The sequence below is a fragment of the Bufo bufo genome, chromosome 2 (assembly GCF_905171765.1).
Source record: "Bufo bufo chromosome 2, aBufBuf1.1, whole genome shotgun sequence".
In the NCBI taxonomy this organism is placed as follows: domain Eukaryota; kingdom Metazoa; phylum Chordata; class Amphibia; order Anura; family Bufonidae; genus Bufo; species Bufo bufo.
This window is the reverse complement of record NC_053390.1, coordinates 207732640-207862228: the sequence shown is the minus strand read 5'-3', so window position 1 is coordinate 207862228 and position 129589 is coordinate 207732640. Positions and strand designations below refer to the sequence as shown.

The 129589-nt window shown below is 46.9% G+C and overlaps 1 protein-coding gene across 1 annotated transcript; it reads right to left on the bottom strand.

Moving 5' to 3' along the window:
* Positions 1 to 20466: 20466 nt before the first annotated feature.
* NAA25 (N-alpha-acetyltransferase 25, NatB auxiliary subunit) lies at positions 20467 to 99149 on the bottom strand. Its single transcript, XM_040416052.1, has 24 exons — positions 99054 to 99149; positions 81815 to 81900; positions 81596 to 81734; positions 73926 to 74044; positions 73639 to 73713; positions 63835 to 63942; positions 61082 to 61160; positions 60500 to 60611; positions 59653 to 59742; positions 59181 to 59350; positions 52971 to 53083; positions 50458 to 50665; positions 49993 to 50079; positions 49689 to 49869; positions 48795 to 48894; positions 46105 to 46256; positions 44801 to 44926; positions 43908 to 44151; positions 43697 to 43820; positions 27130 to 27195; positions 26957 to 27054; positions 25632 to 25736; positions 24755 to 24901; positions 20467 to 21839 (listed from the first exon to the last, which is right to left on the bottom strand). The coding sequence occupies exons 1-24, from the start codon at positions 99109 to 99111 to the stop codon at positions 21717 to 21719; spliced, it is 2910 nt and encodes a 969-aa protein (XP_040271986.1). The 5' UTR covers positions 99112 to 99149; the 3' UTR covers positions 20467 to 21716.
* Positions 99150 to 129589: the final 30440 nt, after the last annotated feature.

Genomic DNA, 129589 nt, shown 5'->3' with positions numbered 1-129589 from the left:
TGACAGAATGGCAGAAAATGTTTTTTTTTTTCTGGCTGGCAGGCCGAACTGGATGGCAGGCTGATGTTATATAGCAGGGGTCAGCAACCTCTGGCACTCCAGCTAAAACTACAACTCCCAGAATCCTGCTTTCGCTTCTATGGGAGGTACAAGAACTGCCGAGTAAGCGTGCATGCTGGGAGTTGTAGTTTCACAGCAGCTGGAGTGCCCAAGGTGGCCGATCCCTGTTATATAGAGTCCGGTGCAATACTTTGCACCCAGCAGAAATCCCCATATAATTCCAGCAATTATCTCATCGTCTGCGCTGCCCGGTGAGGAGTGACCGATTTTGGTCACTGGCAGTGAAGAGGTCACGGACGGAGTTTAATTCCATTAATTCGAGGTCGGGTGATCCCACAGGGACGGTAACGATCAATAAAGGGAGAATGAAAATGTACTTTGGGTGATTACTTTCATGTATGCCCCAGATATTTAGAGACTGAAGGTGGAAGAGGAGACGCCGCGAGAGTCATCTACCGACGAGAAACAATGGCGACAAATATGTAAAGATTCACGATTAATAATGTAGTAATGTCGCCAGATGTCTGGAGCTCTCCCAGTAGCACCAATGGGCTGTTCCAAGGCTGGATTTACACATATTTTGCAAGAGCAGTGGAGGATGAATACAGGTATAGTGGGCGGACAGATGTAACGTAGATGTGGCGGTTTAGAATCAATGCAGGTGGAAGATAGAATCAGATGTAGCAGGGCTGAATAAGTTGCTGTTCAGCCACAGTACTAATGGTGAAGGAAATAGACAGATTTAGCAGAGATGTGTATGTGGCGGTTTAGAATCAATGCATGTGAAAGATAGAATCAGATGTAGCAGAGCTGAATAAGCTGCTGTTCAGCCACAGTACTAATGGTGAAGGAAATAGACGGATTTAGCAGAGATGTATATGTGGCGGTTTAGAATCAATGCAGGTGGAAGATAGAATCAGATGTAGCAGGGCTGAATAAGTTGCTGTTCAGCCACAGTACTAATGGTGAAGGAAATAGACAGATTTAGCAGAGATGTGTATGTGGCGGTTTAGAATCAATGCATGTGAAAGATAGAATCAGATGTAGCAGAGCTGAATAAGCTGCTGTTCAGCCACAGTACTAATGGTGAAGGAAATAGACGGATTTAGCAGAGATGTATATGTGGCGGTTTAGAATCAATGCGGGTAAAAGATAGAATCAGATGTAGCAGAGCTGAATAAGCTGCTGTTCAGCTACAGTACTAATGGTGAAGGAAATAGACAGATGTAACAGAGATGTATATGTGGTGGGTCAGCATCAATGCTGATGGAAGAGAGAAACAGATGTAGCAGGGCTGTATATGAGACTGTTCAGCCACAGTGCTGGTTGAAGAGATAAACAGACAGCTGTAGCAGAGCTGTATATGAAGCTTTTCAGATACAGTGCTAGTGGGGGAGTAGAATAAAGATGTAGCAGAGCTGTATAGGAAGCCATTCAGCCAAAGTGATGTTAGGGGACTGGAGTAGCCAGGGATGGACTGGGACAATAAAGTGGCCCTGGACTTCAGCCAGACCGGCCCACTTTATTTTTCCCAAACACACTCAAAAAAGGGGTTATGTCTCTTCAGCAAGTGGCATTTATCTTGTAGAGAAAGTTAATACAAGGCACTTACTAATGTATTGTGATTGTCCATATTGCTTCCTTTGCTGGCGGGAGTCATTTTTCCATCACATTATGCACTGCTCGTTTCCATGGTTTTGACCACCCTGTAATCCAGCAGCGGTGGTCATGCTTGCACACTATAGGAGTAGCCGGGATTGTGGGAGTGCACATAGTTTGGTGCTTTTTTCGACCACCAATGCTGGATTACAGGGAGGTCGTAACCATGATGACGAGCCATGTATAATGTGCTGGGAGACATTTTGTCTCTATGGCACTATCTGCTCTAATAGTGATACAGTGCCCACATAGAGCACGATAGTGCCCTCCTATTCACAGAAAAATAGCGCATTTGTACCCATATAGTACCTACCTAGGTGCATAGAAAGTGCCATACTTTGGCTCTATGTCGGCACTGTATGACTGTGGCCAAAGTACTGTAGGTTTTCACTTTAGGTAGGTACTGTATGGCACCATAAGCAAGAAATACACCATTTATCTGTGCATAACATGGCGCTATCTGAGCACTGTATGACCGTGGGAAGACCTGGGCATACTATGCTCAGATAAGTTGTGTATTTAGTGTCTACAGTGCCCACAAAGTGCCATATCATACCTACCTAGAGCTAAAACGTGGGCAGAAAGTGCCATACTTTGCCTATAATTATACTCTGTCTACACAAGTATGGCGCTTTCCGAGTATGGGTTCTATATGGCACTATGTGGGCACGACAGGCACTAAATGCGCCATTTATCTGTGGATAGTATGGCACTATCTGCCCACAATCATACAGTGCCCACATAGAACCAAATATCGCCGTACCCACACTATTATATGGCAGTGCCCAGAGCGCCATATGTTGACTATGTGGGCAGATAGTGCCCTACTATGCCCAGATAAATAGTGCCCTTAGTGACTGCAGTGCCACACTGTACCCACCTAGAGCCAATCTGTGCACAGAAAGTGCCATACTTTGTCCACAGTGACAAAGTGCCCTTTCTGTGCACAGTCTGGCTCCAGGTAGGTATTCTACTACACGTGGGGGCACAGCGCTCATCTCTTTAGTAAAGAGTCTTTACTACCTTACATTCAGCTCCCGCCTCCAGCCTCCAGTAACAAGTGCGGGCGGCAGCGCTCACTCACTGACGTCACGCGCCTGCGCCGCCTAGTGGGAGGAGCAGGCGTGTGACGTCAGTGAGTGAGCGCCGCCCCCACACTGCCTGCGTTACTGGAGCTTTACCCCCCTGATGGCGGCCCTGGCCGGCCCATAATTCGATCGGCCCACCGGGATTCTCCCGGTACTCCCGATGGCCAGTCCATCGCTGGGAGTAGCCACATGTAGCTGAGCTGTATATGCATCTATACAGATACATAGTGTAAGGTTTATACACAACTGGAGTACAGCTGTAATGGAAACAAATCTGCATCAGTGCTGGTGGGTGGGGGTTGGTCGTGTTTTATGGGAGACAAAAGCACAGATTAGAAGTCTACTGGCTGACAAGCTTTTGAGCTAAGGTATAATATGGAATTGTATTTTTTGATAAACAAAATGGGTTTGTAAGAGATCAGACAGAGATTTTGTGTGTAAAACTGCAGAACAGCCACGTGTTCCTGTACACTGAGCTCACTTATCACAGCTCTCTGATTCCCCAGCAGGGGGAGGGGACTCACACACACTGCAGGCTGCCAGACTGATGACTCATAGTCTTCACATGAACTAGCAAGGACGGAGTTCTCAGTGTGATGTCATAAGGAGGTGTGGCCGGCCTGCACTCTAGCTGCCTAAGCCCACCCAGCCTTAGCTGCAGAAAACCAGGAAGTGAACAGCAGAGTGACTGCAGGTGAGGACCAATTTGCAAGATGAGAATACCCCTTTAAGGAGTTAAGTACTGCTGTTAAAGGGGTTGTCCGGGATTGGAGACATGGATGTACATGTACAATGGTCCCCTAAATATTACATTAATGCCTGTCCTTCCCTTACCAGACATTTCTGATGGCCCTTTTTCACTTCACAAATTTTCAGCCGGAAGTGAAGTTTCTATCACCGTCAGTGACGTAGCGGGTCCCTTTCTGCATAGCGAAGCCTCTTCTTCCGCTTCGCAAGGAGCCCGGTGACGTCACAGTCAGCCTCTAATTATTCAAAGCGCATGGAGGGGCAGTAGCTAGGCGCAACAGACCGCACTAAGCCACGCCCCTCTGGTCCGGTGACGTCACCAGGCAGGGCGCATTCTTAGCAAGGAAGGAGGCATTTAGGGGCGTGACTAAGGCGGAGGTATAGTTGCGGCAGGAGGCGGCATATGAATTAGGGGGGGTGGCTGCACGGAGGAGCAGGCACACACTTAAAACAACGCGATACTGCGCTGGGACCCAGAAAGCATCAAGGCAGGAAGTTACTGCACACAAACAGAGAGGTAAACAATCAGTGGGGGACTGTAGGAGCCCTGCTGAAGTGTAAAAATACCTAAAAACATCTGGGGGGACCTTCAAACCGCTATTAATAGTGATTTAACTGATTTTTAAAAAAAAATCTTGATCCCGGACAACCCCTTTAACTTACTTATAACCAGAAGTCCTTTTCTTTTTCTATTGTCCCCAGTTTTATTCCATTCAATGTGTATGCAGCCATACGATTACTGTGCCCTTGGTGCATTACCCTACATTTATCAACATAAAATTCATCTGTCACGTTCTTCCCTGTACCCCACTGCTGACTCTAGCCCGTTTTGAGTATGTACCTTTTACAAAGACTGTTTGTTTTCTGTCCTGTAATCAGTTCTTTATCTATGTGCATATATTGTCCCCTAGTCCCTGCATTTGTAGCTTCAGCAGAAGGCTCTTGTGTGCTCCTGTACAGTGGCGTAGGGATCGCCATAGCAACCATAGCAGTGGCTATGGGGCCCTACGCCACTGGGGGCCCGTCCGGGACCACATTCAGTTTTTTTATTTTTATTAACACACACAGACAGGGGCGTAACTACCGGGGAAGCAGCTGCTTCGGGGCCCGACAGTTTATTTTCAAGTTAGTTAAATATCGATTCTTGTCTTAATGTTCAGGGCCCCTTCACAGCAGCAGTCTTATTGCTCAGGTTCCCTCGCTAATGTGATCTAATCTTACTGTATTCTAAAGTCTCCTGATGTGTCTGGGATTCGAACCCACAACCTCCAATGTATCAGTGGCAAAGCATTTACCCTCACCGCCATAAAGGAGGCATTGCAACTGATTGAAAAAATATGAGACTTCTACTGTTATAGCTGGCTAAGTGTACATCTATACACATGACAGCTGCCCCAACACACCCAGCACTGCTATATCTCTATATGACAGCTGTCCCAGCACACTCAGCTCTGCTATATCTCTATATATGAGCAGCTGTAAAAAATATGAGACTTCTACTGTTATAGCTGGCTAAGTGTACATCTATACACATGACAGCTGCCCCAATACACCCAGCACTGCTATATCTCTATATGACAGCTGTCCCAGCACACTCAGCTCTGCTATATCTCTATATATGAGCAGCTGTCATGTGTATAGATGTACACTTAGCCAGCTATAACAGTAGAAGTCTCATATTTTTTTCAGTCAGCAGCAAGGCATCTCTTATGGTCTTGTGGTTAGATGCTTTGCCTCTGATACAGAAGGTTGTGGGTTCGAATCCCAGCAGAAACTTTTCTGAAATACAAGCACTGACTCCATATATGGACATACAGGGCGGGACACAGGAAGAGAGGCTGCATCGCATCGCTGACATATGGAGGTAAGTAGAAGTGTTTATTATTTTTTTTTAATACCCGACTGTTACTGCCATGGGGGGAGCGGGGGGCACTTGATACTAGCACACATGGGGGGAGGGGGGTTGACACCTGATACTGGCACCTGGGGGGGGGGGGTTGGCACCTGATACTGGCACATGGGGGGGGGGGGAGAGAGGCACCTGATACTGTGGATGGCACTGTTTAGGGGAGGGGGATCTGTGGATGGCACTGTTTAAGGGAGGGGGATCTGTGGATGGCACTGTTTAGGGGAGGGGATCTGTGGATGGCACTGTTTAGGGGAGGGGATCTGTGGATGGCACTTTTTAGGGGAGGGGGATCTGTGGATGGCACTGTTTAGGGGAGAGGGATCTGTGGATGGCACTATTTAGGGGAGGGGGATCTGTGGATGGCACTATTTAGGGGAGGGGGATCTGTGGATGGCACTGTTTAGGGGAGAGGGATCTGTTGATGGCACTATTTAGGGGAGGGGGATCTGTTGATGGCACTGATTAGGGGAGGGGGATCTGTGGATGGCACTGTTTAGGGGATAGGGATCTGTGTATGGCACTATTTAGGGGGGGGGGGGAATCTGTGGATGGCACTATTTAGGGGAGGGGGATCTGTGGATGGCACTATTTAGGGGAGGGGGATCTGTGGATGGCACTATTTAGGGGAGGGGGATCTGTGGATGGCACTATTTAGGGGAGGGGGATCTGTGGATGGCACTATTTAGGGGAGGGGGATCTGTGGATGGCACAGGGGGGGCCCATACATTTTTTTTGCTATGGGGCCCATGCATTTCTAGCTACGCCCCTGCTCCTGTATCAAATGCTTTAGAAAAATCCAGATATATCACAATTGCAGCATAAGCAACACCCAGAATGGTACTTACCTCCTCAAGAAACCCAGAATGTTAGTCCTTCATGACCTGTTTTGCATCAATCCATGCTGGTTATCAGGTATTAATTTATTTACTGCTATATAATTTTGCAGCTCAACTTTTAAAATAACATAATTTTACATACCTAAAAAAACATACATACATACATACAAGAAGATAAAAAAAATGATATAACTGATGCCCCCATCTTGTGAATGGCTGATTCACTTTAAAGGAAATGTTTAATCAGAAAATGACCTGTTCTTTAAATAACTTTTTTATGTTTAACATATTTTCGAATAATTTTTTATATTATTTTTAATTTTCCATGTCACTTTTTATATTTAAACTAAAGCAAAAATTCCAGCAATTTTCGCACTGGCCACTAAGCCTAATATTAGGCACCACTTCTTGGTCTGTACAGATCACGTTACTGCAGTTATCTGCTTATCTGTCATTCTTATCCTGCTATCACCTCTGTGTATAGATAAGGCAGGATCCACCATTCACAATAGGTGATCGTCAAATCGTATCTATTCTTTCCTTGTAAAATGACTCTGCACAGGTCACAGTACATACACAGACTATCCCATAGAAGTCAATGAGGCCCCCTTCTGACCATTGTGTCCATGGACCATGTGGCTGCCATAAAGCAATTTTTTAAATGCTTTCAAAATGCTGTTAAGAACACCTCAGGTGTTAGAAAAAAAGATGCAAAACTATCTGGTTTTAGCTGGCAGATACTATTTTTGGTGACACATTTCCTGTAAATTGACCTGAAAAAATCAAAACAAACTAAAACATTACAAAACTGAGCGTTACTGAGGCAATATTTTTTTATGCCAATCTCCTGAGGTCAGATATGCAGTTTCCATTACAAAGACAGAAGACTTTATTTTTCCTTCAGGGATTAAGTCAGTGTTGACTGAACTGAAGTTATTTCCCTCCAGCTAAAATAGTTTACAAGACATTGTGATATAAAATACTGGGTAAGGAGAAACGTAACGTTTGACCCATACACGATGAACACACCATCATCTCCTGTGTAACGTGTGCGCAGCCTAAATATCAGTGACATTAACTCAGTGTAATTTTTTATTAGCCGGTGGTGACAGCGACATTACTTGTGCATCCTAAATATCAGTGCCATTCATTCAATGTAATTTCTTATTAGGCGGTGGTGACAGCGACATTATTTACGCTATACCTCCTGTATAACGTTTGCGCATCCTAAAATTATCTGTGACAATCAGTGTACTTTTTTCATAGACGCTGCGGACAGCGACATTATCTCTGCTACATCTCCTGTTTAACGTGTGTGCATCCTAAAAATATCTGTGACATTCTGTGTACCATTTAATATGTGCAAGGTGAGCAGTAAGGGACGGGGAAGTGGCCGTGCTGCTGATGGTGCATGCAGAGGGCGAGGCCCTGGGTGCCGTGAAACTGAGCCTGCTGCCAGACTACAAGAAACACACTCATCCACGATACCTAGCTTCATGTCCCAGTTTGCAGAGCGGTGCAGGACACCACTCTCGAAGTCAGACCAGTGCGACCAGGTGGTCGGTTGGATTGCAGCAGATAATGCTTCCAGTCGGTTAAGCACCACCCTGTCTTCCACAAAGTCCAGTCTCAGTAGCCAAGAGTCTGGTCAACAGAATCCTCACCCTGATACTCCTTCCTCCCACCATGGAGAGTCTTGGCAAACAAGTAAACCCACACTTGGATATCCCGAGGAGCTCTTTTCAGTGCCATTCCTTGATTTGGCCCTCTCGCCAAGGTCGCTTGAAGAGGGACATGAGGACAGCTTGTGCCCTGATTCCCAAACTCTTGAGCATCCACAGTCACAAGAAGATGACGGTGGGGAATGGCAATTAGTGTTTCACGAGGTGGATGATGATGATGAGACACAGTTGCCAATAAGTCAACCGCAATTAGTGTCTCAAGAGGTTGATGATGAGGATGAGACACAGTTGTCAATAACTGAGGTTGTTGTTAGGTCAACAAGTCAGGAGGAAAACCAGAGTGAGGAAGTGAAAGAGGAGGTGGTGAACGATTAAGTCACTGACCCAACCTGGGAAGGTGGCAAGCTGAGCGAGGACAGCAGTACAGAGGGGGAGGGATCCGCAGCACCGCAACAGTCTGGAAGAGACAGTGGGGTGGCAAAAGGGATAAGGCGGGCCACACCAAACAGGTCCACAACTTTTCCCTGGAGCACCCCCTTGTGGCAATCTCCCTTGCCAAGGGGTAGGTGTTCCGCAGTCTGACGCTTTTTTGAGGAAAGTGCGGACGATAAAAGAATTGTCATTTGCAACCTATGCCGTACTAAAATGAGCAGGGGCGTGAACACTAGCAACCTATTATTGTCAGTCTGTAAAAGTGGCGTACTACTTGGACAACATCGTTCCCAGCAGCGACCTGGGAGTCCAAGGTGCATTCAGACATCCTCCCCATGCTGTTCCTGAACCATTTCAGTGGCAATTCCATCAATTTCTTAATTTTTCATGTGAACCAGACACCCTCCCCTCTTCAGAGCAGGGGGTGCCTGGTTTAATGCTTGGGTTCTGCCATTGACTTCCCGAGGTGTTCTACTCGAGCACTTTGGTGCTCGACCAACACTAGTCTTAATGTTTTTTCAGAAAATACTTTATGTACTGTATATTTTTGAACTTCCGGTAACTTGTTTTCTACCTTTACAGAAGGCTATATAATTAATTTCTAGATATTGTACGTTTAAACTTTCCCCCTCAATAATTAAATGGAATATTGTGTATATAATTATTATATATATTTTACTGTTTGAAAAAAATTTACTTTATAAAATAAATTATCATTAAGCTGTATTCGAGTTCTAAGAAGTTATCCACTATCTGCAGGATAGTACACATAAAGTACACATAAACATACACAGATATATACTGTACATAAACAGATGAAAGACCCATCTCCTACATAAGAAATCAGTATTGTAAATGCACATTCATCCTTCTACATCTGCTCATAAAATATAGATAAAAACATATAACAAAAATATAAATAAAATAAAACACACCCAGATAGAAATGTCAAATTGCTGCAAAACTTGGCATGCAGTATCAGGCAGATGTGTAATTTATTACAAGTGTGGTCTGATTAGACACTGGATCTTGCCACAAGAGGATGTAAAAGTACTTCCCCACTGCCCTATAAAATGGCTCTAAGAGGCTAGTTTTGGTTAGTGTACATCTTGGTGAGAGATCATTGACTGCTAGACATTCTTCTACAGTACACTCAAAGACATTTTACCCAGTTGACAGACTTTAAGAGGGGTCGCATCATTGAACGGAGAGAAGCAGAATGGTCATTTCAACCAATTGCCTGCCATCTAGGTCATTGTGACCTAGCTGTTAGGAGCAGTGGTTACTTGAGAGCACACATGGCTAACAGGCTACGGATGGCGCAGACAGACCATCCGTAGAGAGGATAACTTGGCAGCTCCCACAGTTTTGTTGTTCACCATCCAGACACCTTCATTACACACCTCAGTCTCTGCCTGACTGGTGTCACGGTGCCCGCTACATGTCCTGCCATTGACAGACAGCCAGCCACCGCCACCTTTGTTTGCAGTGGCCTCGGGAAACCTGGACTGTTAAGTACTGGAACCGTATCATCTCTAGCAATTAATCCAGGTCCTGTTTGTGATCCCAGGATGGTCGGGTTCAAGTATGGAGGCGTTGTGGTGAGTGCTTAAATCCGGCCTCTGCTGTGGAGCAACACACTACTCTAACTGCTGGTGTGATGCTCTGCGGAGCCAATGCATATGACAATCGTAGTGCTATAAGGCACACTAACAGCTCAGCTATATATGCAGGATATCCTGCGGGCTCATGTGTTGCTTCTCATTGTGGGGCTTCCAACTGGCATTTTTTGGCTGCAAGGGTTTCCCAGGAATGTCTCAGTCGGATTGCAACACTTCCTTGGCCTAACTGGTTACCAGATTTATTGCCAATCAAGCATTTATAGGACCAGCTGGGACACCAGCTTCAGCAAGCTACAAGTATGCAGGACCTACAGGTCCAGCTGTAACATCTGTGGCAAGAGTGCCTGTATGACTTGATGCCCAGCTGTATCTCATCCGGTATCCAGGCTACAATGGCCCAACATGGTACAAGAGCCTCTTTTCAACTGTATAGTTTTCACCAAAAAAACATTTGCTCCAATATTGTAATAACGTACGCATATCATCATTACATTAACCATAGGCGTGCGCACGGGGTGTGCCGGGTGTTCCTGGGCACAGCCTAATCAAGCCTCAAAGTTGAGGTTCTGTCACCTCCGTGCTGCTGCACTGCCGTCTACCATGTCGTTTGTCCTGATCCGATCCTTCACTATGCGAGCAGAAGCGCCGCATAGAGAAGTATGGACTTGCTCCTCCTCCAGACCTCCCCTGTAACGTTCGCGTACACGCGTTCCGTAACATCACGCAGAGACGGAGTCACAGCAACGTTACGGTGAGGCCTGGCCGTGTCACAGCGCAGTGCCAGAGCAGAGCCCAGCGTTTTCTCACAGAACAGGTTCCGGGCGGTAGCCAGGTAGAGTAAGTAAGTTTGTAACTGTAAGGCCTCTTTCACACGGGCGTTGTGGGAAAATGTGCTGGTGCGTTGCGGGAACACCCGCGATTTTTCAGCGCGAGTGCAAAACATTGTAATGCGTTTTGCATTCGCGTGAGAAAAATCGCGCATGTTTGGTACCCAAACCTGAACTTCTTCACAGAAGTTTGGGCTTGGGTTAGGTGTTGTGTAGATTGTATTATTTTCCCTTATAACATGGTTATAAGGGAAAATAATAGCATTCTGAATCTTTATTTCATTCTATTAATTCTTTTCTAATTTTTCCAGCAAAGTTTATTTATTTGTTTGTTCATTTGTTCATTTTTAGTGGGCAATGTTAATGCATCCACACTATGTAAGGTTCTCCAATCATATATTATATCCTATAAATTATATACTTTTTTGGAGGAGAATAACTACACAATTTTATATCCTATATTCTATATACTTTGTATTATATTTTGTAGCACTGTGAAGTATATGTTTTTATATGTCACAGGTGAATATGTTTGCACAGGTGTCTTGCGTTGACCGGACTGATTTTCTGTTCACCCTGCCCTCTGTGATCCCTCCTTGTGGGTGGACACATTGGGGGTGAGCCTTATTTCAGCCCGGTACACGCCAGACACCTCAGATCATGACTAAGAACAACATCGTTCGAAACGCGTAGATCTTGGGGATAAAGTGGGATCCAGTGTCACTGTTTGCTGTATGCACCTTTATCTTGGTGACGAATAAAGACCGGGATTTTTTTCACTATGTCCTTCTGGTGCTGGAGCTTTTTTCTATCTTGTGCATTTACCTCCGAGGACTGGCTTGAGTCCGCCCCGTGCACCGTCACACAGGATCAGAAGGTGAGCTGGCTGTAACTTTTCTACTATATAAGTAAGTTTGTAACTGTAAGGCCTCTTTCACACGGGCGTTGCGGGAAAATGTGCGGGTGCGTTTCGGGAACACCCGCGATTTTTCCGCGCGAGTGCAAAACATTGTAATGCGTTTTGCACTCGCGTGAGAAAAATCACGCATGTTTGGTACCCAAACCTGAACTTCTTCACAGAAGTTCGGGCTTTGGTTAGGTGTTGTGTAGATTGTATTATTTTCCCTTATAACATGGTTATAAGGGAAAATAATAGCATTCTGAATACAGAATGCTTAGTAGGTGATCAATTGAGGGTTAAAAAAAATAAAATAAATTAACTCACCTTCTCCTCTTGTTCGCGTAGTTCCCGGTCTCTTCTTTAATGATGAGCTGTGGGCTAAAGGACCTTTGGTGACGTCAGATCACATGCTCCAATCACATGGTCCATCACCGTGGTGATGGACCATGTGATTGGAGCATGTGATCTGACGTCACCACAGGTCCTAGCCGATAGTTCATCTTTTAAGAAGTAAAGAAGAGACCGGGAACTACACGAACAAGAGGAGAAGGTGAGTTAATTTTTTTATTTATTTTTAACCCTCATGTGAACAGCCCCATAGAAATGAATGGGTCGGTATTCAGTGCGGGTGCAATGCATTCAACTCACGCATCGCATCCGCGCGGAATACTTGCCCGTGTGAAAGGGGCCTAAGAGTAAGCAAGTGTGACAAGCTATTCATGTGAAAGAGCCTTTTCAAAACTGACACATGTAAAAACCAAACTGAGGAGTACAATGTCCCAAGAACACCTGGATGCACTCATGATATTATATATTGAGCAAGAATTTAAGTCAATAACACCTTCTGTGCGACGTCTTCTTCTCTAGAGCATAAAGATGAGGAAAAATTTTGAGTTGAACGCATTGCACCCGCACTGAATCCTGACCCATTAATTTCTATGGGGCTGTGCACACGAGCGGTGATTTTCACGCATCACTTGTGCGTTGCGTGAAAATCACAGCATACTCCTCTTTGTGCGTTTTTCACGTAACGCAGGCCCCATAGAAATGAATGGGGTTGCGTGAAAATCGCAAGCATCCGCAAGCAAGTGCGGATGCGGTGCGATTTTCACGCACGGTTGCTAGGTGACTATCGGGATGGGGACCCGATCATTATTATTTCCCCTTATAACATGGTTATAAGGGAAAATAATAGCATTCTGAATACAGAATGCATAGTAAAAGAGGGCTGGAGGGGTTAAAAAATAATTAAACTCACCTTAATCCATTTGCTCGGGCAGCCCGGCTTCTCTTCTGTCTTCTTTTTGGCTGTGTGCAGGAAAAGGACCTGTGGTGACGTCACTCCAGTCATCACATGGTCCGTCACATGATCTGTATGTATGTATGCAGAGTGTATTTGTGTGTATATACACTGCTCAAAAAAATAAAGGGAACACTTAAACAACACAATGTAACTCCAAGTCAATCACACTTCTGTAAAATCAAACTGTCCACTTAGGAAGCAACACTGAGTGACAATCAATTTCACATGCTGTTGTGCAAATGGGATAGACAACAGGTGGAAATTATAGGCAATTAGCAAGACACCCCCAATAAAGGAGTGGTTCTGCAGGTGGTGACCACAGACCACTTCTCAGTTCCTATGCTTCCTGGCTGATGTTTTGGTCACTTTTGAATGCTGGCGGTGCTTTGACTCTAGTGGTAGCATGAGACGGAGTCTACAACCCACACAAGTGGCTCAGGTAGTGCAGCTTATCCAGGATGGCACATCAATGCGAGCTGTGGCAAGAAGGTTTGCTGTGTCTGTCAGCATAGTGTCCAGAGCATGGAGGCGCTACCAGGAGACAGGCCAGTACATCAGGAGACGTGGAGGAGGCCGTAGGAGGGCAACAACCCAGCAGCAGGACCGCTACCTCCGCCTTTGTGCAAGGAGGAACAGGAGGAGCACTGCCAGAGCCCTGCAAAATGACCTCCAGCAGGCCACAAATGTGCATGTGTCTGCTCAAACAGTCAGAAACAGACTCCATGAGGGTGATATGAGGGCCCGACGTCCACAGGTAGGGGTTGTGCTTACAGCCCAACACCGTGCAGGACGTTTGGCATTTGCCAGAGAACACCAAGATTGGCAAATTCGCCACTGGCGCCCTGTGCTCTTCACAGATGAAAGCAGGTTCACACTGAGCACATGTGACAGACGTGACAGAGTCTGGAGACGCCATGGAGAACGTTCTGCTGCCTGCAACATCCTCCAGCATGACCGGTTTGGCATTGGGTCAGTAATGGTGTGGGGAGGCATTTCTTTGGAGGGCCGCACAGCACTTCATGTGCTCGCCAGAGGTAGCCTGACTGCCATTAGGTACCGAGATGAGATCCTCAGACCCCTTGTGAGACCATATACTGGTGCGGTTGGCCCTGGGTTCCTCCTAATGCAAGACAATGCTAGACCTCATGTGGCTGGAGTGTGTCAGCAGTTCCTGCAAGACGGCATTGATGCTATGGACTGGCCCGCCCGTTCCCCAGACCTGAATCCAATTGAGCACATCTGGGACATCATGTCTCGCTCTATCCACCAATGTCACGTTGCACCACAGACTGTCCAGGAGTTGGCAGATGCTTTAGTCCAGGTCTGGGAGGAGATCCCTCAGGAGACCATCCGCCACCTCGTCAGGAGCATGCACAGGCGTTATAGGGAGGTCATACAGGCATGTGGAGGCCACACACACTACTGAGCCTCATTTTGACTTATTTTAAGGACATTACATCAAAGTTGGATCAGCCTGTAGTGTGTTTTTCCACTTTAATTTTTTTAGTGTGACTCCAAATCCAGACCTCCATGGGTTGAAAAATTTGATTTCCATTTTTTTATTTTTGTGTGATTTTGTTGTCAGCACATTCAACTATGTAAAGAACAAAGTATTTCAGAAGAATATTTAATTAGCCCAGATCTAGGATGTTATTTTTGTGTTCCCTTTATTTTTTTTGAGCAGTGTATATATATGTGTGTGTATGTGTATTATAGATATATACACATACTGTAAATACACACGTGCGCCTAATGCAATAGGCTGCGCACGCTTATGACATTCACTCAGACAGTTTCATTCCATTCCAGCAACTATTTCTTGCTGCATTATTTATTTTGTCAGTGAGTGTATTTAACTGTAGCACTGATTTACTGTTCCATGTGTTGAGTGGGAGACTCTAGGCCAGCACAAGTCCATGCCCTCAGTACTAATTGGACATACCATGGCTGCCTCCCTAGCTATGCTCCTGAGCTGCTCCATTCATTTTTAGGTAAGAGGCCCCCATTTTCCTGTGTATAGGGAATAACTTCTTACAATCAAAATACCCTCTTTATCCTTAAAAATGTGGAAACCATGGTTGGATCTCTTGAGCAGGTTTCCTTTAAGTAAACTTTTTTGCCGATACCAAAGTCTTGAATTTATAACCTAGTTATACTGGTTTCTAGTGAACAGAGTTGCTATGCTATTTATACAATTACCCATTAGCTGTCTCGAGCACGTTACAATACATGTTGCGCTCCGGGAGTCCCCTACCCCCCAATTCTTGACCGTTCAAGTAAGTATCCTGCACATGAGCAGTAAGTGTAGGAAATGTCATGTGGTTAGCGGCTTGTTGACTGCTCACATGTCACTTTCTGGCAGTAGAAAAGATCAGCACAGGATTTTGTAATGGGGTTTGTTTTACCTATGCATCTGCACAAGTTTATCAAAGGCAGTACGCTTCCAGTGTTTAAAGTGTTATACTACAAGGGCAACTTTAGTCTAATAAAGGGTGGCAGAAGATACAGTTTCCCACATTTAATGTGATATGTGTCTAGAATTTGTTTTAAAATGCATCAAAATGTGGCTCATTTTGGTTTTAAACCCATTTATCGACTGTGGCATGCCTTAAAGGGGTTATCCCATCTTAGACAATGGGGGCATATTGGTAGAGAGGCGGGGGCATATTGGGAGAGAGGCGGGGGCATATTGGGAGAGAGGCGGGGAGCTGCGCCTGGTGGTGGACGGACCCCGGGAAACCCGGGGTCCTCCAGCCACAACTCTCCCCGGCTCCGTTCTCCTTGTAGGTGCGGGTCCCAGAGGTAGGACCCACACCTATCAGACAATGGGGGCCTATCCTAGCGATAGGCCCCTATTGTCTAAGATTAAATAACCCCTTTAAGATGTGACAAAGCAAGCAAATAAAAAGTTGGTGTAAGGTTACACAAAAGTGCACCAGCCATGCACCCAATGTATTATCCAGTCTACTTTTTAGGTTTAGTAAATCTGCCCGGTTATTAGTATTTAAGGGGTGTGTGCCTTCATATACCTGTCAAGTTCACTTAGTAGAGGAATGTACATTGGTAGATTATTTATTAAAGGGTTTCTGTCACCAGAATTAACCCTATTAAACTGGCTGACATTAGCAATGTGCTATTGTCAGCAGACCCTAACTATACTATTTTTATGCTTATGGGTGCCCCGTTTACATCACAATTTTAACTTTGATGATATGCTAATTAGCCACTAGGAGCCGGGGGGCGTTGCTCCTGCTCCTAGAGGCTCCGTTCTCTTACCTCAAGTCACGCCCTGCCGTACTCGATTGACAGCTTTAGTCTCTTCCTGCCAGCCGTGTGTGCTGGGAGTGCGCAGGCGCGAGATTTATCCAGCACACAGCGCCGTCAAAGAAGACGACCGCTGGCCCTGTCAATCAAGGAAGGCAGGGAATGACTTGAAGTGGGCGAATGGAGCCTCTAGGAGCAGGAGCAACGCTCCTAGAGGCTAATTAGCATAATATTAAAGTTAAAATTGTGAAGTAACCAGGGCACCCATAAGCATAAAAATAGTAGTTAGGGTCTGCTGACATTAGCGATGTGCTAATGTCAGCCAGTTTAATAGGGTTAATTCTGGTGACAGAAACCCTTTAGGCTGGGTTCACACCTGAGCGTTTACAGCGCGTTCCTACGCGCTGTAAAACGCTCAACAGGCAAGAACCAATGATCCCCTATGGGCATGGTTCTCATCTGAGCGTTTTACAGCACGTACGAACGCACTGTAAAACGCCCTACGCCGAAAGAAGTATAGGAGCTTCTTTGGGGCGCATGGTCACGCGTTCCCGTACATAGACTTCCAGGAACGCGCAACAATGGGAGAGTTTGCTTGTTGTCGGCCGCGAATAGGAACGCCCGATAAAATCGCGCATACAGAGCACTCCATACATTACGCTCAGGTGTGAACCCGGTGTAAAGCTCTTCTCTCACCTTTTGTAAGTGCTTTTAACAATGTTTTCTTAAAATAAGAAAACCAGTTGTTTCCTGTGTTGTAAAGACTCATCTAGAACAAAACTGAACATAATTCCTGTGTAATTTCTACGAGAATCACCTTCATACTAGGATTTTTTGGGTAGTATCATGTACTGATCCCAAGTTATGCTACTTTCACACTAGCATTTTAGTTTTCCGGTATTGAGTTCCGTCATAGGGGCTCAATACCTGAAAAACGCTTCAGTTTTGTCCCCATTCACTGTCAATGGGGACAAAACTGAACTGAACAGAATGCTCCAAAATGCATTCCCTTCCGTTTAGTTGCGTTCCCATACTGGTACAGTAAACCGCAACATGTTGTAGTTTGCTTTCCGTCCTGGGATGCAGCGCAAGACTGATTCGGCGTGACCCCCAATGCAAGTCAAAGGGGACAGATCCGTCCTCCATTGACTTTCAATGGAGTTCGTGAATGATCTGTCTTGGCAAGGTTAAAGATAATACAACCGGATGCGTTCATAACAGATGCAGATGGTTGTATTATCGGAAGCATTTTTGCTGAACTCTACCAGATCCAGTAAAAACGCTAGTGTGAAAGTAGCCTTAAAGACAACTATGTTGAAGTCTCCGTATATTAGTGACTAGGGTGACTGTGCAGTATTTCAAATAGCAACATTACAAGCATGTTTTTCATTTTACCACTATTCAACCGTAACCTAAAATAAGTAAATACTGAATATTTAGCATGTTATGTTGGTTATTTTAATTAAAAATGCACTTAAATTAATAGAACAAGCAGATTATACATCTTCAAATCGGTCTTGAGACATATAACCTAATCCCTCAGCTCACTGAGGGATCAGGCTACATGCTGCCTATTAATGTCTGAAAGTGCTAGTAAGTTTTCTTTCTCTGCTCAGTACTGCTGTATATGGCCCTCCATTATGCTGTTAATTATGAGTGTGCGCTACAGAGAAATAGGGGAGCAGGGTCTCCTCTATGCCTGCAGTGTATGGGAGACATAAGAGCAGCTAGTCTACACACACACACACACTAGCTCAGGGGAAGGAAAGAAGAGAAGAAAAAAAAAAAAAAAAACACTGACAAAAGATAGAACCTGTAGGAGCACTGGTTGAACATTTTTTTGGATTCTTTTTTATTCCCAATATATTTGCATACGGATGTGTGATATATTGTACCTGTGCCCAGAAATATGCGTAGACACCTGTTAAAGCATATCAAAGCCAGTGTTTTGCAATATAGTGCAGGACTATTTCCAAAGTGATACCCGAATACTACAACATGGATAGAAATGCCTATAAAAAAAAAAACAACTACCAGACCGCATAAAATCAATATTATATTTTATTAACAAAATTCAGAGGAGGCACAGTATGGGTAATTGATTCTGCCTTTGTAACCTGTAGCATTGTTTGCACTTTATATTTTTCTTTTTATATTTTTTATTAAATGCTGGAGCAATATGAATTAGTACCATTGTGCCCCCCTCTGGTTCATGTCGCCTTTTCCCTGCACTTGTTTTATTGTGATTTTTCTATGAATTTTGTTAATAAAATATAATATTGATTTTATGCGGTCTGGTAGTTTTTTTTTATAGGCATTTGTATTAATCTTTATACCTTAGGCATGTATGTATTTGGCAATACACGGTAGTTATATCACGGAGTTGAGCCTTTTGATCTTGGTATACAACATGGATAGGTCCGTTGTTGAAAAGTGGCACAGGTTAGCCGCCAGGAATTTTTAGAGTGATGGCTTTTTCTTACATTCATACTTGCAGGAGCACAGGAGTAGTGTACGTATAATGACCTGGCCAAATGAACAGAAGTGCCATTGCCAGGATACTATTTATGGGGAGAAAGATGGTCTGAGGCAAAGTTTTTAGAAATAAATAATACACAGACTTACTAATACATAATTGATGTGAACAAATAGAATTCCCATAAATGCGTGGATTTACATAACAAAAATGTAAAGGTGTTGCCTATAGCACCCAGTTAGGGTTATTTCGGGTATCGAATTTTCGCTACCTAAATCGATACTTTTGCCTGGTATTGACCTCGATACCGGACTTCACTATTGCACAGACTAGTATCAGAGAACAAGGAGCTTGCTCAGTGTTCTCCTCAGCAGCACAGGGGGAGAAGGAAGCAGTCTCTCCCTCCCCACTGTCACCAATGAGGAGAAAGTAAATGTTTAATACAAATCTCCCTCCTGTATTAAATGTTAAAAATATTATCATTGGTAGCGCAGTGCCCCCTCCCCCCCAGTATTAAAATCATTGGTGGCACAGTGCGCCCCCCCAGTATTAAAATCATTGGTGGCAGTGGCCACAGAGTCCGGTCCTCTCCCCTCCTCCTCCTCATTGGTGGTGCAGTGGCAGTTCCGATCAAAGCCCCAGCAGTGTAATCCTGGGGCTCTGATCGGTTACCATGGCAGCCAAGATGCTACTGAAGCCCTGGCTGCCATAGTCAGCTCCCCGCTGCTGTGTGCACTATGCACAGGGCATCAGGGAGTGTGTGACGTCCTATTCACCCCAATAGAGCTCTATCAGGGTGAATAGGACAAGGGATTAAAAGATCCCAGATAGTTATTAAAAAAATAATATTTTGATTTTTTTTTTATTTAAGTATAAATCACCCCCTTTCCCAATTTTATGTATAAAATATATAAACAATAAACATATCGCCACATCTGAAAAGTCCAAAGTATTAAAATATAAAAAAATAGAAATAAAAACTGCGCGATTCGCAATTTTTTTTTTGTCACCTTGTCCCCCCCAAAAAAATAGGATCGAACTGTTCTATTATGGGCCGGACGTTCCATAAAATGCGGAATGCACGCAGCTTTTTTTGGTATTTTCTTTTTTTCGCGTCGTATCGAATGGTATCTAGTATTGCAATACTTTTTCATTGTATCGAAACCGAATCAAAATTTTGGTATCTAAACCCTACACCGTAATATTTTTTTCTAGAAAACAAAAACAGCCATTGCCCAATTTTGAGAAATTCAAATCCTGACACTATGAAGGGCATTTAAAATAAAACAACCCCCCTCCCCCCAAGAAAAGAACTTGCATCAGTAAATGAGGAGAGAGAAGCGTTTGCATATTGCGCTCTCTTCTCGCTGCAGAGACGGGCTCAATTGAAGTCCGAGTTGAGTGCACGCACTATGCCAGTGCTTCTCTCTTCTCGTTCTAGTGATCCCTGGGGGTCTCAACTCTCAGAACTCCACCGATCAAACTTTTCATGTCTGTCACATATCAAAAGTTTGCTGAAAACGCAGTGAGCCTTGAAAAAGAAAATATGCATTTTTCAAAAAACTTTTAACTTATAATTCCACTTTAATGTATTTTGAAGATCGGGCTTTTCCAACAAATTGCCAAACCCGTAAAAGCACAAAGCGAGTCATAGACACTGCTTATTACATAGGGATTTATTTTAAAAATACTCTCATCAACCACCTAGCGTCACTAACAAAATGTGTTTGTAATATGACAATGTCCCGATTGTCAGGCTCTCGGACCCTTACATACAGCTTGTGAAAACAGTCAGGTAAAAGATTTGTAACTCACCCGGCAACCCAAATAAAAAAAAAAGTATTCCTGTCATGCTGGTTAATTCATCTGCATGTAGGGCTGACTTTAGCATTTTATTACATACATGTTCGCCTGTATGCATATGTGTATGTACATAATTATATACTATACAAATATACATACGCACATATAGAATTTATATAAATACACACCAGCGCTCGGATGGTGACAGGGTTGCATAAATAAGCATACAAAATGTAATATCTTTAGCAAAATGAAGCTAGCCACTTCAGATCCTGAAGAATGGTGAAAATGTCTTCTGCCGTAGAAAGCAAAGGTACACAGGTTTATTTTGAAGCACCTGGATGCTTGTTTAGTTGACAGCTCGATCAAACTGGAACCAACTTCAAGCTGGTAATAGTTTAAGCATAACCACCTAGGTGTAGTATTGTAATGGGGCAGGAGTGGCATCCAATCTTTAAAATGGCTACTAAGATGTCCTAGAGTACCAAGTATGTGGCATGGAGGGTAGTCACCGTATGTCTCAGTCCCATAGTTGGCATTCTCAGCTCAGCTGCTAAGTATATCATCTTTTCAATGGTCTGGTCATTGACTTAGAAACTAAAAATCTAAATGTTTAAGCTCTTGAGACACCATGTCATAATTTAAAACATCTACTAGGAAGGGAAGAAGGGGCCATTGCAAAACATACAGTTCATGTTTAGGGTAAGAAAGACGTGGCGTAAAAGATAAATAGAAGGAAGAAAGACTCCATAAAGCATCCAAAAAGAAAAACAATATATATATATATATATAAATAAAATTTATCTACTGAAAGGGATAACAATTTGATATTGAGCCAATTACTATTGCTGCATGGACAGTTTCCAAAGTTGCATGAAGAGCAAAGGGTGTGAAAAAGTTCATGAACATGTAGAAAAAGTGGTCAAGTGCAGGGCGTGGCTCCTGCTGTATGTACAATAATTTAAATCAGTTGTACAAATTTAATTCAAGACTTAAAAAAAAAAATCTGATTGTTGAAGTCCTTCATGCATGTTCTTGGGAAGTTCTGGATTACGATGACTGCCAGAAGCTCAATGCATCTAAAGCCATACAGTTCTTATTCACATTCTAGAGTTTCAGTTTCTTAATTGTTTCGAGTCTCTTCCGCAGGAGATCGCCAATCTCTTGCAATGAGTGCACGTAGCTGTTCTGAACTTTGTCCGATGCCAGCTTTGTAAACTTCTTTTCTTCCTAAAAAAACAAAATATAAAAATAATAAAATATTACATTTTCAAACAAAGAAAACCCACAAGCAGCTTAGAAACCCTGCAAGTGCAGGCATGTATACCACCATGGCACAGAGGTCTCTCAGACTTTACAGACGTGTCATACCTTAGCAGTACACAAATAATTAGTTGATAACGTCAACGTGTTTGGTACAGAAATTTTAGAGGCTGTCCATCAAAGAAACATTTTTGGCAAAGGTGACACCACACCAGCTCCAATGTTTACCAACCTGCCACTTGTCATCCTGGTCCCATCTCGAAACACAGGAACTGCCAGCTCATCCAGTTACTGGCTGCAATCAAACATTTTTCCTCCCACTGGACTACCCCTTTAAATTACTATACAGCAATAAGCTACATGTTACAGTAAGTGCCGGCCAGTTCCACACCATCCTACTTTCACGGCAGAGGTGTACATTTGGGCAGTTAATGCTCCTAATCTAGTAGATTACAGACATCTGAAGGGTATGTATGCTGGACAACCCCGGCGAGTGCTGCGGATTATTGAAATTATATATATTTTATTATATATATATATATATATATATATATATATATATATATATATATATATATATATATATATATATATATATATATATATATATACACACACACACACACACACACACACATACATACATACACACACACACACACACACACCATTTAATTTAAATGCTTCAGCCAACGTGAAACAAAAAGCAGAATGTATGCTTGCCATAAACTATTAACCTTTGAGGTAAAAGCAGGACATTCCTAGAGGACTATACACGTAGTCATATGACTAAATATCCATTAATTACTCAGATTATAGCAGAGATAGCAAGGAGAAAACAAGCAACTTTCACAGATTTTGCACTTATTAAGGGATCATTTTTCAGAAAATGGCTAATCCTTCAAATTGCACTAAACCTTAAAGATAACTCCTAACCAATCTGACTTCTAGGATTATACGTTAACCATGACAGGCCCAAGAGAACTAATGATATCTTCAAATGTGATGGGGGCTTTCTATCGGGGGTTCTGTAATCTTTTGACGGCAATAGTAAGGCTGGTTTCACACGGGCGAGTGTCACACTCCGGACTCGCAGCGCAGCACCGGTCCTGATTTTCCAGCACTGCCGGGGTCGCATAGTATTAGATTGATTTATGATGCTATATAATAACACGGTTCTGCCAAAAAAAAAAAAAAAGAAGAAGGATGACGTCCGTGTGCATTCCATATTTTGCGGAACGGAACAGCTGGCCCCTAATAGAACAGTACTATCCTTGTCCGTGATGTGGACAATAATAGGATATGTTCCATTTTTTTGCGGAACCGACATGCACACGGAGTAACTTTTTTCCCCGCATACGGTTCTCAAAAAAAAAAGGGACGAAAGAAAATACGTTCGTGTGCATGAGCCCTAACCCTAACAGTTCTGAAATGTATTGAATAACAGTGACGGCATTATGTCAGTGTTATCCAATACATTCCAGAACTGTAAGGGTTACATAGCATCATAAATCAATATAACTGTATGCGACCCAGCACGGAAGCTGCGTTGCGAGTCTGGAGCGTGACACTCGCTCGGGTGAAACCAGCCTAACACATCATTTGCAGTCCAGGGTTCATGCACATGACCATATTTTGCATCTGTGTTCACTCCGCATTTCTATGGGCCTGCAAAAAATAAAGTAAAAACGGACAGCACATGTATGCCATCTGTGTGTTCGTTCCGCATATTATAGATCAGGGATGCTCAACCTGCGGCCTCCAGCGGTTGTAAAACTACAACTCCCACCATGCACGGCTGTAGGACGATAGCTGTAGGCTGTCCGAGCATGCTGGGAGTTGTAGTTTTACAACAGCTGGAGGGCCACAGGTTGAGCATCCTTGTTTTAGATCATATCCCACTCTTGTCTGTATTTCAGACAAGTAAATTCTAGTGATGGGAGTTAGAAATATGAACACAGTTGTGTGCATGAGGTCTTAATGAGAGAAACCTCTACACATCTGACACCTTGCTTATAGCTTCTTTTATAAATGGAAGCCACAATGCTAGTGTGAACAGAGCCTAAAACCACTGACAGTTACTGTATGTTGCATTGATAGCCTTTATATATTAATATTATCATACCGCAAAAAGAATAGTATGAAATTCCCCAGTAGGACTTATTCTACTAGTAACATCAGTCTATGCTGCATGGTTTATTTTATGCAGCAAGTCAGCAAAGGCCGTTGCTAAAATGGGCAAACCCTATAGTTAGAAGGGGTTTTCAAATTCTGTAGTGCATAAGGACTAAACAGCATGCAGCTTTAAAACATGTGTATCCCAAGTAAATCCAGATGTCTATAATATGGCTGCAAGACCCAGCCACCCCTGGGGTTCTATAAAACCGAATATTCAGTAAAACGTAAGTGACACATTACAATTTTTAGCACATATTAAAGGGGGTTGTCTGGTTTCAGGAGGAAATCGGACAACCATAGGATCTGCCTGCAATAAAGAACAGGTAATTGATTCTACACTGCCTCTCCAGTTCTCCTGGCTGCAGTGGTGACGTAACATTGACAGCACATGACAGCTGCAACCAATCAATGGCCTCAGCAGTGCACTTGAAAAGGTCAGTGATTGGCTAGAGCAGTCATGTGTTGGCTGCAACAGTGACGTAACGTCGACAAGCCCACCTAGAAAAACTGGACAGAAGGCATGGGAACTGTGGAGGAATCCCCTTTAACCACCTGAAGACCACTGACCATTTTGAGATATCAGAGCGGTGAAGTTTTAGTGTGCTGGAGGGAGCAGCTCAGCCCCATGAACACTGCTTTGTTTGGTTCCAACTCTTAGCCCCCACACAATTTTATACATTTTATAAAAAAAATAGATAACCCACCTCTGTAAAATTGACATTATTCAGGGAGAGATCTTCGATTTTCAGTGCTACCATTGAGGTCTCTAACTCCCTTATATGGTCTGTCACATTTGTTAGCAAAGTTTGCAGCCCAGTAACGTAGTCCTGAAAGCCAGTGAATACTGGAGGCTGTAAAGGCAAGAAATGATAATGAGGTTGCAGAAGATAAAGCGATTCCATCAATACTTAATAAAGAGCATTTATATGATCTCAATACAGATCTGCTTCAGAGGAAGCTATTACAGCTGCCGAAAAGCTTCCCGACTGGGAATTCAGGGCACCACTCCACACTGTATGTGTGCACTGTATGTCAATTACATACATTAATCTTGGTTTATTGGCTTGTGGGTATCACGTTGTTCAGCAAGGAGGTACCATACATATGGTACCTGGTTTAGAATGGTGGTGGCATCCCATTAAACACATTTCTAGGTGCATCTTACAGATACACTTTATTAAAGGGGTTGTCTGGGCTTTTTCTATTGATGACCTAGACCTATGTTCCACAGACATACATAAGCGGACAGGAAGAGAGAAAGGAGACGGCATGTGCTCATTGCGTGCGCCGTCTCCTCATACAGCTGAACAGCGTGAGTACCGGGTGTTATATTGATGACCTATCCTGAGGATTGGCCATCAACAGAAAAAGTCCAAACAACACCTTTAAAGGGTTTTTCAAACAATGAGCAATACAGGACAGTGGCTCCAAAATGATAAGTTCCAAAAAAACTAATGTTTTTACATTGCTAGGGTAAAGAGTGTAAATTGAATACTATTTTGCCTGAAACTGAAAATATCTATTCATGAATGTCTGCACAGTAGTCACCAGCAAGGTCTTCAGGAAGAACTGCACACTTACGGTGGCACAGTCCTTTTTCTTCTTTTTCTTTTTTTGAAGATTTGATTTGAATGGCCTGAGGACACCAGCAAAATATCCGGATACCCAGAGAACGATTGAAATAGCCTAATCATAGAGAAAGAAAAACAAGACCTTTAGGTTCAATGGCCTCTGTAGATCAAGAAGGCCAAAGATGAAGCCAGTCAAAAACCAGTCATCTGTCTTCAATTAGCCTAATGCTGAAGCTGTTGCTTTAATAGACTAACTGATAAATTGGGAAAACAGTACATTATTTTATACCTGTTGGTTATTACTTTTCTTAGTCTGTCTGGAAGAGAAAAGGTCTGCCTTTTATGTCCTCCATTATAAGAACACATGAGCTATTGGGAGAAATGTAATGTTCTACCTAAAGTATAGAGAATTGTATCCAGACTCTGGATGTCTATATGCTAACAGGTAGTGCTCGACAACCCTTAAGGCCCTTAAGGTTATCTGAACCTGCCAAGATCGGTTCACCCAAGTCTAATGTGTGTTGGGAACTCCCGAATCTCTCCTGACAGATTATGTCGGGTGAGAGTTGCATTGGGTCAAGTAAATATTTTCACCCAAACCTTTTGTTCTTCTGGGAACTACCGTAAGCCTCCATCAGAAGTGTCTGGCAGTGGCTTATAATCCACTGAACACATATACACGTTCAGCCGAGCTGTACACGTATGTGCATGAGGAAGCTGGGAAGAAGGCTGTAGAGATTGTAGACTGGTGACATCTATGGCAAGTGCTGAAAGTAACTTAAAAAATAATAAGGATACCATATTGGCAGAGCAGAGGTTTACTTCCTGTTAGTTCTCCTACAAATGAGTACTCCTCCTAAAAATGCCTGTAAAGGTGCATTTACAAGCACCAACTTTACGGACAATTATTGGGAAGGGACTGTTGTGTCCCGATAACTACCGACTCAGTGGAGGTAAGAGCTCCATTTACATGCGGCAATCACCTTTACTGTATGGGGACAAGTGATGGCCACTGCGATCTCTCATCCTCATACAGAGTCATTGTTTCTGGGCAGCAGCTCCTGTTTACTCAGCACAATCTGCTGCCCAGAAATGATTTAATGTGCTGCATAAACAATTTTGATGAAGGAGCATTTGTTTGTTCATCGGGTGATCGGCAGCATCGTTACACGGGCAGATTATCGAAAACAGGCGTTAGGTTCCGATAATAATCTGCTGAGATCCAATCCTTACATTGTGTGTGTTCTGTCCTCTTCTTCATAACCTGGATCACCCCCACAGCAGAAGTTAAATAATGTCATAATATTGCATAAATCAGGAAGTTTATAGACGAACCTCAACAAAGAAGACCAAGTTCTCGACAATATGTGGGGAGACCTTACAGTGACCATCTTGAATGCTTAGTAGTTCTCCTTTACATTGGTGGAAAAGATCTAAAAAAAGAAAGTACAATGAAATATTCAGACAATGCAATTCCCAGCAACAATACTGAATGTACTTGTAAATACCTTGCAAATGGCCTAGAGAAGATTTCAATCTGTTCCCAATTTTTCCTTGGACTTCACAACTATCATCTGTAAATGAAAAAATAGTCTTCAGTGGAACACTGGAAAAAGCCCACATTAATGTGTAACTATCTGCTTCCCTTCACAACCACAGTCATACACGGAACAGAAGCTTCACTTTCTCATCTTCCACTCCCATGCTGGGGCTACACGGAGACTCAGCTGCGCCATGTCACAGGGCAAAAGATCACGGTGTAGTGCTGCCTGCATCACAGTTAAAGGGGTGGGTGCAGTTTCCTGAGGACAGGTCATCAATAGGAGATCAGTTGGGGTCTGACTCCAAGCACCGCTGCCAATTTGTTTGAAGAGTTCGTGGGGCTTGTGCGAGTGCAGAGTCCTCCTCAGTGTCTACCCGCATACCGCCCAGATTGTAGCAGCAGTACAATTACAGCTTCCTCTCCAATTCAAGTGAATGGGATGACTAGCTGTCATTACACTGCACCGCCACTACAATTTAGAAGGCTGCACAAGGCGGTGGTGGCCTCTTCAAACAGATGATCGGTAGGCGTGCTGGGAGTTGGGTTAAGACTAGGTCATCAGTATCTTAACACTGCACCAACCCCTTTGTGAATGGCGTCATGTTGCAACCAGCAAGCTGCCACGCCAGTAGGTTTGGATTTCTTGCAACTGATGTAGTTGCAGCAATTTGCTGGTCTCATTCACCTTCATTAGTCACAATGCAGGTAGAGCTATACTACAACAGCTGGCCACATGATGTGTGTCGTGGCCAAAGCAGTCGTGTAGCCCTAGCCTTTTTTAAAGAAAATTCCCGGCGGGGTGGCCATACTGGAGAGACACCCTTCTTTCCCGTACTGTCTGTACAGTCTGCAGCTGAAATAAGAATCAATTGAAAGATAGAGGTAATGGATTCCAGTGTGTACTCACACCATCAGATTTCTTGATGCAGTTTTTGCATCCAAAACCAGGAATGGATCACAGGTATAAAGGAAATACTGAAACTTCTCTTTAGAAACGACTCTTGGCTTAAAAAATTCTCTCAAAAAACAAGCGAGCTACAGAAAACATGAAGCATCTACCTAATGTGACTGCTCTAGTGATCATTGTGGAAATTGGAATATTTAAAGAATTTATGTGGATTTAAAGAGGTTTTCTGAGATGTTTACACTATCATTTGGATAGGTCATTAGTATCTGATTGGTGGGGCTCAGACACCCAGAGACCGCCACCACGAGGTGTTTGAGAAGGCACAGATGCTCGCAGTAGCGCTGCGGCCTTCTCCGTGCTCACCATCACGTACATTGTATAGCGGCTGTTCTGGTTATCGCAGCTCAGTCCCATTTACTTCAACCGGGCTGAGCTGCCCCTAGGCCATATGACTGATGATTTTGACATCACATGGTCTCGGCTAAGCTGCAAGGCGGCTGCGGCGCTACTGCGAGTGCTGGTGCCTTCTCAAACAGCTGATGCACGGGGGTCTGGGGGTGTAGGACCCCCACTGATTAGATACTGATGACCTGATCAGGGGATAGGTCATCAGTATAAAAGTCTCGAAAATCCCCTTAAATGTTGTTTTACGATTATACAGTGGATATAAAAAGTCTACACACCGCTGTTTAAAATGTTAGGTTTCTGTGCTGTAAAAAAAAAAATGAGACAAAGATAAATAATTTCAGAACTTTTTCCACCTTTAAATGTGACCTATAAACTGTACCACTCAATTGAAAAACAAACTGAAATCTTTTAGGTGGAGGGAAGAAAACAAAAAAAACTAAAATAATGTGGTTGCATAAGTGTGCACATCCTCTTATAACTGGGGATGTAGCTGTGTTCAGAATTAAGCAATCACATTCAAAATCATCTTAAATAGGAGTCAGCATACACCTGCCATCGTTTAAAGTGCCTCTGATTAACCCTAAATAAAGTTCAGCTGCTCTAGTTGGTCTTTCCTGAAATTTTCTTAGTCGCATCAACAGCAAAAGCCATGGTCCACAGAGAGCATCCAAATCATCTGAGGGATCTCATTGTTAAAAAGGTATCAGTCAGGAGAAGGGTACAAAAGAATTTCCAAGGCATTAGATATACCATGGAACACAGTGAAATATGGCACAACAGTGACATTACCAAGAACTGGACGTCCCTCCAAAATTGATGAAAAGACGAGAAGAAAACTGGTCTGGGAGACTACCAAGAGGCCTACAGCAACATTAAAGGAGCTGCAGGAATATCTGGCAAGTACTGGCTGTGTGGTACATGTGACAACAGTCTCCTGTATTCTTCATATGTCTGGGCTATGGGGTAGAGTGGCAAGACTAAAGCCTTTTCTTACGAAAAGAAAAACATCCAAGCCAGGCTACATCAGGTGTTATGGTCTGATGAAACCAAGGTTGAACTTTTTGGTCATAATTCCAAAAGATATGTTTGGCGCAAAAAACAACACTGCACATCACCAAAAGAACACCATACCCACAGTGAAGCATGGTGGTGGCAGCATCATGATTTGGGCCCGTTTTTCTTCAGCTGGAACTGGGGCCTTTGTTAAGCTAGAGGGAATTATGAACAGTTCCAAATTCCAGTCAATATTGGCTCAAAACCTTCAGGCTTCTGCTAGAAAGCTGAACATGAAGAGGAATTTCATCTTTCAGCATGACAACGACCCAAAGCATACATCCAAATCAACAAAGGAATGGCTTCACCAGAAGAGGATTAAAGTTTTGGAATGGACCAGCCAGAGCCCAGACCTGAATCCGATTGAAAATCTTCGGGGTGATCTGAAGAGGACTGTGCACAGGAGATGCCCTCGCAATCTGACAGATTTGGAGTGTTTTTGCAAAGAAGAGTGGGCAAATCTTGCCAAGTCAAAATGTGCCATGCTGATACTCATACCCAAAAAGACAGAATAAAATCAAAAGGTGCTTCAACAAAGTATTCGTTTGTTTAACCACCTCCGGACCGCCTAACGCAGATTCGCGTTCCGGAGGTGGCAGCGCTGCGCACAGTCACGCATATACGCGTCATCTCGCCGGCCCGCGCATGCGCATCGCGGGCCGGCAAAAGTTAAAGAACAAGTTAGTCACCAGCCTGCCAGCAACGATCATTGGCTGGCAGGCTGGCGATTTTTAAAAAATCCAATCACAAGCCATATAACAGATCATATTAGTAAATATGATCTGTTATATGGCTTCTCTGCTCCTGTGCTGGTCCTTTTCGTCGGTTGGATCCAGCACAGGAGCAGACTGAACTGTGAGTAGCACCAACACTACACCTTAGCCCCAGATCACCCCCCTGCACCCCAATTAACCCTTTGATCACCCCTTTGATCGCCCCTGTCAATCACCAGTGAAAGGAAAAAAAGTGATCAGTGTAAACTGTCACTTTTTTTTTTCACTAGTATTGGCTGTTAGGTTTTAGGGATAGTTTAGGCCCCTTGGTTAGGTAGTTAGCGTCAGTTAGCGCCCACCCCACCGCAGTCACTTTTATTCGCTGAATAGCGTATCGCTAATCAGCATTTGTACTTTTATAGTATCTGTAAGTGATCAAAACTGATCACGGTCAGATCTATAATAGTATTAGTGTCACTTTAGTTCGCCCTCCACCCAAAACGCAGTGTTTGCCCGATCAGGCCTGATCGGTCGCCCACACGTGCGTTCACCCACGCCCGCCCCACCGCAGTGACAAAAAATATATATTTTTTGATCACTGCACATTCATTTTACACGCACTGCGGCGATAAAAAAATCAGTTTTGATATTTTTTATCAACCGCAGCGGCCTCTGGTACTTCGCTAGCCTCCCCTTTGTAAGACAGGTTTGCTTTTTTTCTTGGGTAGTCTCAGGGAATACCCCTAAATTTAGTAGTCCAAAATGTCAAACAGGGGGTATTCTTCTGAAGAGGCCTACAGGATTCTGACCCAGTCGGATGAGGAGTGGGAACCCTCATCTGATGAATCTAGCGGGTCAGAATATGAACCTGTGGAAAGCAGTGGCTCTCTGACCCAAAGTTCGGACGAGGAGGTGGAGGTCCCTGGCAGCACCAGGCGTACCCGGCCCCATGTCGCTAGACCACAGGTTATGCAGGATCCGCTTCAAGAGCAGCAGAGTGGGGCTGTCGCTGCCGGATCACGTGGTGAGGCATACACCAGCAGCGCAGCCCTCCCTGGACCTAGTACCAGCACTGCCGTACAACATGGTGACGTGGCGAGCACCAGAAGGGCAGTTGAAGCTGGTACGGTGGCACGTGCACTAGTTACCCCGTCGCAGCCACCGCAAAGACAGGCCCGTAGAGCCCCTAGAATCCCTGAGGTGCTGGCAAACCCTGATTGGCAGTCACCAACTTCAGCCGCACCTGTAGTTCCCCCTTTCACCGCCCAGTCTGGAGTTCGGGTTGAGACGGCTCAAATCGGTTCGGCCCTGGGATTTTTTGAGCTGTTCTTGACTGCGGAGCTCTTGGACTTAGTCGTGGCAGAGACCAACCAGTATGCCACACAATTTATATCCGCCAACCCGGGAAGCTTTTATGCCCAGCCTTTCCGGTGGAAACCAGTCCAAGTTTCCGAAATTAAAATTTTTTTGGGCCTTCTCCTCAACATGGGCCTGACAAAAAAGCATGAATTGCGGTCATATTGGTCAACGCACCCGATTCATCACATGCCCATGTTCTCTGCTGCTATGTCCAGGGCACGATTTGAGGCCATCCTCCGTTTCCTGCATTTTAGCGACAACACCACCTCCCGTCCCAGAGGCCACCCAGCTTTTGACCGGCTCCACAAAATTCGGCCCCTCATAGACCATTTCAACCAGAAATTTGCAGATTTGTATACCCCCGAGCAAAACATCTGCGTAGACGAGTCCCTAATACATTTTACCGGGCGCCTTGGCTTCAAACAGTACATCCCAAGCAAGCGTGCCCGGTATGGGGTCAAATTGTATAAGCTCTGTGAAAGGGCCACAGGCTATACCCACAAATTTCGTGTCTATGAGGGAAAAGATCAGACCCTGGAGCCGGTCGGTTGCCCTGACTACCTGGGGAGCAGTGGGAAGACAGTCTGGGACTTGGTGTCACCCTTATTCGGCAAGGGGTACCATCTTTATGTGGACAATTTTTACACAAGTGTGGCCCTCTTTAGGCATTTGTTTCTAGAACGGATTTGCGCCTGTGGCACCGCGCGAACTAGTCGCGTGGGCTTCCCCCAACGGCTTGTAACCACCCGTCTTGCAAGGGGGCAGAGGGCTGCCTTGTGTAACGAAGAACTGCTCGCGGTGAAATGGAGAGACAAGCGTGACGTTTACATGCTCTCCTCCATTCACGCAGACACGACAATCCAAATTGAGCGAGCAACCCGTGTCATTGAAAAGCCCCTCTGTGTCCACGACTATAATGCGCTCATGGGAGGGGTGGACTTCAATGACCAGATGTTGTCTCCGTATTTAGTTTCCCGCAGAACCAGACGCTGGTATAAGAAGGTGTCTGTATATTTAATTCAATTGGCGCTGTACAATAGTTTTGTTCTCTACAGTAAGGCTGGGAGAACACGATCTTTCCTCAAATTCCAGGAAGAGATCATCGAGAACCTCCTTTACCCAGGAGGTTCCGTGGCCCCATCCCCCAGTGTAGTTAGCCGTCTACACGAGCGACATTTCCCCAGTGTCGTTCCTGGTACCTCAACCCAACCGTCACCCCGAAAAAGATGTCGTGTCTGTAGCAGGAGTGGAATAAGGCGTGACACCCGCTATTTCTGTCCTGACTGTGCTGACCACCCTGCCCTATGCTATGGAGAGTGTTTCCGGAAGTACCACACACAGGTACACCTAGCATAGGGATTGCATCTCACAGGACAGGCACACAGGGCTATTAGGGCCCTTTTACTCTCAGCTGCTGCAAACCTCTCCTTTCACCTGGGATAAAGTGCATAACGTACTTCGCCACATCTTTGGGCGATTTGCGCTTTGCACATTGTCCCATGGGGAAGGAGAGGTTTGTTCTATAAAGGTAAAAAAAACTAAACAAAAAAAAAATTACCGGTAAGTAAAAAAGTTAAAAAAGTTTAAAAAAGTTAATATGTTCTGTTCTAAAGTTAATAAAGTTATTGCTTTGCGGCCTGGTTTTTTCTTTTTGGTTTTGTTTTTTTTACCTTCCAGGTGGACCAACCGATCGACCAGCTGCAGCACTGATGTGCATTCGGACAGAAGCATTGTGCTGCTGTCAGATTACACGCAAGTCGGTGTATGCGGCGCTGCAAGACGAGATTTCTCCTCTGCAGTAAAAGATATGTTTGCCGAGGCATATGAGCTGAGGAGGTGGCGGTGTTCATATACTTTGGCAAACACTTTGTATATATAAAAAAAAAAATCCCGGCAATGATTTATTCATCCACATCGATTGATGTGAATGGAGAAATCTGGTTTGCCAGGGCATACGAGCTGAAGTGGGTATGGATGTTGGGCGGAGCTCCTATGTCCTGGCAGACGCCTTTCCCCTCCTTTTTCTTTTTTTGGCAGAGATTTTTTCATCCACATTGATCGATGCGAATGAAGAAATCTGTGCCGTTCATTTTTTTCTTTCAGCCCAGAGGCTGAACGGAAAAAAAAAATCTCATTACCCGTATGCTCAATATAAGGAGAATAGCAGAAACTCCTAATGCTGGGCATACATGTAATGATTGCGGAGACCCTCAAATGCCAGGGCAGTACAAACACCCCACAAATAACACCATTTTGGAAAGAAGACACCCCAAGGTATTTGCTGAGGGGCATATTGAGTCCATGAAAGATTGAAATTTTTGTCCCAAGTTAGCGGAAAGGGAGACTTTGTGAGAACAAAATCCAAAAAATCAATTTCCGCTAACTTGTGCCAAAATTTTTTTTTTTCAATGAACTCGCCATGCCCCTCATTGAATACCTTGGGGTGTCTTCTTTCCAAAATGGGGTCACATGTGGGGTATTTATACTGCCCTGGCATTTTAGGGGCCCCAAAGCGTGAGAAGAAGTCTGGTATCCAAATGTCTAAAAATGCCCTCCTAAAAGGAATTTGGGCCCCTTTGCCCACCTAGGCTGCAAAAAAGTGTCACACATGTGGTATCTCCGTATTCAGCAGAAGTTGGGGAATATGTTTTGGGGTGTCATTTTACATATACCCATGCTGGGTGAGATAAATATCTTGGTCAAATGCCAACTTTGTATAAAAAAAATGGGAAAAGTTGTCTTTTGCCAAGATATTTCTCTCACCCAGCATGGGTATATGTAAAATGACACCCCAAAACACATTCCTTACCTTCTCCTGAGTACGGAGATACCAGATGTGTGACACTTTTTTGCAGCCTAGCTGGGCAAAGGGGCCCACATTCCAAAGAGCACCTTTCAGATTTCACAGGTCATTTACCTACTTACCAGACATTAGGGCCCCTGGAAAATGCCAGGGCAGTATAACTGCCCCACAAGTGACCCCATTTTGGAAAGAAGACACCCCAAGGTATTCCGTGAGGGGCATGGCAAGTTCCTAGAATTTTTTATTTTTTGTCACAAGTTAGTGGAAAATGATGATTTTTTTTTTTTTTTTTTTTTTTTCATACAAAGTCTCCTATTCCATTAACTTGTGACAAAAAAAAAAAAAATTTCCATGAACTCACTATGCCCCTCACGGAATAGCTTGGGGTGTCTTCTTTCCAAAATGGGGTCACTTGTGGGGTAGTTATACTGCCCTGGCATTCTAGGGGCCCAAATGTGTGGTAAGGAGTTAGAAATCAAATTCTGTAAAAAATGATGAGTGAAATCCGAAAGGTGCTCTTTGGAATATGGGCCCCTTTGCCCACCTAGGCTGCAAAAAAGTGTCACACATCTGGTATCTCCGTACTCAGGAGAAGGTGGGGAATGTGTTTTGGGGTGTCATTTTATATATACCCATGCTGGGTGAGAGAAATATCTTGGCAAAAGACAACTTTTCCCATTTTTTTATACAAAGTTGTCATTTGACCAAGATATTTATCTCACCCAGCATGGGTATATGTAAAAAGACACCCCAAAACACATTCCTCAACTTCTCCTGAGTACGGGGATACCAGATGTGTGACACTTTTTTGCAGCCTAGGTGGGCAAAGGGGCCCATATTCCAAAGAGCACCTTTCGGATTTCACTCGTCATTTTTTACTGAATTTGATTTCAAACTCTTTACCACACATTTGGGCCCCTAGAATGCCAGGGCAGTATAACTACCCCACAAGTGACCCCATTTTGGAAAGAAGAGACCCCAAGGTATTCGCTGATGGGCATAGTGAGTTCATAGAACTTTTTATTTTTTGTCACAAGTTAGTGGAATATGAGACTTTGTAAGAAAAAAAAAAAAAAAAAAAAAAATCATCATTTTCCGCTAACTTGTGACAAAAAATAAAAAGTTCTATGAACTCACTATGCCCATCAGCGAATACCTTAGGGTGTGTACTTTCAGAAATGGGGTCATTTGTGGGGTGTTTGTACTGTCTGGGCATTGTAGAACCTCAGGAAACATGACAGGTGCTCAGAAAGTCAGAGCTGCTTCAAAAAGCGGAAATTCACATTTTTGTACCATAGTTTGTAAACGCTATAACTTTTACCCAAACCATTTTTTTTTTACCCAAACATTTTTTTTTTATCAAAGACATGTAGAACTATAAATTTAGAGCAAAATTTCTATATGGATGTCGTTTTTTTTGCAAAATTTTACAACTGAAAGTGAAAAATGTCATTTTTTTGCAAAAAAATTGTTAAATTTCGATTAATAACAAAAAAAGTAAAAATGTCAGCAGCAATGAAATACCACCAAATGAAAGCTCTATCAGTGAGAAGAAAAGGAGGTAAAATTCATTTGGGTGGTAAGTTGCATGACCGAGCAATAAATGGTGAAAGTAGTGTAGGTCAGAAGTGTAAAAAGTGGCCTGGTCTTTCAGGGTGTTTAAGCACTGGGGGCTGAGGTGGTTAAGGGTGTGCACACTTATGCAACCACATTATTTTATTTTTTTTGTTTTCTTCCCTCTACCTAAAAGATTTCAGTTTGTTTTTCAATTGAGTGCTACAGTTTATAGGTCACATTAAAAGGTGGAAAAAGTTCTGAAATTATTTATCTTTGTCTCATTTTTTTACATCACAGAAACCTGACATTTTAACAGGGGTGTGTAGACTTATTATATCCACTGTATATTCCCTTTAAACTATGCACGTCATGCAAACATCACCTGATCTTTGAGATATGAGTAACTTGAGTTTTGAGTGAAGTTTTTACCCAGGGAGAAAAAATACAAATAAAATCATGAAAGTATTCGAGTAATGCCAGAATGAACCTGGAGAGCATTAACTTAAAGTAGCTTTGAGAGGAATAGGAGGGAGACCATACACGTTGCAAAGCAAACTGAAACTGGTGGACACTATATGGACGCAGGCTTGTTTTCTATAATAAAGATTGACATGCGACTGTAAAACCAGAACACACCCCAGGTGGCTGTTATATTAACAGCCAGGTCTATTTTAAAAGGGATTTTCCAGAAAATAATTTTTTTTTATCTCAGTATAATGTGTTAAAACAAACAAAAAAAATCTTTAATTTTCTGGAATACCTCTACAAGAAGCACAGGCCTACACAAACTAAAACTGGGCATTAAAAAAAAAAAAATAGATTGGTGATGTCACCCTCTAGGACACACGTCGTGCTTCAGCTTTACAAATCTCAGCACAGTGTGGTAGATGCCTATGGGCAGAGGATGTATTACTACCTTACCCTTGCACAGCCTAAAACCAGTACCCTTGCACAGCCTAAAACCAGCCTTCGCAGGCATACGTGTAAAATCTATCATAGTGGGGTACGCCGCGCACTAATTTTAGGGCATCTTCATAGTTATGTTAGACACTTTTCTTTCTTATGTCCTCCTCCTCTTAAATGGCTTGAATTTAATCAGGGGCCACATGTGACCTGTGACACCACTTTGTGCCGCCCCCAACCATCTGGTCACAGACATACTTGTTTATATCTGATGGTTACACAAATGTAAAAATGCTAGAAATTGCTAGGCTGTTAACCTACTGTAACACCCATCGACAATGTAAAGACATACACATGGTCTGCTACTCTGTGGGAAATGAAACCTGTCCCTAGCAAACATTTTTTGGTAAATACCTTTGCTGTGCCAAAAATGTTGCATATGAAAAAATACCTTTAAAAAGGGTTTTCCGAGACTTTAATACTGATTACCTAGCCTCAGTATTGGTTCATTGGTCACATGGCCTAGGCGCATGCCAAGCCCAGCCGCTATACAATGTACAGAGCTGTGCTTGCTAAGCTGTGAGAAGGCTAGGGTGCTCACAGGAGCGCTGGGTGCCTTCTCGAACAGCCCTCCGGATTAGATACTTATGAGCTATCCAGTATTAAAATCTCAGAAAACCCTTTTATGTTTTACTGTTGCCTTGGAAGTGGTATAATATGCACCCCTGCTTTAAACCAATATTTTGGACCGAAGTTTTGACTCCATTTTGGTGCCATTGGTAAGACCTTTTCTAGACATTTATCAAAACTAAAAATAGTGTCATACACATCAGGGGAGTTTTATAAAGCCGTCTTATGTGGCTACAGCAATCAATCAAAGCACAATTTTAGTTTCCTATTCTTCTCTTGAAAAATGAAAGCTGTGGTTGCTATGCCACTTTTAAGCTACTTTTACACCAGCGTTAGGTGCGGATCCGTCTGGTATCTGCACAGACGGATCCGCACCTATAATGCAAATGCTGGTATCCGTTCAGAACGGATCAGTTTGCATTATTCTGTCCAAAAAAAGTCTAAGTCTAAGTCAAACGGATCTGTCCTGACTTACATTGAAAGTCAATGGGGGACGGATCCGTATACAATTGCACCATATTGGGTCAATGTAAACGGATCCGTCCCCATTGACTTCCATTGTAAGTCAGGACGGATCCGTTTGGCTCCGCATCACCAGGCGGACACCAAAACGCTGTAAGCAGCGTTTTGGTGTCCGCCTCCAGAGCGGAATGGAGCCGAACTGATGCCTTCTTAACGGATCCTTATTCATTCAGAATGCATTGGGGCTAAACTGATTCGTTTGGGGCCGCTTGTGAGAGCCTTGAAACGGATCTCACAGGCGGACCCAGAAACGGCAGTGTGAAAGTAACCTTAGTAAATTTACTTCATTATGAAAATTTTTACGATAGGATAATACACAAGGCACTCTGCAGATCAAACATGAATTATAAGCAAACAGAATCCAGGGCACACTTTTATAGCTGAGCAATCTTTTAGTATTTTTTCTTTTATATGTACAGACAGGTCCATAAATATTGGGACATCGACACAATTCTAACATTTTTGGCTCTATACACCACCACAATGGATTTGAAATGAAACAAGAGGTCCTTTAACTGCAGACTGTCAGCTTTAATTTGAGGGTATTTACATCCAAATCAGGTGAACGGTGTAGGAATTACAACAGTTTGCATATGTGCCTCCCACTTGTTAAGGAACCAAAAGTAAATGGGACATAATAATAATCATAAATCAAACTTTCACTTTTTAATACTTGGTTGCAAATTCTTTGCAGTCAATTACAGCCTGAAGTCTGGAATGCATAGACATCACCAGACTCTGGGTTTCATCCCTCGTGATGCTCTGCCAGGCCTCTACTGCAACTGTCTTCAGTTCCTGCTTGTTCTTGGGGCATTTTCCCTTCAGTTTTGTCTTCAGCAAGTGAAATGCATGCTCAATCGGATTCAGGCCAGGTGATTGACTTGGCCATTGCATAACATTCCACTTCTTTCCCTTAAAAAACTCTTTGGTTGCTTTTGCAGTATGCTTTGGGTCATTGTCCATCTGCACTGTGAAGCGCCGTCCAATGAGTTCTGAAGCATTTGGCTGAATATGAGCAGATAATATTGCCCGAAACACTTCAGAATTCATCCTGCTGCTTTTGTCAGCAGTCACATCAATAAATAGAAGAGAACCAGTTCCATTGGCAGCCATACATGCCCACGCCATGACACTACCACCACCATGCTTCACTGATGAGGTGGTATGCTTAGGATCATGAGCAGTTCCTTTCCTTATCCATACTCTTCTCTTCCCATCACTCTGGTACAAGTTGATCTTGGTCTCATCTGTCCATAGGATGTTGTTACAGAACTGTGAAGGCTTTTTTAGATGTCGTTTGGCAAACTCTAATCTGGCCTTCCTGTTTTTGAGGCTCACCAAAGGTTTACATCTTGTGGTGAACCCTCTGTATTCACTCTGGTGAAGTCTTCTCTTGATTGTTGACTTTGACACACATACACCTACCTCCTGGAGAGTGTTCTTGCTCTGGCCAACTGTTGTGAAGGGTGTTTTTTTCACCAGGGAAATAATTCTTCGGTCATCCACCACAGTTGTTTCCCGTGGTCTTCCGGGTCTTTTGGTGTGGCTGAGCTCACCGATGCGTTCCTTCTTTTTAAGAATGTTCCAAACAGTTGTTTTGGCCACGCCTAATGTTTTTGGTATCTCTCTGATGGGTTTGTTTTGTTTTTTTTCAGCCTAATGATGGCTTGCTTCACTGATAGTGACAGCTCTATGGATCTCATCTTGAGAGTTGACAGCAACGGATTCCAAATGCAAATAGCACACTTGAAATGAACTCTGGAGTCTGGACCTTTTATCTGCTCATTGTAATTGGGATGATGAGGGAATAACACACACCTGGCCATGGAACAGCTGAGAAGCCAATTGTCCCATTACTTTTGGTTCCTTAACAACCGGGAGACACATATGCAAACTGTTGTAATTCCTACACCGGTCACCTGATTTGGATGTAAATACCCTCAAATTAAAGCTGACAGTCTGCAGTTAAAGGACATCTTGTTTCATTTCAAATCCATTGTGGTGGTGTATAGAGCCAAAAATGTTAGAATTGTGTTGATGTCCCAATATTTATGGACTTGACTGTATTAATTTCCTTATTTCTCCACACAGATGCGACTTGATAAAGGTCACTGACTGAAACGACGTCTATAATTTCATCTGGATTCATTGCATTTTGTTAACGAGTTGTAAAAACAGGAGAATATACATTTATGTTGAGAAAAAATAAAAAATTAATAAAATATAAAATAAAGATTGCTCATCTATATAAATGTGCCCTGGATTCTACTTGCTTATAATATGTGGTTGAACAACCCTCCAGGTGGCACTTTATTCATTCTTCTATGGTGTGCGATTCCATTCTACTTCAGGCGGGCATTCCTTGAAGGGGTTTTCTGGGAACAGAATATTGATGGCCTATCCTCAGAATAAGTCATCAATATCTGATCAGTGTGGGTCCGATTTACACGGTGCTCCAATGAGTGCTGCGTCCTCTTCCGAGGCCAGTGACGTCACATTCATCGGTTACAGGGCCACTGTACAACTCAGTCCTATTCAAGTGAATAGGCCTGGGATGCAATTAATGTACAGCACTGTGCTTGGTATACTGTGAGGAGGCCACAGTCTCACAGCGGATTGGTGGCCGACCCCCACCAGACAGATATGGATGACTTACACTGAGGACAGGTCATCAATATTCTATTCAACCAACTATGTTCCCTGTACATAGTGCAAGTTTTTCAAACCAGTATCAAGCACAGGGCCTATTAATATTGCATACCAACCGTCATAACAATTTTCATAAATAAAGCTATACTTTTTTACTGGACTAGTTGTACTTTTCATGCCACCATTTTAACAACTTGCAGACCACCACCAGGTCTACGAGTCCACATATAAGGATGTTTCAGAATTACAGAGTCTGCGGACGCACAGAAATTGTGCAGCTGAAGCATCAGGGAGCCAGTTGTCAGTGAAGGCTAGCATCCCCATATTAAAAGGCAGAGGCATTTTACTACTGTCCCAGTCTTTCTGATCAATGAATATACAATGCTGTATAAACAATTCAAGAAATGGCTGTGATGCCTCTGTCATAAAAGGGTAGGGAACAAGGCAGCCCTGTGTTCCATCCGCACGCCAGACCCTATCTACTTGCATGATCCATCCTAAATGATGGCCTACAACTGGACGACAATCCCTTCTTAGCTAAGAGCAGGGGCCTAAACCAAAATGTAAAAAAAAAAAAAAAGGTGTAGCAAGACAGAAAGATGTGAAAACTAAACAGGAAATACTAGGGCCGGATCAGGATCCAAATACACAGCAAAGGAATACAGGATACAAATACACAGTAAAGTAAAACTAGAAGAAAACGTCAGAGACAAAGTCAGCAGGCAAAGGCGGGTTCACAACAAGCAGAGTCACATACCAGGAAGTCACATCAGAGGCAAAGTCAGCAGGCACAGGTTTGATCCAGAGTAACAAACACAGCGCTAGCTAGTGAGTGTAAGAAAACCATCCACAGACACCTGTCTGTTTAAATAGCTCTTCTCAGGAGGCATGTGATGCCGGCACAGAGCCCGATTGGTTCGGCATCCCGTCTACCTCATAGGTCAAGCAGCCCCACTGTCAGGGAGCTAGTTGGCGTAGCACCACAGCGATGTCGCCATATCGCGGCCAGACTTGCTGAGGAGCGCAGACATGTAAGCCAGTGACGGCCTCCTTCTGCTATCAAGCAATCACTGGGGATCTTTAGAAGCTACTCGGTGTTAAAATACCAAGGTTACCCCCCCACTCCCCTGACAAACCATAAACTAATTATTCCCCCTATATAAATATGACAGACAGAAAGAGGACACAACTTAGAAAATAAGAATTTCAATTGCACGTGCCATTTAACAAAAAATTGCAATAGAAAACTGAAAATATCGGAGCTTCCCTTTTTTAACCTCTCAGGCATAAAAAATAATAATTTAAAAGTGACTATAATATACAAAATATCTTTTTTTTTGTTCGGTTACTCAAATAATTTTTTTTGTGTGTGATGACATGTATATCGCACAAAAAAAAAAATATTTGAATAACCCCAAAAAAATAAAAAATAATAATTATCATCCTCAAGTGTACAAAAGAAAAGAATGCGTCAGATTTACTACATGCGTTGCAGTGCATTTATCAATAGTGTGTAGACTTTGAAAACCGATTTACGCCTCCCCGACAAGGAAGAATGACTTCAGTGTGCCACCCAGTGCAAAAAAATGTGTCAAAATTGTGGTCTATTTGTGCAGCACAACTAGTCTACAGATGTGCCGGATTTATCATCCAGCATCAGCCACTGTGATAAATCTGGTGCAGCTGAAAACTAACTAAGGCCTTTTGCACACAAACAGTTTTTTTTCCCCATTTACGTTCCGTTTTTTGCATTCCATATACGGAACCATTTATTTCAACGGATCCGCAAAAAAAAGGAAGGTACTCCGTATACCTTCCGTTTCCGTTCAAAGATAGAACATGTCCGATTATTGTCCACATAATGGACAAGGATAGTACTGTTCTATCAGGGGCCAGCTGTTCCGTTCCGCAAAATACTGAAAAAGCCATACAGTCGTGTGCAAGAGGCCCAAGTCCTTTGGACTGCATTAGTAAATAATGTGTCTGGTCAGGAACTGAGGGGAAAAAGGCCTGGTTTTGAACTGATTAAAGGGGTTCTCCGGGTTTTTAATATTGATGACCTATCCCCAGGACAGCTCATCAATATCAGATCGGCGTCCCCGACGATCAGCTGTATGACGGGAAGGCGCGCACGCAGTGAGCATGTGCCAGCTCCCTTCTCTCTTCCTGCTGCTTTGCCATAGACAGCAGCAGTGAGCAGGAAGAGAGAAGGAAGACTGAACACGTGCACACTGCGCGTGCCCTTCCCATCATACAGCTGATCGGCCAGGGTGACAGGTGTTGGACCCCTGCCGATCTGATATTGATGACCATGGACCCCCAAAAAAATGTAACGCAAGTGAAGAGAAGCTCTTCAAAAAATAAAAAAATTATTCATTGTTTGTAGTTTTATAATTTCCTTTCGACTGACATCTAACATCAGGCTGTACAGTTTTTCTGTGGCACAAAAAACTGAAACTACGCACAGAAAGCTTTAGATTGAGCAAAAAGTGTCACAACAGAGTAATGCTGTAACCCTCTCTCAGAATGAAGCTGCCCCAGGGTCGGTTCATCTTAGTGGGTCTTGTTCCTCTAATGCACAAAATTAGCCGCTATGGAAAGCGAGACAGTGTGAAATTCATTCCCAACCATATATAGTAACTAGGGATCGACCGATATTGATTTTTTTTTTTAGAGCAGATACCGGTAACCTGTGAACTTTGAAGGCCGATAGCTTCTCCCCTGTGTTACTGAGGGAACATGAGCACGCTGACAGCAGCGTGCTCATGTTCTGTGATAGTGCGCTGGACGCATTATCGGCAAGGTTAGATGCCGATACCTTTAAAAATCATGAATATCGGCCGATAATATCGGTAACTCCGATGAATGGTCGATCCCTAATAGTAACATGTTCATGTAAAGTCCCTGTGAGCAGCTCTTCGTTATGACCAGAGAAGATCATTCCCCAAATGGGCATATGGAAAGTGGTTGTACCACTCTTTAAGAAACAAATGCATGCATAAAAACCATAAGTAGAAAGAAATCTCACCGATTCCGCATGTGTCCAGCTCATAAATATCATTCACCAGTAGGAAAGCCCCTTTCTGACACTGACAGCTGCCACTCCCTAAGAACCCTGCAAGCCGAGATGATGGTGCTCCAAGAAAAGGATACTGTATAAAAAAAATAATATATGCATCAATGTGATAAAGTCATCTTTATGTTTTGTGTTTTCATTTCAGATAATTCGAACCCTTTACCTTAATCATCTTCTCATTAAATTGTTTCGCTGAATCCAATGACTCTTCATACTGTCGTAACAAAGCTCGGACAGTGTCAATCTTGGATGAGACTCCATTCTCCGTAGTCTTCCCTGAATTCTTCGGTTCACTTGTATGATTAAGAGTAGGCAATCCACTAACTAACCTTAAGGTCAGTGATCGGATGAGCAGCCAAATCCGCTCTTCCTCCAATGACAGCTGCCTATATTCTTCTGACATGTCTCTAGAGAAGAGAAGACGAGTATACGGATAAAATTCTACAGCTTATATGGCAAGCAACACTGTATATTAGCAATGCTTCCTCATGTGTAAGGGTATGTTCACACACAAATACAGTAGGTTACAGAAACTTCTGGAAATGAAAAATCCATTCCATACATAAAAATAGGGTTGTTTAGATAAGTGGGCGTCTTGAGTGCAGGGGGGCAAACACCAATCAAGAGAATGAGGAACCCTTGTCAACCATTTTAATGGAGTACTGGTCACGCACAACTCTAATGATCTCTATGGGACGGTCGGAGAGGGAGTACAGCACTTCACACTATACATGGCAGTCACATAGACTTTGAATTGATAGGTGGTGCATATACTTGACCAGTGCACCATTCAAACAGGGGTCCCCAATTCTCATGATTAGTAGGAGACCCAGTGGTTGGATCACCACCGATCTAACAATCTGTAACCTATCCCGATGGATAGGGGAAAACTTGTTCTAAACATAATTTGGAGGTCATATTTTGGTCCGGCATCCCGTCCATAATTTGGAGGGCTGTAGAAAGCCATTTCGGTTTTTATGTTCAAGTTACAGGCAGGACACACCAGATCTAAAAGTGCAAGAACTGTCACCATTTGCAGATAATATATATATTTACCTGTCTTTTGAATCCCAGTTAAAAAGCACAGTCAGGTCCCTGTTGTCTCGAAGTTCTTGCCATGGAATGTCATCCTCCTCTGGGTTCAGACTCATGGACTTTATATTTTCTTCTAGGCTAGTGGAACTGAAGGATGACGGTCAGTGACATAAGCTGAATTACTAATACAAAGGATACATAAACCAACCTCAATTAATAATAAAAATAAAAAAAAAATATTCCATACATGGAATATAAAATGTACCAAATGTGCAGCTCCTCAAAATCATCAAGGATACCCTGATCTCATTGCCCATTGAACCATAGCAATTTCTGGTTGAGGGTGGACATAAAAGTAGTCCATGCTGTATGCAAAACAGAACAAAATTCTCAGCCGATTGGCCAACAGGGATCACCTGACAGGCTTCACACCCGATCAGGACTGTGGTTATTGCATACGCCAGGTTAAAGGGAATCTGTCACTCTGATTTTGGACCATCACCTACATTAATACCTGTGTAGTACTGCAGATAAGGAGTCCAGATCACTATTTTTTATTCTCATACTGTCCCCTGCGGTCAGCTGTGAGAGCTGCATTAAAACGCAAACGCATCGTCAGGACTGGCGTGCATATGCAAGAGTCTTCTCTATTTTGAATGCCGAGTGCTGACAGCCGGGGAACAAAGGGTAGTAGGAAAAAAAAAAAATACTGATCTGGACTCCTTATCTGGAGTACAACTTATGCATTACTGTACGTAATGGTCCAAATTCAGGGTGACAGACTTGCTTTAAACCTGATATATACCCTACACAGCTATACATACTGTTGTCCCTCAAGATACAACGGCCACAATAGTCTTTCTTGGGCCATCATAAGTAAAAACTAGACTGAACATACAGTGCCTTCGATCCAACCAATCAAAATGGCCATGTCTCTGGTAAAACGCCCATCTTGGTTGTCTACTAGCTCCTCTTTACAGTACAGTGCGGTGCTACATGTCCTGCACTGCCCTCTGTCTGTACCAGGATGAGCTGCGCCTTTGGATTTCAGGTGAGGGTGGCTGCTTATTTCTATTAAATCTTTATTTTCTCTCATCATGAGAGGACATTTTGGCCCATTGGGACCAATTACTAGTTTTCCATAGTTCTGCACTCAAATTAAAATGGTCTCAACCTGCCATGGTCATCCCGGAACTAATCCATATTGTAACTAATATACGTATATAATGTATGTAATGTTAAGTGCAAATAAGATGTCCAGGGTCCTAAGATTTTTCAACAGTATGACACTCCGAAAACGTTGGCACTATGAATACCATCCTTACATATTAGCGTCAAGTAAGAGGTCCAGTAACATTCGTTCCGTACGAACTTGTGCAAAATGAAGTGAATTGTTCAACCGGTTTCTAAATCCAATGAATTCTGGAATTTTTTCAAAGGCTCCATATTTGTAGGCTTGTATAATATATTCTGAGGTCTAGAACAAAAAAAAAAAACACACAAAATGTATTACTTCTGACATGAGCTATACCCATGTACATTTCTGAAATGGGATCTACAGCCAATGAAAGGTATGAACTCACAATAGACATTTTGTAGCATGAAGCCTCATACTCAATACACAACTAGATTACCAGCACTCAAGGGGGGAGGGGTAAGAGTTAGAGCCTCCTTTTTGGGCCATCACTCCTTAGGCTTATCTCGACTGTTCTTCTCCTATAGTGTCATTAAAAGGTAAATTATACGGATGAGCTATCCTCAGGATGTGTCATCAATATCAGATCAGCCGGGTCCTGACACGTAGTGAACGACGCGCCCTCTTCCTACCTAGGCCATGTGGCATCACAGTACATCGGTCACATGGCCTAGTTGCAGCTCAGCCCCATAAAAAAAAAAAAATATACAGTGATCCTTCAAGATACAATGGCCTCAGGATACAATATTTACAACATACAGTGGTCTTTTCTGACCCATCGTAAGTTGAAGCTAGACCCAACATACAATGTCTCAGACCCAGATCCAACCAATCAAGGCCACTTCTCTGGTAAAATAGTTGGATTAGTCGCTAGTTATCAGCTATTCCTGACTGTTATATGTAAGGACTTGTCTTATCTGTCTTAGTCATCTGCTTATTTTTCTTAAATCTTTATTTTCTCTTATCTTGGATGACATTTCGGGGCTTTGGAACCAATTACTCAACTTACAATGGTTTCAACATACAATGGTCGTCCTGGAACCAATTAATATTGTAACGTGAGGGACCACTGTACTAAGCACAGCTCCCTAAAGCAGCTGATCAGTGCGGGTGCCGGGACTCAGATAAGGCTACTTTCACACCTGCGTTCGGGTGTCTGCTCGTGAGCTCCGTTTGAAGGGGCTCACAAGCGGCCCCGAACGCAACCGTCCAGCCCTAATGCATTCTGAGTGGACGCGGATCCGCTGAGAATGCATCAGTCTGCCAGCGTTCAGGTGTCCGCCTGGCCGTGCGGAGGCAAGCGGATCCGTCCAGACTTACAATGTAAGTCAATGGGGACGGATCCGTTTGAAGGGGCTCACAAGCGGCCCCGAACGCATCCGTCCAGCCCTAATGCATTCTGAGTGGACGCGGATCCGCTGAGAATGCATCAGTCTGCCAGCGTTCAGCCTCCGCTCCGCTCAGTGAGCGGACACCTGAACGCTGCTTGCAGCGTTCGGGTGTCCGCCTGGCCGTGCGGAGGCAAGCGGATCCGTCCAGACTTACAATGTAAGTCAATGGGGACGGATCCGTTTGAAGGGGCTCACAAGCGGCCCCGAACGCATCCGTCCAGCCCTAATGCATTCTGAGTGGACGCGGATCCGCTGAGAATGCATCAGTCTGCCAGCGTGTCCGCCTGGCCGTGCGGAGGCAAGCGGATCCGTCCAGACTTACAATGTAAGTCAATGGGGACGGATCCGTTTGAAGATGACACCATATGGCTCAATCTTCAAACGGATCCGTCCCCCATTGACTTTCAATGTAAAGTCTGGACGGATCCGCTCAGGCTACTTTCACACTTAGAAATTTTTCTAAGTTATAATGCAGACGGATCCGTTCTGAACGGATGCAAACGTCTGCATTATAGGAGCGGATCCAGCTGATGAAACATCAGACGGACCCGCTCCGAACGCTAGTGTGAAAGTAGCCTAACCTATCCAGAAGATAGGTTATCATTATGATTTCCTGGATAGCCCCTTTAAAGGCTGTCTAGGATCAACAAAAAATAGACTGGGGGTAGAGAATTACAAAAACAGTAAAAATAGTAAAAAAAAACATTACTTATCACCTGTTGAATTCCTTGCGGTTTTTGGTCGCTGTGCTGCAGAGGTGATGCCCTGTCAAGACATACCGCTGAGGCTGCAGCATTGACATATATGGACGTGATGCAACCTCTGCGGCACAGTAAACGAGGACCAGAGGAGGACACCAGAATGGTGGCGCTAGAGCAGTCCAGTGTGTGTACTACATAAATGTGTCCATGCTCATGCCCATGAACCCTTCCCTTTACAAAATCCTGTGTATGCTCCTGCCAGTAAAGGACATATTTTGAGAAAAGTAAATGTTAAATGGGTTGTCCCATCAAGTACGTTTATGGGATATACCATACATGTCTTATAGGTGTCTGGGTCCCACTTCTGAGGGACATTAGTGGCATATCCAATGGAAATGCCATAAATGTCCCAGATATCAAATATATAAAAATATTACTAGCACTTCTGCTTCGGTGTACCAGTGCGAACACTTTCTATCATGTTCTCTGGCAGATCAACCTATAAAAGGGGGATCCCTTTTGGAACCAAATAACTGTCCCTATCATAAATACCAAAAGATAAATTTATTGGGGGTACAGAGACTGAGATCCAGACAATCCTCCTAGCACAAGGCTGAACTGACTAACCACAGGAAAGGAAGCACTGAAGGTCTTCCTACAATTAATATCTTAAGAGATAGGAAGACATTTCTCAGAACTAATATGTCACATTAGAAGAACATACTTACATCTTTCTGGTTAGAATGGAAAAATCTAAGAGCGGCATTGCAAGAGTGTGACGCAGCAGTGTAGTGACCCAAGGGTGCTGCAAAACGAGTCAGCAAATAACTGCAAAGTAAGAAAATTTGTTAATTCTCTATTACCAATGTGCACCTCATACTTTGTCATTAGTACCACAGATAGAACATTTTAGAACTAAACTAAAAGATCTCCAACAAAACTAAGTAAACAATTACATATATACAGAGGATAAAACTAATTAAAATGGTCGTCCAGGCTTTTAATATTGATGACCTCAGGATAGGTCATCAATATCAGATCGAGAGGGGTTCAACACCTGACACACCCGCCGATTCGCTGTATGAGGCGATGGTGCACGTGTGCCATCTCCCTTCTTTCTTCCTGCTCAACGCTGCTGTCTATGGCAAAGCAGCAGCAAACAGGAAGAGAGAAGGGAGATGGCACGTGGGCATTGTGCATGCCTCTCCTCATACCGCTGATCAGCAGGGGTGCCTGGGTGTCAGACCCCCGCTGATCTGATATTGATGACCTAGTCTGAGGATCGGTCATCAATATTAAAAGCCCGGACAACCCCTTTAAAACCACTGGCAATATGCAGTGAGCAAAAAGGATTTACAGCAGGGATGGCCAACCTGAGGCTCTCCGGCTGTTGTAAAACTACAACTCCCACCATGCCCTGCTGTAGGCAGTCCTTGCATGCTGGGAGTTGTAGTTTTGCAACAGCTGGAGAGCCTCAGGTTGGCCATCTATGATTTACATGGAAAAGCTTCTGGGCATCTTCATGTGGATTTGCTCACTCAAAAGAATTAACCATGGTCTGCCCAACTATGGATGACATATGAAAAGGAAGAAATGAGAAAAAAGTATACTCTACAACTCACCCAATTGTGTCGTGCTGTACGTGTTTAGCATCAAGACTGGCATACAGCTCCACCGCTGGCTCAAATGCACCCAGTGCGCAGTAGATGCGAATAAGCAGTAGTTTAAACTGGGCATTTGAAGGGCTGTTATGCAAACCTTCTTCCAAAAGGGCGAGACTTTGCCACACAGCCCAGTCCTCACCTGTACATAAAAGTTTAAGAAAAGCTGTACTTAGAATTTTGTTTAATGGTATATATACACCTTAGTGAAATAAAGGCGCATGCTCCCTACAGTCTGCAGACAGACAGAAAAGGGTACACTTACCATCAGTCCACAGATCCAGCATTATGTGCGCTCCTATTAAACAGTAGTAGTCGGAAGATTGTAGCTCTGTCTTCAGGCATGATTTTCCTGTGGATAAAGTAGTAAAACAATTAGGCACATACATGCAAATAGGTACAGTGTGATTACACAATAACGCAATTGGAAATTATGAAATACTACACGTATACGTAAAGAGCTACCAAGCCAGTGATCCAAAGTAATGCTAATAAACCAGCCTACAATATTGTATAAAAAGGAATCCTTGTATCATTATACTGTATAATTGCACAATGTATTATAGCACCCAGGTTCCAGATTAACCAAAAAGACAGTAAGCTCTTCCGACCCGGGCCCTCACTCCCACTGACTGAATTGTAATGTCCACTTTGTTTGTTCAGGTTTCTTCTGAATTATAAAGCGTTGCAGAATATGTTGGCGCTATAGAAAGATTATTATTATACTTACCAAACTGTAGACCGTGTCTGTATCTTAAAATAACTTCTCTTATTGCATCCTGCTTCTGTGCCTTTTCCATCTTGTAGCTGAGGCCAAGCAGTCTGGAGAGCTGAAGCACGCAAAGATGTCTGTGCATAGCCTTGAGGTCTGTCGGTAATGCAACATCGCCCTCTGCTGGAGGAGTCAGAGGCAGCGACCCCAGCAATCTGTTTATAAACTACATTATAAAAGAGCTTGTTAGCAATGTCTCTGGTGCCTTACTGATACAATAAACCCTATTTACCATGCAGACTTCTCCCTTGACTTGCAAATGGCTTCATAGTAGCAAAAAAATAATAAGCAAGACTCTGAAGCTATATACGATTGCTTGGTAATAAGTATACAGCTATTGATCAATGCAATAAACTCAGGATAATGTGTTGTGTGAGACAAACAAAGCATAATAGAGTTTTCAAAAAAAGTTTGCACAATGGCTGTGTTTCTTTGTTCAGTCACAATTGTGAATGAATGAACAGTTATGTTTGGGCTTCCCTAATGTTTTTTTCAGCCATATTATTCCCCGTTTCAACTACACAGCTAGATGCATTTCACTATGAAGCAGGAGGCGTCAGTGCCTTTCCTTCTCACTACGCATGCAGGAATTTTTCTCCTGTCAAAAATAACTGATCTCTGGCAGAAGTGACACAAACTGATGCTCACTAACTCGCAAACTAATCATAACTGATGCTCAAAATAAGGAATCTGTTTCTTTTCTTTTTTTTTTCTGATGGATCAGAAGAAAAGAAAGCTAAATAGTTATGTGAACTCCTTACAGACACACAGGAGGTTCCTGTGATGTTCAGAAGCCGTTATTTTATCATGCTCAGGAACTCTGCTACCTGACATGCCCCCACTTCCGCTCAGCCGTCTTCTGAGTCTCTGTTTCAAGTGACAGATTTTGCCCCACAACGTTGAGCTGCAATTTAGGTGGAAGTGTGACCCCTAGTGGCCATGACTTTACTGCTTTTATCTGGTGGATGCAGGCATATTTTTAAATGAAGTGACCCTAGTTACACCATTCTCTATTAGCGTCAATTCACACGTCCGCATCCGTTCCGCAATTTTCAATGGGCCCGCAAAAGATGCAGACAGCACACAATGTGCTGTCTGCATACACAGTTCCGTTCCAAGGGCCCGCGCAAAAAAAAAAACAAACACACTTGCGGACGTGTCAATGGACCCTTAAATGAAATTGTGTGAAAGTACAGGGTTGTCCCAACATACCTTTATTTTTCAGAAACCTGAAAACCCTGCTGATAAACAAAATGCACACTATGGGGTCATTCGCACGACCATGTGGTCGACGTGCCATTGTTGTGGAGCACAAATAGCGGTCTGCGATGTATGGGCACCAGCCGCTGTGTGAATCCCATATTGTGAAGCGGATACATTGACCTGGGTCTATCTTTTGCTGAGCTGAAGCACAGACCCGAAAGCCCACTGAAGCAATTCATAATTCCATGCGTTTCTGATCCGTGCCTCTGCTCTGCAAAAGATAGGACATGTCCTATTTTTTGTAGTATCTTGCGGATTGCTAACCCATTGAAGTCAATAGGTCTGCATCCACAGCATGGAGTGCACACGGCCAGGGTCCATGTATTGCAGACCCACCGTGTGCGGTCTGCAGTACGACCACGCAGCCCTTTTACGGTCATGTGAATGAGCCCTAAATGTGCCTTTGCCCTCCCCCTAACTGCCCTCAGGTCTCTATACTTCATGCATTCTGGGGGCAAAATGGATGGCCCTGACACTGCACACTATCTGACCAATTCCTTACTGAAGCCCACATTTCCCAGGCATACCCCTGCTCTATGCTATACTGCGCATACCAGCTATGTGCAAGGAAACAAAGGACTGCAGGAAGACATAGTCCTGCAAGGTTTAATTGCAGATTCTTGCGGAACTGCTGTTTTCCAAGTTCCTGTCCCAAATTCATGCTACCTCAGCTTTAGAGGGGTTTTCCCACCAAAACGATCACATTTCACATCAAGAAAACCTGTCACCAGTTTCATGCTGCATTATGTGAGGGCATAAACTGATGACAGATCCCCTTGGCAAAATGCTGGTTCACTTACCTGAACTGACCCTGCCGTTTGTTAAAATCTGTATGAAGCATCTCTAGTACGATGAGTCTGCTCAATACACAGTGCACGCCAGGAGGTCCACATAAATCGTAAGCCCCCTGCTGCTGATTGCCATAGGACAAAACGGACAATGAGGACCTCCTGGAGTGCACCGAGCAGACTCCATAGCTTGGCTCACACTAGAGCTGCTCAATATATTTTAGCAAAAAAGTTGGGCCAGTTCAAGTGACCAAGGAGATCTGTCATCAGTTCAAGCTGCCCTCAGATAATGCAGCATAAGAATCTCGCTCACGCAGCGCAAATTAGTGACAGGGCATGCAGAATAGCAAGTTATGAATAGCTATTGAACATAATTATTCAGCATTTTCCAATAAATGTAAAAAAAATTTTTTAACTTACACTTGAGTGCTGACTGGAAGAAAGAAGATCCACAAAAACCTTAAGATCAGTGAAACAACAAGGTTTGTCCCCGAACTTCAGGAAATACTGAACCATCAGATCCTCTGGCTCGCCTAAAAAAAAAAAAAAAAAAAAAAAATGAACACTTGGCTCCTTCATTTCTATAATATTAACCACAAACTGAGTAGATGAATGTGACAGGTTTGGCAAACAGGAGCACTGAAATATGGAAGGCACATGTGGGTAATACAAATGCCTCCATATTCATCAGCAGTGTGCAGAAATGTATACACACTGGGGCTTGATCACACGTTCTGGAATTGCTGAAGATTTTCCATCCGGAGTTTCAGCAGTGGACGAGATTTTGACAAAAGGAGACTTTTGTATTACTTACCAGTAAAGTCTCTTTCTCGCTCTTCCTTGGGGGACACAGGAAACCATGGGTATAGCTCCGCTCCCTAGGAGGCGTGACACTAAGTGAAAGCTGTAAGCCCCTCCTCCATCAGCTATACCCTTCAGCCTGGAGAGAGAGACTGCCAGTTGCGTGTCCAAGTAGTGAAAGATAACCACCAACCGGAAAAAAGAACTGTCGAGCCTCAACGGGGGCAACCAAGCCGGAACCACAACTGTAAACCCAAATGAAGGGCGGGTGCTGTGTCCCCCAAGGAAGAGCGAGAAAGAGACTTTACTGGTAAGTAATACAAAAGTCTCCTTTTCTCGCCCATATTCCTTGGGGGACACAGGAAACCATGGGACGTTCCAGAGCAGTCCCAGAAGGGAGGGACCAGAACAAACTAGACCAACACTAGAGGCATCAATCAACTGCCGCCTGCAACACCAGACGGCCTAAAGCAGCGTCAGCCGACGCATGAGTATGCACCCTGTAGAACTTGGTGAAGGTGTGCAAGGAGGACCAAGTGGCCGCCTTGCAAATCTGCTCCGTAGAAGCCCGATTCCTCTGAGCCCAGGAAGCCCCGACCGCTCTAGTGGAGTGAGCGGTAACACCAAGGGGCGGAACCTTGCCCTTGGCGAGATAAGCCTCAGTAACAGCCATCTTGACAAAACGGGCGATAGCAACTTTGGACGCCGCCATCCCTCTGCGCGACCCCTCCGGAACCACAAAGAGCGAGTCAGTACGCCTGAAAGAGCTGGTTACCTCCAGGTAAACCTTGAGCGCCCTGACAACGTCCAGGCGATGAAGCTTCCTCTCCCGGGGGTGGGAAGGGGAAGGACACAAAGAGGGGAGAACGATGTCCTCGTTCAGATGAAAGGCGGAGACCACCTTAGGAAGGAAGGAAGGGACCGGACGAAGAACCACCTTGTCCTGGTGGAACACTAGGAAAGGTTCCAGACAGGAGAGTGCAGCCAATTCGGACACCCTCCGAAGAGAGGTGACGGCTACAAGGAAAATAACCTTGCAGGACAGAAGTCGCAAGGAAACCGTCCGCAGAGGCTCGAAAGGAGAAGCCTGGAGCGCTGAGAGAACCAGGTTCAGGTCCCAGGGCGGTACCGGAGGGCGGTACGGGGGAACCGCGTGAGCCACGCCCTGAAGGAAGGTCTTGACAGGACCAAGGGGGGCCAGTGGGCGCTGAAACAAAATGGACAGCGCAGACACCTGACCCTTCAAAGAACTAAGACCCAGACCTTGGGCAAGTCCGCTCTGCAGGAAGGACAAAACGGTGGGGAGAGAAAAGCGGAGCGGAGGAATCCCCAGATCGGCACAGAACCCCAAATAGGTCCTCCAGGTCCTATAATAGATCCTAGAAGAGGACGGCTTACGGGCGCGGATCATGGTGCGGACGACGTCCGCAGAAAAACCCCTACGTGTTGGAGGCCAGAAAAACCCCTACGTGTTGGAGGCCATGAGGTCCACGTCCGGTATGCCCCAACGAAGGCAAATGGCCTCGAACACCTCCGGGTGAAGAGACCACTCGCCGGGGTCGACGGTGGTGCGACTGAGGAAGTCCGCCGCCCAATTGTCCACCCCTGGAATAAAAATTGCAGATAGAGCCGGGACGTGGCCTTTCGCCCAACGGAGAATGCTGGTGACCTCCCGCATTGCTGCAGCGCTGCGAGTGCCCCCCTGGTGGTTTATGTACGCCACGGCCGTGGCGTTGTCCGATTGCACACGAACTGGATGACCCTTCAGCAGATGAGTCCAGTGTCGCAGAGACAGAAGGGCCGCTCTCAGCTCCAGGACATTGATCGAGAGTTTGGACTCCGATGGAGACCAAATGCCCTGGACGGATCGGGGAGGAAACACACCTCCCCAGCCCAAGAGACTGGCATCGGTTGTAACCACCAACCAGTTGAGCGGCAGAAAGGACCTGCCCAGAAGAGGGGACTGTAACCACCAGCGGAGAGATGACCGCACCGGAGGCGATAGATGGAAGGGATGATCAAGAGACTCCGGCGATTTGTCCCAGGAGGAGAGGATCGCCCGTTGGAGAGGGCGGGAGTGAAACTGCGCAAATGGGATCGCCTCGAAGCAGGCAACCATCTGCCCCAAGACCCGCATGCAGAAGCGGAAGGACGGTCGACGGTGGAGAAGGAGACCCCGAATCGCCCGACGGAGGGTCAGTCGTTTTTCCGAGGGAAGACGTACCTCCGCCGCTCCCGTGTCTAAAAGCATTCCCAGGAAGACAAGTTGTCTGGAGGGGGGAAGGGAGGACTTGGGGAAGTTGATGACCCAACCGAACCTCGCCAGAGTCTCTAGAGTGAGATCCACGCTGGCAACCGCTTGAGAAAGGGACGGAGCCTTGATGAGGATATCGTCCAAGTACGGTAGCAGAAAAACACCCCTGGAACGGAGTAAGGCCAAAACCGGGGCCAGGACCTTGGTGAACACCCGGGGGGCTGTTGCCAGCCCAAAGGGAAGGGCGACAAATTGGAAGTGGAGGTCCCCCACGGCGAATCGGAGGAAGCGATGGTGACACCGGGCTACCGGAACATGGAGGTAGGCATCCTGTATATCGATGGAAGACTTGAAATCTCCCCGCTCCAGGGAAGCCACCGCGGAACGGAGGGACTCCATCCGAAACCGTCGAAGGAGGAGAAAACGGTTGAGCTTTTTGAGGTCCAAAATGGGCCGCACCGAACCTCCCTTCTTGGGAACTACAAAGAGGTTCGAATAGAACCCTTGGAACCTTTCCTCTAGAGGAACGGGGGTAATCACCCCCCTGTCCAGTAAGGTTTGAACAGCCGCGGAGAACGCAGCCGCGCTTTTCGGGTCCCGCGGCGGGCGGGAGCGAAAGAACCGATCTGGAGGGAAGGACGCAAATTCGATTTTGTATCCGGAGGACACAATTTCGAGAGCCCAGGCGTCGGAGACGTGAGCCATCCAGACGTCCCTGAAAAGGAGGAGCCGGCCCCCCACGCGGGTGGGTGGGGGCGCGCCTTCAGGCAGAGGACTGCTTTGCTGCGGGTGTGCGGGCAGCCTGCGCCAGGAGGGCTGCGCCCGAAAAAACGGCTTCCTACGCTTATCCTGGGGAGGGGCCGAAGCGGCAGCTGTGGGGGGAGCCCCAGAGGTCCTGCGGGAGGACCGAAAACGAGACGCACCAGGGCGTCCGCGGGGGGCGCCCCTGGCTTGGGGTTGAGGAAGATGGGTGCTTTTACCACCCATGGCCTCCGAAATAAGCTTGTCTAGGCGGACCCCGAAAAGGCGGGAACCTGCAAACGGTAGCCCCGCCAAGGAACGTTTGGAGGCAGCGTCCGCTTTCCAAACCTTCAGCCAGAGCTCCCTCCTGACGGAAACTGCCAGGGCGGAGGAGCGTGCTATAAGGGCTCCCGCATCAAGGGAGGCCTCACAAACAAAATTCCCGGCCCGAATAATAAGCTGGGCCAAGGAACGTAGGTCCTGGATGGGGATGTCCGAGTCCAACTCCTGTTCCAGCTGCGCACCCCAAGCAGAGATTGCTTTACCTGCCCAAGCAGAGGCAAAAACCGGTCTGAGAGCAGAACCGGAGGCAGCAAAAATGCCCTTGGAAAGGGTCTCCATGCGACGGTCCTCCGCTGACTGAAGAGAGGACCCGTCGGGAACAGGGATGGCCGTGTTCTTTGACAGCCGGGCCACAGGGGGGTCCACCTTGGGTGGGGACGACTAGGTGGCCACGACATCGGCTGGAAAAGGATAGCAAATGTCCAGCTTCTTGGGGTTGACAAAACGGGCGTCCGGGCGAGCCCAAGCCTTAGACACCACGGAGGAGAAATCAGAGTGGATTGGAAAGACTTTTGAGGCCTGCCTGGGTCTGATAAAGGGGACGCTAGCTGCGTCAGAGCTAGGGGGGTCATCTTGCACCTTAAAGGTGTCACGAATATCAGAGATGAGTTGACCCATCGCTGAGGCTAGCTTGGACGGCAGGGCCGAGTACATTTCCAAATCTGAAACCGCCAATTCACCTTCAGAGGGCGAATCCTTTGGAGAGGAGAGGCCCGTCTGAGTGCGCACGCGTGGCGGGGAGAGGGAGGCATCCGAGGAGGAGGCTCGCTCTACTCTAAAACGCTTCTGAGAGTGCCTAGCTCGGGAGGGGTCACTAAGAGAGGGTGAACCCGCTGCAGCGGCAGAAGCGGTGGACCCGGAGGGCGCGACAGTAAGAGTGGCATCCTGCGGGGTAGGTGGCCTGTCTATTAGGCGGCCCACGACATGAGTGAGGCTTTCCACGGCCTGGGACAGGGATCTAGCCCAGTCAGGCGGGTCAGAGGAAGCAGGGAGCGACACAGCGGGCGACTGAGGCTGCGGTGGAGCTCGGCATGCAGGACAGTGCGGATCAGACTGTCCCCGGGGAAAGGGTTCCCTACAAGCGGTACAGGCATGGTACCAAGGCTTGGCGGCTGCAGAAGGGTCTGACATGGTGGAAAAAATGTTGCACTTAAAGTGGGAGACCCCAGGGAATAACGGAACGGGGATTACACCCAAGCAACAGTACTGGTGGCACGGAGGGGTTAACAGTCCTACCAGACCCGGATGATGCAAGCGGCAGCAGCAAGGGCAGCAGACTGAAGGAGGCTGTGGAGGAGAGGCAGCAGGCACGGAGATGAATAGCTTCAGGATCGGACGGCAGAGAGGATTCCACGCAGCACTAGAGATGTGGAGCCCGACGAAGCAGGAAGTAGCGGAGCGCATGTAGGAAGCTCCGCCCCCCCCCCCCCCCCCGCCGCGCTGAAGGAGAAGCAGAGCCGCGCGCGCGCGGCAAAATGATTTAACCCCCGAGGTAGATGGATGTGGCGGACGGCCTCCTGCCTACAGCCGTCCCCCTGATGCCCTGCCGCTAAAGAAGACGAAGTCCCCATACGCTGTCTTCGCCCTCAATCCATCCAGCAGGGTCGCCCCTTCAGCTACTGGCACCGCAGTGGCAGGAAGCCGGGGGGGGGGGGACTTGGCGTGCGGGCGACCCTTGAGCTGGCGGGACGCAGGGGAGCGAGGCTGCCCTGGTCCACCTTGTCTTCTGTGGGGGAGGCGGCAGTGCGGAATTACCAGCACTGGCGCAACTCAACCCCGGGAGAAACAGAGGGGTCTAGTGCGCCTCTGTTGTCCCTGTAAGTAGAAAAAAACCGAATTAAAAACAACAAATAACGCAAAAAATAAAAAATTATAGGAATTATAGGAAAACAACCCTGCATAAGCAGGGAGTGTCTTGCCTCCTTGGACACTAAGCAAAAACTGGCAGTCTCTTCTCCAGGCTGAAGGGTATAGCTGATGGAGGAGGGGCTTACAGCTTTCACTTAGTGTCACGCCTCCTAGGGAGCAGAGCTATACCCATGGTTTCCTGTGTCCCCCAAGGAATATGGGCGAGAAATATATTTTATGTGAAAACGGACCTGCAGAGAGGAATTTATCAATTTCTGACAGATTGGTTGCGGATTTGTTGCAGACAATCCCTATTGACTTCTATAGGGAACTACAAATCTATAACAATGCCCAGTGTCTGTTGATTACCTGTAGATCTCCTGCCTGGCCCACTACTGGTCTGAGTATAACCCAGCCTCCTGTAATGAAGTCTCGGTCCGTGTGACTACAGCAAAGCACAGGCTGGATACATGAGCCTAGAGGTCATGGCAATAGCGACAGGTTGTATGCAGACCATCAGGGGAGCAGGCAAGGGAGCCCACATAAACCCCAGTGGAGGCAAGTATAGTTTTTTTCAAAATCAACTAAGATACCCATTTAAAAAAAACCACAGAACTAGGTTCGGCTCTGGACTATTCACTTACCCAGCTTGTATTCATCGTTACACCCCCTCTGTCTCAGCCGTTGAATCAGCTCAAGTTTGGCCAAATATGGCCCTCGAAGAGGGCGAAGATTCTTCGAATCTGCTGCTATCTGATCTTCTATAAATTGAACTGCCTGTTCTATAGTGTGATCAAGATTTCCTTCCAATGACCTACAGTAAAGACAAAATATGCTCACTCACCAAACTCAATTATATTTCTCAATTAGAATGGCTTGTATGAGAATTCTCCATCATTAAATACTGGTGACTCGTGCTTCATTCATGGAGGTAACATGCTGATTGAATTTGAATGACTGAAACATGAGTCACCAGTATTTAATGCCAGAGAATAAGTCCAGTTGCTCCAATAATCTGATCATGATATTACACGAACTGGAAAAATGAGAACTTTTAAATAATTTTTTTGCTTATCTTTTATTTCAACAACTTCACTAACACATGTAGAGACTTACATTGGGCTTTCTGCTGGTGGTGTCCAATTTTCATCAATAAGGTGAAACACAGAATCAAAGTAGGAAAGATAAAACTGCCAGTCATCTGAGCTGAAAAGAACAAGAACAAAATAATTAAAATGTGCGAGACACCAGTATATCCTACTTATTTTCTCAGAAAGATCTCATACTGTTTACCTTAACCTAAGTTATATGTTTAATTCTTTACCAGACAGTGCTGGCCATATTCTAATGAAAGCTAAAAAGGTGAGTACTGACAAGGGATACCCTAAACCCCTCATTTCTTCCCACAGCACCCTGGGCCCCAATGTTGCTGATGTAGTCTCTGTGTAAATGGGGGTGCCAGAAGCTGACAAAATGGCAGCAGTCATGGGATTTCACCATGTGATTGCCTCCCCTCCCATCGGCACTAAAAGCATTAAACACCTGAGTAGATAAAGGAAGCATAACATTCTGCACAGGCACATGCGCTGAACACTTTCAGGACCAATGCTCTTTGCCTCTTTTGTTACTACAAAATCACAGTGACAATTTTATCTCACTGTGATTTTGTAGTAAAAAGGTCAATCTTATCCAGAACGGGGCTTGGCACTCTTTTACGCAGCAGATTACCCGCACGGCATCCGCTCGTGAGAAAGAGCCCTATGGGCAGCATGGGAAGCCAGAAGGGAGCAGCTGTGGTTACAGTCTTCCAAACCAGTATACACCAGTTTAGGCCATTTCAGGGTTTTCAGTTTTAGAGTTCTCAATCCCGGTGTAGTCAAAAGTTTCTTAACTGTTATCATAAACTATACTCAGATTTTTTTGTCATTGGTAAAAAGGACAAGTGGGTAAACCAAGGACTCACTTTAGTAACAGAAGCCTTTTGGAGAGTGCATTGCATTCAGGCCACCGGCTCAGCTTCTTGTACATGGCCATGCACTTGTTTTCTCGACTCTGCAGCTCACTGGTCAACTTTTCTGCGCATCAATCACAAAAGAAATAACTTACATTTGCCAAGAAACTTAGAATGCAGAACACAGAATAAAATGGGGAAAAGAACATTGCAACATAAAAATGAAGGCCCTATGGGTGTCATAGCTTTTTAAGAAAAGAAGTATAATTTAGAAGTATCATTTAGCCTCTGTACACCACCATATTCTCGAAGCTTGGATGCAATGGCCATTGGGATGCAGTTGGGGACCCCCTTCCAGAAAGATGTTCAAGTTCCAAAGGAGGAACCTGCATCTATCAGATATTTATGGCATATAATTTCTGAGGCGAGAATACCCCTTTAATCTCTTCAATGATAACTACACGTTCAATTGCATGGATATTGTTCTAATGCTTTATCGGTGCGCTCTGTATACCTGCCATTCCACTGGAGTTTACTTTATACATTTGAGCAGAATGATATTGTTTTGCATCAGAAAAGTAGATTGATACGTACCACCAAGTTTTCCTCTGATAACCTCTAGGGCTTCCTCATGTTTTCCCAGACGCTCTAAAATCATGTAGTACAATTCAACCTTAAAAAAAAAAAAAAAAAAAAATAGAGATTTTGGTTTTAATGTATATCCTGGTGAGTATAAAAATGGGCTTAAAAATTATAAAACTTTCTTAACCCCTTCCCGACATATGACATAATAGTACGTCATGGCTGCAGGTGCATTCCCGATCACTGCAGGGGCCCGGCAGTCCCTGGTAGCCGGGCCCCTGCTGTATCCGCCGGCATCGCTTTACAAGCCCTAGGCAACCTGTTAGTGTATTACTCAGTGTAATTAACTAACAGGCAATGCATTACAATACAGATGTATTGCAGAGGGGATCAGACCCCCAAAAGTCAGAAATAAAAAAAAATAAATTGTTTGTTTTAACTTAAAAAGAGTTCTTAATTAAAAATAACGTTTCAAGTAAAAAAAGCCCCTTTCCCCTGATTTTATATTTACCATTCCCCGATGCGCTTAAAACTCGGTTCTCTGTACACCGCTGACAGTTCTCTTAGCTTAGCAGGAGCAGCTCCGCTCAGCTAATCCTGGCATAGTACATAGGTACAGGGTACCCATGTGCTATGCCATCAGTTAGTAATAGTCCAGGGAGCACGGGCAGGAGCAGCAATATGCGCTCCTACCCGTATTCACTGTGATGCTGTGGACCCATTGATAAAATGTACTCCGTACACCACTGACCTGTCAGCAGTGTACGGAGAACAGAGTTTTAAGTCCACCAGGGAATGGTGCGCTTTAGGCAGGAAAAAGTGCAGTAAAAATAGAAAATTTATTAATAAGTTATATTAGAGATAAAACTACCATATTTTTCGCCCTATAAGACGCACCGGCCCATAAGACGCACCTAGGTTTTTTTGGGGGGGGGGGGGAAATAAGAAGAAATTTTTTTTTAACCAAAAGGTGTGCTTTTGGTGGGTTTGGAACTAATGGTGGTCTGTGGATGACGGACACTGTTATGGGGGGGGATCTGTGGATGACGGACACTTATGGGGGGGGGGGGTCTGTGGATGACGGACACTTATGGGGGGGGGGATCTGTGGATGACGGACACTTATGGGGGGGGGGGGGGATCTGTGGATGACGGACACTTATGGGGGGGGGGGGATCTGTGGATGACGGACACTTATGGGGGGGGATCTGTGGATGACGGACACTTATGGGGGGGGGGGATCTGTGGATGACGGACACTTATGGGGGGGGGGGGTCTGTGGATGACGGACACTTATGGGGGGGGGGGATCTGTGGATGACGGACACTTATGGGGGGGGGGGATCTGTGGATGACGGACACTTATGGGGGGATCTGTGGATGACGGACACTTATGGGGGGATCTGTGGATGACAGACACTTATGGGGGGATCTGTGGATGACAGACACTTATGGGGGGATCTGTGGATGACAGACACTTATGGGGGGATCTGTGGATGACAGACACTGTTACAGGAAAGGGGGGGGGGTCTGTGGATGGCAGTGTTATATATGTGCCATCCACAGACCCCCCCACCCCATAACAGTGCCATCCACAGACCCCGTGTAAACCCCCCCCCCCCCCCCCGTATACAAATATAAAATGTATTATTGAATTAAAAGTTATTAAACATGCCCCCCTCACTCCTAATTGTACCGTATATCCTAATTGCTTGTGTATAATGCCAGGCAGGCAGGACGGACGGCCGGCGCGTCACTCACTGACGTCACTTGCCTGCGCCGCCTGCTTCATTCATCAGGCATTATACACAAGCAATTAGGATATACGGTACTATTAGGAGTGAGGGGGGCATGTTTAATAACGTTTAATTCAATAATACATTTTATATTACAATACCGGAGCGGTGGGGCTATAGTACAGTGACCGCACCACCCCACCGCTATTGCCGGCCACCAGCTCCTCCTCCCAGTCCCTCTCCCGGCCCCCGCTCCGTACATCGCATCCAGCGATGTAAAACTGCCAGCATTCACCCCATAAGACGCAGGGGCATTTTCCTCCCATTTTTGGGGAGGAAAAAGTGCGTCTTATGGGGCGAAAAATACGGTATATCTCTAATATAACTCATTAATAAATTTTCTATTTTTACTGCACTTTTTCCTGCCTAAAGCGCACCATTCCCTGGTATAAAGTATATTAGAGAGAGTTTTATTAGGGCATTAGGGACAACATATTATAAGTTTATATAAAAGGTTTAGTTAGTCTTTAACCACCTGCACCAGAGATTGGGATAATTGTGTAAAACTGTAAAAGAAAAAAGAAAAAAAGACACACACAACAAACATCTTTACTCTACAAAAAGGTCCTAGCGTAGAAAAGTGGCTTTGGAGAATTAATTCGGTATTCATTTCTGCATCTTTAAAAACATTTAAAATTCTGAATGCAAAGTCAGCTTTGGTACAGGATGGTACCTGAGTACCAAACTTGACTCCAGTATTCCTTTCTGCATCTTTAAAAATAAAAATAAAAAAATTCTCACAAGACATTGGGTGAAACGAATTTTGCCTCAACGGAGGCAATACATTTTAATGCTGTGCATAGACAGGTCTCCGTACGGCATTAAAACAAAGCGTTTGAACGAATTGACTGTTTGATTTGCTCAACACTACAGGTGGTGTCACTACTTGGAAACAATAATTTTAAGGCCAGCTGCAGGAGAACTTTAATATTACATACACTCCATGATGAACATGCGAAACTCTTTCTTACCTCAGCCTCTGCTTCAATCTTATCCTCCTTTACCATTTTTTCAACCATTCTTTCAGCCAGAGGCAAAAACATTGTTTTGGAAAGCTTTTCATCTTGTGCTGAAATAGACTGGAGATACAAATTAGATAGTGAGGAAGTAACAGCAACGTTAAACTAAGACAGACAAGATTATGGTGGAGTGGCAAGGAGACTCAAGCCGCCTCTCAGCACTGCCAAGTGGTCCACCACCCAATAACTGAACTGAAGCCTCAGATTTCTTAACTGTGATTTACTAAAAAGTTGTGACCCGCAAGTTACCTTAATACGACAGACGCAAGAAATACAACCAACGATTTCCTGCGACTTTTGTGCTATTGTTGCAGCAACTTGTAGGTCGCAACGTGACCCATTCGCTGGCATTGGTTGCACAGTATACAGCAGCTCTGCACAGTTATGTTTGGCCAAGTGACTTGTGTCCCAACCAAAGTCGCTTTGTAGTCCCAGCTATTGAGTTTTTGCATGGTTTTATGGCTTTTTTTAATTTTTTTTATTACAGCATACTCCTGGTATAGTGTTTTATTTTTCAGGCCTTTTACCACAGACCTCTCTATAGGAAAAATAAAGGGGCGCATTTTTTAAGACCGGTGTTTTAGATGCTGGTCTTAAACCCCTGCACTGGCGTTCGAACCGCCAAAGTTATGAAGAGACGCCGGCCTCTTCGTAACTTTGGCAGATCCACTGCCGCTTCTAAATGTAAGGCCGCTTCCTAGCTGTCTTACATTTAGACCAATTTCTATACTTAAACCAGGCGTAGAAAATGAGCGGATTGCGGCACAAAGGACCGTTGCGCTGCAATCTGTGCCAGAAGTACACCTAATTTAGGTGTATTTCTGTTTAATAAATAACCCCCAAAGTCTGGAAAAAACGAGATTTTTGTATAACTTACCAGTAAAATCTCTCTCGCTCTTTCCTTGGGGGACACAGAAGACCTTGGGTATAGCTCATCTCCATAGGAGGCGTGACACTAAGTGAAAGCTGTTAAGCCCCTCCTCCACAGCTATACCCTCAGCCTGGAGAGAAAGGCAGCCAGTTGCGTGTCCAAGCAGTGAGAAAAGGCAAAGTCCAACAAGGAACCAACAAGCCAACTACCCAACGGGTAACACAAACTCGGAAACCGTGTAGAGAAAAACAACGAATGGGTGGGTGCTGTGTCCCCCAAGGAAAGAGCGAGAAAGAGATTTTACTGGTAAGTTATACAAAAATCTCGTTTTCTCGCCCAGTTTCCTTGGGGGACACAGAAGACCTTGGGACGTTCAAAAGCAGTCCAAAAGGGGAGGGACCACAGCTCCAAGGCGAAGCACCCGAAGGCATCAAGGAACCGCCGCCTGCAGACCCAGGCGGACCAAGGCAGCATACGCCGAAGCCAGAGTATGCACCCTGTAGAACTCTGTAAAGCGTGCAAGGAGACCTGTGGCCGCCTTGCTGAAATGCATGGCCGAAGCCCAAAGCCTCCGGCCCAGGAGGCACCGACCGCTCTGGTGAAATGAACGGTGACAGTAAAGGCAGAATCCTGCCCTCGGTGCGGTAACCTCAGCAATAGCCAATCTGATAAAGCGGAGGAAAAACCACCCCGGAGTCCGTCAACTCTAAGCGCGGACCTCCAGGAAACCCAAGAGACCGAACGTCGACAAGAGTCGGAGATCTCCAAGTAAAAACTGCAAGGCCCAAACAACGTCCAAATTGGTGAAGTGTTGAAGCGAAAGGCAAACACCACCTTCAGAAGGAAGGAACGGGATGTAGAACAGCCCTGTCCTGGGAAAAGACAGAAGGCTCAGAACAAAAAGGGGGCCATTCAGGCACCCGTCAGAGACACGACTGATACGGAAACACAACCGTACAGGACAGGAGGGGTAGAGAGAACTTCTGTAACGGCTCCAAGGACAAGATTGGAGCGCCGAGAACTCAGTATGTAGTTCCCAGGGCGGTACCGAAGGACAGTACAGAGGAACCAAAGAGCCATTTCGAGTAAGAAGGTCTTGACAGGCCCAGAGGGCTGGGGAACGCTGGAAGAGGAAGAACAGCGCTGACACTGATACCTCAAGTAAAGGAATCCCAGTCCCAGGTCCAGGCCGGACTGGAAAAAAGACAGAACCATGGGGAGAGAAAAGTCAGAGTGGGGAATGCACAGCTTCCCACAGAACCCCAGATAAAAAAAACATAAGTCTTACGACAGATCCTGGACGAAATACAGCCAGGAGCGGGCAGTAGCGAACCCGCTGGAGTCGCCTGGCAAGCGGGCGAAAAACCAAATGTGATCAGGCGCAGACCAGTAACACGGGCAGAAGTTGACAAACTGGTCCCGTCGGCCCCCGAGCAACGTTGTCCCGTATCCACCCGAGTGGGGGACCAGAAGGACAGACGGAAAGGAACCAAAAGGGTCCGCCCAGCATCCGCCAGATGCCAGGACAAGACAGGCTATAGTCCATGCTGATGTAGCCATGTTCTACAGTCCCGGTGTAGGAGATCAAAGGACAATCTGGATCGAAAGGTAGTCCCCCCAAGTTACCGAGAAGGTAAGTCTACAGCAGGACCATTGTCTTAGAATGGACCACACAATCTGCACTCAGCGGGAGGACAGAACGCGGTAGACTCGATAAATCGGCACAGCTAATACAGCCAGTGTGAACAAGGGAGACAGTACGAGGCCAAAAGGAACACCGGAACCATCCACATGACAACCATGCTCTCCCCAGAGGGGAGGACAGTGAAGGAACAGCCTCTGAAGTCTGGCGGGACAGAAGCCACATCAGAGTGATCTGTACCGAGCGGGGGCCAAACAGAGCCGGCGAGATAAGGTAGTCGAGACAGAGGCCGGCATAACACCCTCCAACCGAACGGAGGAGTGGGCAACAGGGAAGCCATAGGACAGCTCAAAAGCAGAACCCTGCTACACTGTGAGATGCCCGGTTCACCGCCTCGCAGAAGGAGAATACCCTGAAGAACCCAAGGCGGAGGTCCTCCGGACCTGGGTAATCGAGCACCCAAGAGAATTTGGGTGACCTTCCCGAGAAAAGCGGCCCGCACCTGGTAGCAGATCAGACTGTAGCGTAGAGGCGCCAAGAGGAAGGACTCATACCACACTACATCCGAAGAGGAGGAAATTGCAGCAGGCAAGGGAACCGCAGTCCTGCCAGAGCCAACGAAGAATTCGAGGGGCGCTCCAGACAACCGCACTCTCGACCATGTGACCACTAGCGCAGGGAAGCAATACCGCGGAAGGACGAATGGGCACGCATCTAGGAACCACGAACATTCCCTGGGATGAAGGGCCAACTAAATGAATGAGTACCACCCAGCTCCGTGCAGCAGAGAGCAAGTAGAGCCCGTCTGGGTCAGGTGGACAGAATGAACTCCTTAGAGACGAGTGCAAGGTTTGTGGCAAGAATCGTATCCCAAGAAAACAAAAGTATGCCGCAGGAAGTAGATGAGGCATACGTACGAGCAGCCCGTAAGCAGTGAGAAGGCCAACCCACCTACAGGAGGAGAAGGCATACACGGCCCAAACAACGCACAAGAACGTCCGCTCACTGCAAAAGGTTAATTTAGCGAGAAAGGGGGGCTCGCCACAGAGTGCCACAGCATGTATGGAATTGCAAAGTGCAACCTGAAAGGGAGTTATGCACAAGCCTAGTATAGCATGCGATGGAACGCAAGCAGTCCGCCCCGAAAAGGGGGGAAATTGTATCTGGCAAACCGCAGTTGGCAAGAGTGCAAAGGCAGGTCCCAAAAGGGAGTGATGCCTAAGGCCGTACCTACTTCAGAGAAGCAGGACATACCCTATAATCCAGCATGAACGCAGGAGGTCCACCTAGTGAAAGGGGAACATGCACAGGGTTATCCTAGCATTAAGTGAGTGTGCAATAATACACCCAACACTGATTTAGCGAGAGTGCAACTACTCTGCCAATGAAGGGGGACATGTACAAGTCCAGCACAGTCATACAAGGACAGCCGTGAATCTCATGAGCGTGCCAAATTCTGCCCATGGAATGAGGGGTGGCCACGCACAAGGCCAGCACCGTATCCAATGGGAGTGCAAGCGTTCCACCCATGTTAGAGGGCAATGCTCATGGCCAGCAAGGTATCCGGTGAGAGTGTAGCATGCCGCCCAGAAAAAAAGGGGGGGGTAATGCACATGGCCAGCATCTCATCCAGGGAGAGTGCGTGCACCCGCCATATATGGGAGTCATACACATGGCCAGCATCGTACTGGTGAGAGACAAACACAGTCAGTGAGAATGTGTGTATGTCACCTGAGGAAGGAAGGCATGCCCATGGCAGGCAGCGAATCCAGCGAGAGTGCGTACACCGCCCACGGAAGAGGGGTCATGCATATGGCCGACAGCGGATCCAGCGAGAGTGCAAGCACCCTGCCATGTATGGGGTACCTGCACATGGCCAGCAACGTACCTGCGAGAAAACAACCACAGACGGAGGGATGTATGTATGCTGCCTGAGTCATGCCTATGGCCGGCAGCGAAACCAGTGAGAGTGCAGCATAGTAACATAGTACATAAGTACATCATAGCACATGAGAGAGAGTGCAGCGTTCCGCCTATGGAAGGGGGTCGTGCACATAGCCAGTACCGTATCCGGTGAGAGTGCAGTATTCCGCCTAAAAAGGGGGGTCATGCACATGATCGGCAACAGATCCAGTGAGAGTGTAGCGTTCCGCCTAAGAAGGGGGTCACGCACATGGCCGACAGCGAATCCAGTGAGAGCGCTGCGTTCCGCCCATGGAAGGGGGTCACGCACATGGCCGGCAGTGAAACCAGTGAGAGTGCAGCGTTCCGCCTAGAGAAGGGGGTCACGTACATGGCCGACAGCGAATCCAGTGAGAACGCTGCGTTCCGCCCATGGAAGGGGGTCACGCACATGGCCGGCAGCAAATCCATAGAGAGTGCAGCATTCCGCCTATGGAAGGGGGTCATGCACATGGCCAGCACCGTATCCGGTGAAGGTGCAGTATTCCGCCTAAAAGGGGGTCATGCACCTGGCCAGCCGGCAGCCAGGGAGAGTGCAGTATCCCGCCTAGGAGGGGGGGGGGATGCACATGGCAGGCACCATAACTGGAGAGATGATGAATGCTGCCTACGGAAGGGCCGCATGCACTTGGCCAGCGCCGTATCCTGGAAGAGGGCAGAAAAACCACCTAAAAAGGGAAATGCCCTAGCACCTACGCAGGTTGGGAGCGCAATACTATGCCACCTGTGGAAAGAGGGCATGCAGACATGCAGCACTACTGATGAGGCTGCAGCGTCCTGCGCAGTCCAATAGAAATCTGTTATTATTATTATTATTTTTTATTTTCATTTTTTTTTTTTTTTTTTTTTTAAATTAAAAACACAGCTTCTCTGAGGCTAAAGGGGGGCCACCTATAGGGGCACAGATAGTCAGGAAAAGGGGGGCCAGCCATACAGGCCCATTGGGAGCCGGCCTGTACCCAAAGGGTTAACATGGATCCGGCCTGGAGGGCGGCGCTGCGATCCCCTGGGGGCGGAGGAACCTCCCGGCGGGAAGAATTCGCGCCTGGAGAAGTTCCCGCCCCCTCCACCAGAGGCCGGAATTTTGCGGCCTAGTAGGCCGTGAAGCCGGGGTCTAAATTTGCGGCGCCCGGTATGTACCGCCGGGACCTGAGGCGGAGTGGGGCATCAAAACCGGCCGCGGGTGCCCACCCCGCGGGCCGGTCGGAATTGCGGCCCAGCAGGCCGCGAAACCTGGGCTAAATTAGCGGAGCCCCACCGACCGGCACCAACGGTCAGCCGGGGCCTGCTGGGCATAGACGTCAAGCCCAAAGCCGGCCGCCGGAGCCCACCCCGCCGGCCGGAGTGTCAGGGGCTCGGAATGGCGGCTTGCCGGCCGCGGGAGCCCACCCCGCCGGCCGGAAGAGTCAGGGGCTCGGAATGGCGGCTTGCCGGCCGCGGGAGCCCACCCCGCCGGCCGGAAGAGTCAGGGGCTCGGAATGGCGGCTTGCCGGCCGCGGGAGCCCACCCCGCCGGTCGGAAGAGTCAGGGACCCGGAATGGCGGCCTAGCAGGCCGCGGAGTCTGGGCTAAGATTTTGCGGCGCCCGGCCGCACCGGACTACCAATGTCGGCCGGAGGCGAGGCCTTACTCCACAGCCGTCAGGAGCCTCAGGCCTTGAGCAACACTCCGGTAGGAGATGCCTGTGCTGATTTCCACCCATGTTAGTTGCCGCTTCTGTAGCTGGCTGTGGAGACAGCCACTGGATGCATGTCTATGGGAGCCAGGCAGGGGGAGGCAGAAGGAAATTGCCGCTCTGCGGCACCCCAGGGGCCAGCATAGATCCAGCAGGGGACTAGAGGCCCAGTATGGGGGTTAGGCACGCAGGAGACCAGGGTGGGGGGGTGGGAGACGTAGGGCTGGAGAAGCCAATCTCTTACCACAGCCGTCTTCACCCTCGGTCCATTCCAGCAGGGTCGCCCCTTCAGCTACTGGCACCGTAGTGGCAGGACGCTGGAAGAGGGACTTGGCGTGCGGGCGACCCTTGCGCTGGCGGGATGTAGGGGAGCTGGGCTGCCCTGATCCACCTTGCCTTCTGTGGGGGAGGCAGCAGTGCGGGTGACCGGCACTGGCGCAGCTCAACCCCGGGAGAACAGAGAGGTCTAGTGCGACTCTGTTATCCCTGATGATCTGGAACAAAAAGAAAAGAAAAAAATCTAAAATTTAAACAAGGAGAAACCAGCCCTGCAGAGCAGGGAGTGTCTTGCCTCCTTGGACACTAAGCAAAAACTGGCTGCCTTTCTCTCCAGGCTGAGGGTATAGCTGTGGAGGAGGGGCTTAACAGCTTTCACTTAGTGTCACGCCTCCTATGGAGATGAGCTATACCCAAGGTCTTCTGTGTCCCCCAAGGAAACTGGGCGAGAAAATTTTTTTTATTCGAATTAGACCCTTTTCGCTCATATTCATTGGGGGACACAGGAACCGTGGGACACAGGAACTGTGGGTATAGCTATGTCCTCTAGGAGGCGTTGACGGAACTCTGGAAATAGAAGTCCACAAAAAGAATACCCCATGCAAATGCAGATCCAACCAGGGATATAGTGGCTGTGCCAAAAACTCTGCCCGAGGAGGAAGCCAAGCAAAGGAAGCCACAACAGTATCGCTAAGCCATGGCACCATACTGCCCCATTTAAGTAGTGCTAGCCTCAACAGTGTACCTTGGAAGGACTCTGAACAGGAGCAACAGCAAGCTAGCGTCAGGGTAGAATCCCCAGCTGAGGAAGATTACAAAGTCAGTGAACACTCAACTCGCTGGAACGTACTCCCCATCATATGCGCAAAGGCGTATTGATGAGAACAATATCATGACCGACTGGAAACGAGGGGGCCCATGGAGATGGGTGGTCTCTAGGACACAAGTGTTGCAGGTAACCCCTCTGGGATGACAGAGGATGTCACAACCATGCTCTAAACCAGCACCGAACGATAAGAAGGATACAATGTGGAAACCGTTACCGTATCCACTGGCGGCACTCATACACCACTAGATGCAGAGCACCAGCACCCGTGATATCGACTGTTGCCCCGCCCCAGTGTGAAAGAAGCTAAGGCATCTAGAGCCATGGCCTAGTTGAACTGCAGCAACCCAAGATGCTTAGGTATTCCCCTGTAGCGATAACTTGTGAAAGGGGGAATGCAACAGGAAACACGGAAGGTACAGAACCCAGTGGAGATGCAATACCGCCACCTACCAAAGGGGGAATGCATATGTCCAGCACTGAAACCAGTGTAACTGTACTTAGTCCACCTACATAAGGGACAATATATAAAGCAAGGACTGTATCCCATAGTAGTGTAATTACTCAGTCTATGGAAGCGGTAATGCATACAACAAGTACTGCTAGCCGAAGTGGCAATGCATACAGCAGGAAGAATGCAACGGTAGAGAGATTACGCCATTTATGGAAGGGAGTAATGCATGTTTACCAAACTATCCAGAGGGTGGAGTGGGAAATAGAGGTCCATCCACCGGATTGCGCAGACGGAGCTTTGTCAACCAAACGACCCCAGAGGATCTGCACTGGATCGCACAGGTGGAGAATTGTCAACCAAACGGCCCCGGAGGACGGATTGGGATCTACAGGTCATTGTGAAGTGCGCCAGAGAACCATCAACCACACGACCCGGAGGGAGGATTGGAATACTTCAGCTGTTCTCCCTGAATCTGCGCAGGTGGAGGATAATTAACGATCCTGGAGGGCGGATTGGGAACTATGAGAGGTCCTCCCTAGTCCGGTCCACATAGACAGGGTGGTCCTGCGGTCATGAGGGCTGAGGAGGGGGGCCCGTATAACACGCATTATTTTTATATATATATATATATATATATATATATATATATATATATATATATATATTTTTTTTTTATTGAAAACTAGGATGCCTAGCGTCAAGTGGGCAGAGAGACAGGAAGGGGTTAACGGCTTCAACGTAAGGCACATTGCAATGGAGATAGAACCCCCAGAATGTCTGTTGCCGACCTAAAGAGGTGGCTTCTCCAGCAGGGTCACCTCCTCAGCAGCTGGCACCGGAGTGGCAGGAGTATGGTATGGCGGGAGGGTCTTCTCTTTGGCAGACCTAGGTGACCCTTTGGCTGGCGGGAGCGAGGCTGCCCTGGTCCACCTTGTCTTCTTGTGGGGGGAGGAGGCAGCGTGGCGGACCAACGCTGGCGTGCTCCCCTCCGGGAGAACAGGGAGGCGTGGCGTCCACTGTCTCCCACCTAAAAGAAGAGAAAAAAAATAAAATAAAATAAAAAATCTTCAGGAGATCCCAGCAGAGCAGGGAGGTCTTGCCTCCTATTGACACTAGAAAAAAACTGAAGCTCTCTCTCCAGGCTGGAGGGGGTATTGCTGCCAGGGGAGGAACTAACAGCTTTATCTAGTGTCAACGCCTCCTAGAGGACATAGCTATACCCACGGTTCCTGTGTCCCCCAATGAATATGAGCGAAAAAGGTCTAATTCGAATTCAATTTTTTTCCCCAGACTTTGGGGGTTATTTATTAAACAGAAATACACCTAAATTAGGTGTACTTCTGGCACAGATTGCAGCGCAACGGTCCTTTGTGCCGCAATCCGCTCATTTTCTACGCCTGGTTTAAGTATAGAAATTGGTCTAAATGTAAGACAGCTAGGAAGCGGCCTTACATTTAGAAGCGGCAGTGGATCTGCCAAAGTTACGAAGAGGCCGGCGTCTCTTCATAACTTTGGCGGTTCCAACGCCAGTGCAGGGGTTTAAGACCAGCATCTAAAACACCGGTCTTAAAAAATGCGCCCTTTATTTTTCCTATAGATAGGTCTGTGGTAAAAGGCCTGAAAAATAAAACACTATACCAGGAGTATGCTGCAATAATTTTTTTTTAAAAAAGCCATAAAACCATGCAAAAACTCAATAGCTGGGACTACAAAGCGACTTTGGTTGTGACACAAGTCACTTGGCCAAACATAACTGTGCAGAGCTGCTGTATACTGTGCAAACAATGCCAGCGAATGGGTCACGTTGCGACCTGCAAGTTGCTGCAACAATAGCACAAAAGTCGCAGGAAATCGTTGGTTGTATTTCTTGCGTCTGTCGTATTAAGGTAACTTGCGGGTCACATGAGTCTAACTCTATAGGCTTACGTAAGCTGCAATTGCTTGCAATGTACACAGCCAGACACTGCAGTCTTTGGTCACGTGACACGTCAAGGACAAAGTGGTCATGTAGCCCCAGCCTAATACCTATTTCAGTCATGTTCAATGCTCACCTGCATAATTAAACTCATCACAGACCAGAAATAATAAGGGTTTTTCGGAACTATCTTGTAAAGTGCCATCCCAGCCTGGAAAACAAGATGAATACATGAGAAGTCATGATTATAGAAGTAGGGTAAGGCTTCATGCGGATATCGCTAGTTTTATTCAGGCGACTCCTAAAAACTTCTCCGCAGAAAATGTTGCAAACATCAGTACACCGCCTAGGAACTACAATGCAAAAAGACAAAAGTAGTAAAATATGTTTTTATCACAGGAAAGAATAGCGTGGTTTCCATACCTGCTGCATCTTCTTGTATTCTCCAACTCTGGCATACGCCATAAAAAGGTGAGAATGATATTCTTCACTGCTCGGGACTTTTCTTACAGCAGCCTCATACAATTTAGTAACCAGTTCCGCTAAAAAAAAAGAAAAAAGCAAAAAATGCAAGTGAAGCTTGTGTTCATATACTGCATGCACAAAAGAGCATAAACACGTCCACGAACGGTAATGAAAGTCGAAAAATGATGAACCAACAAAATCTTCACAAGAAAAATAAATAAATAACATGGCGCAGAGGTTTTACTGTGACAACTGCATTGCAGCAAGCAGCAGAAGCAAAAATCATGGAGGAGACAAGCAGAACGTTATCAAGCCACTGTGTACTAGGCATAAGAACTAAGCAAATGATTAAAAAAAAAAGGAGACTTTTGTATTACTTACCAGTAAAGTCTCTTTCTCGCTCTTCCTTGGGGGACACAGGAAACCATGGGTATAGCTCTGCTCCCTAGGAGGCGTGACACTAAGTGAAAGCTGTAAGCCCCTCCTCCATCAGCTATACCCTTCAGCCTGGAGAAGAGACTGCCAGTTGCGTGTCCAAGTAGTGAAAGATAACCACCAACCGGAAAAAAGAACCGTCAAGCCCCAACGGGGGCAACCAAGCCGGAACCACAACTGTAAACCCAAATGAAGGGCGGGTGCTGTGTCCCCCAAGGAAGAGCGAGAAAGAGACTTTACTGGTAAGTAATACAAAAGTCTCCTTTTCTCGCCCATATTCCTTGGGGGACACAGGAAACCATGGGACGTTCCAGAGCAGTCCCAGAAGGGAGGGACCAGAACAAACTAGACCAACACCGGAGGCATCAATCAACTGCCGCCTGCAACACCAGACGGCCTAAAGCAGCGTCAGCCGACGCATGAGTATGCACCCTGTAGAACTTGGTGAAGGTGTGCAAGGAGGACCAAGTGGCCGCCTTGCAAATCTGCTCCGTAGAAGCCCGATTTCTCTGAGCCCAGGAAGCCCCGACCGCTCTAGTGGAATGAGTGGTAACACCGAGGGGCGGAACCTTGCCCTTGGCGAGATAAGCCTCAGTAACAGCCATCTTGACAAAACGGGCGATAGCAACCTTGGATGCCGCCAACCCTCTGCGCGACCCCTCCGGAACCACAAAGAGCGAGTCAGTACGCCTGAAAGAGCTGGTTACCTCCAGGTAAACCTTGAGCGCCCTGACAACGTCCAGGCGATGAAGTTCCCTCTCCCTAGGGTGGGAAGGGGAAGGACACAAAGAGGGGAGAACGATGTCCTCGTTCAGATGAAAGGCGGAGACCACCTTAGGAAGGAAGGAAGGGACCGGACGAAGAACTACCTTGTCCTGGTGGAACACTAGGAAAGGTTCCAGACAGGAGAGTGCAGCCAATTCGGACACCCTCCGAAGAGAGGTGACGGCTACAAGGAAAATAACCTTGCAGGACAGAAGTCGCAAGGAAACCGTCCGCAGAGGCTCGAAAGGAGAAGCCTGGAGCGCTGAGAGAACCAGGTTCAGGTCCCAGGGCGGTACCGGAGGCCGGTACGGGGGAACCGCGTGAGCCACGCCCTGAAGGAAGGTCTTGACAGGACCAAGGGGGGCCAGTGGGCGCTGAAACAAAATGGACAGCGCAGACACCTGACCCTTCAAAGAACTAAGACCCAGACCTTGGGCAAGTCCGCTCTGCAGGAAGGACAAAACGGTGGGGAGAGAAAAGCGGAGCGGAGGAATCCCCAGATCGGCACAGAACCCCAAATAGGTCCTCCAGGTCCTATAATAGATCCTAGAAGAGGACGGCTTACGGGCGCGGATCATGGTGCGGACGACGTCCGCAGAAAAACCCCTACGTGTCAGGACGGTGGTCTCAACAACCACGCCGTCAAACGTAGGGACCTTAAACGCGGGTGGAAGATCGGTCCCTGAGAGAGAAGATCTTCCCTGGCGGGCAGCGGCCAGGGCGCGTCTGCCAGGAGCAGCATGAGGTCGGCATACCAAGACCGGCGGGGCCAGTCCGGAGCGACCAGAATTACCGAGACGCCTTCCGCCGCGATCTTCCGAAGGACCTTGAGATTGAACTTGGAGGCCATGAGGTCCACGTCCGGTATGCCCCAACGAAGGCAAATGGCCTCGAATACCTCCGGGTGAAGAGACCACTCGCCGGGGTCGACAGTGGTGCGACTGAGGAAGTCCGCCGCCCAATTGTCCACCCCTGGAATAAAAATTGCCGATAGGGCCGGGACGTGGGCTTCCGCCCAACGGAGAATGCTGGAGACCTCCTTCATTGCAGCAGCGCTGCGAGTGCCCCCCTGGTGGTTTATGTACGCCACAGCCGTGGCGTTGTCCGACTGTACACGAACTGGATGACCCTTCAACAGATGAGTCCAGTGTCGTAGAGACAAAAGGGCCGCTCTCAGCTCCAGGACATTGATCGAGAGTTTGGACTCCAACGGAGACCAAATGCCCTGGACGGATCGGGGAGGAAACACGCCTCCCCAGCCCAAGAGACTGGCATCGGTTGTAACCACCAACCAGTTGAGTGGCAGAAAAGACCTGCCCAGAAGAGGGGACTGTAACCACCAGCGGAGAGATGACCTCACCGGAGGCGATAGATGGAAGGGATGATCCAGAGACTGCGGCGATTTGTCCCAGGAGGAGAGGATCGCCCGTTGGAGAGGGCGGGAGTGAAACTGCGCAAACGGGATCGCCTCGAAGCAGGCAACCATCTGCCCCAAGACCCGCATGCAGAAGCGGAAGGACGGTCGACGGTGGAGAAGGAGACCCCGAACCGCCCCACGGAGGATCAGACGTTTTTCCGAGGGAAGACGTACTTCCGCCGCTCCCGTGTCTAAAAGCATTCCCAGGAAGACCAGTTGTCTGGAGGGGGGAAGGGAGGACTTGGGGAAGTTGATGACCCAACCGAACCTCGTCAGAGTCTCTAGAGTGAGATCCACGCTGGCAACCGCTTGAGAAAGGGACGGAGCCTTGATGAGGATATCGTCCAAGTACGGTAGCAGAAAAACACCCCTGGAACGGAGTAAGGCCAAAACCGGGGCCAGGACCTTGGTGAACACCCGGGGGGCTGTTGCCAGCCCAAAGGGAAGGGCGACAAACTGGAAGTGGAGGTCCCCCACGGCGAATCGGAGGAAGCGATGGTGACACCGGGCTACCGGAACATGGAGGTAGGCATCCTGTATATCGATGGAAGACATGAAATCTCCCTGCTCCAGGGAAGCCACCGCGGAACGGAGGGACTCCATCCGAAACCGTCGAAGGAGGAGAAAACGGTTGAGCTTTTTGAGGTCCAAAATGGGCCGCATGGAACCTCCCTTCTTGGGAACTACAAAGAGGTTCGAGTAGAACCCTTGGAACCTTTCCTCTAGAAGAACGGGGGTAATCACCCCCCTGTCCAGTAAGGCTTGAACGGCCGCGGAGAACGCAACCGCGCGTTTCGGGTCCCGTGGCGGGCGGGAGCGAAAGAACCGATCTGGAGGGAAGGATGCAAATTCGATTTTGTATCCGGAGCACACAATTTCGAGGGCCCAGGCGTCGGAGACGTGAGCCAACCAGACGTCCCTGAAAAGGAGGAGCCGGCCCCCCACCCGGGTGGGTGGGGGCGCGCCTTCAGGCAGAGGATTGCTTTGCTGCGGGTGTGCGGGCAGCCTGCGGCTTGCGCCAGGAGGGCTGCGCCCGAAAAAAACGGCTTCCTATGTTTGTCCTGGGGAGGAGCCGAAGCGGCAGCTGTGGTGGGAGCCCCAGAGGCCCTGCGGGAGGACCGAAAACGAGACGCACCAGGGCGTCCGCGGGGGGCGCCCCTGGCTTGGGGTTGAGGAAGATGGGTGCTTTTACCACCCGTGGCCTCCGAAATAAGTTCGTCTAGGCGGACCCCGAAAAGGCGGGAACCCGCAAACGGTAGCCCCGCCAAGGAACGTTTGGAGGCAGCGTCCGCTTTCCAAACCTTCAGCCAGAGCTCCCTCCTGACGGAAACTGCCAGGGCGGAGGAGCGTGCAATAAGGGCTCCCGCATCAAGGGAGGCCTCACAAACAAAATTCCCGGCCCGAACAATAAGCTGGGCCAAGGAACGCAGGTCCTGGATAGGGACGTCCGAGTCCAACTCCTGTTCCAGCTGCGCACCCCAAGCAGAAATTGCTTTCCCTGCCCAAGCAGAGGCAAAAACCGGTCTGAGAGCAGAACCGGAGGCAGCAAAAATGCCCTTAGAAAGGGTCTCCATGCGACGGTCCTCCGCTGACTGAAGAGAGGACCCGTCGGGAACAGGGATGGCCGTGTTCTTTGACAGCCGGGCCACAGGGGGGTCCACCTTGGGTGGGGAAGACCATGTGGCCACGACATCTGCTGGAAAAGGATAGCAAATGTCCAGCTTCTTGGGGTTGACAAAACGGGCGTCCGGGCGAGCCCAAGCCTTAGACACCACAGAGGAGAAATCAGAGTGGATTGGAAAGACTTTTGAGACCTGCCTGGGTCTGATAAATGAGACGCTAGCTGCGTCCGAGCTAGGGGGATCATCCTGCACCTTAAAGGTGTCACGAATATCAGAGATGAGTTGACCCATCGCTGAGGCTAGCTTGGACGGCAGGGCCGAGTCCATTTCCAAATCTGAAACCGCCAATTCACCTTCAGAGAGCGAATCCCTTGGAGAGGAGAGGCTCGTCTGGGTGCGCACGCGTGGCGGGGAGAGGGAGGCATCCGAGGAGGAGGCTCGCTCTACTCTAATACGCTTCTGAGAGTGCCTAGCTCGGGAGGGGTCACTAAAAGAGAGTGAACCCGCTGCAGCGGCAGAAGCGGTGGACCCGGAGGGCGCGACAGTAAGAGTGGCGTCCTGCGGGGTAGGCGGCCTGTCTATTAGGCGGCCCACGACATGAGTGAGGCTTTCCACGGCCTGGGACAGGGATCTAGCCCAGTCAGGCGGGTCAGAGGCAGCAGGGAGCGACACAGCGGGCGACTGAGGCTGCGGTGGAGCCCGGCATGCAGTACAGTGCGGATCAGACTGCCCCCGGGGAAAGGGTTCCCTACAAGCAGTACAGGCATGGTACCAAGGCTTGGCGGCTGCAGAAGGGTCTGACATGGTGGAACAAAGATGTTGCACTTAAAGTGGGAGACCCCAAGGAAAGAAACGGGGATAACACCCAAGCGACAGTACTGTGGCACGGAGGGGGTTAAAAGTCCTACCAGACCCGGATGATGCAAGCGGCAGCGGTAAGGGGAACAGACTGAGGAGGCTGTGGAGGAGAGGCAGCAGCACCGGCTTCGGATCGCACTGCAGAGAGGATTCCACGCAGCACTGTGCGATGAACCCGGAAGTAGCGGAGCGCATGTAGGAAGCTCCGCCCCCTCTCTGCCGCTCTGAAGCAGAGCCGCGCGCGCGCGGCAAAATGATTTTAACCCCCAAGGATCATGAAGTGCCGGCCTGAAATGGCGCCGTTCACGCCAAGAAAACGGCCCCCTCCGCGCCTGGATGTGGCAGACGGCTTGCTTTTTTCCTGCAGCCGTCCCCTGAAGGTAGCGTCCCTGCCAAGGACCTGCCCAGATAAACTCCCCTGCCCGATAACGGTCCCGATATATGCCCGGGGGGGGGGGGGGGAGGGGTGGCGCACGATGTAGCAGTGGCCATGTAGTAACAGTGGCCATGGGAGCCCAGGAGGCCTGTAGCAGCGGTGGGAGGGAGGAAGGGGAGGCTGGAGCAGCCTGTCTCACCATACGCTGTCTTCACCCTCAAATCCATCCAGCGGGGTCGCCCCTTCAGCTCCTGGCACCGCAGTGGCAGGAAGCCGGGGGAGGGACTTGGCGTGCGGGCGACCCTGAGCTGGCGGGACGCAGGGGAGCGAGGCTGCCCTGGTCCACCTTGTCTTCTGTGGGGGAGGCGGCAGTGCGGAATTACCGGCACTGGCGCAACTCAACCCCGGGAGAAACAGAGGGGTCTAATGCGCCTCTGTTGTCCCTGTAAGTAGAAAAAACCGAATTAAAAACAACAAATAACGCAAAAATAAAAAATCATAGGAAAACAACCCTGCATAAGCAGGGGGTGTCTTGCCTCCTTGGACACTAAGCAAAAACTGGCAGTCTCTTCTCCAGGCTGAAGGGTATAGCTGATGGAGGAGGGGCTTACAGCTTTCACTTAGTGTCACGCCTCCTAGGGAGCAGAGCTATACCCATGGTTTCCTGTGTCCCCCAAGGAATATGGGCGAGAAATAAGCTTTTTAACTACATAGCAGCATTACTATAGAGAGGAGAGAACTGAGCTGCTAGAGCAGGAATCAGCAACCTTTGGCACTCCAGCTGTTGTGAAACTACAACTTCCAGCATGCTCCTTCCACTTCTGTGGGAGTTAAGAGAACAGCCAAACAAGTGTGCATGATGGGAGATGTAGTGCCGGAGGCTGCTGACCCTGAGCTAGAGGGAGAAAGGCATTTTTTCTTTTTACAAAGTTTATGTTCACCTGTACTATCATTTGTGTAAAGTTTGTGTAAAGTACAGCAATCATGCAAAGGGGTTGTCTCATTTCAGCACATGGCATTTATCATGATGTAGAGAAAGTTAATACAAGGCACTTACTATTATGATTGTCCATAATGCTTCCTTTAATGGCTGGATTCATTTTTCCTTCACATTATACACTGATCGCATCCAGGGGTTACAACCATCCTGCAATCCAGGAGTGGTGGTTGTGCTCGCACACTACAGGAAAAAGCACAATCCTCTCTGGTGGCCGGGACTGTAGGCCGGCACTTTTTCCTATAGGGTACAAGAACGGTCACCACTGCTGGATTGCAGGGTGGTCATAACCATGGAAACAAGCAGTGTATAATGTGTTGGAAAAATTAATCAATCCAGCAAAGGAGGCAATATGGACAATCAAAATACATAAGTAAGTGCCTTGTATTAAAGGGGTTTTCCGGCCCTTTAGAACTGATGACCTCTGGATAGGTCAACAGTACCTGATCGGGGGTGGGGTGGTGGGGTCCGATTTGCTATTTGAGAAGGCACCAGCACTCACAGTAGCGCTGGGGCCTTCTCGCAGCTTTGCCTAGGCCAAGTGAAGGTCACAAGGCCTAGGCGCAGCTTAGCCCTGTAGAAGTGAATGGGGTTGAGCTGCGATACCAAGCACAGTTGCTATACAATGTACGGCGCTGTGATCACAGGAGTGCCGAGGCCTTCTCAAACAGCTGATCAGCAAGGGTCTCAGGTGGCAGACCCCTACCAATCAGATACTGATGACCTAGGTCAGGGATGGCCAACCTGAGGCTCTCCAGCTGTTGCAAAGCTACAACTCCCAGCATGCCCAGACTGCCTATAGCCATCAGCCTACAGCAGGGCATGGTGGGAGTTGTAGTTTTACAACAGCTGGAGAGCCGCAGGTTGGCCATACCTGACCTAGGTCATCAGTATAAGTCTTGGAAAAACCCTTTTAATTTTGTCTACATGATAAATGCCATTGCTGAAGTGAAACAACCCTTAATAATAAAAATGCCATCAATGGTGCATTATTACCATGCAACATGGTGTACTGGTAGACAAGCGGGTATCTGTTAGTCAACATGAAAATAATAAAAAAAAAAAAAAAAAAAAAAAAAAACACACGCCAGGAAGATGAATAAAATGATCTTTTCGAATATTAGTTTGCTGCAGTGAAAAGCCATATCATTTTCTTACGTCTGTGCATTTCCCTGTACAAGATTGTAAGTGCCTGCAAGGAGTTGTCATCAGTAGGCTCCAGAGCTGCTACCTCTTGGGCAAGCACAAATGCCTCTTCCTGCTTGCCAGTTCGTTGTAACCCAATTGCTTTGAGAACCTAAAAGAGTAATAAAATTAGAGATAATGCAAGCAGTAAAACTTGAAAGTATATTAATTAAAACTCTGCCTGGTACCTACCTTGGCGCAGTGCAGTTCTTTATGTTTCTTAAGCAGTTTCTCCGCCTGCTGGATTGCCATCTTGTTGTTCCCATTGTCCAGGTAATCTATAACAGAGCAGTTTTATTAAATTCAGTATAAGTGGACTTTTTTTTGGAAGACTATAGAAGATTGTGGCTTCTGCAGGGCATGGCTGATTGCAGGTGGTGCCACTACTGGGACTCTCCACAATCTTCTGGCTGAACCGCAATTTGAAGAGGACCTGACAGCAATCCTGACAATCCTCAACGAAGAAATTGCAACAGCAAGGACAAGCCGTAAGGTTATGCAAATCAAGGAAGTAGCAGGTGTCGCTAAGATCTGCAGATGAGCAAAAGTTTCAAGCACCTAGCTTTAATCTGTGGCATGTCAGAGGAGCATGAACGCCAGATTGAAAGCCAAGTTTATAAGCCACATAAAAGATTGGATCAAGTTGTCTGGGATTATTGCTTGATGCCTCCTGTTCATTAACATGCTAGCTTCCGTCACTTGTCACAACCTGAGAGGGAGAGAAACCTTGGTTTATCACTCTGGCAGACCGCTATGTGTCCTGGTAGTCGGGAGAACCCCAATAAACTAGAATGAGGTGTACAAAGGTGAACCTCTGCACAGATGGATCGTCTGATCAGAAGAATGGCACGTAGTGATCCATTCTGTACAGCGAGTCAAATTGGATGTCACTTTCCAAGCCTAGGAGGACAAACAGTGCCTATACAAACCATCATTGGTCTACGAGCCAGATGTCCAGCTACAGGTGTTCCATTAGCCTCATGCCATCGCTCTCAAAGGCTATGATGGTGCATAGCAACACTGCAATGGAGGTCTATCTTCTTCAGCGATCATCTCCGTTTTTGTGGCAAACGCAATGAGCTGGAGATTGGCCTGGAGACCACGTGAGCAACACCCTCAAGAAGCCTTAACCAGGGAATGTCACACTGGTAATACTCCCAGGATTATGGGGTGGCACAATGTATGGTAGCCGGACCCCTGTAGTCTTCATTTCAGGTACACTAACAGATCAGAGTTACATTGATTTGGTTGTGGAACCAGGGATATGGCAATTTCTCCAAAGTGTCCCAGGGGCCATTTTTTCAACAAGACAACACCAGGTCACTTGTTAGGGCTCATGCACACGACTATCTATTTTGCGGTCCGCAAAAAATACGTATGACGTCCATGTGCATTTCGTATTTTACTAAATGGAACAGCTGGCCCCTAATAGAACAGTACTATCCTTGTCCGTAATGCGGACAATAATAGGACATGTTCTATTTTTTTTGTGGTAGAGAAATACGGACATATGGAAATGGAGTAACTTCGGGGTTTTTTTTGCGGACCCATTGAAATGAATGGTATCGCATACGGTCCCAAAAAAAACGGAACGGAAATACGGAATGCAAACGAAGTACCTTCAATTTTTTTTGCGAAAGAAAAGATCCCTTAGACTACAATCACACGAACGTTGTTTGTTTCAGTGTCCGTTCAGTTTTGTTTTTTTTTGCGGATAGGAAACGGACCCAATTATTTCAATGGGTCCGCAAAAAATGCAGACAGCCCCGGAAAAAAAAAAAAGAGAACATGTCCTATTCTTGTCCGTTTTAGGCATTGTTACAATGGATCTGCAAACAAAAACAAATGGCAGACGGGTGTCATCTGTGTTTTTTTTTATTTTGCGGATGCGCAATTTGTGGACTGCAAAACACATACTGTCGTGTGCATGTAGCCTTACTGTGAGCAGCCAGCGTGGCCTAAATGTGCTTCCACGGCCTGCAGCATCTCCAGACTTGTCTCTCATTGAGCACATCTGGGCCATCATTGGTAAGCAATTCCAAAGGGAGCTGTTAGAAGCAGATCTTGACGATTTGTGTGCCCAAGTCCTCTGTGACAGAACATTCCTCAGACAACCATTAATAGCATGCCAAGGCTTTTATGTGTGCGGATTTCTGCGCATCACCCTCATACTGATTAAAATGTTTTGAATATATTTTATTTCCATATTTTTTCATTTGCATATCCTTTGATTCGATGATTTCCATAATTCCACTGCTTTTCCTATGCTATATCAAGTCTAGGTCATTTATTCATAGACCTCTGCATTGTACTATTCCCCTGTTGTTCCTACTAGAAATGTGTGAATAAATTGACAGGGTGCTACCAATTCGGGGGAGTGTCCCCACACACAGAGACAAGCAAACAAGTGCCGACAGCATCAGGCTATGTAGGGACACACCCTTCAAAAAGTGGAATGGTAACACCCATTTGTCAATTTACTCATAGTTCTAAGGGGAACAAATAGGGGAACAGTACACTGCAGAGATCCAGAACGGTTATTTCATGGGGATACATTTATTTTCAAAAACAAAAAGGTCAGGAGTGGCCAGGAAGAGAAATTACATGTATTAGGGTACTTTCACATTTGATTCCGGCAGGCAGTTCTGTTGCCTGAACTGCCTGCCTGATCAGGCAAAGTGTATGCAAACGCATGTCATGATCAGTCCGAAAAATGCATTGCAATACCGGATCAGTTTTTCCGGTGTCATCAGGCAAATCCGGTATTTATTTTTTTCTCATTTTTAAAGGTCTGCGCATGCATTCAGGCAAGTCTTCAGTTTTTTTTTTCCGCCTGAGATAAGACCGTAGCATGCTACGGTTTTCTCTTTTGCCTGATCAGTCAAAATGACTGAACTGAAGACATCCTGATGCATCCTGAACAGATTGCTCTCCATTCAGAATGCATGGGGATACTGTAATAGCTTTACACTTGGCACCATTTGCACTTGAGGATACAGGGCAAAAACATCCTTAGGCCTCATGCACACGACCGTTGTGTGCATCCATGGCCGTTGTTCCGTTTTCCGTGATTTTCTGCGGACCCATTGACTTTCAATGGGTCCGTTGAAAACTCGGAAAATGCACCGTTGTTCATCCGCGGCCGTGATCCGTGTTTCCTGTCCATCAAAAAAATATGACCTGTCCTATTTTTTTGACGGACAACGGTTCACGGACCCATTCAAGTCAATGGGTCCGTGAAAAAACACGGATGCACACAAGATTGGCATCCGCGTCCGTGATCCGTAGGCTACTTTCACACAGACGGATCGCAGATCCGCCTGCATAAAAGCTTTTTCAGAGCTGAGTTTTCACTTTGTGAAAACTCAGATCCGACAGTATATTCTAACACAGAGGCGTTCCCATAGTGATGGGGACGCTTCAAGTTAGAATATACTACGAATTGTGTACATGACTCCCCCCTGCTGCCTGGCAACACCCGATCTCTTACAGGGGCCTGTGATCCGCACAATTAACCCCTCAGGTGCCGCACCTGAGGGGTTAATTGTGCGTATCATAGCCCCCTGTAAGAGATCAGGTGCTGCCAGGCAGGAGGGGGCACACCCCCCCTCCCTCCCCAGTTTTAAATTCATTGGTGGCCAGTGTGCCCCCCCTCCCTCCCCTGTATTGCATTCATTGGTGGCCAGTGCGGCCCCCCCTCCCTCCCCTGTATTACTGTACATTCATTGGTGGCCAGTTGGCCCCCCTCCCTCCCCTGTATTACTGTACATTCATTGGTGGCCAGTGCGGCCCCCCTCCTAATTAAAATCCCCCCCGCCCCCATCATTGGTGGCAGCGGAGAGTTCTGATCAGAGTCCCAGTTTAATCGCTGGGGCTCCGATCGGTAACCATGGCAACCAGGACGCTACTGCAGTCCTGGTTGCCATGGTTACTTAGCAATTTTTAGAAGCATTATACTTACCTGCGAGCTGCGATGTCTGTGCCCGGCCGGGCGCTCCTCCTACTGGTAAGTGAAAGGTCTGTGCGGCGCATTGCTTATAGCACAGACCTGTCGCTTACCAGTAGGAGGAGCGCCCGGTTGGACACAGACATCGCAGCTCGCAGGTAAGTATAATGCTTCTAAAAAATGCTGTGTCCGGGCAGGCGCTCCTCCTACTGGTAAGCGACAGGTCTGTGCTATAAGCAATGCGCCGCACAGACCTTTCACTTACCAGTAGGAGGAGTGCCCGGCCGGGCACAGACATCGCAGCTCGCAGGTAAGTATAATGCTTCTAAAAATTGCTAAGTAACCATGGCAACCAGGACTGCAGTAGCGTCCTGGTTGCCATGGTTACCGATCGGAGCCCCAGCGATTAAACTGGGACTCCGATCGGAACTCTCCGCTGCCACCAATGGATAGGGGGGGGGGGGGGGGGGGATTTTAATTAGGAGGGGGAAGGAGGGGGGGCCGCACTGGCCACCAATGAATGTACAGTAATACAGGGGAGGGAGGGGGGGCCGCACTGGCCACCAATGAATGTACAGTAATACAGGGGAGGAAGGGGGGGGCCGCACTGGCCACCAATGAATTTAAAACTGGGGAGGGAGGAGGGTGTGCCCCCTCCTGCCTGGCAGCACCTGATCACTTACAGGGGGCTATGATACGCACAATTAACCCCTCAGGTGCGGCACCTGAGGGGTTAATTGTGCGGATCACAGCCCCCTGTAAGAGATCAGGTGCTGCCAGGCAGCAGTCATGTACACAGTTCGCAGTATATTCTAACTTGAAGCGTCCCCATCACTATGGGAACGCCTCTGTGTTAGAATATACTTTCGGATATGAGTTTTCACGATATAACTCAAATCCGATGGTATATTCTAACATAAAGGCGTTCCCATGGTGATGGGGACGCTTCAAGTTAAAATATACCATCGGATTGGAGAAAACTCCGATCCGATGGTATAATAGGGACTCCTGACTTTACATTGAAAGTCAATGGGGGACGGATCCGTTTGCAATTGCACCATATTGTGTCAACGTCAAACGGATCCGTCCCCATTGACTTGCATTGTAAATCAGGACGGATCCGTTTGGCTCCGCTTGGCCAGGCGGACACCAAAACGACTTTTTCCTTCACGTCCATGGATCCTCCAAAAATCAAGGAAGACCCACGGAAGAAAAAACTGACACGGACCTACGGACCCCGTTTTTTGCAGACCGCAAAAAAAAAACGGTCGTGTGCATGAGGCCTTATTTGGATAATTATGCAAAATGATCGAAGAATAAAATACTCAATGTAATGTTCTTTGTCTCTTGGTATCCAGACACTGTAATGCAATATATCTGTCTATCTCCTGTCATCCAACCTGTTATTATAACATGTTCTTTATATGTATGTCCTACATATCTCAATAAAAAAAATTGAAAGTTAAAAAAAAAAAAAAAAAAAAAAAAAGAATGCATGGGGATAAAACTGATCAGTTCTTTTCCGGTATAGAGCCCCTGTGACGGAACTCTATGCCGGAAAAGAAAAACGCTAATGTGAAAGTAGCCTTACACGACAGCAATTCAAATTAATTGCGGACTAGGTCTACCATTGTCAAAGACACTTACCAGCTCATAGAGAGGGGTCCTAGTGGGTAACCCCTTCCCCCATGGATGCAGATTTACAGAAAGAAAACCTACATCATGATGTGATGCCGTTTTGCCGTACATCCATAACGTGTGCAGGTAGCCTTACGCTAGGTTCACATTAGTGCTAAGAAATCCGGCAGCCTGCTCCAGCACGAATGTCGGCCAGACAAAAACTGTTAAATGCAGCAGTATTTGTCCAAACAAAAGACAAAATTTATGCTGGAAACCGGCTGGATCACTGTTGGATCCCCTTATAGTCAGCGGTGCCCGGCCAAGTCTAGCAATGCCAGATATGCTCAACTCCCTACTAAATTTCATACAAATGACAGCAACCGCAGAACGCCATACATAAATCTATATATAGGTCTCATTGAAGCAGCAAGTGGACTTAAAGGGAACCTGTCACCAGGATTTTGTGTATAGAGCTGAGGACATGGGTTGCTAGATGGCTGCCTGCACTCCGCAATAAAAAAACGATTTGATACATATGCAAATTAACCTGAGATGAGTCCTGTACGTGAGATGAGTCAGAGACAGGAGTCATCTCAGGTTAATTATTTGCATATGTATCAAATCGTTGTTTTTACACAATAAAAGCACACAGAGCTATGGGGACTGGGTATTGCGGATGTGCTAGCGGCCATCTAGCAACCCATGTCCTCAGCTCTATACACAAAATCCCGGTGACAGGTTGTCACCTAGGAGAAGCATCTATTTAATGCTTATGAAATTTTTTTTTTTTTTTTTTACAACACATGTCAATATACTTCATCACATCTGGCCCCATTGTGGTACTGGCACCTCCACTTATGTGTTCCTTCCGACACAGCCAGTGAGCTTCTTCCCCATCTCTGTGGGTTGGTGACGTGATGAGGGGGGCTGGCTGTCTGGTTCAGTTCAATAGTTAAGTCAGCTTTATCCTGTCTCTGAATCATCTGTGATGCAGAAGGGAGGCTGGCTTAGCTACTGAACCGAGTAGGACAGCCCCCTTCCAAGTAAATCACTGATTAGTAGATTAGTGAATTCTATTCCCTGCATAGCGGCAGATAACATTCACTTGAATGGGAGCCGAGCTGCAGTTACTAGATCAGAGCTTTCCATCAGTGATTGTGATCCAAAACCAGTAGTGCAGCCTCCACAGAGATGAGGTATATGGGAAAGCTTAGCTCCTGTTCTGGGTTTTTGACCACTCGGCTCACAATAACTGATGGAAATAACTGACCAAATAACTTAAGTGTGAACTTGGCCTAAACTAGCATGACCGATACACAGTGAAGGTAGCTCCATCCACTGGTATTTCCAGCGCCTTCTGAGAACAGCAGATTGATGGGGATTCCAGCACCACACCTTTCTACAGGTTGTGTGCGGTATTGAAGCTTAGCCCGATTCAATGCAATGTAGTTGAGCAGTAATACCAGACACAACCTGTGGACAGGTGTGGTGCTGTAAGAACGCAGCCAAGTCTTCATAATCCTGAACAACCCCTTTAACCTGTGCCAACAAATCACACCCTCATCTCTGCTCCTGGAATTCACTCACCAGTGGCTCACAGAAAATCTTATCATAAAAACTGACTGTCAGTGCATCCAAGAAATCCGCCACTAATCTGCTTAAATACTCCACGCTGCGGTGAGCATTCTGCTGACCTACTAGTCAGCGCCTGAGGATTTCACGTGCTTGAACAGAGTTATTCCAAAAGCTGTATGATTTAAGACTTTAAGGGGTTGTAGCACTTCCGCAAATAGCATTTATTATGTAGAGGAAGTTAAAGGGAGTCTGTCCCCTCCATATGGCCATATACAGGGCTTACATGGCTCTGTAGCACACCTATACAGGATTGTAACGGTACCTTAGTTCTTTTCTTTAGATTTGCACCAGCAGGAAAAACTAAGTTTAATTCATATGCAAATGAGCGCTCGCAAGTGCCCAGGGGCGGCGTTCAGTGTGTAGGTGCCCAGTCTGCTCTGCCTTCTTTTTACTTTACTCCTCCCCAGTCTCTGCCTTTGCCCGCCCTCCAAGTCTTATGCCTCATCGATAGGGCAAAGGCAGAGACTGGGGAGGAGTAATCTAGTAGTCTATATGTGAATACTCTATGGAATCTTACTTTTATTTAAAAAAAAATTAGTGGATGGTTTCCTGGATATTGTTTTTTAGGTCACTCCAAATGTACTAGTTTCTGTCCATGGACTTTAAAGGGGTTGTTCAAACATGTACCCAATATCCACAGTGTCTATTCAGCAGGGTTCTGACCACAGGGGGCCCCACCAATCACATGTGTTCCCTCATTTGAATGGAGCAGTGGTCGCTCACTACCAAGTACAAGATCAAGCTCTGGTTCCTGGACTACCATCCTCACAATGATATAATACAGTACAATCATTAGAACAATTATTATATTGCAAGGTCCTGCCCAATGCAGCAGTTAGACCGGGGTGATGACTGAATTAGAGCACCACCCCTTTTCTATGCTGTCCCGGTAGTGTGGCTGCTCAGGGTGCCTCACATTAAGGTGCATTCACATGCCCGTATAAATAGATCCGCATCCGTCCCGCGGCCCCACAAAAAATATGGACCATGTCCTATTCTTGTCCGCGGTTGTGGACAAGAATAGGCATTCACTATATCAGGGATCAGCAACCTTCGGCACTATAGCTGTTGTGAAACTACAACTCCCAGCATGCTCCTTTCACTTCTGTGGGAGTTCAGAGAACAGCCAAGCAAGTGTGCATGATGGGAGATGTAGTTTCACAACACCTGGAGTGCCGGAGGTTGCTGATCCCTGCTCTATATAGTGCCGGCCATGTGCGGTCCACAAAATGCATAACGCACACAGCCGGTTTCCGCGTTTTGTGGACCGTAAGTGAAAAACACTTACGGTCGTGTGAATGCATTCTAAGGCCGAATGCACACGGCCTGGCATCCAGCTGAGAGCAGGAGCGCATGGAGTCATTGGTTGCTATGACGCCGTGCGCTTCATGCCGCCGCTGCACTACAGTAATACACTGGTATGATCTGTATGAGTGTATTACTGTAGTGCAGCGGCGGCATGAAGTGCACGGCGTCATAGCAACCAATGACTCCATGCGCTCCTGCTCTCAGCTGGATGCCAGGCCGGGATACCACAGACCGAACACGGCCATGTGCATTCGGACTTATTCTGATCAAGTCACTGCTCCTCTGCATGTGTATCTGGGCCCATCAAGGGAATAGAGTGGCCATGATGTCAGGCATTCCAGTCCCACACCTACTATTCTAATGAGGAATATCTTACTTTCATGTTCTCTGTGATCATATTTACATTTCAATGGCAAAGTAATAATGAAATATATGGGGGTACCGGCCGGCTGTATTGTGGATCCGCAATGCACTACGGATGTGTGAATGGACCCTAAGAGTAACATTTTCACACGAACTATACGGATTGTGTCAGGATGCGTTCAGGGAATCTCACTCCATTTTGCAAGCAAGTTCAGCATTCAGCAATCAGGGTGCAATCAGTTTTGATGCGTTTTTCATGTGAAACGCATAAAACGTAAAAAAAAAAAAAAAAAAGGAAGAAGTTTACAAACAACATTTCCTAGGGCCAGGGCTGCGCGGAAAACGCTGAATATACAACATGGTGTGAATCTCACCCAACAAAGGACTGATGCATGAAAAAAAACACATGTACACAGACCCATTGAAACGAATGGGTCAGGATTCGGTGCGGGTGCTATGTGTTCACTTCATGCATCTGTGCGGAAAACTTGCTCGTGTGAAAGAGGCTTAAGTAGTTCAGATACAACCTGATGGCTCAGCACATGCGAGGAGGAACAGAGACCAAACTAGTAGACGCATGTTTGTAAGAAGGGTCCGTGCCAAAAATAACGGATGAAAAACCTGAGGCTGCAATAATGATGCAGGTAATGCCACAAAGAAAAGCAAACAGGACATGCTAAGGAGAGCCAAGACGATATAAATGCATCACATTTTTTATGAAAAGTGCTAATAGATAAACATTAACAAAAAATCTGATTAATAATGCCGCCTGAGAGGGGGACCACCACGGATAGACAGCTGCTTCACTGTTTGAGGTGCCGTGGTTGTTGGGGTCATACTGCAGAAGAACCTAAGACAGGCAGGTTTACACGGGACGATGGGTGCCACAGATCACCCGAAATCATCATTTCTGGACAGCAGATCGTGCTGTGTGAACAGTGATCTCCTGCCCAGAAATAACTGGTCTGTATGAGGACGAGCAGCCATTGCTCATCCCCATACCGTAGAGGCGATTTCTGCATATAAAGGCAGCGCTTTCCTCCACTGTCCTAGCAGGCAATTATCGGGAAGGGACTGTTCTTTCCCGATAATTGCCTTTTAGGTCAACGCGAGACACCGTTGGCATAAAAAAAAAAAAAATGATGAAAGTGGAAAACATCCATTTAGACCAACTTTCACCTTTTGTCTAGAGTTCATTCAGATTATCTGCCAGAATTTTGCACAAAACGCCCGAAAGAGATCAAACTTCGTGTTGTCTCAACAAATGGTTTCTCGGTAGGCAGATAACAAGGAATAAAAGATCTCAGAGTGGCTGAAACTCCTGCAGAGGGGGGTAACAAAACCATGTCCTCGTGCGATACCACTGCCTGCACCTCCCTCATTAAAATGCATGCACAACCCAGATGCCATGAGTAATGTGCACTATCAAGCTGGGAACATTGCTGGCTCTTCTCCATCTATTACCCAAGACCTGCGCTGGCTCCGGGCCAGGGACCAGAGAAAACCGGGTGGGCAAGGCACATACTACGATAACAAACCGCTTCACAAAAACCATCACCTGAAAGGGCATTTCTAAAATAATACAATAGATGTAAAACAGATAATATTATAGCATTAGGACTGTTAGAAGAAACAGGCACGCTGCACATTACAACACATGACTATCACTTTTCAAGGTCTAGCTGCAATAAAAAGCGTTCGCTCATTCATCGGCAGCACTTTTACACCGGCAGATCATCGCTAATGAGTGTTCCTATGAACACTTGTTAGCAATGATCTGGCCGACTATCTGCAGGTCTAATACAGCCTTAGGCCCCTTGCAGACGAGCGTTCCTCCCGCAGCGAGTCCGCAACGCAGCTCCCGGGGGTCACATAGCAAAATAATTTAATATAATGCTATGTAACCCTTACAGTTCTGGAATGTATTGGATAACAGTGGCATAATGCTGTCAGTGTTATCCAATATATTCCAGAACTGTAAGGGTTACATAGCATCATAAATCAATATAATGCTATGTGAATCCCGTCAGTACTGGGAGGACAGGCCGGGTGCTGCGATGCGGACTCGCTGCGGGAGGAACGCTCGTCTGCAAGGGGCCTTAGGGCACATGCACACAACCAGTGCAAATTTTTTGCGGTCCGCAAATTGGGAATCCGCAATACACGGATACCGGCTGTGTGTTCTGCATTTTTCAGAAATGTAAAACGGACAAGAATAGGACATGTTCTAGTTTTTTTGCAGGTTCACAGAACGGACATATGGATGTGGACAGCGCTTTATGTGCTGTCCACATCTTTTGCCGCCCCATTGAAGTGATTTGGTCCACATCTGACCCTCACAAAATGTAGATCGGTTGAAAATCAAAAATACATTTGTGTGCTGTGGTGTTTATCCCCTCACGGCAGATTTTAAGCCTTTCGCTGCCGTCCACTCACCTATTTTTCCCAAGAATTTTCTTTTTACTGATGATTGCCAGTGGCTAGTACCAAGCCTGGTGCCCACTATCCGGGCCAAGCATGCCACGCTTGCAATGGTGTGTGTGTGTGTGTCAAAGATGCAAGAAAGCTAGCCCTAGTAAGGGCAGCTTCTTGCCTGTCCAAAAACCAGACCTGCACCCTGAAGACAGAAGAACCCACCTGGGAACAGCAGATTGCTATTGGTTTAACAAGAGCAGCAAAAAAATAAAATTAAAACTACTCGCTTACTACTGACTCCGGCATTGGGCAATGAGACTAGGCCAAGTTCAAGGCCTCCTGAAGACGGGTGTAAGTGTTTTACGGCCCGCAAAAAAAACGGATCCTGGCTGTGAGCATGCCGCCTTTTTCCCCCAGTCTAGAGAAGTCCTATTCTTGTCTGCAAAACTGCCATTTTTTTGGCGGGGCCACGGAACGGACATATGGATACAGACTGCACATGTGGGCTGTCTGCATCTATTGCGGCTCCATTGAGATGAATGGGTCCACATCTGATCCACACAAAAAAAAAAAGATCGGATGTGGACCGAAACTATAGTCATGTGCATGCGGCCTAATTCAGATGACTGGTGGCATTACTCGCATGTTCTTTCAAACTATAAAACCAGTGGAAAGATGGGCGAGTGCGTTCACCAACCCCAAAACCAAACGATTGTGCAGGATACACCCTACGCTCACTATCCTCCCCCACTGAAAAGGAAAGGCATCCAGAACTGGACCAGTCATCTCAAGATGGAGGAGGCAGAACTACTTGTCAATGGGTACTGCCACATGGGGTGGATTTCCGCTGCAGGTCTGTCCACGATTTTGCTGTGGATTTTTACTGTATTCTAGTCAATGGAGAAATCCGTGGCATAAAGCGACATGCTTTAACATTTTTATCACAGGTAAATGTCCGCTGTGGATTTCTTACATGTGGATAGAATCTGTTCACTCATCTGTTTAACGTTGCATATTTTCTACACACAATTCCTCGGCACTTATCTCACATGTAGCCGTACCTTATAGCTGGTCATTCAGATTAGATAAAATAAGTATGAGCACTTAGCATGCGTACGGCTCGTATCTCACTAGTGTAGAGGAACCCATCCTTATCACAAAAAACCTCAGAATAAGGCCTCATGCACACGATCATTGTGTGTTTTGCGGTCCACAAATTGCCGTGTGCTTTCCGCAATTTGCGGAACAGCCATTAATATAACTGCCTATTCTTTTCCGCAAAACGGATAAGAATAGGACAGGTTATATATTTTTTTGCGGACCACGGAAAATGATTCCCCTCCATCCAATTTATGAAACGTCATTACTGGTAAGCAGTGCAGGAGCTCATCTACTGACAAACCAGTGCAGAAGAACTCACAGTCCATAAATATGCTGAGGAACTGAGCGATGGCGGGCGGACTGAGGAGGTCTGCTGATCAGGACTACGTTCATCAGCCATGTTGGAACAGCAAAGCTGTGTGATGGTGGTGGTACAGATTTATGCCAAAAGCATACCTTCCTGAACACCTGTCTAAGGGTTCACACACACACGAACATTGTTTGGGTGTGCATCCGAGCCGCATTTTTTGCGGCTCAGATGCGGACCCATTCACTTCCACAGGCCAGCAAAAATTGTCTGCATCCGTTGCTCCATTCTGTGGCCCCGCCAAACAAATAGAATATGTCCTACTCTTGTTCGTTATGCGGACAAAAATAGGCATTTCTATCATGGGCTGCCCATTCCGCAAATTGCGAAAACACGGTGGCGTCGTGTGAGGAGCCCTTAGGATAAGTCCACACAGGTTTTCTACTCCGATTCCAATGTTTCTTATGTTTCAGAATCCACGTGGAAAAAAGGCCTCAAATCTGTCTCCCACTGAATTCAATGGGAATTTGCACTGTAAGAGCTCGTGCACACAACCGTGTTTTTTGCCCACATCCGACCTGCATTTTTTGTAGCTCGGATGCAAAGCCATTGACTTCAATGGGGCCACAAAAGATGCAGACAGTGCAACGTGTGCTGTCCTCATCTGCATGTACGTTCTGTGGCATCTGCGCAAAAAAAAGCATGGACAGGACGTTTCATTCCGCAAAAAGCGGAACGCACATGGAAGGTATCCACGAAAATGGCTACGGCCATGTGCATGAGCCCTGTCTTATATGGTGTGGATTCTTTACGCATTATTATTCTTTATCTTGGGGCAGAATCAGTACTTGAAATCACTGAAATGAAAGGAGGGGGGGGGGGGGGGGGGGAATACGCCATACGTATTTGCCACAGTTTTTGAAGCAGAAATGCTCCCAATTTTTTTTGCCCTTTTCGATGGAAGAGAGAGATCTGTGGCAAAACAGTATCTAATCTGCACCAAAAACTTTGGCTTGGGCTCTGATGTACTAGTCGAAGCAGAGTTCGGTTTCAAGCTCTAAAGGGCTTTTCCACTTTCAAAATCAATTACCGAAGTTATTCAACGAAGTCAAGCGCAACTTCGTAAATAACTTACTTCGGCTCATCGGAGCCCATACATTCTAAATTGTGTACGGAGACGGATCTCCGTACAGTATTATTCCGAAGTTTTGATGAAGCATCCAGTATTCGCTTCGCTCAACACTAATCTGGAACAAACCAGCTGTGTATGAAAACCCCTCACAGTGCACGCATATGGCAGTGGAGTTTATGCGGATTATCATGCGGTTTTCCCTGCCTTTCTGCATCAAATTGGCATGAATTATATGCGATGCAAAGGGTGAAAACTGCCTTGAAACTGATAGACTGCAGATTTTGAATTCCTCACGGTGTACATGAGATTTCAAAAATCTCATCTACGTAGCTAGTACTGTATTAGGGCTCATGCACACGGATGTAAGTGTTTTGCGAATCTGCAAAACTTGGATCCCTGCTGTGTACATGCTGTCTTTTTTCTCAGTGTGCTGTCAGCATCTTTTGCGGCTCCGTTGAGATGGATGGGGTCTGCACCGCAAAAAGTAGTGCACGTTCTGCTTTTTTGCGGTGCTGAGGCACAGACAGAAAACCCATGGAAGCACTCCGTAGTGCTTCCGATCCTTGCCTCCGTTCTGAACCGTATATTTCTGATTGCGGACCCATTCCAGTGAATGGGTCCTCATCTGTGATACGGTGTGCACAAGGCCGGTGCCCGTATACTGCGGACCCTCTGTTTGCGGGCCTCAATACAGACATGGGCCGCCTACGGTCTTATAATGAGACCTTAGGCTGTGGATGTTCAGCAGAAAATCAGTGTGTAACGGGCATCGTGTGCAGACACCACAAAGGCTGCCATGAGAATGTGTGTGCCCGCAACAAAAGGCACGTTACTTGTGGTTTTTGGTGCAGATTAGATGCGGTTTTACCACAGATCTCACTTTTCCATCAAAAAGGGTGAAATCCCATAATGTATGACAAAAACTGGACTGTAAAGCACGTTCAATTTTCTTCAATCTGATGCTTTGTACTGGGTGTACTGATGTATAATTGTGGCATTCTTCGCCTGATGCTTTTCTGACAATTTCAATGTATGTTACGTACAATTTACTTGTTTAATAAAACGAGTAAAAAAAAAAAAAAGGTGAAATCCGCACAAAAGAACCGTACAAAGAAGTGACATGGTTTCTCGATCTCCACACCGAGTGAAAAAGCGTACACGAGATTTGTCTGTTCTCAAACTTTGCTGGTAATCCGCAACGTGTGCAGGTAGCCTAAGGGTTCATGCATACGAACGTATTTTCTTTCAGTTCCCGTTCCGGTTTTTTGGGGACCGTATGCGAGACCATTTATTTCAATGGGTCCGCAAAAAAAAAAAACGTATTTCTGTACCACAAAAAAATAGAACATGTCCTATTATTGCCCACATCACGGACAAGGATAGTACTGCTCTATTAGGGGCCAGCTGTTCCTTCTGCAAAATACGGAATGCACACGGACGTCATCCGTATTTTTTGTCGATCAGCTTTTGGCGGAACGCAAAATACATACGGTCGTGTGCATGAGCCCTGAGGGCCCAGACACACAAATTTGCACTGGTGTTTTTTTACCTCTTTAAAATAAAAAAAAAACACGTGCTTTTTTTGGACTACCTGCCTTTTCTGTCGTCTCTTTTACTACTAGTGTTTCACCGTACAGAGAAGGTGATGTGAAATCTCCGGGAGCTCCAGGGTGCTGCGTTTTTGAAAAGAAACCAGAAAGAGAAAAATGTCACCTAATAAAAAAAATTATAAAAAAAGGAACCAGTAACAAAATGCGTCCTGCGTTTCCCATTTCGCATACACCTTCAACCAACATCATTTGTGGCACGTTTATCCCACAAAAAAAATATTAAAAAATGCACCGTTTAGTGCATGTGATTTAACGTGTCATAATTAAAGGGGGTTCTCTGGACTACAAAAAATATATAAATTCTATGTGCCTTTGTAGAAAGCCAGAGGGGCACCAAACCACTGATCCATAAAGCATGGCAATGTGAATGAGGCCCACAATCCTTCAGCCAAATGTACGATAGGGGTCTTGGTGGGTGGTAGTCTCCGCAGCCTTCACTGGAGATAGTTGGTCAGATTTGTAAGACGCAGCACTGGGGTTAAACAAATGGACGACCCCCAACGTGGCCACCTGTCTGCTCCGCGACTACTAAGTATGGAGCACTGAAAACAGCAGCACCTGTTCTTCAAGACAAGCTGAGCCTTGTGGTTCTCAATATAGAACATGCAAGTAACAAATGTCGCCTTCTGTAAGCCCCCCGACATACGCCCATCAGGCTAAGCAGTGGCACCCGCTTTGAATTAGCTCGCCTGCTCACATCACCAGAGGTTGGATGGCAGCTACATCTCAGAAATTAAAGGGGTATTTATTAGTGTTGAGCGAACTGGTGTTTTAAGTTCGGCGTCTAAAGTTCGGGTTATCGAAGTATCGCGTTATGGATTCCGCTACCACAGACCATGACGGGATACTTCGATAACCCGAACTTTAAACACAAGTTCGCTCAACACTAGTATTTATCCATTTTATGCACTTCTATAGCGCCGACATATTCCGCAGCGCTTTACAGACATCAGCATCACTTGTCCCCAATGGGGCTCACAATCTAAGGTGTGTGGGAGGAAACCGGAGATCCTGGAGGAAACGCACGCAAACACGGGCACAGGTTATCCGCTATCCACAGGACAGAGGGTAACTTTTAGACGGGTGGGACCCCCATTGATAATGAAAACGGGCCCTCTACCCCTTGGGGCCCACCGAAACGAACAGAGAAATGAATGGACAAGGTAGGGCAGGCGCACTCATCACTAAGGGAATTCTGGAAATATCCGTGCGCCATCTCCGGCAGTGCGCACGCTCTTCCTTTTCCATTCATTGCTCTGTTCATTTCGGTGGTCTCTGAGGGGGGAGTACGGGATCCCACCGATCTATGGGTGCAGCCAGTCATCATGGAAACCACACTGCGGCGCCGGATCTGACCCACAATGGATTCCAGGGGACTAGTCATTGGTAGCGAGGTCACCGGTACGTCAGCAGTGACATGGCTCCTGATGACATCAACCAGAGCGGACGTCCAGCAATTTCCTCAGATCCGGTTATTTTGGATCTTTAGATTCGGGGTTCGCAGTTGTCGCACGGGGACGTTTTTTTTTTTTCTATTACGGTTGTGTGAAAGCGGTCACACGCCATCACACCTGAGGTCCATCGGCGCCAATAGTGAGGCTGACAGTATGGACGCTAACGCCTTACTGAGAAAACGCCACAACAACAGCGCCGGTGTGAACAGGGGCCAAGGGCAAGACGTACTGGTACAGGCAGGATCTGCCATGCCCCAGCACTATGCCTACTAGTGCCCAGTTCTGCCACTCCTCTGCACAGAGCTGTCTACATCTGACGCAAATCACGTGAGAAACGTGCGGTACCTGTGCAGTACACAATGTGACATGGCCCGGGAACCTATGCCAGCAGCCATTCATCCGAGGTGCCCGATGCCAGGCCTAGCTCTCCCTCCAGCCCCGGCTTCCCCTTCGCCTCCGTCACTCGCCCGAGCTGTTTTTCAGTAGCACGACGCGTTACCGCACCGCACCCCCAGCCTCACGACCCCCCCGGACACTCACCGTAAATCGGTCTCAGCCGCCTGTCGTTAGGGTCCTGCACATGGCCCCGCGCCGCCATGATGACAAGCGCAGAACCCGAGTGCGCATGCGCGACAGGAAGCGTATGGCGGCGTTAAAGGGACAGCGCAGCTGGGTGATGGCTCCTGGTCACCTCAGCTCGGGTTACTGCCTCCTTTGGTAGTGATTTCTTTTAGTGGGCTGGTTCTCTTTATGATTCCATAGATAGATACTTACAAGAGCTATTGGAGCTGCCATCACCTTTTTTTTTTAAATATGTTCTTTTTATAAATAAAGTCATTTCCAGCTAGAGGGGAGACTGACCAGTACTGAGGAATACAAGCTATTGCTCCCTGTTATCAGCCATTCTGGCCTGGAGAATGCAATCTATAAGGGCTCAGGCACACAAACGTATTTTCTTTCCGCGTCCGTTTAGTTTTTTTGGCGGACCGTATGCGGAACCATTTATTTCAATGGTTCCGCAAAAAAAAACGGAAGTTACTCCGTGTGCTTTCCGTATGTCCGTATTTCCGTTCCACAAAAAAATAGAACATCTCCTATTATTGTCTGCATTACGGATAAGGATAAGACTGTTCTATTAGGGGCCGGCTGTTCCGTTCCGCAAAATACGGAATGCACACAGATGTCATCAGTATTTTTTGCGGATACGTTTTTTGTGGACTGCAAAATACATATGGTCGTGTGCATGAGCCCTAAGGCTGAGTTCACAAATTCAGTTATTTGATACGTTTTTGTGATCCAGAACCTTTAGTGAAGCCTACACAGAGATCAGGTATAATGGAAAGATCTGCTCCTGTTCTGGGTTTTTGACCCACACCTGGTTTTGGCTCACCATAACTGATGGAAATAACTCGCCAAAACACTCTAACGAAAATAGAGGCACATTCACTTCACCAGGGAGGATTTTTGTGGGATAAAGCTCAAGACCCACAAAACTTCCTCCCTCGCCTTGGTCGCTTGTAGAATCTTTGGAAGAAACAGCAGTCCCTCTGGTGAAGTGAGTGGTGTTCCTTTTTAAGTTTCTTTTAATTACCTTGTCTACTGTGGGCCAACTGTTGGTCACCGGCAACCCAAAGACGTAAGGGGGACCACACTGACTTCTACACGCTTCTATGGTCATGGTGTCTACAGGTATATCGGTCCCTGTGTCTAACCACTGAAGCACGTTTATATACTATATTACATGTCTATATACTGATATACGTATAAAAACATTGAGTAGTCCATACGGGCAGACCTAATAGCCTGAATACGGATAATATTTCTTATAGATAGACTGGCGCTACCAGTGTGGTTACCTATTTTTGCCTTTTTCTTTTATCTGACTATCACCTATGTAGCGGTCGTCCGCACATATGTAACCACCATCAGCAGCCTCTCTAGACTTCCATTGTTTTATCATAGCTGTCCAACCTATCACTCTGAACAATCTCTAAAATATCCACCCTTTGGTGCCCTGCCTGTTACTCTCTGACCTCCCCTGAATTTTGTTCAGGGAAGTCTTGGATTAACCCTCTATCTTTTTTTTCTTTTCACAGGCCCAGAGCCAGCCAGCCCCAGGCCCAGAGGCAACCCCAGAGCCATCCAGCCACAGGCCTACAGCCAGCAATGCCACAGCCTGCCAACCAGCAAGCCATAGCCAGCAAGCCCACAGCCTGCCAATCAGCCAGCCACAGCCTGCCAGCGGTAGCCTTCCAGTCACCAACCGTAGGAGCCAACTTGGCCTAGGTATCAGAGAGCTATGTTGTGTTGTTATATTAGGAATAGGAACCATAGTGTTGGAGAGACCCCCCCTCCAGGACCCATTAGACTCCATTGTAGTCTCTAATGTGACCTGGAGGGAACTCTTTCTAACATACTCTCTAAAGGACACTGAGATGTCCTCTGCCAGAAAGACCACCCTCAATGGCCTGTTAGAAAGAGTCCCCTCCATTGTAGTCTCTAATGGGGCCTGGAGGGGATTCTTTCTAACACACTCTCTAATGGACACTTAGATGGCCTCTGTTAGAAAGACCCCCCTCCAAGCCTATTAGACTGACCCCATTGTAGTCTTTAATGGGGCCTGGAGGGGATTCTTTCTAACACACTCTCTAAAGGACACTGAGATAGACTCTGCCAGAAAGGAATTATTGCACTTTTGTTCTTTGTGTTGTGCGTGGCTGGAGGCGGAACATGTGCATGGCTGGAGGCGGAACATTGGCGTGGCTAGAGGCAGAACATGGGTGGGGCCTGGAAGGGGCCCCTTGATTTATTTTGCCCTGGGGCCCTGAGGGTTCTCAGTCCGCCCCTGAAGCTAGCATCCTTACTTTCTCACTTGCGCTTTCCCTTTCTGCTATTGAGATCCGTCATAGGATCTCAATAGCGGAGGAAAATGCTTCCGTTTTGTCCCCATTCATTGTCAATGGGGACAAAACTGAATGAAACGGAATGCACCGTTTCGTCTGGTTGTGTCCCCATCGCGAACAGAATAACGCTGCAAGCAGCATTTTTCTGTCCGCGATGTGGTGCGGAGCAAGACACAATAGAAAACGGATCCGTCCCCCATTGACTTACAATGGTGTTCATGACGGATCCGTCTTGGGTATGTTAAAGATAATACAACCGGATCCGTTCATAATGGTTGTATTATCAGTATCGGAAGCGTTTTTGCTGCGCCCTGCCGGATCCAGCAAAAACACCAGTGTGAAGGTAGCCTTACATTTAGGCCATTTTCTGTGCCTAAGGGCTCATGCACACGAACGTATTTTCTTTCCATGCCCGTTCCGTTTTTTTTTTGCCGTATGTAGAACCATTCATTACAATGGGTCCGCAAAAAAAAAAAAAGTTACTCCATGTGCATTCAGTTTCCGTATCTCCGTATCTCCGTTCCGCAAAAAAATAGAACATGTCCTATTTTTGTCCGCATTACGGACAAGGATACAACTGTTCTATTAGAGACCAGCTGTTCTGTTCCACAAAATACGGAATGCACATGGACGTCATCCGTATTTTATGCGGATTCGTTTTTGCGGACCGCAAAACACATATAGTCATGTGCATGAGCCCTAAAGCAGGCGTAGAAGATGGTAAATGAGATGGGCCTGCCGGCCCAACCCGTTCCCCGCCCACATAACACCCACTTTTTTAGACCTAGCATGAGCAGGGAGAAGTTGCAGGCAGTGATGGCCAGTTCGCAGTGTTCCTTCATCCGGCTGTTCTCGGAACTGCCTGCTCCCAGTGACCGCATGTGTTTCAGAGCGGCTCGCGGCGCAGGCACAGGTAAGGACTTACCTCTGCATCGCCGGGCTCGGGAATAAAGATGGCAGATCGCATGTGTTCGTCGGCGAACACTGCGAACTGGCCATCACTGGTTGCAGATAGCTGCTGCGCCGCAATCTGCGCCTGAAATACGGCTAATATGGGCATATTTCGGCTTAATAAATTACCCTCATATTTTTTTGCATCTAATCTGCACTTTGTGCGGGTCGGATGCAGACCGATTCACTTCAATGGGGCTGCAAAAGGTGCAGACAGTACACCGTGTGCTGTCCACATCCGTATGTCTGTAGTGTGGCCCCGCAAAACAGGCTACGGTCATGTGCATGAGCCCTTAGGCTGCTTTCACACAGTCAGTGATCAGGGTTGCCAATTTTGCCGCAATTTTCTTTTTTCTGGACAACATCCCAAATTCTCGGATAGCCAACATTTTTTACAGACAAATTGGAAAACCATAATGAATGATAAAGATTATGGGGCACATTTACTAATTCCAGCATAAAAAGTTTCCCCCTCTGCGTTGCCTCTAGATACGTCTAATTTATGACGAGGTCTGCGCCTCGTCATACATTAGGTGCCTCTGTAGCAGTCTGTGCACCTGTTGCAAAAACGACTCCAGCTCCTGGCTGGCGTAGTTTTTAGTTTACATTTGTACCTGTTTCCAGGCGTAAATGTAAGTAAATTTGCCGAGCTGGAGTCCCAGCCCCAGCATCACGGCCCCCGACACACCCCTGCCCCACCTCTGTTACGCCCAACTGGCATACCAGGCACAAAACCTAAAAGTGTTGCAAATCCATTAGTAAATGTGCCCCTATAACTAATACATGTCTATAGCTTATTATACTGATAACACCTCATTACCAGCTGTAAAATGATAAGCATTACCACCAAAATAATCTCGTCATGTACCACCAGCCTAAAGTAAATCACGGTCATGTCTATTTTTTTTTCTGGACACCTATTTTTACAGACTGTCCAGAAATTTCTGGACGGTTGGCAACACTGTCAGTGATTTCATTGATTTTGAGCCCACACAAAGCTAAAATATAAGGGAAAGATCTGTACTAGGGATGAGCGAAACTTTGTAGAAAGTATTGGCTCTGATGAGCCAAAGTTATTACTTTGCGAAGTCTCGTGGGACTTCATGTAATAACTTCATAAATTGATTTCTACTGTCAAAAAACATTTCCGGAACTCGGGTTTGGTTCCAAGTGTTTCTGCCTAAAAGGACAACAGTAATTGCCCATAGCAACCAATCAAAGCTTACCTTTCATCTCTTAAAGTGTTCTGAAAAAATGAAAGGTAAGCTCTGATTGGTTGCTGTGGGCAACAAAGAAAGTTTTGCTGTTAGCTTTGATAAATAAGGCCTAGCTTTTGGTCAGTGATTTCCATCAGTAATTGTGAGCCAAAACCAGGTGCAGCTCTAAACACAGAACAGGCGCAGATCTTTCCATTATACCTTATGTCTGTGTGGTCTCCACTCCTGGTTTTAGCTCTCAATCCCTGATGGAAATCACTGACCAAACATTGACGTGCGAATAAATTTGCAGACCGCAAAACAGCCAACGGCCGTGTGCATGAGCCCTTAGACTGGTGTCATAAGTAGGATTTTTTTGGCATTTTTTTTGAGGTTTTGTGTGCTTCCTTTTTTTTTCTCATGTTTTTTGCAGCATTTTTAAGGCAAAAAATGCTAGCTACATATGTGGCATTGCAGTCTATGGGAAATAATGCTGGGCAAATAAGAGGTTGGTTTTTTTTGTTTAGTGCCATTTTCACACCAATGATATTTGTTGGAAATATCAGCATGCTGTGATGTTTTTGTCCTATAGACATCCATACAGGGTATTTATCCAGAAATAAGCCTATATTAGGTGTATTTCTGGAGCAGATTGCAGTGCAGCAGTTAGTTACGCCGCAATCTGTGACTTTTCCCCGCTCATGCCAGGTCTAAAAAAGTGGAAAATGGCCTAAATGGTCTAAATGTAAGCCAGCTAGGAAGCTGTCTTACATTTAGGCTACATTCACACGACTATATGTGTTTTGCGGTCCGGAAATTGCGGACCGCACATGGCCATCTCTCTCATAGACCGCACATGGCCGTCTATTCTTGCCCCCAATTGCTCTATATTTTTTGCTGGGCCGCAGAAAGGAAAATCGGATGCGGACAGCACACAGTGTGCTGTCCGCATCTTTTGCGGCCCCATTGAAATGAATGGGTCCGCGCCTGTTCCGCAAAAATGCAGAACGGGTGCAGAACAAAACATACGGCCGTCTGAACGAGCCCTTAGACTGTTGCTGGATGTGCCAAAGTTATGTAGAGGTCTGTGCCTCTTCATAACTTTGGCGGATCCACCGCCAGATATAGGGGTTATTAAGACCGGTGTCTAAAATGTTGGTCTTTGTGATGAATACCAGACTTCGTGCCCGCTTGACGTTACCTACGTCGAGCTCACAAGACGCGGTATGGTCACGGGTTACCAAAGCGTGACGTTACAGACTCCAGAGGAGCAGGTAAGGTCAGCTTGGTACAGTTTACACAGACACCTCCTGTCCACGCGGGCACAGAGAGGCAACAAGCTGAGAGAGCCTTTTCACTGCCGCAGTGAAACAGCGCGTCCTCAGCCCGGGAAATCTGCCACCAGCCTGGTTCGCTAACGGGATTATATAGGGTGAGAAACCAACCCGCGGTAGCTTATAACTATGAAGATAAATAGGTCAGCACTCGCTTGAATGCACGCCGCGCGGGACCAGGACCAGTATCCACGTGCAATGAAGTAAAGGATCCCAGCAGACGTGACTTGATGCTCATAGGAAATTTATTGTAGAATAACAATATCTCCCATATTCTAGGACGCGTTTCGGCTATGGTAGCCTTTTTCAACAGGTAAGTATCCATTACAAAGCACAGGTTTATATACACCTATAATGCCTGGGGATAGGGAACCTCCCTATGACATCAGACACCGGAAGGGGTGGTACATACAAAGTAACAAAAAATATAGTAACCATATAGCAGCAAAAGGAATGTATCAAGACACATATGTTATATATTATAGATACCATCTCAGCTGAGAAATCCTTCATTGGGTGGAAGATGTCTAAAAAATAATAATAATGATATATATTAGATAACCAAAATTAACAGGAATAATGCATTAGTTGACAAAGAATCTTAAATATGCATAATTTCATAGTCTCTGTCGAGACCCCTTGGGTGTAGGGTATCCAGGGTATGGATCCAGTAGGCCTCCCGGCGTAATAATAATTTCTTAATATCACCTCCCCTTCTGGGTCTAGTGACCCTTTCGATTACCTGGAACTTCAATTGGGCAAAGAAAATATGTATACTGTTCTGATTAACCATACACCAATAACACCAGTTTTCTATGTGCTCCCCAAGGTCCATAAAACCTTAATTGACCCCCCAGGACGCCCGATTGTGGCTTCGGTGGGATCCATTTTATCACCATTGGCAATAGTGCTGGAGAAAATACTTACACCCCTGATAAAAGATACTCCATCTTTTTTAGCAGACACACAACATTTTCTCAGCACTATAGCCCAATTAGGACCTATTCCACCAGAAAGTTTTTTGGTGACGATTGATGTGGTAAGCCTGTATACCTCCATTGAACACAGTGGAGGTATACAGGCAGTCCAGTAATTTCTAGAAAAAAGTGATTACTCTTCTACTGAATGTGAATTTTTTGTACAACTCCTCCATCTTGTCTTATATGAAAACTATTTTATGTTTGAAGACACCTACTACCTGCAGAGGCGGGGGACCGCGATGGGGTCGAACGTGGCCCCGCCCTATGCAAATGCGTATATGTCAAAATTTGAATATACATTTGTATACAATTTATTGTGGAAAAGATTTATCGATGACATTTTTTGCATATGGGCGGGGCCACGCGAGACCCTTGCGCTCTTTCTCTCACATCTGAACCATGCATGCGCTGGTTTACAATTTACATTAACTTGTGATAGCCAATCAGTGAGTTTTCTTGACACAAGGGTAATCAAGGATCCTAATGGTAACCTCTCTACTGATTTATTCAGAAAAGAGACAGACAGAAACAGTATCCTCCACTTTTCCAGTGCCCACCCACCGTCTTTGAAAAGGGCAATTCCTAAGTCCCAGTATCAGAGGGTGAGACGTATTGTCTCTGATCCCTCTATACAGGGACATAGAATTGATGAAATGACTAAGAGGTTTGAGGAAAGAGGGTATCCCTCATCAGCCCTAAGAAAAACCTTGAGTGATCTAGATAACCCCTGTAGATCTGAAAAAGAAAAAGAAGAAGCCCCAAGAGTGGCACTGATTCATAAGTACCATCCTTTTAATCATAAATTAGACAATATTGTGAGGAAGCACTGGCACCTGTTGGGAAAAGCGTACCCCCAGATTGAAGAATTTAACCCCCCCCCCGCTTATTTGTAACAAAAAAAAATAAAAAATGAGCTAAAGAGATAAGCTAGTACGCGCTGATATGGGGAGTCCGAAAGGTACACTCAAACAGAGTGTACTAGCCACACAGCGGAAAGGTACGTTTCCTTGTCTGCACTGCTTCCAGTGCTCAAATATAATCAAAGGACCCAATATTTATCACCCACATACTGGACGTATATATCCGGTGGATGGTTTTTTCACCTGCGAATCTACTAATGTAGTATACCTAATTAAATATCCTTGTGGGTTTATTGTATATTGGAGAAACAATGCAAACCATCAGAGATCGCATTGGAAAGCACAAGTCCACTATTAGGACTAAGAACTTGTTGTTTCCAGTTCCCTCCCATTTTGAAAAATGTAAACACACTATTGCCCAATTGAAGTTCCAGGTAATAGAACGGGTCACTAGACCCAGAAGGGGAGGTGATATTAAGAAATTATTATTACGCCGGGAGGCCTACTGGATCCATACCCTGGATACCCTACATCCAAGGGGTCTCAACAGAGACTATGAAATTATCCATATTTAAGATTCTTTGTCAACTAATGCATTATTCCTGTTAATTTTGGTTATCTAATATATATCATTATTATTTTTTATTGTTTGTTTTAAAATTATTTTTATTGTTTTTACAACAATTAGGACGTACATTCTTTGTTAGCCCTACAAGGGCGCCAATAAAGGAATACTTCTGATACAGTACAAACAAAAGGGAGCAAACAAATCGCAGAATAACAAACAAAAAAGAGGAAGGGGGTAGGAAAGTCTGAGGGAAGAGAGGGTGGGGGGGGAAGGAAGCATCCGTGATGTTGCTGAATGGTAGGACTTGTTCAGCAAAATAGTGCAATAATGCAATAATTCAATAATACTTTTGATGTTTACCAACCGTAATGCTATGTAATCAGTTTGAGAAACCTCTAAAATTTTTCCAAGGCTTCCAAATTGACTTAAATCTATGTGGTGTTCGGGCTTCCCAGTGAGCTATCTGCTCAAGGCGGTACAATTGATCGCATCTATTAATCCATTGTTTTATTGGGGGTATCTCAGTCTTTTTCCAGTAAACTGCGATGAGTATTCTGGAAGCTGCCAATAGAATCTGAATCAGCCTTTGCGAGTCTCTAGGGCACCTGAGATCCCCGAACACCCCAAAGAGACACACTTTCGGAGAGGCTGGAAACGGCATCTTACAGATCTCAGACAAGACCTTACATATCTCACGCCAATAGGAAGCAATTTTGGTGCAACTCCACCATATATGGCTGTGGGTGCCTACGTCCTGTTCACATCTCCAACAATTTGGGCTGCATTCAGGGAACATGCGGTTAATTTTTTGTGGCGTTTAGTACCATTGAGTGAGTACCTTATAGCTATTCTCCTGTAGCCAGAGAGGGTGTTTCAGCCATGCTGGCTGTAGACATCCTCCTGGTTACTTACCAACTGCCAGTGGGGGCCAACCTTCTGGTCATAAGCAAATATATATGTCCTTTGGTGTCTTGAAGATGTGTTTGGTTTTATGTTGTTTTATTGCACCTGTGGTCTTGGGTTCCCGTGTGTTGTGTGTTTGTGTGCTGAGTCCTGCTGTCTGTGGGCAGTTCATCCACATGGGTTCCAGGCTTGGTTGTCTGTGGTAGGTCTTTGCTATGTTTGTGGCAAGTACCTGCCATTGCCATAGGTTGCATTTGTTTCCCCTTGCTTGCAGCTTGGCCAGTGAGACTCCTGTTCCTCCGGATCCAGAAGGAACAGGATGTCTTACTCTGACTCCTACCCTAGGGACCGGCGGAGGGCGAGTAGGGATCCGAGGTTCCTGCGCATGGGTCCTCCTACCTTCAAGGTCGGCCCATGCAGGTAGGAGTTAGGGTCAGGTTAGGGACGCTGTAGGAGGTGACCTGCTCCCTAATCCTGTTTGTCCTGGTCAAGCAGCGACCATCATCCTTCGGCACACGGCTGAGGGTTTCCCCCATCCTCAGCCGTGACAGTATGACCAGAAGGTTGGCCCCCACTGGCAGTTGGTAAGTAACCAGGAGGATGTCTACAGCCAGCATGGCTGAAACACCCTCTCTGGCTACTGCCTACAACTGAGGCTTTATAGGGCCAAGAGGCCACACCCAACAATCAGACACACAGAAAGGGAGTTAACCCTTCCAATACCACAAAAGGGAAAACAGAACTTAAAGGGGAAGTGTCAAAACGAAGGTCACACTGTGGCTGTTGCCGCAGGCAACGGCATGGGTGGCTACCATGTCCTGGGAGTCAGCCCGAAGGCCGGGACACTGCCACCACATGTACAGACTATACAAAACGTTGCTGCGAGCAGCCACAGTGAAGGGAAAATGTCAGTGCACACCAAACATAAACAAAGTGCACACAGACATACAAAAGTGCTACAAACGCGCACACAACTCCAAGGGAACCGCACACATAGCTGTTGTCCGCGGCAACCGCACCTGAGGCCAACTACATTATGCCTCAAGCTGCGGTTGACACTACAACCCAAAACCGCGGGCAACAGTATGCGGCTCCCAAGGAGTCACGGCCAAAACCGTGGCCGTGACAAACCCCATGTATGAATGTATCTGGGATTCCAAATTTTGACAATGTTTGAGTCATAAAGATTATTATTATTTTTTAGACATCTTCCACCCAATGAAGGATTTCTCAGCTGAGATGGTATCTATAATATATAACATATGTGTCTTGATACATTCCTTTTGCTGCTATATGGTTACTATATTTTTTGTTACTTTGTATGTACCACCCCTTCTGGTGTCTGATGTCATGGGGAGGTTCCCTATCCCCAGGCATTATAGGTGTATATAAACCTGTGCTTTGTAATGGATACTTACCTGTTGAAAAAGGCTACCATAGCCGAAACGCGTCCTAGAATATGGGACATATTGTTATTCTGCAATAAATTTCCTATGAGCATCAAGTCACGTCTGCTGGGATCCTTTACTTCGTAGCTTATAACTAGGCCGGAACACGGACGTGGGGATTTGTGATCGAGATACAAGATAGCACAAGATTAAATTATATATTTAATCGCCTTTAGGGCACACTAGATATAACACAATATACACAGAGAATATATGCAGTGGTCTGAGGTTACAGATACAGGTGATATAGGTACAACAGGGTTAAGCAGAGCAAAAGTCAGTTACCGGGTAGATGAAAGTTCCTTTGGGTTATAATGGTGGAATAGTCCTTGGCTGAAGTCACGTGGGGGCAGTGATGTCAGCTGGTTCCCGGTCTCTCCAAACACATTGGCACGATATGACCCCCTTCAGAAAAGACACCGCCCGTTGACTTGCATGGGCTTATGACCTGTAGCCAGGCGCTCCCCTCCCCGCCTATGGGTAGGGTCCACTCCTCCTTCTCTGGTGCTGGCAGAAAATAACCCATAAAACTCCTTAGGGCTCATAGCCCCAGACCAGAATGGTTATGTATATCTCCCCTCCCGGGACCACGTGGATGTTTGGATTTGCCCCAGGATCGCAAAAAGATAACCGAATTATGCCTGGGATGGATTGACGATTCATAATTCCTTATGAAATGTAGGTGCCAACATGTCTGGGAGGTATCATTGATCCTTGGCAAGGGCTAGGGGTTTTCCTGCAGGATTAGCTTGCCTCCAAACTGGCTGGTTGAGGTGTGACTTTATACACCTGGAGCCTCCTTGAAGCCTGGACCCTGGGGGCTTTCTATCTGACAGCAGATGGCTGGGGGGTGAGAACATATTTTGCATGTACACTGACCAAGGTGAATCAGATGAAAATCATGGCTGCCAGTAAATGATAATCCATATTCCTCACACCTCCCCCCTTTAGAGGGCGCTAGGGGAAGCACATTCCTGTGTTTCCCCGTGCGCCCATCCGCACCCTCTCTGGTGGTGAATGGCAACGTGGTACGGCTGGAGCGCCAGGCTCCCGCGTACCCACCTCCCATTCGTTCTTGGCCAATAGAGTCACCTAGACTGAGCATGATGCCGAGTTTGAAATTACTGGCATCAGTTGGTACTATAAACGGCCTCGTGAAGTCGGCTGCCTGTAGTACCGGGAAGCTGGAAAGGGCAGCCTTCAGCGCCTGGAAGGCCGTCTCGCAGTCGATTGTCCAATCGACTGCGGAGGGCAGCTTCTTCCTGGTGCAGTCCGTCAGGGGCCTTGCCAGGCTACTATAGTAGGGCGCGAACTCCCTATAGTACCTGACTGTGAGCAGGAAGGACATCACCTGGTTCTTGTCCTGGAGGGTGGGCCAGGATGCGCTGGCATCCACTCTCCCGGGCTCCGATTCTGAAGCTTCCCTGCCTACCCGGGGCCCCTCACTTATGCCCAGCTGGCACTTTCCTGGTGTAATGGTTAAGCCCTAGCATTTGCACCAGATACTTCCGGGGATCCTCGCCTGTGGGACCGAAGACAGCAACAATCTCCACCCTTAAGCAGGTGGACCATACGCTTGGAACTGACAGGGGAATATTCCATGCCCAAGGGCATCTCGGTGGACTCCGTCCTTCCGGGCTTTTTGGTTAACATTTCCCGGAAGGGGCGGCAATTCGGGAGGGAACCTGCCTCCCGCTCCTGATGCGCCTGCAACAGGTTCACGGGGAAGGCCTTCTGCCGTCCCCGGGCGTGGTCCAGGGTGACCAGGTACATCCTGGCATTGAGCTGCTGGTGCGCGAGGTACGGGCCTTCCCAGGCCGTCTGAAGCTTGTCCTGAGGTACGGGAACCAGTATCCACGCTTGCTGACCCTCTCACAAGCCTCCTGGTTGTACCCCCGTTTCTGGTCGGTCTGGGTCTGCCCCATACTGTCATGCACCAACCGCGACAAGGCCTGTGCATGACACTCTCGATGACTGACGCCCAAGGGGTGGCTCTGTCTCCCGTCCAGGCCTCTGTCTTAGCGGCCCCTGGGTATCTGGTCACCGGAATCTCATGCACAGCCCACTGTCACGAGGGTGTCAAGACCCACGCCTGACTCCGTTATACCCGGGGTCAGGAAGTCACATCGGTTGGCTGCGCGCTCTATGTAAGATAGGGCTGTTTCCTTATGGTAGCTTTCTGGGTTTGCTTTGCAGCCCTTTTTGGCTCACTCAGGGATCTGTAGCTCCTTCTCCTCAGCTGTTCCTTGTCCAGCACTCCCAACCTCCTTATATTCCCCTCTCACACTTCTCTGGTTGCCAGATATAGAGCTTCCTGCCTGGACTTCTATACTGACCCTCTGGAGCTGTGTTGCTGCGTTCTCTGGTTGTTGGTCCAGAACGTTACCCTCCGGATCCCTGTTGGACCTTTGTGGTCTGCTGTGGTCGCCCACCTGGGTGTATGTGTTTGTCTGTATTGTCTGTCCTCTCCCTGGTGTTTCCCTCTTAGTGTCAGTGGTGCGGACTAGCGGCCCGTTCACTATCTAGGGCTCATTCTAGGGAAAGCCAGGGTTTAGGCACGTGATCGCGCACGGGTGAGGAACCCGTCTAGGGACGTCAGGGCAGTCAGGTGCCAGCCGCAAGGTGAGTCAGGGGTCACCACCTTTCCCTCTCCCTTGGCAGGGCTTTCCCTTTTCCCTCCCTGTGAGTGACGCCGGTCATTACATTATATCTGGCCCTTATTTTTTTTATTTTTTTTACCTACTTAGGATCCAATTGCTGCTCTGTCCAAACAATTTCATGGCCTGTCTTTGGAGGTGGCAGGATTGAAGGCGTCGGTCCTCCAGCAACAGCAGCAATTACAACTGACCGCAAGCCCAGCGGTTGCTACTGGTAACCAGGTTGTTGCGGAACCCAAGGTCCCTCTCCCTGACAGATTTTCTGGGGGAAGGGACAAGTTTTTGACATTCCGTGAGGCCTGTAAATTATATTTTAAACTTCGCCCTTACTCCTCTGGTAATGAAGAACAGCGGGTGGGGGTTGTTATTTCCCTGCTGCAGGGGGACCCGCAGTCCTGGGCATTCTCTTTACCTACTGATTCCCAGGCTCTTCGGTCAGTGGATGAGTTTTTCGGGGCCTTGGGTCTCATATATGATGACCCTGACCGAGTCGCACTGGCTGTATCAAGTTTACGGAGACTCTTACAAGGAGAGTGGCCGGTAGAGGAGTATTGCTCTGACTTCCGTAGGTGGGCTACGGATACCCAATGGAACGACCCGGCTCTCAGGAGTCAGTTCTGCTCTGGGTTATCCGAAAGGGTTAAGGATGCGCTTGCATTATATGAGACCCCCTTTTCCCTTGATGCGGTTATGTCCCTTTCTATCCGAATAGATAGACGCCTTAGGGACAGGTTGAAAAAACTGGAGCAATTGGTAACCCCTCCCAAGCAGCAGTTAGTCTGTACAGACTTAGATGAGCCTATGCAGCTAGGAGGAACTACTTGTCAGGTCCGTCCTCCTGAGGCTCGCTGTAGGCGTGGGGTTTGTTTTTTTTGTGGGGAGAGGGGTCATTTCATTAATGTCTGTCCTTCTTTCCTCAGAAACAAAAGAACGTCGGAAAACTACTAACCCCAGGCTGTGTGGAGGATGTCAGCCGGGGGGTATATGTTTCCTCTATACGTACATCGCAATTTGTGTTGCCAGCAGTTATTGTTTTTGGTGTTAAGACGGAGACTATTTCTTTCTTTCTAGACAGTGGAGCAGGGGTAAATTTGATAGATGCCCATTTTGCCCGCACTATGGGTTTGTCTCTCTGTACTCTACAGAGACCTATTCCCATATTCGCTATTGATTCTGCTCCTCTGTCTCAGAGAAACCTCACCCACATTGTTCATAATTTACACCTTCGGGTAGGGGACCACCATAACGAGATGCTTTCATGTTATGTTCTGGAGGGGCTTCCCACTCCGGTAGTGCTGGGCCTTCCCTGGTTGGTAGCGCACAATCCAGTGGTGGATTGGCAGGCCAGGGAGATATCGGAGTGGAGTGAGCATTGCAGAGAAAATCGCTTAAATAGCAATTGCTTAGTCGCCTCCATAACTACCCTACCTACATTTATTTCGGACTTTGAGGACGTTTTTTCTGAAAAGGGTTGTCAGAAGTTACCACCTCACCGTCCTTATGATTGCCCGGTTAACCTTATTCCCGGCGCAAAATTACCCAAGACCAGGTTATATAATCTTTCGGGTCCAGAGAGACAAGCCATGAAGGATTATATCTCCGAGAGCTTGGCTAAAGGACACATCAGACCCTCTTCTTCACCCGTGGCTGCAGGGTTTTTCTTTGTTAAAAAGAAAGATGGGGGCCTGCGTCCTTGCCTAGATTTTCGCGAATTAAATCGGATAACCATCCGAGACCCATACCCTCTTCCTCTCAGTCCTGACCTGTTTAACCAGATTGCGGGTGCTCGGTGGTTCTCCAAACTTGATCTTAAGGGGGCCTACAATCTGATTCGTATCAAGGAGGGGGATGAGTGGAAGACAGCTTTTAACACCCCTGAGGGGCATTATGAAAATCTAGTAAGAAAGTAAGGAAGCGAGCAGTCGCTCTATGGCACTACTCAGATTTAATGGTTAAAATGCCAAATAATAACACTTCAAAGATAACAATAATACAATGGTAAAACACAATGGTTAAAACACAATATGGTTAAAAGGTCGACCGTGTGTGAGACACTGATGAAATTAGCACACTTGCACATAGGGGGCTTATTCAAACATATACGGTTCTCCGGTGGTGTCCAAATACAAAGGTGATACAACCAATAAGTGGAAATAAGGGGTGACGATAAATTCCTAATATTAGGATAGTGATTGAATGATAATGTTCTTAATAAAATAGTGCTGAAAAACGTGAAAAACTGTGATAAAATGTGCAGATAAAAAGGGCACCTGATGGAGCGCTGCGTATTTGCGCACACTATTTGTGTTCCTTCCTATAGCAACCAAGAGCGTCCAAGTCACTATATATGCGCACTTGACCGCAACAAACACTATTGTCTGTTGGCTGTTTTCTGCTTATTCAAAATTTCAAACAGTCCATGATAGCCGCTGAAGTCTTACCTCTACTCGAGGATAGTCCTTCCTAAGAAATGCACGATCTTACCTCCTGTTATATTACATATAGAGAGATCACTTGCTTTGGACGCTGTAAGAGATCTGCTAGGCACACCGCTGCGTCTTCACGGCTCGCAGGTTCTGACAGTCCAGCCCGATCTCGCGATAGTACGAGTGGGACTTCCGTCCGGTCTCTGTACTCACTCAGGTGGTTGGAGCTGTTCAATTTGTCATAGAGTAGCAATTCTTAGGTAAATAGTTTCTCTTTGTAGCATGGCCATGCATAAGTCCTTTATGTGGAGGTATAAGCGGAGTGTCTGATAGCCCAGACGCGTTTCAGGATGATTCCAATCCCTTCCTCAGTGGTAATTGGGGGGAGAGGGGTCATTTCATTAATGTCTGTCCTTCTTTCCTCAGAAACAAAAGACCGTCGGAAAACTACTAACCCCAGGCTGTGTGGAGGATGTCAGCCGGGGGGTATATGTTTCCTCTATACGTACATCGCAATTTGTGTTGCCAGCAGTTATTGTTTTTGGTGTTAAGACGGAGACTATTTCTTTCTTTCTAGACAGTGGAGCAGGGGTAAATTTGATAGATACCCATTTTGCCCGCACTATGGGTTTGTCTCTCTGTACGCTACAGAGACCTATTCCCATATTCGCTATTGATTCTGCTCCTCTTATGCCTTTCGGTCTGACCAATGCTCCTGCCGTCTTTCAACATTTCGTTAATGAAATTTTTAGTCATCTAATCGGCAGGTTTGTGGTAATATACCTAGATGATATTTTAATTTATTCGTCTGATCTGAGAACATATGAGGTGCATGTCAGACAAGTACTGCAGGTCCTACGGACGAATGAATTATATGCTAAAATTGAAAAATGTGTCTTCACCGTTCAGGAGATACAATTCCTAGGTTATTTTTTATCTGCGTCAGGTTTCCGTATGGATCCTAGGAAGGTCCAGGCAATTTTAGATTGGGATCTTCCTGAGAACCTCAAAGCTCTGCAACGGTTCTTGGGCTTCGCAAATTTCTATAGGAAATTTATTAAAAATTATTTAGTTATTGTAAAACCCCTTACTGACATGACTAGGAAGGGGACTGATTTTTCTAAATGGTCTGACGCCGCTAAAGTTGCTTTTTCCTCTCTAAAAGAGAGGTTTACCTCGGCGCCTGTACTAGTCCAACCTGATGTCTCTCAGCCTTTTATTGTTGAAGTCGATGCGTCAGAGGTGGGAGTGGGGGCAGTGCTGTCTCAGGGTCCGTCTCCTGGCAAATGGCGTCCTTGTGCTTTCTTTTCTAAAAAACTATCTACAGCAGAAAAGAACTACGATATTGGCAATAGGGAACTATTAGCTATTAAACTAGCGTTTGAAGAATGGCGTCACTTTTTAGAGGGGGCAGTCCACCCCGTCACTGTGATTACGGACCACAAAAATCTTCTGTACCTCGAATCAGCTAAGCGTCTCACCCCTAGACAAGCTAGGTGGTCGCTATTTTTTACCAGGTTTAACTTTGTTATGACCTATAGTCCTGGGGCAAAGAATACCAAGGCTGATGCACTATCTCGTTGTTTCCCTGGAGGGGGTAATGTGAGTGATCCGGTACCCATTCTTCAAAGAGGAGTGGTTGTTTCTGTGGTACACTCTGCTCTGGAGGGGAAGGTGTTAGAGGCCCAGGGGGACGCCCCGGTCTCTTGCCCCTCAGAGAAATTGTTTGTACCGTTGAACCTGCGTTTCGAACTATTAAAGGAACATCATAATTCGGCACTTGCTGGGCACCCGGGTAGTAAAGCAACCTTGGAGCTATTGTCTCGTCGTTTTTGGTGGGCAAGGTTGCGTCAGGATGTATTGGATTTTGTGTCTTCTTGTTCTACCTGTGCGCGCGCAAAAGTTTCACATACACGTCCTGCAGGGTCTCTATTACCACTTGTCATTCCCAATAGACCATGGACACATCTGTCAATGGATTTTATCACTGACTTACCTTTGTCTGCAGGTAAAACAGTTATTTTGGTAGTAGTGGACAGGTTTAGCAAAATGGTACACTTCATTGCGTTACCCGCACTACCTAATGCTAAGACTCTTGCTCAGGTATTCGTCAGTGAAATCGTGAAGCTTCACGGGGTCCCTTCCGATGTTGTTTCGGATCGGGGTACCCAGTTTATTTCTAAATTTTGGAAAGCTTTTTGTTCCCGTTTGGGGGTACACTTGTCCTTTTCCTCAGCTTTACATCCTCAGTCGAATGGACAGACTGAGCGTACCAACCAAAACCTGGAGACATATCTAAGATGTTTTGTGTCTGAAAACCAAGAGTTGTGGTCATCATATTTACCGTTAGCTGAGTTTGCCATAAATAATCGTCGTCAGGAATCCACTGGCAAGTCACCATTTCTTGGTGCATATGGTTTTCATCCCCAATTCTGTACTTTCAAAGAGGGGGGGTCTTCTGGGGTTCCCGAAGAGGAACGGTTTTCGTCATCTCTTTCATCGGTATGGCAGAAGGTGCAAGCTAACTTGAAAAATATGGGAGGTAAATACAAATGCATGGCTGATAAGAGACGGTCGCCAGGTCCGGACCTAGGAGTGAATGACTATGTGTGGTTGTCTACTAGGAATATTAAATTAAAGGTTCCCTATTGGAAACTGGGTACTAGGTTCATTGGCCCTTACAAAATTGTAGCCATCATCAACCCCATGGCTGTTCGCCTGGAGCTACCTCAGACTTTTAAAATCCATAACGTCTTTCATAAGTCGTTACTCAAAAAATATGTTCCACCTCTAGAACCGTCACCGCTGCCACCCCCTCCTGTTGTTGTGGATGGTAATCTAGAGTTTCAGATATCCAAAATTGTTAATTCTCGTCGGGTCCGCCGCTCTCTTCAATATCTGGTGCATTGGAGAGGTTACGGTCCCGAGGAAAGAATGTGGGTTCCTGCGTCTGAGGTAAACGCCGACAGGCTAGTTCGGGCTTTTCATGCCTCTCATCCTGAGAGACCTAGTCCTGAGTGTCCGGAGGCCCCTCGTAGAGAGGGGGGTACTGTCACGAGGGTGTCAAGACCCACGCCTGACTCCGTTATACCCGGGGTCAGGAAGTCACAGCGGTTGGCTGCGCGCTCTATGTAAGATAGGGCTGTTTCCTTATGGTAGCTTTCTGGGTTTGCTTTGCAACCCTTTTTGGCTCACTCAGGGATCCGTAGCTCCTTCTCCTCAGCTGTTCCTTGTCCAGCACTCCCAACCTCCTTATATTCCCCTCTCACACTTCTCTGGTTGCCAGATATAGAGCTTCCTGCCTGGACTTCTATACTGACCCTCTGGAGCTGTGTTGCTGCGTTCTCTGGTTGTTGGTCCAGAACGTTACCCTCCGGATCCCTGTTGGACCTTTTGTGGTCCGCTGTGGTCGCCCACCTGGGTGTATGTGTTTGTCTGTATTGTCTGTCCTCTCCCTGGTGTTTCCCTCTTAGTGTCAGTGGTGCGGACTAGCAATCCCACCGGCCCGTTCACTATCTAGGGCTCATTCTAGGGAAAGCCAGGGTTTAGGCACGTGATCGCAGCATGGGTGAGGAACCCGTCTAGGGACGTCAGGGCAGTCAGGTGCCAGCCGCAAGGTGAGTCAGGGGTCACCACCTTTCCCTCTCCCTTGGGCAGGGCTTTCCCTTTTCCCTCCCTGTGCGTGATGCCGGTCATTACACCCACAGAAATTCCATCCTGAACGGATAGGGTACCGCAAATTGTCGGTCCCTAGGCCACACCTCTGCTGAGCCCTGTTGGACCGTTTGCTGGCACAACCATCCTTGGTCCCAGACCGCCCTGTGGAGGTCTGAATCCAAGGGAGGCCGTGCCACCTGCTCCGTGAGAGCTTTCAAGCTGGCGCTAGCCCCTAGCGCCACCTGAAACCCCTGGTGGGACGTGGTCAGAATAGACGAGACTGCCACGTCCCCTGTCAGTGCTACTACCTGCCGGTCCCTAGGCCACTCCTCCGGTGAGCCCTGCTGGACCGTGACCCGGTAAAGCCGCCCTTGGTCCCAGACCACCCGCTCGAGGTCTGAGTCCGAGGGAGGCTGTGCCGCCTGCCAGTGGCGTCGCCAGGGGGGGCCAGAGGGGGCCGCGGCCCCCCTACATCACGCTGTGCCCCCCCCATGTCCCCCCCCCCCCAACTAAAATGCCCCCCCAACTGAGCGGCTGCAGCTGGGCACAGGGAGATGAGCGCTTCCATTGTGCTCATCTCCATAGTCATCTGCCTGTGCTGCGGAGGGGCAGGGGAGGGAGAGGCGTGTCCCTTCCCCTTCCTCTGATAGGCTGCCGGCCTAGTACCTGCAGACTATCAGAGGCCGGCGCAGGCGGCGCGATGACGTCATCTCGCCGCCTGAGCCATACAGCGCGGGACACAGGCCGGAAGAGGCCTGCATCGCATCACTGATTTGGAGGTAAGTATAAGTGTTTTTTTTTTACAATAGTTTTACAGGCACATTATGGGGTCTCTTGTTACTGGCACATTGGGGGGGCTTATTACTGGAACATAATGGGGGGCTTATTACTGCCACATAATGGGGGGCTCATTACTGGCACATGATGGGCGGCTTATTACTGGCACATTAGGGGGGCTCTTGTTACTGGCACATATGGGGGGCTTATTACTGGAACATGATGGGGGGTTTATTTCTGGCACATGATGGGGGGTTTATTTCTGGCACATGATGGGGGGCTTATTACTGGCACATGATGGGGGGCTTATTACTGGCACATGATGGGGGGCCTATTACTAGAACATGATGGGGGGTTTATTACTGGCACATGATGGGGGGGCTTATTACTGGCACATGATGGGGTGGCGTATTACTGGCACATGATGGGGGGCTTATTACTGGCACATGATGGGGGGCTTATTACTGGCACATGATGGGGGGGCTTATTACTGGCACATGATGGGGGGCTTATTACTGGCACATGATGGGGGGGCTTATTACTGGCACATGATGGGGGGGCTTATTACTGGCACATGATGGGAGGCTTATTATTGGCACATGATGGGGGGCTTATTATTGGCACATTGGGGTGGCTTATTACTGGCACATGATGGGGGGCTCTTGTTACTGGCACAATGGGGGGGCTTATTACTGGAACATGATGGGGGGCTTATTTCTGGCACACGATGGGGGGCTTATTACTGGCACATGATGGGGGGCTTATTACTGGCACACGATGGGGGGATTATTACTGGCACACGATGGGGGCACTTATTACTGGCACATTATTGGGGGCACTATAGGGGCATCTACTGAGGCCACAAAGAAGGGGTATTTTATATGGGGGGGCTCTGTACAGTAGCATTTTATACTGGGACACATTATGGTGGGTACTATGGGGAAGGAGGGAGAGGAGTACTATGAAGTCATCTACGGGTGGCACTAAGAAGGGGTATTTTATACTTGCAAATTATGGGGGACACTGAGGGCATCTACTGGGGCACGATATATGGGGCATTTTATACTGGTACATTATGGGGGCACTAGGAGGAAGGGGGGAGAGGAGCACTATGGGGGCATTTACTGGAAGCACTATATAGGGGTATTTTATACTGGCACATTATGGGGACATTAGCTCAACTGGAGGCATTACAAGGGGGTATTTTTTGCACTGTCACATTATAAGGAAAATTATTTCTACTGGGGGGCATTATGGTGGGCTTTATTACTCCCCCATGGTATGACCCCCTAGTAGCAGCACCAGCCTCTCCCTGCTCTGCTATCCCTCTGCCCCTTCTCCAAATCCTTATTATGAAATCTTTCTCATTAGGATAAAACACAACATCAGCTCCGCCGAGCCCCCAGCCAAAGTGGTGAAGTGGCGTCCGAGATCCCCAAGGGCCAAGCAAAGTTATTGTAAGTTTTCATGTGAAATATGTTTGTTATACACATATAGCATACACTGTGCCACACAATCGACAGTATACCGCTACACTGTGCCACACAATCGACAGTATACCTCTACACTGTGCCACACAATATACAGTATACCTCTACACTGTGCCACACAATATACAGTATACCGCTACACTGTGGAGTCTATTCTATAAGCACCCTTGTTCTGTGGCGGCGGACAGAAAATAATCTGGAAGTGCCCCTCCCGAGACAAGGCTCTGGATCTGCCACTGGACCGCTCACAGGAGTGTACATTTATTCTAAACTGTAATCTGTATCCTCTGACCTGCAGAAATCAGCACTCGCTCGGTAACAACTAACAGGCAGTGCCTGTAGGCTGTAGCCTGGCCCTGTTACCGAAGCTAGCTGAGTGGTGTAAGGTTAAGGTACTAGTAGAGATGAGCGGCCGCTTAATCCTGATTTAAAGTTACCGCAGGATAAGGATTACAGTTTAGAAATGTCAAATTTACACTCCTGTGAGAGGCAGGGAGGGGATCTGTGGATGACACTGTTATAGGCAGGGGGATCTGTGGATGACACTGTTATGGAGGGGGAAATGGGGATGACACTGTCATGGGGTGGATCTGTGGATGACACATATAGCATAAGATGCTATATACGGTATGTGTCATCCACAGATCCCCCCCCATAGCAGTGTCATCCACAGATCCCCCTCCCTATAAAAGTGTCATCCACAGGCAACTAGGACATGTTGAAATCTGAGTGATTGTTTTTTTTTTTTTTTAAACCACAGACAGCAGGACTTTTCTTCCCTGTTGCGGTTTTAGGTATTGGGTAAAGTATCGCAGCATTTCTAAGCATACTTGTGTAAATGTATCGTTGTTATAGCTGCCCCCCCCTACTTTTGTCCTGGCCCCCAGTGTGCCCCCCCCCCCCCCAAATTTGAAAGCTAGAGACGCCACTGCCGCCTGCTCCTTGGGAGCGTCCAGGCTGGCGTTAGCCACTAACGCCACCTGAAACCTCTGAACGGACGTGGTCAGAATAGACACGTCCTCTGTCAGGTCCCTGGGACCTGTTTCCGGGCCTCCATCTGACTCGGCAGCCACTTGGTCAGAAGGGGGAAAGCCATCGGACCCCTGAGGGGCCCCTAGGGCCCCAGCACTCCCACTGCGCGTGACAGCAGCTATGGCCGCTGCCACCACTGGTAGTGCCTGCTTCCCATCAGCTCCCGACCAAGTCGCCAGTTCAGACAGACTAACCTGGCCCTCTGACATCCCAGTTGTGGAGGAACCCTGCACTGAGGCTTTACCTGGCAGCACTACTTCTCCTGGGACAGCCCTGACCTCATAGTTCGCCTGCAAACACATGCGGGCTGCCATCTTTTCTCACAAGTCCGGTGAGGCGCAGGTAAGTCCTTACCTGTGCCTGTGCGCGACCCGGTCTGAAATCAAATGCGGTCACCGGGAGCAGGCAGTTTCGAGAACAGCCCGATGAAGGCCCCCGGTGGCTGTTCTCGGAACTGCGTGCTCCCGGTGAACGCATTTGATTTCAGACCGGCTCGCGCACAGGCACAGGTAAGGACTTACCTGCGCCTCGCCGGACTTGTGAGAAAAGATAGCAGCCTGCATGTGTTCGCGGGCGAACAATGCGAACTGGCCATCACTGCTCTGCACCACCATTTAAAGCATCGGCCATCTCCTTAGCTTTGCTCCTTGTGATACTGGCCGTCATTGCAACTGATGGTCACTGACACAGCCTGCAACCTGATGCACATGCACCTTATTGTATTTGCACTCAGACTGTCTAGTGTTGAGCTGATCTTAAGACTCCAGCGGCAAAAGCTACTGCTGGTAGTCCTTAGTGTCTGGGAGTATGGGTCCCACACTCACACACACTAGTATCTTGATCCCACTTTGCTCCCACCAATATGTGACGAATACCAGACCTCATGCCCGCTTGACGTCACCTACATCGAGCTCACGAGACGCGGTATTGTCACGGGTTACCAAAGCGTGATGTTACGCCCTCCAGAGGAGCAGGTAAGGTCAGCTTGGTACAGTTTACACAGACACCTCCTGTCCACGCGGGTACAGAGAGGCAACAAGCTGAGAGAGCATTTTTACTGCCACAGTGAAACAGCGCGTCCTCAGCCCAGGAAATCTGTCACCAGCTTCTCGTTTGATATAAGCCCGGTCCACTAACGGGAGTATATAGGGTGATAAACCAACCCGCCGTAGCTTATAACTAGGCCGAAACATGGACGTAGGGATTCGTGATCGAGATACAAGATAGCACAAGATTAAATTATATATTAAGGGCACACTAGATATAACACAATATACACAGAGAATATATACAGTGGTCTGAGGTTACAGATACAGGTGATATAGGTACAACAGGGTTAAGCAGAGCAAAAGTCAGTTACCGGGTAGATGAAAGTTCCTTTGGGTTATAATGGTGGAATAATCTTTGGCTGCAGTCACGTGGGGGCAGTGGGAATGTCAGCTGGTTCCCGGTCTCTCCAAAGACAGTGGCACAATGTGACCCCCTTCAGAAAAAACACCGCCCGCTGGCTTGCATGGGCTTATGACCTATAGCCGGCCGCTACACTCCTCCTTCTCTGGTGCTGGCAGAAAATGACCCATAAAACCCCTTAGGGCTCATAGCCTCAGACCAGAATGTCGCAGGAAGATGGTTCCAGGCCCAATTGATCCGCCTGAGTTCCGGCTACAACTAGAGTCCAAGCATGGTACCATTTGGTTTCTTTTTTTTTTGTCAACTGTATTTTTATTGGCAAAATAATCACAAAGCCAATACAAATGAGTTAGGTGCATCAATAATAAGTAGGAATGTTACAGCTCCATATTAACAATGTCAGCCGTTATCAAAAACAGAGAATGCAGCAACTGAAAAGCCAACTTTATGCGGCTCACACATATTACAAATTAAAATGCAAGCATAAAGGAGCGATATCAGAGTTAAAGAGGGAAAGAGTAGAGGTAAAGGTTGAGAGAAAAAAATAATACAAGAGAAGGAGAGGGGAGGGGGAGGGGGGGACATCTCAACTGTGTGCACTTCAGATCCGAGCTATTCGAAATATCAAAAAGGTTACTTGTCCAGTGGGCAATAGGAGGAAGACAGCCAGGGCGCCCAAGTCAAGAGGAATTTGTGGTGGGATCTACACAATCTGCTACACATCTGTTCAAATCTGCAGATTTGGCCTATTTTCTCCAGCCACTGCTCCACCGTAGGGGGCGATGTATCCAGCCATCTCAAAGGGACAAGGGACCTAGCCGCCATTAGGAGGTGTGTTGTCAAGTTTGAGGAAGAAGGTCTATAGTCTTCCGTTACACAATCTAAAAGGACTATAGAGAAGACCTATCAATAAACTGCAGTCATTGAGCATGGACTCCCATATTGTTGAGTGGATTAGGCAGTGGCTGAGTGACAGACAGCAGAGGGTTGTAGTCAATAGAGAACATTCAAAACAAGGTCATGTTACCAGTGGGGTTCCACAGGGATCTGTACTGGGACCAATTTTGTTTAATATCTTCATAAGTGATATTGCAAAAGGCCTCGATGGTAAGGTTTGTCTTTTTGCTGATGACACAAAGATATGTAACAGGGTTGATGTTCCTAGAGGGAAACGCCAAATGGAAAAGGATTTAGGAAAACTAGAAGAATGGTCAGAACTCTGGCAACTGAAATTTAATGTGGATAAGTGCAAGATAATGCACCTGGGGCGTAAAAACCCAAGGGCAGAATATAGAATATTTGACACAGTCCTGACCTCAGTATCTGAGGAAAGGGATTTAGGAGTAATTATTTCAGAAGACTTAAAGGTGGGAAGACAATGTAATAGAGCAGCACGAAATGCCAGCAGAATGCTTGGATGTATAGGGAGAGGTATAAGCAGTAGAAAGAGTGAAGTGCTTATGCCGCTGTACAGAACACTGGTGAGACCTCACTTGGAGTATTGTGCGCAGTACTGGAGACCATATCTCCAGAAGGATATAGATACTCTAGAGAGAGTTCAGAGAAGAGCTACTAAACTAGTACATGGATTGCAGGATAAAACTTACCAGGAAAGGTTAAAGGACCTTAAGATGTATAGCTTGGAAGAAAGAAGAGACAGAGGGGATATGATAGAAACTTTTAAATACATAAAGGGAATCAACTCGGTAAAGGAGGAGAGCATATTTAAAAGAAGAAAAACTACCACAAGAGGACACAGTTTTAAATTAGAGGGGCAAAGGTTTAAAAGTAATATAAGGAAGTATTACTTTACTGAGAGAGTAGTGGATGCATGGAATAGCCTTCCTGCAGAAGTGGTAGCTGCAAATACAGTGAAGGGGTTTAAGCATGCATGGGATAGGCATAAGGCTATCCTTCATATAAGATAGGGCCAGGGACTATTCATAGGATTCAGATATATTGGGCAGACTAGATGGGCCAAATGGTTCTTATCTGCCGACACATTCTATGTTTCTATGTTTCTATGTTAGAACTAGTTGTTTACCCCTTAAATCATTTATCACTCGTTCCACCTCCTCCCAGTAAGGTCTAATTAGAGGGCAGGACCACCAAAGGTGGGTGAGTAACCCAATCTGTGTTTTGCACCTCCAACATAAGTTTGTGGAAGAAAGGCCATGAGTGTAAAGGAAATCAGGTGTCTTATACCACCTAGAAACAATTTTGTAGTGGGCTTCTTGGAGCCGAACACACCTGGAGTATCTATGGGAGTTTTGGAGTATGTGTAATTTTTCAGCATTTGTCAGGGTGATGTTCAATTCTTTTTCCCAAGAGGCAATAAACCCAGGTGTGCCAGTATCAAGGGTATCCCTACAAATATACATCAATTTCGACAGTTTCTTTCCACGGCATTCAGGTGTTATTATATAGGACTCGAAGGTCGTCAATTCCCTAAACGGGTAAAATCTACTTATAAAATCTCTGCAGCAGCTATTAAAATGCGCTATGTGCAAAAATGTAAGTGTAAACCTTGGCAAATATTTCCTCAAACTCGTTAGGTCTGGAACCACTCCACCCACAAGAAACTCCCTGACTGAAAGATGATCAAGATGGTCCCACATTGGTTTAAAGGATGGTGAGTCTTTCCCTACAACCACAGGTATTAAACTCGCAGGAAGCAGCGGAGAGGGTGTTGGAGCAAGATGCGGGGCAAGAGTCCCCCAGGTGTGTGAGGCACCTCTAATCAATAATTGTCACGGCCATGCCCATGACCGTGACTCCTTTACCGCATGCAGTTGCCTGCGGTTTTGTATGGGTGTTCAACCACGGGTGAGGGCCGCTTGTCTGTGGCCTCACTTGTGGTTGCCGCTGGCAACCAGTGTTGTATTTTGCAGTAGAGCAGCCTGAGCGTCACTAGGCAGCTTGCTGCCCTGGCATGCGGTCACACCTAGCTACCTTTATGTTAGGTGTGTGTATGTTATGCACGTTGTATGTATTGTGTGCACTTCCCATTTATGTGTCTTTTCCTTCTGTGGTACTGGAAGGGTTAACCCTTGGGTGTGGCCACTTGGGCCTATATAGACCCTCTCTCTAGCAGGGCTCAGTAGGTTGCTTCAGTCTTGCTAGCTGAAGCAGCCTCCTGTGTTTTCCATCCGCCTGTGAGAGCCACCACTGTGGTCATAGTTTATGTTTATGTTTTCCTGTACTATTTAGTGCTGCCATGTATCTGGGTTCCGGTGTGTGGATGAGTTTGTGCTGACGTCTGTCTGCTATTTGTGGACTTCAGCTTTCCTGCACACGGATCCAGTCAGCAGGGCTGTGGCAGGTGGCTGGAACTAGTGCAGCACCTGCCATATACATAGGCTGTTTATGTTTCCCCTTTTCCAGCAGCTTGGCCGTTGAGACTCCTGCTCCTCTGTGCTTAGGAGGAGTGGGTTGTCTTACTCAGCTCCTAGCTTAGGGCCATCTTGAGGGCTAGCAGGGACTTCTAGGTTTCGGAGCATGAGCCCTCCTACCATCAAGGTTGGCTCATGTAGCTAGGAGTAAGGGTCAGGTTAGGGATGCGTTTAGGAGGTGACCTGCTCCCTAATCCTGTCTTCTTGGTCAAGCAGCCATAACATCACCTGGCTCCACACGGCTGAGGATTTCCCCCATCCTCAGCCGTGACAGTATGACCACAGAGGCTTCTCACGTGGCGTTCCCTCGAAAGAGGGTAAAGCATGCACTGCTATCTGCGGATGGGGTGCATGCGCGTTCTCCGGAGGGAGAGCGTTATGGGGCTTTCACCATTTACGGCGCGGGGAGTGGCATTGCCCGCCATTCCTTGCTCACCGTTGTCCGTGTTGGTGTCCCCTTTTGTTTGTCTTTCCCCTCCCCCCCTCCCATTGTTTCTTATGCCTCACCAACTTTCCCCTTTTGTTGTTGGGAGGGGCTTTGAGGGGTGGGAGTATGCTCCCTCGAAAGAGGGTGTAGCATGTACTGCCGTCTGCTGATGGGGTGCATGCGCGCTCTTCGGAGGGAGAGCGTTCTGGGGGTTTCGCCGCTGACGGCACGGTGAGTGGCTTATTCCCCGCCACTTTCTCACCGTGTTCGTTTGGCGTCCCCTGATATTTTTATCCCCTCACCTTGGTGTTTTTTGGTGTAGGGCTGCACGCCTTCGGAAGAGGGTGCAGCATGCAGTGCCATCCCCTTGTGGCCTGCATGCGCGTTCTCCGGAGGGAGAGCGTCCCGGGGGGATCACCGTTAACAGCACGGTTGGTGGCTTATTCCCCGCCACCTTACCTTCCGTGTCTGTGTTGGTGATCTCTCGTCCCTCTCCATGTTCCCATCTCTGGTCGTTTGCTGGCAGCACTCCGTAAGTGGTCCGGCTGCGTGCTGGTTAGGAGGGTCTGCTGGCAGCGACTAGAGTGGGGACGTGAGTGGAGAGTCCCCTCGTCCACTCTCTGTGGTTCCATTTCCTTGTCGCTGGTGCGGGCTGCAGGCCTCGTCGGACTGGCTAGTGTGAGAGGATGCAGCTGACAGTGACCTCCTGGGAACCATGTCCTGAGAGTGGACGTCTCCTTCTCCCATCCCCTTGTGTGAGTTCCTCACCAGTTTCCTTTTTTTTTTGGTGGGGGGGCTTTGAGGGGTGGGAGTGTCACGGCCATGCCCATGACCGTGACTCCTTTACCGCATGCAGTTGCCTGCGGTTTTGTATGGGTGTTCAACCACGGGTGAGGGCCGCTTGTCTGTGGCCTCACTTGTGGTTGCCGCGGGCAACCAGTGTTGTATTTTGCAGTAGAGCAGCCTGAGCGTTGCTAGGCAGCTTGCTGCCCTGGCATGCGGTCACACCTAGCTACCTTTATGTTAGGTGTGTGTATGTTATGCACGTTGTATGTATTGTGTGCACTTCCCATTTATGTGTCTTTTCCTTCTGTGGTACTGGAAGGGTTAACTTCCTTCCCAGTGTGTGTGTGATGTCACTGGGTGTGTCCAACCCTTGGGTGTGGCCACTTGGGCCTATATAGACCCTCTCTCTAGCAGGGCTCAGTAGGTTGCTTCAGTCTTGCTAGCTGAAGCAGCCTCCTGTGTTTTCCATCCGCCTGTGAGAGCCACCACTGTGGTCATAGTTTATGTTTATGTTTTCCTGTACTATTTAGTGCTGCCATGTATCTGGGTTCCGGTGTGTGGATGAGTTTGTGCTGACGTCTGTCTGCTATTTGTGGACTTCAGCTTTCCTGCACACGGATCCAGTCAGCAGGGCTGTGGCAGGTGGCTGGAACTAGTGCAGCACCTGCCATATACATAGGCTGTTTATGTTTCCCCTTTTCCAGCAGCTTGGCCGTTGAGACTCCTGCTCCTCCGTGCTTAGGAGGAGTGGGTTGTCTTACTCAGCTCCTAGCTTATGGCCATCTTGAGGGCTAGCAGGGACTTCTAGGTTCCGGAGCATGAGCCCTCCTACCATCAAGGTTGGCTCATGTAGCTAGGAGTCAGGGTCAGGTTAGGGATGCGTTTAGGAGGTGACCTGCTCCCTAATCCTGTCTTCTTGGTCAAGCAGCCATAACATCACCTGGCTCCACACGGCTGAGGATTTCCCCCATCCTCAGCCGTGACAATAATCCAGCATCAGATTTAGCAATCTGACTATTGGGTTTAGGGGGAATCCACAAATTTTTGAGCAAGTCCTCATCTAGGATGTCTGTCACACCTGCCCTCCTGGAACTACCATCAGGTACAGTAGTTAAGTTCAACCATTGCCTTATATAGGGTCTGAACATCTGGTAAGCCTAATCCACCCTTGTTTTTGGCTTTAGTTAGTAATGAGTGCGCCAGACGCGGTCTTTTTAGTTTCCATAAGTATCTCGAGAAGAGGGACCTCATAGACTTGAAAAAGGATTGGGGCAGTGCGATTGGGAGCATCTGTAGTTTATATGTTATCTTGGGAATTACATACATTTGTATAAAAAAAAATCTTCCAATCCACGAAATTAGAGGTATATCATACTCTGTCAAGATGGACTGAATGTCTTTTAGAAGAGGCCTAAAGTTGGCGTCATATATTTTGGATAGATTAGGTGGAATGTGGACACCTAGGTATTTAATCGTGGATGTGGCCCAGGCGAAAGGAGATACAGTTTTGAGTAGTTGGGTCAGTCGCTTACTAAGTGATATATTTAAAATCTCAGATTTTGAAACGTTAACTTTGAAGTTTGAGGCCTCACTGAACCTATCAAAGATCTCCACTAGCGCAGGCAGCCCTATCATGGGATCAGTTAGTAGGAAGAGTAGATCGTCAGCAAATGCTAGCATCTTTAGCATTCCTTTGAGAGTGGGGAGTCCACTGATGAGGGGATGTTGTCTGACGCATTGTAACATGGCTTCTATTGCCAGAATGAACAGCGAAGGGGACAGCGGGCAGCCCTGACGCGTACCATTCGTGATCATGAAAGGAGAAGATATGTGCTCATTGACTATTATAGAAGATGATGGTTGAGAATATAGTGTAAAT

Excerpts from the sequence above, each read along its gene's own strand:
- NAA25 (XM_040416052.1), bottom strand. The coding sequence starts at position 99,111 with ATGGCGGCGCGGGGCCATGTGCAGGACCCTAACGACAGGCGGCTGAGA. Across the intron at positions 63,943-73,638 it reads TGATGAGTTTAATTATGCAG|TCTATTTCAGCACAAGATGA; the intron begins GTGAGCATTGAA and ends TTGTATCTCCAG. Across the intron at positions 44,152-44,800 it reads AACTGGGATTCAAAAGACAG|AGACATGTCAGAAGAATATA; the intron begins GTAAATATATAT and ends TCTCTTCTCTAG.